The sequence below is a fragment of the Cupressus sempervirens genome, chromosome 5 (assembly GCF_028749045.1).
Source record: "Cupressus sempervirens isolate cs-2001-9-10 chromosome 5, ASM2874904v1, whole genome shotgun sequence".
Taxonomy (NCBI): domain Eukaryota; kingdom Viridiplantae; phylum Streptophyta; class Pinopsida; order Cupressales; family Cupressaceae; genus Cupressus; species Cupressus sempervirens.
This window is the reverse complement of record NC_143122.1, coordinates 605,928,936-606,050,831: the sequence shown is the minus strand read 5'-3', so window position 1 is coordinate 606,050,831 and position 121,896 is coordinate 605,928,936. Positions and strand designations below refer to the sequence as shown.

General features: G+C 36.3%; 1 protein-coding gene across 3 annotated transcripts; it reads right to left on the bottom strand.

The window, feature by feature from the left end:
* Positions 1-1,907: 1,907 nt before the first annotated feature.
* On the bottom strand, positions 1,908-114,106 carry LOC149557353 (uncharacterized). 3 transcript variants are annotated; one of them, XM_089832023.1, is made up of 9 exons: positions 113,906-114,106; positions 113,599-113,794; positions 96,600-96,697; positions 96,391-96,512; positions 49,845-49,995; positions 48,082-48,171; positions 2,840-2,910; positions 2,495-2,711; positions 1,908-2,364 (listed from the first exon to the last, which is right to left on the bottom strand). In XM_089832023.1, the coding sequence occupies exons 3-9, from the start codon at positions 96,658-96,660 to the stop codon at positions 2,237-2,239; spliced, it is 840 nt and encodes a 279-aa protein (XP_089688149.1). In that variant the 5' UTR covers positions 96,661-96,697; positions 113,599-113,794; positions 113,906-114,106; the 3' UTR covers positions 1,908-2,236. The 3 variants fall into 3 exon arrangements, with proteins under 3 accessions (XP_089688149.1, XP_089688151.1, XP_089688150.1); XM_089832025.1 differs by lacking the exon at positions 48,082-48,171 and having other exon boundaries at positions 113,906-114,103; XM_089832024.1 differs by lacking the exon at positions 113,906-114,106 and having other exon boundaries at positions 113,599-113,860.
* Between the last annotated feature and the right edge of the window lie 7,790 nt (positions 114,107-121,896).

Here is a 121,896-nt window from a genome sequence, read left to right as displayed (position 1 = left end):
ATCAATGGTGGAGTATTTTGGTATGAAACCCGCCTGTCTTGTAACTCTTTTTCCCTCTTTATATGCCCATCCACTAATTCTACGCTCTATCATACTCCCGTAGAATTTGCTTAATAAAGGGTTCACCATGATGGTGTGGTAGTTGGAAGGATTGTTGACATCCCCGCTTTTATGAAGAGGGATAACAACACTAGTGGTCCATTACGTGGGAAAGCAGCCTTGTGTGACCTTGTTAAAAAAGTTCTTGATGTGCGGAACTAACAAATCTGCCCCCCAATTTAGAAATTCCGCCTACAGCCCATCAATATCTTGAGCTTTCCCGCTTGCTAATCTCCTTATCCCTAGAATAATATCTTCTTCCGAAAATAGGTCAGTCAAGCAATTGATTTTGGAAGGTGAAACTTTGCTCTCCGATCTCTCATAAAAAAATTTTGCGTATTTTAGCCATTGGGCGTCCGTAATTTTATTTTCAACCTGCTTCCTTGCTGCTTGTAACTTTCTCCAGAAACCTTTAGGATTATGCTTTCCTAACATGTTAGTTCCTTCCTTCAGTTTATCACATACTCTTCTTTTTTGGATTTGATCAACTGTCTATATTCTCTTATGATTGTTTTGTTTTTATTTCTCGCCTTAAGATTTCTATTGGCGGCCTTGCATTCTTCGTCATACCATGGGTTAGCTAGAAAGGTGTTTGAGATGTTCTTTATCCTTGTTCTCTTACAACCCTTTAGCGCTTTCTGAATTAATGAGATCAATGAGCTGCTGCTGATGTGGTTTTTCTTATCACTGTTTTCATTGAGATTCATGATGTCATGATACATTTGGATCTGCTGTTCAAGAGCGGTGTAGAATGCCTTTTTATTTTCATTGTTTATAAGAATCTTGCCCTCTTTATGTCCTTTTATACTGCCATCTAGGACCTGATCACTAGTCATGTCCATAGCCATGCCCATAGATTTTTCAACATAGAAGAATTCTCTCTATTTAGATCGACAGTTTCTTCACTCCTTGTTATAAAAATATTCTGGATTTTATGACTTGGCAAAAAAAATAATTTGAAGAGGGAGCACGGCTTGGGTGGAGATGCTTTGCAAGATTCAAACCATGCCAGAGTCGTTCTATGTGCTCTGAGAAGAGCCTACAAATGGACAACAAAAGCATACATAAACACAAATAAAATTTAAATTGATGAAAGCCCAGATCTGGTATCCACTCAAAATAAACCTTGCTAGTGTTATTCCGCTGTAAAACAGTAAAAATTACAATTCCCTTTTTCAAAATAGGTAATGGACAGGGCTATGTAAAGTGCTCTCAGAATTTTGTCCATGCTGCCGAGGATTAAAAAATGGCAGAGTTGGGAAAAATAATAATGTGGAAGCTTCAGGGTTTAGAAAGATCCAGAAAATTCTGTGAATTTCTTTCCTTTTTCTGAGCTTAAAATATAAATTAACCCTACGAAAATTTGTTTGAGCCAATAGAAAATTAGAAATAAGTCAACAAAAATACATTTTAAAAATAAAAGTCATTAAACCTTAGAATCTAAAAAAAAAATTATTGCAAAATTTAATTGATAAGTGCAAATGAAAACATTAGTTCCCTGCCTATTATATAGGCAGGGACTAACAAGAAATATTACTCTTGTCGACCACTTATGTATTTCATATTTACCACTATCCTCTTGGATAGATTTTGCTCGAGTACCACGGACAAAAGAGTTAACCCAATTCCAATTCTATATAATAGCACCCTTAATGAGGATATATATATTTTTAATACAGATCAGATTTATTCCACTGTTTGAAGGATACATTCAGAAGATTTGTAGGCAGGATGATTAAAACAATGTAGCCTCAATTTACGAGAAACAGATAAGGAGAAAAAGGAACCATTTTGGAAACAAATAAAGATGAAAAACAATAAATTTCCTTATCCATTCTCAAAACTCTGGTACACCCAGGGCTGGGAATCAGTCTCGCAGTATTAATTATCAGACGACCAACTTTGTTTCTCCCATTTTTGTATATACAAAGATATATTTTCAACCAATCATAAGACCTCTTATACCTAAGCTGTGTAGGTAAGAAAATGCTTGATAGTGAAGTTAGTTTATTTTCAAAACCCGCTAGGAAGCTTGTAAAATATTTCTCAGAATCATTGAAATGAGTAGTAGTATTTACCAAAGCATCTAATGGATAATACAGGTGCTGTTCACTTTAACTGCTGCCCACACAAATCATCACTTCTGAATGCTCTCATCTGAACCAGACAAACTTTGGGCTTCTGGTTGCTTGAAGAACTCTTTTGCATGGCGTGCCACATCAGCCTCCAAAATGGCCTCTAAGACAATATCGGAACCTGCTAAATCTGTAAATGTTTATCTAATAGTCAAAGTCAGGCAGTTAAATCTTGATTGTGATATGAAGTACTGCTGTTCTAAGAACTAGACACACCAACAAACAAATGGTTCTAAATTAGCAACCTGACGTTTTTCTACCTTTTTGTTTTGGTAAAACCCCTGTTAATTCAGCAGAGACAGGTAAAACTACAGTCTTGTCAACTTTTTGCAAATGTTCACTCTCATGCTGCCGGGCAGAAAAATCATCAGAGGCCCCTAAAGTTTTCATTTCTGTGCCTCGAGATCCTGCAAGGAGTGCATAAGCTGCTGCTTGAGATTGTAGTTGGGCAGAACTTGGGGAACCCATTTCAAAGACCTACAGTCAATCAATTAGTCAATTGTTGAAGCATTCCAGACGGAGAATTTATCATGCATAAAAACTACTATTTATTTATTATTAATTATTCTTCCTCCTAAAAATGACCAACTTCAATGGCAATGTACCCGGGAGTTGCTCTCCATATGTTTCTGATTTCCTTCTGCCATTCTCTCGGTATATTGTAATGTTTTTGAACCTGAAAAACAGATGATCAAATAATTAGCAGATACTTAAAGCCAATTCTTCTGACACTCAAACATCAAGATCTAACAACGGATAAATACTTATTTACTTTTCCAGGCATAGAACTCAAAATTATTTCAGTATTCTTTCCGGATTCACACCAATTACACTAAACCATTATTTCTGGTATTATCTTTATTATTCAAATGGGTTATACTAATTAAGAAGGTTGTTTTGCAGTACATGTGATTGAGCGAGAAAACTTCTGGAAACAGTTGTGTATTCTTGTTTACATCAACGTTTCAGATAACACTCTGTGAACCATCATAAAGATGAGGAAATAAAAGATAAAAGTAATTGCAGAATCAGTCCAGCCAAATGCAAAGGGTGCCTGTATTTTTGTTTGCATCAACATTTCATAACACTCTACAATCCATCATCAAGATGAGGAAGTAAAGACAAAAGAGAGTGCAGAATTAGTCCATCCAAAAGAAAGGGTGCCTGTATTTTTGTTTGCAACAACGTTTCATAATTGTATGCAATCCATCATCAAGATGAGGAAGTAAAGACAAGAGAGTGCAGAATTAGTCCAGCCAAAAGAAAGGGTGTCTGCCAAGGCTGGTTGGGAAGCATAAAAGCCAAGAAATATGATTAAAAATTAATTGTTACAAGACCATTTAAGAGGGGGGAAGAGTAAAGAATACTACACCATTGCACTAAACAGCCTCCACCATTGATACTACACTAATCAACCAATACTTAAATGATTCCAAATTTCAAAGACTTCAATCCCATCATATTTTCCAAATCACCATTGATGAGTACGCACCATTTCTGCACATATATTTCAAACTACCTGGTCAGATGCTACTATAAATTTTGGTCAGATACTACTATAAATTTAGATCAGCTTTTAATAACAAGTTCCTTTCATTTCATGTTTCAAAAGTCCTTTTAGCTTGGAAACTCAAGAAAAATCTAGAACTTCCCTATAATTTTTGGCTCATTGCATGCAGCCACCACTTTTATCTAACTCTAGCACTTCAACGAGAATGTCATGGCAAATCGATCTACAGACTTGGCACTGTATTTGAGTGAATCTTAGAAAGGACCAACTTGATTTCTTCTTCAATGAAGGGAGCTGTGAATATCTAGTGATCCTCTTTCCTCAATAGATAGGGTGTGCATTGTAGAAATAAAGCCTGTTCTAAGAGCAATGTTGTCTCAGTGTCACCAAGGAGGTTCATAAAATAAGTTAATAGTGCTGCTTTAATAAGGTCTATATTAGTGAGGGCTGCACATTCCTATGAATTGATGGTTCGGGGATCTTATTTAACTTGTTCCTAGCCTTAGTGGAAAGATGAAATAATTATGCAATTTTTGTTAACTCAACCAGATTTTTCAAGATCTTTGCTGTCAAAACTTCCAAATTGGCTTGGATGTCAACAAGTTCTACAAACAATGCCCTTTCCTTCAAATAATAATCCTAATTTATTCCATGTGCAATGGCTACCTCATTGACAATTAATAGCTCCTCTTCTCTCTACTCCTGTTTGAAACTAATTTTGAAACATCATAGATTTCATTCTCTGAGAATGGGTTTTGGCACAGCCAATTTCTTAGTGGGAGTGTATGTTTGTTCCTTTCATTCCAACACTCCTTAACGAGGTCCAAAAACGAATGATCCTGAAACCACATGAACTTGAAAGGGTTCTTGGGATGTGAGAGGTCCTCCAAGATCTTAGGTTAGGGGAAAATGGTGTAACTTTGAAATGGGAACAATTTAAGCTCCTAACATTCAAATTAGAATTCTTTGTTGTTGTCTACCTTCTTGCCTAGAATATTTCCTCCAAGGCTACAACAAGAATAAAATAACCTTTAAGGTGCATTGAACACATGCAAAATAATAAATGATGTATTGTAAAGCTAATATTAGAAGAAAACCCCTATTATACTGTTGTAAGTTGTGTGTGCATTCACTTTGCTCTTTACTTCTACCGAAAAAAGCTTGAAAAATTGGTTGTTGCTAACATTCACCCCAGTTCAGGTGTAGCTTCCTACAACCACCAAAATTTAGCATACAGATCTGATCAGAACTAAATGTTGTAAAACCATCATGGCATGAATATTTGAATGGAGATTTGATCTCGTGTTAAATTTCTTGGCACACAGCATGGGCATTGATCTTTCTTATAAGAACAGCTAGCTGCCACCTCAAAACAAGCCAATCAAAGACTGCAACATTACCCATATGGTACCCTCCTACTCATCACTTAAAAAACAGAGACAATTGTCTGAGCTCATAGTGTATCATAATTCTATTACATTTCTCTCAAAACATAAGAGCACTGAGCACGCACACCCTTAGGTCCATGACATCTCTGGACACTCCCACGCCATAAGAACATCAAGTGCGCACACCCTTAGGTCCATATGATCTCTAGTATATATCTTTGTAGCCAAACATAATGAGCAAATGATATCATCCATTGGTGCAAGGAAGCCATAACTAAGATACAAAGGTCCACAGACAATTTAAGCCCCTAACATTAAAGTTAGTATTCTATGTTGTCCAAATGATTGCCTAGAATATTTCCCCCAAGCTTACAACAAGAATAAAATAAACTTTAAGGTGCAATCAACGCATGCAAAATAATAAACTATGTGTTGCAAAGCTGATATATGAAGAAAACCCCTACCATATTGTCCATGCATTCAGATGGAGCCTGAAATTCTAGGCTCCATTTGTGCAAGATTTGAAATTTTGGTGCAACATTAATGGCATAGATAAAGTAGAGATTGTGCAGTCACAGCATGTCAAAGGTGTTAATTTGAAAACAAAAGCTAGCAATCATTGAACTGATCATGACAGGGTATAAGCATTCTGTAGTATTTGTTTAAAAGTAGTGCACCATGATGCTGTTAGCCATATTTGAAATCCAATGTACCTGAAACAATGGAAATCACACATTCCTATCTGCAGCACATTTGCTACTATGTGATATAACTACGTGACTACTGTAAGTCATCCTTTGCAGATATACAGAAGTTTGATGATCAGAATAAGCACGTGGACAATTTGAAGAACATCAGTATCTCAGCCGATGGCACTTTGTCAAGTATATGAAATTATTTGGCAGAATTATCGAAGGATACAATCACAGATATATCATTGAGAGCATACCAGATTGCTTTCTGAGCATAAAGATGTGCGTTCAGGTCAAAGATCATGAGTATTCTAGCACACCAAACTTCTCTGCCGCATCCTTTTATGATGAGAATTGATGAAGAAAAGGAATCATGGGTCATGTTTTTGTTTTTGTTATATATCCAGTGATGTTCTATCACAGGTCTGGAGAAAAACAAGCACCCTGTTCTGGGAGTGTCCTGAAGTATATCATCATCACAAGAAATGCCATTCTGAACAGAATTTACGATGTTGAGAGCTTTATCACTATTATCTTGCAGGGCTTCATGAGCGAAGGATATATGTTGCTAACCATTCTTGTATAATCTAATGAAGTTTCTTTTTGTGTCTCTTACAGATATGAGGGTCCACACTTGAAAAAACTTATATGGGCTTGATGGCGACTTCACAGCACTTAGCGTATGTTGAATCCAAAGGAAGAAATGAGGGCCCGTGATTGATCTTAATAAGGAATATGTGTGGTTATGGAAAAAACGACATCATCACACAACATCGATTATCTTTGGAAACCATGCTTCTGTATTTCGCAAATTTTATATGATTGACGGAGTTACCGAGAATGTGAGGATACTATCCATTATTTCACATTGGCAATGAAGATGATTGGAGGCTATGCGCGAATCGTGTCTATGCAATCAAAATTTGCATTGACAGTTTCATTTTAACGACAATCGCATTACAATTCCAAATCATCATAATCTTTGAAGAAGTCTTATCACGACTTAGCATGAACTTGGATCTTCTTTTGTGCCATCAAAGTGCAGAGATAAGGATGAATTACCATTTGTGGATGATTCAAAATGATAAAGGCTCCCTCCAAATGTAAGAAGAAGTATGTCAATGAATTTGGTGGTAGTTCTGGAATAATTTAGATCACCCGATAATCCCAGAGTTATTGTTCTAAAAACAAATACAAAATTTAAATAATAATAACTAGTGCAGTTATAGTTATTAAACCGGGATTAAGTTTTTTGAGGGGATGTGATGGTTGAGGGAATGTCTCTTCATCTTCTATAAATATATGACGTAAAACAAAGTAAAGCCACTGTTGATATATACCAAAAACTTTCTACATATTCTGAAACATATGTGATATTTAAATTCCTTCCTTGGAAAAGATTGAAGTTTGAACCAAGCTTCTGGATATTGAATTATTGAGCATAAATTTCGATATTGTTTTACATCAAATTGTGTTGAGTGGAGCATCAGCATTTGAGTGTCTTCAATACGATTTTTTCTACAATATAATCAGTAAGATTTTTTATTTTGCTTTAGAAGTAAATACTATATAGTCTGTCCTTTATGATCATTTTTATTTTCTATTAATAATTTGTTATTAGGATAAGTGGGTCAAATTGTTCGTTGCTATTTAAACCTGATAGATACAAATATTGTGAAATATTGTGATTGTTTCCTTATTTTTACCTATTTTGTCTCTATAAGGGTTAAAACATCATCGATTGGTTCAAATACGCATGAATACGAAGTGATTTGATGCATCCTGATAATTGAATTGTTTATAGATTTAATATACATAATATCATAGAGTTGTATGTGAAAACATATAGTTTTGACTCTATCGCCCTTTTTAAATTTCAGCACTGATCAATAACTCAGTCATAATTCTCTATCTATATGCTGGCAATAATCTAATCTCTTTCCTTCAAGGGTTTGATATCTATTTGTTTTAATAGTTCATTCTTGATCTTATTTCAGCATTCACAAATTTATTAAAATAATTGTATTTTCGAAGATTAATACTCACTATTAGCAATCCAAAAGTTTCCTTAACCTCTTGCCATTTCAGGAAACTATCTTTGCGTTAAATCTATCTGCTATAAACGTCTTGGGTCCAAGTCTTTTATCCAAGATTAGGTGCACCGGCCTTGGTTTTGCAGAGCCAGAAGCGCAAAGGATCTAGATCGAATTGATTGATCCTGTCAAGTTGGCCAGAACTAATTGAGAAATCCTATGGGAGAAGTGGCAGGCTCTTGGATTTCCAATCTGCAATTTTGGGAACCAACATATTGGTGACTCTACTGGGGATATTGCAAGTAAGCTTTGCATACTTACTACCTCAAACTAGTGTAGAAATTTATTAAAGCACGATTCTTTGGTAAGTTTCAAATAAGGTTTTAATAAACATTTTCCAAGATCATGAATAAGTTAAAGTTTAATTTCAGCATTTATCATTTGTTGTTTTATACTTTTCAGATTTTTTAAATCAGCTTTTTATCAACATTTAAGCATAAAGTACATAAATTTCTTCCTGAAATTGAAAATTCTGATTGTGTTCAAAGTTCTAATCTGAATTTTTTATTTCGCCTCCCACAAACTTTGAAATTAACTAAATTAAAAAGTTTTATTAATATTTTCAAAAAATCATTTTTCAAAGTTCAAGTTATTATTGGCACTTACTCTGCTGGGAAGCACCTAGACTTTTATTTCTTTCTTTCCTGAGAAAGTGGTGACTCTATTGTGTATTATTAACGTGCTTTATTGAAGAACTAAATTCTGCTTTTGAGGTATATGTGGGGAAGGTGGTCTGTGAATCCCAAACCTAATAGATTGTGCAACTAACTTTTGAGAAAAAATCAAAAAAGAAGAGAGGTAAGAATCAAAGATGCTTTATACTAGACACATGAGTTTTCACGAAAGGACTAGCAAACAAATTGAGAGGGATAATTCAAGTCATAATAACCCTGTAAAAGAGGAAGAAAATTGTAATTTATTTTTCCATATTCCTAGGGTTGATGAAGAGTCGGATTGCGAGAGAACTCAAATTGAGGATGATGAGGAGCATGAATAGATAATGCAATGGGATATGATTATAAAGAAAATGGCTGAAACGACAAATGGCAGCAATGCGATATTAGCAAAAACATTAAAAATGCAGCCAGATCATATCCTTGAAAAAATAGGGATATTGAAAGATTATATTATTTCTCCACTTAGAAAAACTTGCAATGAAGAGAAGTCAAATAGGTGGAGAGAAGAAAGATCTGATCAAGTTCAAAACGAAGTAAATATGTCATCAAAATATAATCCACCTCATAGAAAGAATTTGGAATCGCAATTCGCCACTAGCCATGTTAATCCACTATATGAGAACAGAAAAGATAAAAATCAAAACAACAAATTTGATAGGCATTTCAACAGTAATCAACAAGCTTGGGATACTAGACAACACACCAAAGGTGTCCCACAAAACAGTGGGAATATCAGACAACCTTATGGTATCAATCAAAATAATCATGGGTATTTGATACAAAATCATGGGATTAGGAATCAAGCACTAAGGTAGCCGATGACAATCAAAAGATATAGGCAGCTTGATTTTGGTGGGATAAGAGGATATCCCAATCCAATCTCTAATGATTTAAGGAATGCTATTCTAAAATTTTCAGAAAATGGGACAGAATCTGCTGAGCAACATGTGATCAATTTGAAAAACATAATCGAAGATTTTGAGGGGGATCATGAGGGTGTGTTCATGAAACTTTTCGTGCAATCATTAATTGAGGACTCTACAGAGTGGTATAAAAGTTTGCCAGATGGATCCATTTTTGGATGGTGTGATTTTGCTGATTCGTTTATTGAACAATTTGGAGATCACAATGACACATCTTTTGCGTCACATGAATTGACAAGTATTAAGAAAAATAAAAATGAATCAGTATCAAAATTTAATAAAAGATTTAATAAGGTTTTAAATAAAATCCCTAGAGAGACTAGACCAGTGGACTCTTTCCTGATTGATTTCTACTTAAGTGCATTCGATAGTAAAACTCACTATGACATAAGAGCTCAGAGGCCCTCTTCACTACCGCAAGCTTTCAAAGTTGCTATGACGATTGAGAATGACAGGAAAGTAGCAGGCAGAATCAACAAACAAGATGATCTAAAATTATATAATCCTAAGAACCCTATGAAGGATGAATTAAAAGAAACTATGGACATGCTCAAAGATACAAAGACTAAACAAAATAGAAATGAAAGGCCGTTATTCCACAAAAATGATAGATTAAGACTTCAAGATATGTCGTACACTACAAACTGGAAAGATGGAAAACCAGAAAAATCGAATTATGTCAAAGATACCCCTAATCCTTTAAAGAAAATCAACATTGTTGATGATGGGCCATGGTGTGATATATGTAGGCTCCCCCATGATCCTAAGTATTGCCTTGTTGCACAATTTGTTTTTGAAGAGGAAGACCAAGAAGGTGAAGAACAACATGATGTTAATGTCATATCATCAAAACCATATGGGGCAGAGATGAGGATGATTCTATAGAGGAAGATCAAAATTCTGATTATCACTATAGGAGATTAAATCAGCAACGTTGTATCCGGCAAGTGCTTTCAAATGAGGAGGATATACCTACTTTACGGAAATTGACAGCTAAGTAAAGGAAGGCTTCTACTATTGCAGCTGTAGAGCATGCTAAACACACCTATCAACGGAGAAATAAAGTCACCATTGCAAATCAAGGTAATCCTGCTAGTATGTTTGCAAAAAATCAGCAACAAGTAGAAACATCTAACAAATGTGGTAATCAAACTCAAGCTAAGCAAGCAGAAAGTAACCAGTCTCCTAAACTAACCAAACAACCAGTCAAGCACAATAGTGGTAAGCAAATATCTGACTATCATAATTTCATTAATCATGCATTATCTCAATTGAAAATTAATGTTCCTCTAATGGAAATGATGAAATTTCTTAGTTACAGGGAGGAAACTTTGAAGATATTGTCTAGCATAGAGGATATTATTAATGAAAATGATGCAAGAAATAATGAAGAATCACATGTTGTATATCTAAGGACAACATTGAATAAAAATTCAAATCAAGTAGACCCATTTTATTTAACATTACTGATTAATAACAGATTGGTAAAAAATTGTATGATTGATTCTGGCGTAGCAGTCAATATCATGTCTACTGATGTAATGAAAGAAATTGGTCTCAAAGTAGATACTCCTTATGGCAAATGCTATGCTATGAATAATTGATCTGTCCCAGTAGATGGCATTATTAAAAATGTTGAATTCCGTTTTCCAACATTCCCACATATATCATATAGGACTGACATCACTGTAGTTGAGATTTTGGCAAGTTATGGCATGTTGTTATCCAGACAATGGTTGAATTTGGTTGGTGGTAATGTACAGCTAGATTTATCCTATGCTACCATACCAGTAGGGGGCAAAAAAATCAGAATTGAAAGAGAACCCCGGTCATATTACCTTGTTGAAGATTACAATCCGGATTCTAAAGTCAACTTTTGCCATTCTGACATGGATAATTTCCAAGTATAACTAAGTCAAATTCTATAGTTATTAACCCAATTTCAATACATGCAAAAGAAAATTGTGATAACATTTGGTAGATGTTCTTTGATGGTGCGTGTAGTAAAGAAGGAAATGTGGCCGGTGTTATGTTTATTTCACCGACAGGTAAAATTTTTGAATTTTCTTTCCTATTAAATTTTGAGTGTACTAACAATATTGTTGAATATGATGCTTTGATTATTGGTCTTGATATTGCTAAGATTTATGGGATTAAATTACTCTATTTTAGGAGACTCAGATTTGATTGTATCCCAAATTAGGCATAAGTTTTCAGCTAGGAAGCCAAGATTGAAACAATATTGAAACTACGTGTGGGATTTGATAGAGTTTTTTGATGCTTTTTCTATTAAGTGGATAGATAGGTCAAATAACTACTTGGCTGATATAATGGCCAACCTTGCTATCAGACAAATTGATCTTCCATTTGATGAGGTTATTCAAGTAGAAATGAAAAATAGACCTTCAATACCGGATAACGTTCAAAACTGGCAAGTCTTTGAAGATGACAAAGATCTCATTAGGTTTTTGACTTGTGAGGAGGATTATGAAAATCAGGTCATTGATTGGAACAGATGTGTAGAAGAAAAGGATGGCAAGGAAACATTATTTAGAAAAGAAATAGTTCAATTAAAGACAAACAAAATACCTAAGGGTTCTGTGCCCTCAAAAAGAATCTTTGATGAGAGAGAAAGTGCAAGACTTGGCCAATCCACTAAAATCCAAAATTGTATTGAGGAAGTAAACTTAGGAAGTGAAAATTCTCCTAAAAATGTTTACATAGGGAAGAAGTTATCATCCAAGATTAGGGCTGAGTTGATTTCCTTGTTGAGGAAATACAGACATGTTTTTGCTTGGAGTTACGATGAATTTAAAGCTTATAGGGAAGACTTATTTCAACACGAGATACCATTAAAGCCTAATGCTAAACCTTTTAGGCAGAGACAATGCCCAATCAATCCAACTCTAGTCCAAAAGATGAAGGATGAACTAATTAAGCTGAGAGATGTCGGAATCATTAATGATTAAACCTATTAGGCACTCTACATGGGTTTTAAATTTAGTGCCAATTAGAAAAAAGAATAGCAATATTCGATTGTGCATAGATTTTAAGAATTTGAACATATCATCTCTAAAGGATAACTATGCATTACCTAATATGGAGATTTTACTGCAGAAGGTGACCAGAAATGAACTGTTATCCATGATGGATGGGTTTTGGAGCTATAATCAGGTTAAGGTTAAAGAGCCAAACAATATAAGACTGCTTTCACAACTCCTTGGGGTACTTACGTATATGCTAGGATACCTTTTGGGTTAACAAATGCAGGAGCTACTTTCCAAAGGGCAATGGATGTCACCTTTGATGGACTGATTGATCTAATTATGGTAGTTTACCAAGATGACCTCATTGCCTATTCTAAGAGTGCAGAAGATCATTGTAAATTCGAAATTTCCCTTAACCCTAAAAAATGTCATTTTGGAGTTACTGAAGGGAAATTATTAGGGCACAGTGTCTCTAAGGAAAGGGTAAGGATAGATCCGGAAAGAGTAGCAGCCATTGATAATATTCAGATTCCTAAAACAACTAAGGGTATCCAATCATTCTTTGGGCAAATTAATTTCATGAGGAGATTTGTTTCTAATTTTGCCGAGATTATTAAACCTATTGCTAAAATGCTTAAAAAGGGAGCAAAGATAGCATGGGATAATGAAGCTATAGGAGCATTTACTAAGATAAACAAAGCTATAAAGGAAGCTCCAGTTCTTAAATCCCCCGACTTTAAGAAACAACCTTTTTGAATCTTCTCATTCGCCTCTTATCATACTATGGCCGTCGTCATGTTGCAAAAGAACAATGAAGGACATGAGCAATTGATTGCATTTTTTAGTAAGAGTTTACAAGCTGCTAAACGTAATTACGATATAAATGAGAAGTAGGCTTACGCCCTTGTTAAAGCAATTAAGACTTTTTGACCTTATTTGGTTAGAGCCGAAATCATTGCTTATGTGCTTAATGCTGCCATTAAAGATATACTTAGACAATCTAAAACTACTGGAAGATGATGCCGGTGGATAAATCAAATTCAGGAAATTAATATAGATGTTCAAATCACAAAATTAGTCAGAGGGCAAGCATTGGCTAAACTTATGGCAGAATCAAATTTGGAAGCTGTGCAAGTCAATCAGATTATTGACAATCATACTAAGGCACCTTTACAAAATGTAGAGATAATCTACGTGATAATCAAAAGAGAACTACCAATAGTACATTTGCACCCATTTTTCTACCAAATTTTTCGACCAAAGCTATGAATCCTCCTTATTTTTTGATTTCATTCCCGCATTGGTCGCAAAAAAAAATTATTTTCTCACTTTGGTCAAAATTTCGACCAACATAAGTGTGCTCAATAGAATTTTGAACAGAAAATTTTGATGAAGGTTGAGCCGGCTGTTCGAGTTTAATTAAATTTTCATTACTTGTGATTTCGCAGGCTGAACTTTGGTGGGGATTTCGGCTGAACTTTGGATAAAGAAGGTTGAGCCTATGCTTGAGTTTAATAAAAAAATTATTACTCATGATTTCGTGGGCTGAACTTTGGTGGGGATTTCGACTGAACTTTGGTGATTTCATAAGGGAAGGGCATTTGAGGGGACTTGTGATTGATCAGTTGGGTTGTGTGGAAAGCTTCAATGGCAGCGGCAGACGATAACATGCAGACGATTACTGGTTGAGAAGACAGGTACCCAATAAAAGATTGCTTTGGAGGTAAGGTACATTACCTAGTGGTGGTGGTGGTCCTGGAAACAACTCTCATTACGCACCTATTGCCCCTCAACGTGATAGTTACTATCCTCCATCGGACCTCCCACCTGCAGATACTCGTTCACAGCATGGCTTGAATATGCATGGCAGAGATCCAGCACTTAGCAGTCATTCAGCTGCAAATCCTCAACCAGCACCTGTTAATATCTCTAATATCCATATGTGATAACAATAAAGATGATGTAACACATCCATTAAACTAAAATGCTTTGTAGAACCTATGCATTCCACTACCTAGACCACAATTTTAACATGCATTTGACTTAATTGTACATTTGAGTTACACTTATTATTTGTGCTTGTCAATTATGTAACACAACTATTCATTTGTGGAAGTGTTATTCATGTGGTTGGTGTCATTATGGCAACCCTTGTCTGTCTTTGTGAGTCATCAGTCCAGCGTTTGTTTGGTATATGACAGGTTTTAACATATTTCCCCAGTTTGGTAAGCTGTGCATAGTTGTGCTTACATACCCATACACCCACATATATAATGCCTATTAAGTTATTAAAACTTAGTCTATTGAATTGTTAGAAAAATAAATATTTTATTAACACAATTATTAAATCTTGCAAAGTAAATATTTGAAGGAAGAGTAATACCTAATGGGGATCACCATAACAACATTCTTGTAAAAGAGATATTTTGATGGCCTTCTCCATGGGTAAATATTTTATTCTCAGGGTACCTGCCCCTTCCCTTGGTAGCGCTGTCCCTGTCTTTCAAATATTTTGGGGGCTTGGGGACTTTGGGTTCCTTGGGTTCCATTGCTTAAGATTAGCAGTGACTCAAACTTGAACTCCGATTTTGATATAAACCTACCAATTGCATCTCTGCTGATTATGGGCAGCCATATAGTTTCTATGTTTGTCAATCAGTTTATTGTTGAAACTTGGAGCCTTAAAGCGTTTTGTTGTAATTCCTGTATAATATGTATGTGCATGGCCAATAAAAGCATTTAAGTGCTGTTAATTTGTTTGTTGATGCTCATGTATTATCTCAATTGAAGTTCAATGTAATTTATGTTTATGATGAATACTTTAACAATTTCTGTATATTTAAAAAATCCTTTTCTTTTTAATAACTGCCCCCTACTGTCCCCTAAAAAATGGCCCAAAAGTACTGTGTACTGAAAATATGTCCCGCTGCCCCATATTGTCTTTGTCATGCAAACTTGGTGGACCATAGACACAAGATGATCAAGGTATTATATGATAATTGTAGGCAGGAGAAAGAATATGTTTCCATCCTTTGCAAACAGCCCTGGATCTTACACTGAAGAGAGTTTTGGAGGCTCTGTAATTTTTCGGCCAATAATCTTGCTGTTATGCTAGATTTACATCCAGTCATATATTTTGTCTTGCATGTATTTTTTACTAGTTTTTTACACAATATAAAGGCTGGTAAAGTTTGTTGTCAAAATATACTGCATCCTAATCACAATTTGATTTATTATTCCTTCATTGTTTTGAATGGCAAAAATACCTTATGTGAGGTTGCTTTTGGTTTAGATTACCATGACCAAGGGTATTGGGTGTAGGTTCTTTTCTTAATTGCACTCTCTAATTTCCATCAGGTCTCAATTCATTGGGTTATGATTTATCCGGTGGATTTGATGTTTCAACATTTTATCCTGCTTCCTGTGATTTTAACCTGGAAACCTGCTTTGGAAGCCTCAATATTCTATTTTGGATGACAATTTGCAGTGTTAAGTTTTCTAAATATAATCATGTCATGTGCCTTTTAATTTTATGAATGTGCTTGTATCATTCTCGAGTTTTAGAATCTATCATACTAGTGTATTTTTGCAACTCTCACTGTGAAATCTTGAGGCTTTAAGTGCTGTAGGAAATTCCTCCATATCCTAATTTATTTAAGTAGTAGTGATTTTCAATTTTTGGATTTCTATTGATTAAGAGAGATTTAACATTGTATTATCTTTTTTTGTCCTGGTCTTTGTTAAGGGCTTTACAAGTTTTTGACTTGGATTTAACACTGTTAATGCAATTGAATTTGAAACTGAATCCATTAGAGTTCTGGCTAGGCACCTGACTTCATCAGTACTTATGTTGCTGTTACAATATGTTTACTTACATATTTCATATTGAGTTCTTGTTGTGCTCTTTGTATGTTTATTCTTTCAACATTCTCTAATTCTTCTAGAACTCACTGTTAAACATTGGTTTACCAAATATTTATCTTCAGAGTTAGACAATTAAAGTTCAAACATTCATTTGTTGAATTTGTTCTTTTGCTTAGTCTCTCTGCTATTTAAGGCTCTTGTTTTTCTTTGGTTATTGCCTGTGCTATTAGTAATGTTAACAGTCTCTACTTCTGATCGAATTCACAATGGAATATCCAAAACTTAAATCAAATAAACATACACAGTATAATCCAAAAGTTCCCGTTCTACAACTTATTTGTTTATAGATTTTTTAGTTGTTGGAGTGGATCATTGAAATATTCCTAGCAGACCAATTCACTGATCTGCTGTAATTTTATTTAAATAAATAGAATTCTCTTGCAATTTTTAAGTGTTCTTACAGAGTAGACAGAAGTGCAGAAGTTTGGTGTTTGATTTTTGATATTTTCTCTTCAAAATAGGTGTTACAATATCTACTAGTAACAGCAATATTTAAACAGCATAGTAATGATCCAAAACCACAGCACTTGAAAGCTGGGAATACCCAAACGAACCCAATAATAACTGTTACAAAAATAAAAGCAACCCAGTACCTTAGCTACAATCAACGCCAGATATGGATAGGCGGCCAGCTATAGGTCTACAGCAGATCTGTTCTTATTCCAACGCCCAGGTGTGCAAAACGGCAGCCCAATGCTGAAGATCAGATTTGAGATGGCGGCTGCTGTTGAAGATCAGATAAGAAGGGTTGCCATTGCTGAAACTGCTTGCTTTCTACCTAAAAATAGTACTGAAGACTTGTTGAATCACAGTTGCTTGAGGGTTACGTCCCAAACAGTTTACACCCTCAACCTAGGGTTGGCGTCCTAGTTGAAGGAATGCTCTACTAGAGCCAAGCGCCCAAAATGATGGATGAATAATGTAAAAGATAATCTTTCCTTCCTTTGCTTCTCCTTATAACTCCCTACTAGGCATTCAAACCCTAAAAATGACCTAAGTGGAAACTTTGGGTTATAATGTTTATTTTCATTATTGGCATCCAACATAGAGGAAAAAACATTATTTCAATCATGGTAAAAGTATCAAGCGTCACTGAAGCTCCTGTAGCTGAAAATCAAATAGTAGAGGTCTAGCACTTTCCAACGGACTATCACACCCCAACACAATTGACCAACTGGAGCCAAATATCTCCTTATTTCAACCTAGTGGCTAATAAATTAGCCTTATTTAAATATTTAATTACTAACGTAGGGAAATATTTAAATATATTTAAATATTTCCCCAAGAGCCAACTAATAGCCAGATCACCATCAGAAGGTGAAATTGAACTTGCCACCACCTGTGACTGATGCCGGATATCAAGAAATAATCAACAATCTCATCCCTCAAATCTAGGGATAACCCTAAAAAGTAGGAAGACCTCCGAATCTCCCGAAATTGAAACCAGGGGACGGTCTCCTATAACCTCAATGCTAGATGATACCTCCACCTCCTAGAAAGTAGGGGTCTCCTCCTATAATTAAGGAACTCCTCTGAATCGTGCCCTCACTGTTAGAAACTTCAAATCCGAACACTGTAACCCTGATTGAGCCTCTAAACACTCTTGCTAGCCTACGAGACTCCTTGATAGGCTAACTCACATATCACTGCCAAAAGGAGCTAAAGAGGGGACATGAAAATCATATAGATTTTTAACTCAAAATCCTTGGCTACACAGACATTGTCTTTGTCCGCCTCACATTGGAAGCTACAATTTATTATGATGGATTGGTGGGTATTATCCAAAACATAAATCAAATAAGCATATACAATTGAATCCAAAAGTTTTTGTTCTACCAACAGAGATTTTTGAGTTGTTGGAGCAGATCATATACACTGAACTCTAAAATGTTTTAAATATAATATTTTCATTGGATGAGTGAGTTTTCTTTTCCTTTGAGGTATGCTGATAATTGAGGTTGTGAGATTGGATTGTATAGATTTTGAACTCAATATATTTTAAATATTCACAAGCGTCAATTTTTTCGTTTCTAGATTTTTTGTTATCAGTGGAGCATATAGATTTTGAAGGGACAATGTTTAATTAAATGAGATCTCTGTCAGTGTACTGCTGATTTTCCTAATATGTTAAGTCAAATTATCTAGTGTGTGAAATATGAGGTTTTCTGCTAATGTTACTTTCGTTTTGCTAATATGTTCTCAAGTTGGTATATTTTTTTCAATTATCTTTCCAACTCCATTTGTGGTTTTCTGCTAATGTTATTTTCGTTTTGCTAATATGTTCTCAAGTTGGTATATTTTTTTCAATTATCTTTCCAACTCCATTTGCTAGATTGCTCATGAAAGATTATCAGCAATTTTGTTTAAATTGCTTTTCTAAATTATCAAATAATTATAAAAAAATGTGCAATTTGTGTCAATTGAATTTTGAAGTTCTTGATTTGTGTTAAGACTTTTATTAAAGAACCTTGGAATATTCATTTGTTTCATCTGGATTACAACTGCAGCATTGAATGGCTCGTGTCAACAAGTTTGCTTCTGTCAATTTGAATGATTTGTTTGGAAAAAAAGAGCCAGCTGTGAAGACTGCGGTGAATGCACCAGGATCTGGAGGACGACCTAAAGGAGCCAGCCATGGGATGCTTGTTTTTACCCGTCCTGTGAAGCAGCCCACAAAGATTGGATCTGGCAGCACTGCAAATTTAAAGAAGGAAACCAGTGAATCCATAAAGCCAACGGCAACTGATATAACTATAAGTGGGCCGTCCAATATTTCACAGACAGAATCAGCAAATGTAGGCCTTGTTAAGGATAATCCTAAGCCTGCTTCTGCTGTCGATAAGTCTGATGTTAATGTTCTTCCTAGTCTTCAAGGATTGCATTCCACTTCCGTGCCATCTGCATCTGGGAAGCTGGAACCTGTTCCTGTGGAAAAGACTGCAGTTCTTTCTGGGGAGGAGTTTCCTTCTTTGCAAGCTTCACTTACTACAGAAAACACAAATGTGCAACAGCAACAATCAAAAGACAATCAGCTGGATTCAAAAGAACAGCTGGAAAAGTTACAATATCTCTCTTTGCAAGCACAATCCAGAAGCTGTTTGGATGATGTTTTTCAACCTGATTTGAATCATTTTAAACCTGAGAGACCACAGTTCTTTAGGCCCTCACTTTTGAGAGGGAATGAACAAATTACTCTGGAGAAGCCTGAGACAGTGACTGGAAAACCTGATGGCTATCTGTCCAGAAATCCTTCTCTCCTTGGAAATGATGAGAGCGCAAATAGTTTTGAGAACAGGCTGAGCAGTGCTGATGGTGTTAAGACATCAGTTAGTGGCGTTTATCGAAGGGAAGGTTTAAGCAAGGAGAGTCCTAATCATGGTTCCAGTTGCCCTCCAGAGTTGGCACAGCCAAACTGTGGTGTTATTCATGGACAAATTCGCCTCTGGTAATCCATTTCCAAGGGGCCGCGTATGTATATTGATGGCAGCATTATTCAATTTCAGGGGCTGCAATATCATTTAGAGAGCCCGTGTATGATTGGTGAGGGCTCATTTTGCAATCGAAGGTGCCAACAATTCTATATCAGCATCAATGGTAAAGATTCTTAATTCTCCAGCAGGCTGAAATATCTACAAGAGGATTACAATAGTTTTGATTAAGTAAAAACAGGGTTTAAGGACCCGAAACCTTATTACATAAGGACAGTCTCAGAAAAGATAAAGCATTTAGGAACAAAAACAAAACAGACCTCCAAAAAGAAACACAAGAGGTCATAGACAGAACTACTGAAAAAAACAGCAAAGAAACAGCACTAGAAAAGCAAAAGGACAGCACAAAAGACAGAAAAGAACCAGCTATGTGGCCTTAATCAGGTCCAAAGCCTGATCAGCTAGCATCTGCATGTTTTCCGCCATAGCCTTCACCTCATTCTTCTTGGCTGTATCATTAGTCTTTTTAGAATGGGCCCTAGTGCGTTTGTTGGGACCATGGCTATCAACCACCGGAGGAGAGTCCTGGCCTTTATCCATATCCAGTTTCTTCAACAGGGTAGACACATTGTCAGCCATTTGCTTAATTAACTTCTCAAGGTTGCACATCTTGGCTTCCATCATAGTAACCTTCTCCTGATTCGCATTGAAGTCTCTGTCAATAGCCCTGTTCTTAGCCTCCAGTTGCGGAATCTTCTGCACAAGATTTTTAACATCCTCAACGCTACCAACCACTTCCATGAGCCTGTCAATATGTTGGCCAAGGGTGTGCTCACCACGTGCAGTTTTACTAACATGCATGACAACCTTCCTTAGTTCCTGCATGTCACTGCCAAGTGTTTGAATTTGGCTCTTCATGACCCCAATTTCTTTCAATATAACACCTGGTTTACCATGCATCCCTATCACAGGCTTAGGGGTACCTTCCTGTCTATTCTCCCAACCCTCATGAATCCCCTATTCCTGGGAGTCCTCATCACCCGACTCCCCTTTATCTCCTAACTCCTTGTCAGGGCGCCTAGACGGGTATCTTTTATTTTCCAAGCGTCAGGCTAGGGTATCCTCATCATTAGAAGGGGACGAAGCCCTCTTCCCTGGACTATCCTTAACCCTCTTCCCCTTTATCTCAGATCTCTTCTTATAAACCCTTAGCAGATCCTCCACAAAATCACTCTCCATATCAGAGTTAGAGTGACCCACGGCTCTCTTTTTCTTCTTAGATCTGTTGCCAATTCCCTTTACCACATAAAACTCATCCCCATCAACCTCATCCTGGGTTTCAGAGTCATAACCCTTCTCCTGGGCACTCCCTTCCGTTTTATAGTCAACATCTTTAATTCGACCCCTACTGCTCACTATTCTTTTGGCCTTTAAAGTATTCAAAATAAGCACCATAAGACCCTCATGGCAGACATGTTCAGCATTTGGGTCTTTTTGTAAAGCTTGGATAGAGATAGTGAGAGACTGCTTCATAGGGGAAATTAATTTTCACATTACGCCTAAAATGGTTGGCCAGCATGAAGTGGTAACCATAACATTTGGTAAATCTCCCATCCAACCTTAAATATTCCATGATAACAAACATGACGAACCACCATGAGCGGGTTATTGAAGCCGGGTTGATGAAGGACTTACCAATTTTAACCAGCCAAGCCTTCTCAATCTCAGAGTCCACAAAATCATCCACGGCTCTGTCAAATAACTTTCGCTCCCTGTAGAAATTGAGACCCTCAAGCTCCAAGCCCGTAGCCTCAACAATCACCTCCTCTGTGATCTCCATGCGCTGGTTACCCACCATAATCGAGCCCTCTTTCCAAGTTTTGAGAAATTGTTGCGTGATAACAGGATTGCCTCCATTCAATCTCTCCATAAACCCAGTGAAATTACCCCTTCTCAAAATCTCCCACACCTCTTCCTTCTTCATCCACTCCATGCAACTTCCTGGTTCAACTCGTCTCCTCTTACCACCCATTTGCAAAACACCAAAAAACACAGAGAACTTCGTCTGCAACTCCCAAGTAAAGAGGGCCTCAAAAATGACAGCAAACAACACTAGGGCGAAATAGACCCAGAATCCATGTGAGATATTACATAAATCATTGGGAATTAAAGCACAAAACCCATGGTCACATACCTCGGTATCATACTCCCGTACTGACATAATCATAATTAGAAAACCTTTTGAGATGACCTCCATTTATCATTATGGAAAAGAAGTCGAGTCTCCAATGGTAAGGGGTCATGAGTATCCCAAATAATAACTTGATCATTTCTACATGCCACATTCGCTGCCCAGTCAACCGTCCCATTAGCCTCTCTGAAGTTATGGGAAATAACACATAATTCAAAAGAATTAATGATTTGAATAGACTCATAAATTATATTACTAATTGTCCATGAAGGTATAGTTTTTTTATTCAGACAATTAATAATGCTGAGTGAATCCCCTTCTAACCAAATCCTTTTCAAGTTCAACTTTTTAGAATACAGAAGACCATGGAGAGCTGCCAAGGCTTCAGCAACGTGATTTGTTTGGGTACCAATTGGAATAGCTAAGCTTCCAACATTGTCCCCTTTGGAATTCCTTATCACAATACCACATCCTGCAATTCCGGGGTTACCTTTCGAAGCTCCGTCAAAGTTAATCTTGCACCAATCATCAGGAGGGCAATCCCAACTAGCTTGTTCCCTAGGATTGAGCCTCTAGTCACCCAAAATCTCAACCTTCAAATTCCAATTGAGAAGAACAATAGATTCCCAATCATTACAAGGTTGCTGATCAGGGGCTATATTTTTAATGTTCTCAATCAAAAGAGTCTTTATTTTATGGAAGACCTAAACTGGGCTGGATTCAACATCTCTGAAGATTCTATCATTACGTTCTTTCTAGATACCCCAAGCAACATACGACAGAATGAAATCCCACAGTTTACCAATCAAGGAATTATTTGAAGGAGCCTTCCAACTATTAAAGAAGAGCTGAAGATTGGAAGGGAAAACCCATTCAACCTTTAATAGATGAAATATAGAATACCAAATCTTCACAAAAAAAGGACAATGTAAGGTAATGTGATCAACAGATTCCCCATCATTCTTACAAAGTACACATCTATTGATAATAACAATCCCACACTTTTTAAAGTTATCCAGAGTAAGTACTTTGTTTTGCAACAGGGTCCAAAAGAAAATGTTAACCTTGGGTGTCATACCCTTCATCCACGCTTTAGCCCAACAGGGTTCATCATGGTTATCAAAAGAGTCAGCATAGGCTGAGGCAACAGGAAAAAAACCATTAGGTTCTTTTCCCCATATAAGTTCATCCTCCTTTTGATTTTTAAAAAAGGCATTAAGGCTCTTTCTGAGTTTAGCCAAATTGGGGTCAAGTCTAAAAAGATCCACCGATCCATTGTCTATCCAATAGTCTACCACTAGAGAACCAAATTGGGTCTTACACAAGTCCATATACCTGTTCCATCTTGGGTCTTCACATAGGGGGTGATCCAAAAACCAAACATTTTCCCAAAAAAGAACTCTCCTTCCATTTCCGACCTTCCATTTTATCCCTTTTCTTATGATGTTTTTTAACTGCTGAGAATTTATCCAGATCATTGACCCCCCTTGAGCCAAATTACTATTAAGGTAATGGTAGAGGTCAAGGTTGTCAAAGTTGTATTTATCATTCCAGATATTCTTCCATTCCCCATCCTCATTATGCCATCTCCATAACAGTTTAGCCATTAAGAAATCATTCATGAAAGAAACTCTACGAAGCCCAAGACCTCCCTTCTTATAAGGCATGCAAACATTTTCCCAAGCAATAAGAGGGAATCTTTTTTTATTCTCCATACTCGTCCATAAAAAAGTTTTCAGAATCTTTTCAATAGCAAGGGCAAATTTTCTAGGAATTTTGAAAAGACTCAAAGCATACAACGGAGCACTTTGCAAGATAGATTTAAGAACAACCACCTTACCAGCCTGACTTAGTAAAGATCCCTTCCAACAGTTATCAATTTACAAATAGTTATCAATTTAGTCATTCCAAGTTTTCATTCTTAATTCTTAATTCTCCAGTGAATTTGTGCCTACAAAGATTGTAAGAAGTTTCAAATACAAATGAGCTATTTTGTCACGGTTTTTCCCACAAAGTTTTTTCACGTAAACCTTGTGTTCATCTTGTGTTTCTAATTGGTAAATCTTTCATTTATGTTACTGCTATGGATGTCTAAGTTTTGAAATGTTGTATTTGTGATTCATTGAGCTCTCAAAGAGTAAAAGGTTGTTATTTTGCTAATCAACACACCTCTCTACATAACTCAGTGCTCTTCATTCAAACTCATTGACCCATATTTCATGAGTAATAGTTCGCACAAACCCATATTTGATGAGAATGCATTGTCTCCTGAGCATTCATTGCATCAAGGTGATGCCGACAGGGTTGAAGCATCAAGACTTACTTGAGGGAAGCCACCCATGCAAATAGTACTCTGACTTGAATGTGGTTCACCATGGAGTTTTCACCAGGATCAAACTGACTTAGCTTGCTACCTCATCAAGTGTTCTACCTTATGAACCATTCATCATAAAGCCCCTTTAGTTTGTAAATTGATAAGGAGTGATTTTTGTCGTGTGTCAAATACATATTAATATTAGAATTCTATTGTGTAACTTTTGGTTCAAATTCATTGAGCCATATTTTATAGGCATCAGTTCACACAAAATCCAACTCTCTTGAGAAAATTTATATACAAGTCCTTTTTGACTGACTTTCAATCTAAATTTTCTGGGAAACCTATGTCAGAGCAGTATTCTAGTCTCTCGAGGATTTCTTTGTCTTAGTAAAACAAATCAATTATTCTCTCCGAGTCTTAAAACCAACCCAACCGATAATATAGTTTGTGTAGATTTCCCTTGCACCAAAGTGATGGAGGAGGAGATGGCCAATGAAGTCTCTGTTATTGCAAGCAAACATGGCACTTGTAAAGGCCAAAAAACACTGTTTACTTAGATTATGACACGTCACTTTCTTCTGTATAGTGGCTAATCAGAGAAATGCATTGGTCTTGAGGAATCCAAATGTTCTCCATTATCCAGTTTCATAAAGGGAAAGCATGATTGAGTTCTAACCTTTCTAAACTCCAGCAAGTTGAAAGTGGTCAAATTATAAGCAGCTGTAACAATGACTAAAGAAGATTCCTCTACATGCTTCAGATTGTCTTCCTAGATGCTCTTAAAGGTTTGCATCTGCCTTGTGGACTTTGGCAGAGGTGATCATGCAAGCAAAGCAGTCTCTTAAGTTGTTTTACATTATTCTTTATCACATAATTGCTTGGCTGATTCCCAAATCTCTATTTTATAAAAGCAGACCATGAGAAATCAAGGGTGTGGGAAGGACCCAATCATCCTTCTAGAATCACAACTTTTTTACCACTTCTGATTTCCTATGTAGTATACTGTTCTAGTCAGTCAAGTGGAGAAGCTAGTAAAAGTACAGAGTGCAGTTCTGTGAGGGAGCATCTGGGGTTCTGTAGTAATTATTCTCTTCATAGTAAATTGTTGCTAGTGTAATTATTCTCTTCATGGAAACCGCCAAAGCATTTGCACCTAGAAGCATTTTATCATAGATGCAGGAAAGGCAAAAGATGACCACAGTGATTTCTTATAGTTGTCAAAGTTAGCGTAAATATAATCAGCAGGCAGTCACTCTTAACTTCTTAAGGCATTAACAGTACCGCAGGGGAGGATGATCATTCTTGCATTAAATGCTTTCCATACATATTCTGCTGATAGATTCATATTAAATATTAATGGTTCAGCCATTTCCACATTTTTAGGCTTGTCAAGGAATCTGCTGACATAGACTCCATTTATAGACTCACATCTGTGCATCATGGAATTTTTGTCAAGCATATCACCTACAAAATAATTAGTAATGTCTGGAAAGGACATTTTTTATATCAAGCAATTTGATATTAATATTAGCATAAAAATATGAAATGTTTGAAATAAATAAAACATCCAACAAATTTAACTATTTTACGACTCAAGTAATATAAGATGAATTTCTTCCCATACAAACTCCCCCTCCCCAAAATGCAATTCTTTTAACAATCGATAATGACAGAGCTAATATATTTGTGAGTGTGATGCTTGCAAAAACAGCCAACCCTTGTTCGCCAAATTTTAGTTATTAATAATTATGCCTATGAGGCAATGACAATACATATTGCCACTAAAACAAAAGCAAAGAAGGAAACAACATAAAAAAGTATATATTAAAGAATTCATAAAGGGAAAAGCAAATTAAAAATTATAGTTTGTATCACTATACGTGGTACAATATCAAGAAGGATCTGATGAGCTATCATTTACTGTTATATGCAATCTTGCCCAAAATTGTTTTTACATCTGCTTTAGTTCATCTAGTGTCTTGACTCTGGTTCAGATAAACCAGTGCTACTCCAAGATTCCTAGGCCAGGACATGCAGTTAAGGCAATGACAATACATATTGCCACTAAAACAAAAGCAAAGAAGGAAACAACATAAAAAAGTATATATTAAAGAATTCATAAAGGGAAAAGCAAATTAAAAATTATAGTTTGTATCACTATACGTGGTACAATATCAAGAAGGATCTGATGAGCTATCATTTACTGTTATATGCAATCTTGCCCAAAATTGTTTTTACATCTGCTTTAGTTCGTCTAGTGTCTTGACTCTGGTTCAGATAAACCAGTGCTACTCCAAGATTCCTAGGCCAGGACATGCAGTTGAGGTTTCACAGAGAGCAAAGAAATTCTCAATTATTGGGGATGGAAGGGATGATTATTAAAATATAAAATAACTTAAGCGTATTAAATTCAACTGAATTTTTAACATAATACATTGCATTTGCAATGATAGTCTCACGTTGTAGTTTTTTAGGGGTTTTAGCATTTTTTCTCCTTGAAATGTTATACCATTTCATTTATATGCACCAAATGGAGCAGACTGTCCAGTCTTGGAAAGGGGGTCATCCTCTCCAAGTCCCCAAGCCCCAAAGCCTCCAGGATCTTGGGAACATCAACTAGATCCCCAGGGATGCATCCCCATGGAGCACTGGATAAAACCATATAATTGATATTCTTTGAGTCTCACTTAGACTGGCATAGTCCCAATCCAGGTGAACAGACACAAGTTCTGGTGATTTTGCTTGGAAAGAACTCATAGGTTAAACCACACTTTCCCACTGTGTGAAAATTGACATGTTTATGTCTTTGGTACTGTGTGTGTCCTTTTTTATTAAGTTCAAAGTATTTATTGAATATTCTATCAAAAGTGGTTATAGACATCAAGTACAACAAAAATACTTTTGTCGCTACAATTACAGTGACAATTACTGTAGTAGTTATTAAGGGACCATAACTAGATCATCACACAACAAGAAAGATCATACCTAAAGCCAATTGCAGATTTCACTAATCACTTGTTGGTTTTTTTAAGGATTCAGCGCAAATTTTAGATGCTCGTGGTTAACATGATCAATATGAAACATACTAGGCATAAACTCTGTAGGCAACTTGATGAAATCTGCCTGAGATTTGGTCCATTTGAACATTTCCACAATTTGATTTCTCAACAGATCTGATACTATGATCTCCAGGTGCTCGCAACTAGCTTGAAGAACCCATAAAGTACCAGACATGAATTCAGAAGGCATTTGAGTGAAAACTTTTTAAAGTTTCATATGCTTACAAATACAGATTACTTCAATTTTCTCTCTTATATCTCCAATGCCTTCTTGGCTTGGAGGTGAATGGCACAAATAATCGCCATAGATTTAGAGAAGGTTGGGTAGCCTGTATGATCACTGAGCCCTTATCCTTTGTTGGAAAATTTATTATACTGAATCTGGAGCCTTTTACTAGGCAATATGACACGAGACAAATGGTGTGCAGATTAAGCTGTTACCCTTAATGTCAAGTCACAAATCATTGGACAGGTAGACTAGTTGGGACACGTGCACTTGGTTTGACACATGCAGTGATGGTATCTATAGGTATATTTGATTGATTGGCATGAACTTTGATTGATATCGCAGTGGCCTTGCTACATGACTGCCAGTGATCATGGTTGGCATATATAATTGACTTATCTCCTACAGTGACATTTAGTTAGCATATACTTGCAAACCTGGTTTACTTCATTCTTATACTGCTCCAATATAGATATTGGTAGATATTGGTGACAGGTCACTGATGTTTGACACTTAACAGTGTTACATATGGCAGTGTATCAGGTATATTGACAGGTTTATATATTCATAGTGATTATTTCATTGTATAGGTCTATTTGATTATGATGTTGCTAAGCACTGCATTTGATTGGGGTCCTTATCATTCCATCACGGTTTGATGGTATCCTTAAGTGAACAGTTTGTGGATAGATATATTATTATATTGGACAGTGGCTTGACATTTGCCTGTATATTTTGATATGATTAATATGTTATCCTTGCTCTATGCATATTTGATATCCATTATTGTTATTTGATACGTTATGTATCTTGTTTTACGATAGATATTAATCTCTTATATATCACTTTTTCCATGACGAATTTAATATCTTATCAACAAAATTGCTGATAAGCCATTAAAATCTTATCGCAAATGATAATTTGAGTTATATACAAGGATACTTAATCGATCAAATACCGTATGGTGATGATCTTGATTCTTATAGCAAAATCTGGTGATGTTCTTGAGGAATCCAAATGTTCTCCATTATCCAAAGTTTTTAAGGGATAAGTTGGTTACATCTTGACTCGTTGAATCTTTCTCAAGTTCTAGTCCCTTGACTTTGGCCAGTTCTACACTAAGATAATTGAAATGCTGTGGTCAATGCTCTTGCTTTGCATTCTGTTACCTGTATGAAATTATGGTGTCAGAAATGATACTTAAAATGGAAATTAATATATGATGTGCAAGGAGCAAGTTAAGAAATGTGAAAGGAGCAAGTTTCTTACATGGGTTCCTATGGAATCTGTAAATGTAATCTATTCTATTACTTTTGTTAATTATTCGTATCGCTATTCTCACACTTATATCCAATATGGAACTGACAACTTAGCTGACTTTAGTTGGTCAAGAATAAATCTATATTGTGTTATTTTATGTGTTGCTTTTTTCCATTTTCATTTTTTGCTCCTGGAATAGGTTTCAAGGCTGAACCTGTCTTATTGTTCTACCTGTTTCTTACTAGAAACTTGCCTTGCAAAGAAACTAGTACCACAAGCGATGTGATCCGGACATCTCTTTAGGAATCTATGTCTGTGAAGTTAAAACACAATTTTCTTTGCACAACAGCATCTAGTTTGAGATGCTCATTACTGATCGTACTTTGCTTCTATATAATTTGTTGAGTAGAATTTGCTCTTTTACTTTGAACTTTAAATTGCTCATGCATTAAAGGGTTGATGATCCTCCTGTCTGATTTTTTTTTTTAAATTTATATCACTATATGAGCATTGTAGAAAATTAAAGCACTGTGCACATAGTTTGATGCTTCCTGTATTTGATTGCATTGATTATATACGAGCATATTCATTTCACCCAATCAGGATTAGCACATAGTATCACGCATACCTACTGCTTGGAAGTTCATTTATCTGTTTCCTAATTATCATCTTTGGCTCTTTTTTCTCTCCTAGGATAAATAGGTGAACACAACTGGTGACGCAATGAATGCAGCTGATCTTATGCATTCCGGAAATTTTCATGCTCCTAAATCATGTAGAATTCAGGCAGCAGCAAATTTTGATGGGGACTCTTCAAGATTAGTATCAACAAACTTGATACACGTTTCAGGATTGCAACCTAAAAAAACAAAATGCAGTGAACAAAAGCAGAAACCACCTGAGGAAAGGAGAGGTGTACTTCGGAATGAGCCTGCATTACAGCCAACTGTAAGCAATGCAGAAATGAGAAAGCAATTAATTGGAAGACAACTTTTGCTGCTTTATTTTTACCATTCTAGTAAATGTTCAACTCCAGAATGTGAATGTCAGAATGGTGCATATGCTGTCAAATACAAGCTATGGGCACCCATGACTGCATGCCATGAAAGCCAATGTAATTATCCACATTGCAGCGCATCCAAGACTCTTATTCAACATCATAAAAGATGCAGGGATAAATGTTGTCTTGTCTGTGGTCCTGTACGTACTAAATTATCCTCTAGTAGATACACTCAGTCATCAAACCTTGGAACATCAGAGTCTAACTATTGGGCCAGTTTCCTCTATTATCAACAGTTGTGTCAGATTTGACATAAATTTGGTGGAAAATTATAGAGCCTCTGTGCTGGATACAACACTGGATGAACAACCTCTAGTTAAACGGATGACTGAACCTACCTCTTCAAACTGTTCACAGCAGAAAGTAAGAAGATCACAGGCATTTGCTAAAATTCCATGTGAGATGAAACAGGTCACCCAAACAAAATCTCAATTAAGTGAGCAGGAATCACATATGTTGAAACCTGATCCATTGAAGTCCATCCTGGCCCCTTCTGCATGTAACAGTTTACATGATAAACCAACTCCAACAAAACAGAGGAAGATTGGACCCACTTTGAGCTGTGCTCAATGGGCAGTTGACTCTAGGATGATGAAGTTTGGCGGATTGAAAACTATAAGTGTAAAGCCTATACCACCAATTGTAGAACAACCGTTAATATACAATCAGTCATCAAACCTTGGAGCAACAGAGTTTATAAACAGTGTGCCGCTTTCTTCAAATAGCAACAGTTCTGTTGGATTTAACATAAATTCAGTGGAAAGGTATAGAGCTTTTGTGCTTGATGCAACACAAGATCAAGCAATTGTTTCTTATCCAAGCCATTTAATTTGCAACGTTTTAAATTTCCGCACAGATTGTCGTCGGTAAAATCTATAGTGTAGCCAACGGGTAGAATTGTATCTGAATGGGCACGTGACGGTTGAGTCACCCCTTCGAAAAGGTATATGTACACCGTCCGAGATGGACTTTAGATCATCATTGTAATGATTGTATTCGGATTGTAAGCATTGACTGCATATTGCATATATGAATAAAGTATCTGCTATGTGTTATATCGTGCTATACTACATGCATTAAGTATCTTTACCCTGTACGGTAAACAAAGATAAAGTTGGAGTAGGAGAATTTTTCTTCTCAAAGGTGTCCTCTGATGTAAAGCGTCCATTTCATTATCTGTTGAACTAGATATGTCTTGTTTGTTGAACAGATAATGGAATGGACACTTTACAATCAAAGGACACCTTTGAGAAGAAAATTTTTCCTGCTCCAATTTTATCTTTGCAGAGATTTAAAAGGTTGCAAATTAAATGGCTTGGATAAGAAACAATTGCTTGATACAACATAAAAAAAAATCAACCAAACATTGGTGGAAATTTCGACCAATTCTTGATAGTTTTCTACCAAGAATTGGTCAACATTTCCACCAATTATTAAAAAAAAATCGAGAAATTTCGACCAATTCTTGATAGTTTTCTACCAAGACTTGGTCGAAATTTCCACCAATTACAAAAAAAAATCGACCAAACATTGGTGGAAAATTCGACCAATTCTTGATAGTTTTCTACCAATGACAAATCAAAGCTAGCAAAAATTAAAAAATTTCGACGAATGTATTGGTCAAAATTTTGACCAAACATTTGTTGGTCGAAATTTCGACGAGAAAAATTACCATGAACTGCTTGGTCGAAATTTAGACCAACCTGCATCGAAATTTTGACCAATATTCGTCGAAAATTGAGCTCAAATTTACTAGTGCTAAGTTACAGGCCGCTAAGTATGTTCTTATTCAAGGAGATCTATATTGGAAAGACCAAGATGGAATTTTACTTTTCTATTTGGATATTGCTCAGTCTACAGTTATTCTTAGAGAAATGCATGAAGGAGTATGTGGCGGTCATTTTTTAGCAAGGACTATGGCGCATAAAATATTGCAAGCAGGTTATTACTGGCCCCAGCTTTTTAAAGATTGTCATTCTTATGTGCAAAAGTGCAAAGCTTGTCAAAAATTCTCAGGTAAATTAAAATATGATGGTGCCCTCCCACTAAGAACATTACAAGTAGAAGAGCCATTCCAAATGTGGGGAATTGATTTCATCGGGGAGATTAGTGATAAATCAAGCGAAGGACACAGTTGGATTCTAGTGGCTACTACCTACTTGATAGTCTACGAGAAAAGTAGTGATTAAGTTTCTTACTGAGAATATCTTAACTAGATTTGGAGTCCCTAAAAAGATCATAGCAAATAATGGTATGTGTTTTCAATCTAACGAGTTTGCTGATTTTTGTAGGAAATATGGTATAACCATATCATACTCATCTCTGTATCACCCTCAAGGCAATGGACAAGTTGAGTCTAGCAACAAAAATATCCTGAAGATTATCAGACGAATGTTAGACAACAACAAGCATGCTTGGGATTCAAAGTTGAATTTAGCATTGTGGGCAGACAGAATCACGGTGGAAAAGTTTACTGGTTTCTCCCCTTTTAACTTGGTTTATGGCAAAGAAGCAAAGCTTCCTTTAAGCAATTTACTTCCTATTTACAAATTTGTTACTGAGGAGCAACTAGAGGATATCAACTTCATAGAAAGTAGATTGAACGCGCTAATTGAGCTGGATGAAGTAAGGAGGCTTGCGCAAGAACAAAATATTAATAAACAACAAGAAGTTAAATTATTCCATGACAAAAAAGCTTTAAACCAATCTTTTAAGGTAGGTGATTGGGTCTTAAAGTGGAACGCAAAAGATCAAGACAAAGGGAAACATGGTAAGTTTGAGGCCTTATGGTAAGTTCGAGGCCTTATGGTTGGGACCATTTATCATTTTTGAAAAGGCTAGGGAAAATTCTTATTTTTATCACTTATTATCTCGCAGGGCTTCATGAGCGAAGGATATATATTGCTAATCATTCTTGTCTAATCTAATGAAGTTTCTTTTTGTGTCTCTTACAAATATGAGGGTCCACACTGGAAAAAACTTATATGGGCTTGATGGCGACTTCACAGCACTTAGCATATGTTGAATCCAAAGGAAGAAATGAGGGCCCGTGGTTGATCTTAGTAAGGAATATGTGCAGTTATGGAAAAAATGACATCATCATACAACATCAATTATATCTAGAAACCATGCTTCTATCATTCGCAAATTTTATATGATTGACGGAGTTACCAAGAATGTGAGGATACTATCCATTATTTCACATTGGCAATGAAGATGATTGGAGGCTATACGTGAATGGTATCTATGCAATCAAAATTCGCATTGACAGTTTCATTTTAACGATAATAGCATTACAATTTCAAATCATCATAATCTTTGAAGAAGTCTTATCACGACTTAGCATGGACTCGGATCTTCTTTTGTTCTATCAGAGTGCAAAGATAAGGATGAATTACCATTTGCAGATGATTTAAAATGATAAAGGCTCCCTCCGAATGTCAGAAGAAGTATGTCAATGAATTTGGCGGTAGTTCTGGAATTATTTTGGATCACCCGATAATCCCAGAGTTATTGTTCTAAAACAAATACAAAATTAAATAATAATAACTAGTGTAGTTATAGTTATTAAACTACGATTAGGTTTTTAGAGGGGATGTGATGGTTGAGGGAATGTCTCTTTGATGTAGAGATAAACACAACGGAAGCAAACACAACAGGAACCAACACCAAAAAGGGACCGAAAATAGTATTCTTCTATTAACTCATCAAGTGACTAGTAGATACACTTTGTACACACACACTTCTTTACTAAAACTCTCTTTAACCTCCAAAACTTTTATCCAGAGCAACTTCACTCAAAAACCTGTCTAACTCTAAACCCAAAGACTCTATTTATACAAGCTAAAATGGTCTAGCGAATACTCTAGATTATTACATAGCAAAACTGACCCTACGAGACCAAAACGGCTTACAGAAAGATCTAGATCCTTATCTCTTTCCAAAATGGCTTATAGACTGTTCCAGAACAATATAGAATAGGGTAAACCGACCCTAGAAGGACCTATACAAATCCCAAGATAAACTCCTCGAGTCGGCTCGTGCAGAACTGACGTTCGATAGTGACTGATTAGCATATGTACATTCTTTATTTGGGTGCTTTTGCACCACTCTTCATCCTCTATAAACATATGACATAAAACAAAGTAAAGCCACCGTTGATATATACCAAAAACTCTCTGCATATTCTGAAACATATGTGATATTTAAATTCCTTCCTTGGAAAAGATTAAAGTTTGAACCAAGCTTCTGGATATTGAATTATTGAGCATAAATTTCGATATTGTTTTAGATCAAATTGTGTCGAGTGGAGCATCAGCATCTGAGTGTCTTCAATACAATTCTTTCTACAATATAATCCGTAAGATTTTTTATTTTGCTTTAGAGTTAAAATACTATATAGTTTGTCCTTTATGATCATTTTTATTTTCCATTAATAATTTGTTATTAGGATAAGTGGGTCAAATTGTTCGTTGCTATTTAAACTCGATAAATACAAATATTGTGGAATATTGTGATTGTTTCCTTATTTGTACCTATTTTGTCTCTATAAGGGTTAAAACATCATAGATTGGTTCAAATACGCATGAATACAAAGTGATTTGACGCATCCTAATAATTGAATTGTTTATAGATTTAATATACATAATATCATAGAGTTGTATGTGAAAACATATAGTTTTGACTCTATCGCCCTTTTTAAATTTCAGCACTGATCAATAACTCGGTCATAATTCTGTATCTATACAAGTCTAATCTCTTTCCTTCAAGGGTTTGATATCTATTTGTTTTAATAGTTCATTCTTGATCTTATTTCAGCATTCACAAGTTTATTAAAGTAATCCTATTTTTGAAGATTAATACTCACTGTTAGCAATCTAGAAGTTTCCTTAACCTCTTGCCATTTTGGGAAACTATCTTTGCGTTAAATCTATCTGCTATAAACGTCTTGGATCAAGTTTGTTATCCAGGATCAAAACATCGGCCTTGGTTTTGTAGAGCCAGAAGTGCAAAGGATCTAGATCAAATTGATTGATCTTGTCAAGTTGGCAAGAACTGATTGAGAAGTCCTATTGGAGAAGTGGCAGGCTCTTGGATTTTCAATCTGCGGTTTTGAGAACCAACACATTCGTTTTGCTCTTTCTTTCTACCAACAAAAGCTTGAAAAATTGGTTGTGCTAACTTTCTCCTAAGTTTGAGTGTAGCTTCCTACAATCATCAAACTTTAACATATGGATCTGATCCTAATTAAATGTTGGAAAACCATCATGGCATGAAGATTTGGACAGAGATTTAATCTTGCAGTAAATTTCTTGGCACACAGCATGGGCATTGACCATTTCTTATTAAAACAGCTAGCTGCCAACTATAACAAGCCAATCAAAGACTGCAACATCATCCTCTTAACATCAATTGAGAACACATAGATAAGTGTTTTAGTTCATAGTGCATCACAACACTATTCAACATACACTCCCACGACATAAAAACATTGAGCGCACACACCCTAAGGTCCGTAAGATCACTAGACGCTCCCACACCATAAGAACAAGAAGTGCACACACCCTTAGGTCTGTATTATCTCTACTATATATCATTGTAGCCAAATACAATGAGCACATGATATCATCCATTGACACATGGCAACCATAACTAAGATACAAAGGTCCACCTCTAGCTCAACATATAACAAAATGAGCACACCGAGCTCACAAGTAATTGGATCATGCAAAAGGAATGAATGTTATTGAAATTGGATATCAATATATCATATGATGGATTGTCTTAGCACTTGTTACTTCAAATAATTTAAAAAATGATTTTGTCTAAAATTGGTAGAGGTGGGTCTGTGTTGAATCTTGATCAATAAAATTGCAATGAGCTTCATTATTTTTTTAAATGAGGGCAAAGACAAGGGGATCATCTTGCTCTATTCATCGTTGCAAAGTGTTTGGACAAGCTCTAGAAGCTAGGTCTTAGGAAGAACATTTGGGGACTACAAATCTCTTCAAAAGTCAGAAACATAACTCGTGTTAAGTTTCTAGATGATAACTTACTATTTGGAGAGGCTTTGATCAAGGAAGCTAGAGCTATCAAGAGAGTTGCTGACAGCTATGAGAAGGTTGCAGAGCAGAAAACTGATATTCAGGAGTCTAGAATTTTCTTTCTCAAGGATCATGGTGATGATTCCTAAATATTTAGCAGATCTTTGGGTTTGATTTGCCAAACTTCTAAGCACCTACCTAAGGAGGTCATTGATTAAAAAGAGAACCACTCAAGAGGAATAAATTTTTTTAGTAGATAAAGCAGGATAGAGAAAAATAGGAAGAACGATTTGGTAAAATGGGAGATGATATGTAGGGAAAAAAAGAAAGGTCTAGGCTTCAAGGATTGCATGTAGATGAACAATGCCTTAGGCATAAAAGACCTTCAACATATGCATGTAGAAAGAAGAAGAGTATGGCATAGGTTTATGGATTCTAATTATATAAACTATAATCAATCGGGAGGTTATTCTTCAATTAAAACACCCCTCTTTGTTCTAGCAATTGGAATTTTCTAAAATCTTGCAGACCTTTTCTAAAATATTGTAGGCCTTGTCTTTTTGGTTTTCGTTCTTGGTAGTGTTCAGCTCAATCCCCTAAGGTTCCTTTGTTTTAAATGATAATTGGTGAAATTGGCTCGATTTTCGTTCTTGGTAGTGTTCAGCTTAGTCCTCTAAGGTCCCTTGTGTTTCCAATGAGAATTGATGAAATTGGCCAAGTCTAGAAGGAAAATGTTGTCCAAGCTCCTAGAATAGAAATTGTGTGTTTGTTGGTGAATTAGGTCAAGTGTGAATGAGAATTGATCTTTCAAAAAGAATGCCAATGAGACTTTGAACAAATCAACATGCTATTTTTGGAAATTTCTACTTTTAGTAAGTTTCACTGTCTTGGAATGGCCTTATTTTGAGTTTGGAAGTACTTACTATTTTAAGCAATGTCTATTTTTAGTAAGTTTCAGTATGTCCCAATTTGCCCTAATTTTGCATTTGAACAAACTTATTATTCATAGTAAGTCCATTTTTGGCAAGTTAAATGAGCACTAGCTGAGGAAGAGGAAAAAGGGTATCCAGATCTAAATCTAAAAGTTGAACAGATCTGGTAGTTGGTTGATAATTCACTGTCTAAAAAGGCATCTTTTGAAAATAAACATCCAAAAAGCATCTCCTAAATAGGAAACTCCAAAGGAAAAGTGAAAAGGCACTGAAAAATGTTGTTTTTTTAGGATCGTTTTTGCAAAAGTAGTAACATTGCCAATGTGATTGATGATTTCCAAATGCAGATTTGGATCTCATATAAATATGAGAAGAGGAGACATGTCTCTTCAAGAGACATGTTCCTATAGTTAATCATCTTTATTTAACTATATGTATAACTCACCTTTACGCATATATGTAATGTTAATATATTAACCATATATGTAATATATTATTATATAATGTATAACATATATAATATATATTATATATATATTATTCTTATCAATAATATAAGACATAAAACAATGTTCATATAAATCATGAATATAAATACTCAATGTAATGAGTATATCACTTCGACTATTGCTATACTTCAACAAAAAACACCTAAAAGAGGAAAAATCAGAAAAGGCGTATAGTTCCAGATCCAACATGACAATCAGAAAAGCATCCATCTCCAAAAGAATGAGCAAAAATGACTGTCTGAAGCATCAAAAGGTGGAAAAAGCATTGAAAAATCATGAAAATTTGTAAAGAGTTCTGATTCTAATCCAAGAAAAGATATGAAAATTCTTGGAAAATCCTTGTTCCAACATCAAATTTATTAGAAGTTAGAAAGAACATTAATGGAAGCAAGTTAATTACTAAAATCTGGCTGAGTCTGAAAATTTTTGGGATCTTAAATCTAGAATCTCCATTATAATTCTTGGAGATCTGAAAGCACTCTTAATCATCCTGATGGAATATATGTTAATGACTTATATTTTATATGGAAAGAAAGTAGAAAAAATGACTGTCATGAACAAAATCCGCCACAAGCATGGGATTGCGCTCAATATACAATGTCTTGTATCAGGTGCCATATGCGCCCATAGGCATAAATTCCATCAGGCCTAAGAAAATGGTCAAGGTAATGAAAAATCCTTCATGAGAAAGTAATGTGAAAAGTGACCAATTTTGGACCAACGGGATAAGGCAATGCAAGAAAATTACTACGTATTAATTCTGTGTGGATCCAAGGAACATGAAGTTGGCGAATATTACTAATTTACAAAAATTCCATGTGATCCTTGAGAATGCCAAAGTTGAAAGTGTGAGGGATTTGGTCGAGTATGGATCAAATTAGGTATAAAGATGACAAAAATGTTTAAGTCATGGAAATTTCCATGACAACCAAGGAATTGTGCCCAAGTGACAAAATTCTCTATGTGCAAGGACTTCTTTAAAACAAAAATATCCTCCTCTGCCCCAATAAGTGCACCCAAGCATTCAAATGGCATGAAAAATTAAAAATATTGGCTAATCATGGAAAGGATTTTTTTTCCAAAAAAGGCAACCCAGTCAAATTTTGAGTGTTTTGATGAACTTACTATTTTTGGAAGTTTCTTATTTTAGTATGTTTATTTTTAGCAAATTCAACTGTATTCTTTATTGTCCTTGTTTTAACTTTGGAATGACTTGCTTTTTTTAGGAAGTCTATTTTTGGTAGGTCTATTTTGGCAATAGATGAGCTATGGCTGATAAAGAAACAAATGGGCATCCAATTATATATTCGAATGAATAAGAAAGTGAGGCAATCAATCAAGAAATGGTTTAATCTAGAAACATCCTTGAAATATCCAAAAGTGGAGAGGCATGAAAAACATCAAAAAAATGGTTAAGTTTGAAGAACATCCCAAAAAGGAAAGGAGATGAATTTCCACTAAGTTAAAGAATTTCCTCTTGACAGAATTCCTTCACTAGGCTCCAGATGCACCCAATACAGCAAATTCTACTAAGTCAAGGAATTTCCTTGAGTTGAAGAAATCCTCCACAAGTGCTAAAATGTGCTCAAGAGAACAAGGAAAGTTGAAAACAATGGCTAAGATCTGGAAAAAATTTCCTCCTAGCTCATTTACGTCCAAGGAAGAAATTGCAAGGAATGGATAAAATTTGACCAAGTATGGAAAATCCCGCTCTAGATCTCAAATTTCACCTTATTCAAGAATGCACCCATGGGTTGAGAAGTGTTGAACAAGATAAACGCCAAAAAGGGAATTCTTGAGAAATAAAAGAAAAGCACAACAAAGTGAGCATGAGAAGGTGTGAAAGTTGAAGAGAGATAATGAGTTTCTAGAGAGAGAAAGCCTAAGCTTTTAAGAAGAAAGAGGAGGGAAAATTCCCATTCTAGATGTTCAAGGAAGACACATGTCTCAAGATTTTCATTCGTATTTTCAAATGATCCAATTTAAGGCATTCAACGTTCAGGATTTTAAAGATCAAAGTTCAAGTACATCTTTAATTTCCTCCGCAAACACAAGATCAAAAGTCAAAAGGTCCAATATATCTCAAAAAGATGAATTCCCAAGCAAGTACATGGAAGGTAGAAAACAATCGAAGGGAGATAATTTCAAAAGAAGTTATCAAAGTTAGATCTGGGTTGCAAAATGATGCAGTTCGAAAAGTACCAAGCCTCCATGGCACCGAGCATGCTAACGTGGTGCCTACTCATCTCCACCAATTAATGACAAGTCTCCACGTGAAAATTCACTGCATTTAAGGAGGGAACCCCTGACCGGCTATTTTGGGGTGACAGAGCATTCGATTCATATTGGGCATTCATTTCACCCCTATCCTCCTTAGTGGACTTACGTAATGGGGACTTACAGACAGAGAAATACCGAGCCCATCTAGAAGCGAATGATCCTTCATCAGCAGCATAAGAAGAATCAGCGTTAGAAGAAATTCCTATCTTTCCACCACTGGCAGAGAACTCAGGTGCACGTTAGTAGATTTTAATAATATTTTAATTTCAGCACCATATATATATATCAGTTGAGAGGATAAATTCTGACACAGATATTGCATTCAAAATTATTATATATAATATTGGTTGTCACTTCCTGTGTATACAATATGAACTTCAGTTGAATTAAATAATAAACAAATCTGTATTCAGAGTTATAACAGTAACTGGAATGTTTACTGGGATTTACATTCAAGAATAGATTTTAGAAACTTGGGATCTTACATTGGTATCAGAGCCATTCTTCCTACCACCCTGAGGAAAACTCGTAGGTCAGATATGAACAAGTGAGTATGCAACAAGGGCCCTATAACTTCCGGAATATGTAATGTCCCCAGTACTTGGCTAAAGAATAAATGTTGGAACTTGCAAGAGAACATTAGTACACAATAAAAAAATATGTATTAAAATCTTAAAACAAATGATAAGTTAATTAAATATCAATCTAAAAACTATCCCTTACTAACCTTTCCTAATCCTTCGGAAAGAAATCTTCTCAAATCACCTAGCCCTCTAATAAGAATTAATTCTCGATTAGGCAATTATCATATGAAGAGCACCTCCCTAAGGCCTCTGGAATCTCTAAACACTACTTGGTAGAGATCCCACCTCTAACCAAGTCTCTTATCTCTAACATATGCATATAATTAACCATTACAATATCTATATTGTCTCTAAGAGATTCTCTACAACTCTCTCTCTCTAGGTGCCAATTTGGAATCCCGACATTCAATTAAGGATGCCCTCTAGTCTTTGAGTTCTCTTGAGAAAAACTCGATATCCATACGAATGCCCTCTACCAAGATCTACTTGGTCTTCATGAGAACTATAAAGTTCTCATTCCCATAAAATCTCTTAATGGTAATTTCTCTGTCATATCAATATAAATATCAATTATGACATACCTCAGAATCTCTTTAATCCTGTGGTGTATAACTCTTCTCAAAATAGCATATTATTATTTAATTCTCAGTATTCCCTACACACACACACACACACACACACACACACACATAGATACATACATACATATATAGTTATAGTTTAAGTTCTCTTGTTCTAGTTCTACTGTACAACTCTCTTTAAATATTTATCGACTCCCAGTCCCCTGATCACTGCTATGTTGTATAAAGTTGAATTCGCTTATAGTTGCCGTACCACTGCTCTCTATTGTTATTAGATATTCCTTTTTTCTTGTATTATTGTTATGATATAAATCTGGGATTGTAATGTCACAACTTATGTGTCTCTTATTATCGTTGAGTACTCTTATTGTTCCCTTATTGATGGTTACCCCTCTGCATAATGTTATGAGTCAAATTGCTGGTGTTTAATGTTTTTTTCTCCCCACTGAATGCATAATGGTGAATCATTCTTCAAATGCTCCTTAAAAATAAGTTTAACTCTCTATTTACTGATATTCTTTATCTCCTCTGCTATAAATTACAATTCTGCAATTTGGTTCTCTCTGACTCTATGTCAATTCACTGCATCTCATTAATTCTTATTCCGGTCCTTTTATCTCTTATCTGTTGTTCTTATCGCTGTCTTGATAACTCAATGGCTTTGGATGTTGCCTAACTTATCTTTCCTCTATCAGTTCTCATTTACTACAGTGTGTGTATTCCTTTGTGTTTCCAACACTTAATATCCTTATTGAATTATCGTTCTTGAATATTATCACTTCATGAATTGTCTGCATTCACCACTACACATTTAAGGTGCTGTCAAATTCCAGTCTAAGGCTTGTATGCTGATTGTATAAGTTAGTCATTTTTTTTACTGTAGAAAATGACTTCCTCTCATTTTCTGACTTGTGTCTGATCACTCCAGTCATCCACAAACGAATATCTGAGGCCATTGTGGTTGTTATTAAACTCAACATATAAGAAGTGCTGATGTTCCCTATAAGACCATAGTTGTCATACACCTGTAGAATATCAATCTTCAATTCTGTATACTTAATTAATATTATCATATTTGGTTCTATCTCCTATCCTATTCGGTGTTGGCCCTCCATGCTGGTAGAGTTTATCAGCGATTATATTGGATTTATGTCCTTTGGCTTCCTATTGTCTGTATTCGTATTGGTTAGATTTATCTGCTCCTCTTTCCCGTATTGTCTCTGCAATATGTATTTTGATCGATTGATGCCTTCTGAGTGTTATTTATGTTTTTCTTTTGTTTTCCTCCTCTTCAATGCCCTTCTAATGAATAGATGAATGTCATTTTATATCTGCTTCTTGGATGACAGGACATGTACATTGAAGGATATGGTGCCTCTTCAAAATTAGTCCGATTCACTAATTATGGATTTATTATTGTATGTGGTATTATGATTATTTAATATATTATTATGTTCCATAATAATATTTATAATTTCTCGTATCTTTTACTTATTTGTATAATGATGAGTCTTCCAATATTTAGTGATGTAGTCAATTAAATTATATTACTGTTATATCATTGCTATATCAACTGAAATATATTATATCCATTTTATATATTTAATACTTTATCTTATAATATTTATTTATTATTTAATATTATTATATTCAACTTAAAATTGGGGGATATTACAGAATATCCGAGTCGGAAAAAATAGAAATCCAAACATTCAAGTGGAATCATCTAGTTGATCCATACATTTTGATATTGAGGATAGTCATATTGAGCCAGACGAAGAAGTAAGTTTTGAACAGAATAATAACATGGGGGAAGCAGACAATACTAGGGATCTTATAGCAGCATTAAACAGAAGCCAACAAGATATGCAGGACAATGTAAACTGTATGATGATTTTTTGGATAACTTTATTCTTATAGCGGGGTTTTTAATCCCGACTACATATGCAAGTGAGGTGAAGCTCTTGCATATGCAACTTGGAGAAATTAGACAAAAGTAGAAGGATCAACACAAAAATTCAAAAGCACGCAAATCTGAAAATGAAATGAAGGATTTGTATTCATACACCAAAAAATATACATACATGAAAACCTTAAAATAAGCACATGAAAACTTACCTCCTTTTGCAAAACAAGAGAAGAGGTCTTCTTAAAATCTTGAGAAAAATCTGAATCAAATCCAAGAGATTTTTGGATTTAGGAAAAAAAATGCAAGATTTTGGATTTAAAAAAAGATTGCAAGAATGGAGTTATATAGGCCACGACCCAATCTTGTTGTTAAATCAATACTTAATTGAGTCAAGATGAGTTTCTTGACAAGTGTTTGATGATAGAGAAATATAATGCACACATCTAGCAACAAGATTGAACCACTGAAACTTGGAAATGATTGAGGAGATGTCAACATGTAATGGCAGCCACAAATGGTGATGTAAGAGATCAAATGCAACTTGTGAAGGATGACCAACAAGCTGGAAATACCATTTTAATGCCAAACACCTGCCTTGGTTCGAAACACAGGCCTTAGGAAGCTGGATTCTTCCTTGTATGAGTCATTTTTTGTCCAAAGATGCCCTAGGTGGGCTGTTTTTGACAAAATACAGCTCTTAAAAGCATGCACGTGCTTCACAAATCACCGCCCAAGGAGATTAATGAAAAATGCAGCTATTAGGGCATAAAAACTTTCTTTTTGGATACATGTGCATTTCTAACAAAAATCGTCGCTCAGCACTTGTATAGTGAAAATGCAGCTTTAAGAGGTTAAAAACATGTAATCACTCTCAAAATTGCCGTCCAGCAAGTATTGAGGCAAGCACAAGTCTTAAGGAGTAAAGATGCACTTTTCTCAAGCATTTACATATGTATTTGCCTTTGAAATCACCACTTTGCCCTTTTTAAAGCCAAACACCTGTCTTGATAGGTAAAGACCAACTTTTTAGGAGGGTTCACATATGCATTTGGTAGAAAAATCGACAACCTCAACCTTTTACTGAAAAACTCAGCTCTTAGGAAGTAATGATGCCATTTTTAAATGCATTGACATATTAAAATATACGCAATAGCATACAAAATTACCACTCTCGCTTCAAGTTACTTAAGGTGAACTCTACATATGCATTTCCACGTGTTTCTTTTGAATGTAAAATACATATGCATATATATCAAAAGTGTTTTCATTATGGGCAATAATGTTTGAAATGTCATCAAGAATAATGACAGGCTATTTAAACCCTTTTGCATGTATTTACAACTTCGATTTAATACATGTAAATGCATTTTTCTAACCCCCTTTATAACTTGGGTTTACAATATTGATAGTAGAGATTAAGAGATGACTTGCATATGTGATGACAAGCAATAATAGATAAAAACTCCAATTTATTACATAAAAAGACTATCATGTTTTAAATTTAAATGTTACTATAGTTTAAATTAAGAGATATGTAATGAGGCTGAAAAAGTCCACTATTACATTAAAAAGTCATTAAAAACTATGTCTAAGTCTCATTAGAATGATGTGAAATTTTAAAATGGGGCTTTAAACCCACTTTACATATAAATGACATTTTTATTTAATGCAATGATCAATAAAAAGCCCACTTTTGAGAGATTTTCAATTAAAGAACAAGGATATGGAATATGTAGTACCCACAAATCTTCAAGACAGTGTGCATACACAAACTGCTTTCTTATCTTATCATTCATTCCTCTCTCGTCAAAACAGCTCCTTGCCATCAATTTTTTTAGAGTGATTCACTGAAGTTTAAATTTCATGTTCTTCGTCTTAAGCACTATATATCTATAGAGTACCAACCAATCTTGAATGGATTCATTAGAATAATCTTATCGGTAGGATACTGAGGCAAGGTGTATGGTTCTCCTTAAAAATATCTCACTCTGAAATAGGTGAAGATAGGAAACTATAAGAAAAAGAAACCATATTCATTCACCTTATACCAAGCCTCATCAGATACACGCTTATGTGGAAGCTCCTAGTCAAATAAGCACATGTAATGCCTATAAGAATAAAATGCATCTTGCAGTCTTATGTAATGCATACAACTGGCTTTCAAAGGCAACTAATAATAAGACTCCCATACATGCACAAGTGACCTGCCTCCTTTGGTAGAAAGGACTAAAAAAGAACCCAGGGCAGAAACAACATACACTAAGTGTGAGTTCATGTAAAGTGTACTAAAAGAGGAAACGTGAGACAACTGCTCACATAGAATAATACCAATCATTTCTCCCTAAAATATCTTTTGTTTTAATTAGATAATGAGAGAAATGTATTTGTACATCCAAGGCTCAAAGGTATTTGACTACCAAAGTTCTCCAATGTGATTGTGCAGAGTAACGAGATCATTGATCTCTTCTTTGAATTTAGAACAGCCCACAAATTGTGGCCATCTTGTTAGATTGGGCCTCTTCTTGATCAACCAATGATCATGGATGTACTTGATGCAATATGCAATATCCTTGTTCCACCATTCCAAAGCCTTTTGTTTTGGGATTTTAGTGACAACTAGAGTAGGTGCAACTCTAAATATCCTATCAATAGTCTCGATATCAAGACTTAAGATGGTATTCCCATCTTGGTCTCTCATCGTTTCGAACAGATGATCAAAATTCCTAGCACATGCAAGTGCAAACTCAGGTTCCAAAGCAGCCAATAGGAAAGTAGAGACCATGTGTATAAAGCTCTGTCTGATGGAGACCATGCCTCCTAATGTATCAACATCAACCCTTTTAGGAAATTCTCCTTATCCACGTAGGAATCCCAATATCTCTTATCTTGTCACAATATAAAGTAACCTGTGAAGGAGGTATGGAATTATGATATTGGTCGTATTGGTATTTCAGCTTTTTCTTTTCCTTGCCTGGGGCTGGAATGACTTCTCCCGACATGGCAAGGTTGTTTCTGTGAGCCACTGTCACATGAAAATTCCAAAAAGTAAGTACATCTTCATGCAAGGGATCCACTGGAAGCTTGTTGATGCACAAGTATGGATTTGGAAGCATATGAACAAGAAATATGGCTGGAAACTTTAAGACAGCGGAAAGGCAATTGAGTTTTGGGTGTATTTAGCTTCTCATATGGTTAGAAAAACCAAAAACAGGTTTTTCAGGGGGTATTACATATGAGGACATTAAGCTTTAGGGTAAAAGAATGGAGGAAATATTGGATTTATAAAAGCGTGGCATGGTGTAGATGGGTTTTTTATAATCCATTATAAGTTAACCAGAAAGCATTTAGAAACCACCAACAAGAGTTTTAAGTCCTTTGGCAGCCTTGAAAGGAATATGAAAAACATATACAAAGTACATGGAGGTGGCTTTTTAGCTTACATTTTCATAGGAGATGGATAGCTTGCCTTTTTGGAAAACTTATTTCTTAGAGCATGGTTTTTTATCCCATCTGCATATGCAAGCGAGGTGAAGCCCTTGCATATGCAACTTGGAGAAATTAGACAGAAGTAGAAAGATCAACACAAAAACTAAAAGGCATGCAAGTGTGACAATGAAATGATGGATTTGCATTCATACACAAAAACAAAATATATACATGAAAGCCCTAAAATAAGCACAAGAAAACTTACCTCATTTTGCTAAACAAGAGGAGGTCTTCTTAAAATCTTGAGAAAATCTGAATCAAATCCAAGAGATTTTCGGATTTAGAAAAAGATTGCAAAAATGGAGTTATATAGGCCATGCATTTGACTCAATCTTGTTGTGAAATCAATGCTTATTTGAGTCAAGATGTTGATTGACAAGAGTTTCATGATAGAGAAATGAAATGCACAAATCTAGCAACAAGATTGAATCATTCAAATCTCAAAATGATTGAGAAGATGTCAACATGTAATGGCAATAAAAAATGGCGCCCTAAGAGGTCAAATGTGACTTGTGAAGGATGGACAAGCAGCTGGAAACACAATTTTAATGCCAAAAGCCCTCCTTGGTTCAAAACACAAGCCTTAGGAAGCTGGATTCTTCCTTGAATGAGCCATTTTTGGTCGAAAGATGCCCTCCGTGGGCTGTTTTTGACAAAATGCAGCTCTTGAAAGCACACAAATGCTTCACAAATCGCCACAAAAAAAGATTTAATGCAAAATGCAGCTATTAGGGCATAAAAACATTCTTTTTTAATGCATTTACGTAAGTGTTTGTAACAAAAATCACCGCTTGACACTTATATAGAGCAAATGCAGTTTTCAAAGGTAAAAAGCATGTAATCACTCTCAAAATTGCCACCCGACATGTACTTAGGCAAAACACAAGTCTTGAGTAAAGATGTACTTTTTTCAAACATTTACTTATATATTTGCCTTTGAAATCGCAACTTTTCCTTTTTTAAAGCCAAAAGCCTTTCTTGATGAGTAAAGATGCACTTTTTAGGAGGGTTGACATATGCATTTGGTAAAAGTAATTATTAAATGTATTTGTATATTAAAATATATGCAATAGCATACAAAATCGTAATTCTCCCTTCAAGTTAAATGCACTTTACATATGCATATCTATCAAAAGTGCTTATAATATGTGCAATCATGTTTAAAAGGTCATCAAGAATAAGGATGAGCTATTTAAACCCTTATGCATTTATTTACAACTTGGATTTTAATACGTGTAAATGCATTATAAAAAACCTCCATTTATAACTTAAATTCAAAATATTAATAGTGGAGATTAAGAGATGACTTGCATATGTGATGACATGCAATATTAGATAAAACTCCATTTAATTGCATAAAAAGTCTCATGTTTTAAATTTAAATGTAGCTAGACTTTAACTGAAGAGATATGTTCTGTGATGGGAAAAGTCCACAATTACATTAAAAAATCATTAAAAACTATGTCTAAATCTCATCAGATTGATGTGAGCTTTTAAACTGGGGTTCTAAACCCACTTTAAATGTAAATGACATTTTTATTTAATGCAATTATGAATAAAAAGCCCACTTTTAAGAGATTTTCAATTAAAGAACAAGGATATACAGACAGGCCAAAAAATCCCACCTGTAGCACACTTAATTCTTTAATTACTTTAGCTTGATAATTCTGTTTGAGGCCTAAGATAGCTCAAAACAAGCAGAATTTAAAATGTTGAGTCCTAAGGCAAAAACAAGACTCGAAACAAAATACAAAACTATGAAAAGGGAAAAAAGATTTGAAGGTTACCAAAAATCAAGTGCTTGCAGTTAGAGATAGAAAACTTGTTCTGACAAGCAATAAGGTGATTAACTTGATGGAAACCCTCAAAAAGGATGCCTGAAAAGCACAAAAATGAAGGACAATATTCAAGAATGATTAATTGCCTTTACGACACATTATCCAAGACATAAAAAAGCATAGAAGATACACCTACGAATTCACTATTTCTTTTAGGTCTTTATCTTCCAGTTATTTTCTTGTTAGAGGAGGCTTCATCTTAGCATCACAATAATCCTTGAAAGAGATATCCTTTCTAAACTTGAGGTCAATTGTAGGGTATGCCCCTACAATTTCATCAATTTTATTTATTGAAGAAGCATGTGTTTCTTCTTCTTCTTCTTCTGTATGTCCCTCCCTATGTAGGAAGGATAGTCTTGCCAGTCTAGAGTTTGGTATACTAGAAGATCCATTATCATTATTTACAAAATGATTGGAGTTAGTATCCCTTCCATTGGAATACATGTTTTGAATGGCCTGAAGGAGGAGTTGATTTGTTCTTCTATTCCTCACGTTTTGCTAAATGAGGGCTTTGGTGGATTGGGTTGTTTGTTCCATAAAAACTCTCAATTCATTGTTCATTTGATTTCTTATGGCACTATGTTTTTTTTCCTCTCTTTCCAATGCTCTTTGGCTCTTTTGGCTAGTTTGCATCAACTACCTCTCATAGGATGGAAGGGAAGATGCTTTCATACCACCTATAATGTCCCCAATCCATTTCTATAAGGTTTGGACTAAATTCTTCAACTTCAATTGCAGGAGATTTCTTCTATCAAATTTGTATCCTAAATTGGCTTGGGTTGAAGCAATTTATTTGTAGTGATCACCCAATTGCTTTATATAATAAGACATATCTGATAAAAAACAACAAGTTTTATTCCATTATGGTGGAGATTATATCAGTCTAAATATCCTTCAATATGCAGAATCCAAGGAATGTATTATAAATATATTGATCAGTTAGGCTTCTGAAGCATATAGTGTAATGTCCTCTGTGCAACTTATTTAAATTCCTCTAAATCCTCAAGTGACTACATCAAACAGTTTCCTTGAATTGATCATGTGAATTTTCAAGGATATCCCCCAATATCAAAGGAACTTTACTCCAATGTATTCCAAGTAGAAAAGAAAACACATATAGATGCTCCCAGCAAAAGTCTAGGAAAGTATATGTAAAATCACTATCAGGAGCAAAAAATGCATACCATTGCCAATAGAACTATACAAATCTAGAAGGGTTGATCTTATAAGGGTACTTCTTCAGAGCTAGCAAAGAGTTTTAAGCAAATTTGTAAATGTTGTACTGTCTAGAATTAAAAAACCTGCGAACTACTATAACCTTATTGGTTTCAGCATTATCCAAATAATACTATTATCCTAGAGATCTTCACAAATACATTCCATCTTCAGGAGGAAAATGTCAGAAGTTACCAACTACTTGTTTCTCCCAGTTTTCACTCAGCACTCAGCTCATGCTTGATACATGCAACAAATCATAAAACAGGATACAAAATTTTCCATATTTTACTCAAGCCCTTTGCTACATTGCTAAACACTTCTGAGACATTATAACAAATTTACAATCTCTAAACTAGTCAATTAACTTCTCAGTTACCCTTGTTTTATCATGCAAAAGAAGAAAATTTAAACCTTAAATTTTGAAATTAATATTCCAAGAAAACATAGTTATAGACCTCTCAGAAAATAAGCTGATTAAATTTGATTGAATGTACCATTGTTAATAGGATTATCAGAAGTAAGCACTGGCCCTGAATCCTCAACAAATCTCCTTGTCATAGGGCCAGGATTCATTAATGATACACTCCTAATCTCATAACGGATGGCCTCAACCTGTGCCAATGCATCCTGAAGCTCCTTGTGGATCTACAATTTAAAACCAAACCAAACACAACCATTAGCATTTTCAATGCATTGAGAAATACTTCTGCAGTAAATTCAAAAAACATCTGGCATAGTTAATCTCAGAGTAACTTATGGTATGTCTATCAAGTTTATTTATGTCATTATATTAGATATCAACAATAGTAAAACTACAGGAAAGTCAGAGATTGAAACACAAATATGTCCTATTATCAATCTTCAGATCAAAAAGAGAAAATTAAAAATGAAATGGATTACCACACAGATTAAGTTCAGCTTATTCCAGCATTTATTGCTTATTGCTTACTAGTTGAAATACACTTTTACTGATAAAATGCTCAAATTTTCTCTTCCTGACCTCCAGTACTTTAACATTTGTTGTTAAACCTAGTCTGAGTTTCACCTTTTAAAATCTCTCTTCAAATGTCCTCTTGTTTATATGTCCATCAAATAGTGTATTGGAATATTATTGGAATAAGGCTTAATGCAGCAGGATTGTAACATAGATTATTCCGTGGAAATACAATTGATTTCTAGGCACCACATGTTGAACACTTACTACAACCGATGAGAAAACTAGTATATCAAGGATGGAGAAATTTAAAAATGAGCGACTCCTAGCCCAGATTATGAAAAACGAAAAAAACCAAGTACAATAAAACTACACATAAGAACGTAATAATATTAGTCATCTTGGCTTGTAAGAAAAGAATAATTCAAAAAATACCACTGATGGCTGACAGATTAATCCTAAAGAACCATATATTCTATATATCATAGAGCTATTCTCTCTAGGTTACAGAACACAAAGGTGTAGAACACCCCCTTAATCAGATAGAAGGCATAGAGCTATTATCGTAGAGCTATACTCAATGTAATTTTGTCAAACAGTTTGCTCGCAAGCTGATTACTGAGTTTTCTGATTTATTCTCAATTTGCAATGGTGTATGTTTTGTTTGCTATCATTCCTAAGTGGCCCTCAGATTTCATTCAATATAGAAAACCATACAGATCAAATACTTGCAACATAACATAGACAATTAAATGCTGATAACACATAATTCAAGCAGAAATTCTATGAATTGTTCAAGCATTACAAATCAGATTCAAACAATATTGCAGACATGGAAAATGTCTTCAAACATACTAAATAAAACCTTAAAGTTAGATATGCTTCGGACTTGCTCCAGTAGTAAATACTAAATAAAACCTTAAATATGCTTCAGACTTGCTCCAGTAGTAATGATGCCCCAAGAAGGTAATGCCAAGACTGTAGCTTGCAGATCTAACACTTCTAGGAGGTACAGCTGACTGATCTCAGCAATAGAAAACCCTCAAGTTGCAGTTGCAGACCCTATCTACCCTCAAAAACCAAGTTCAGCAGTCCCATTCCAAGCATATATGTAAACACAGCTGAAGATGTACGGCCCAAGCTGGAGGTGTACAGCCAATAAAAATAATATGCAGCTACAGCAGCATTAATGTGGTACGGCCACCATAAATCAGTAACAACAATAAATGTCTCCTTACTCCAGGATTCATCTTCAAACACTTCTCATACTTATCTGATGTGTCATTTACTCGCAATAAATCTGAAGCTTACATACAAATTAAAGTAGCAATGATCTGATTTTTACCTTGAAATGAATACTCAACTATCCTCCTGACTGAGTCTCTCACCAGTAAAGAGAATGTCATTCATAAGGGATTTCGTCCTCACAAACATTTGAAGGAAACTCTCCAATATTTCATTAATTTTTTATTTCGTCCAGCCCAGTGAAAGGAAGCTGTTCAATCTCTTATATAATGCTCTCATAAGAGCCTTTTCACTTACCTTATCAATGTAGGATAAACAGAATAATTTATTTGTCTTTATCCTATTTTTTTGCAATTTCACTTTTGCCTCTATATTTTTGCAATTATTTTTTCCCTTATTTTCTTGCAATTGTTTTCCCCCAATTTTATTGTGATTCCTATATTCCCACGATGTATTTTTCTTAAATCGGTGGTACCCAAACATTTTATATCTCCAATGTGTTGTTAAATAAAAAGACTTCAAATATTTTCCTCTTGAGTCTTAACAATAGTCCTACATTAATAAAGTTAAATATTTATATTGAACTTCATAAACTAACTTTACAAATGCATAAATAAGTCATAACAACGATATTATAATCCTTTTGTCGATATTAAACGTTTATCATAGACATGTCATCATCACTGTGTAATGACCCTCACTATAAAGGCCACAGAAACCCTCAAACTGAACTTAGGAATTTTGTCAAACACTTGGCGTGTAACAGTAACAATATTCAGAATATGTAATTTCAGATTTGATACTTTCCGAATATAATCACAGAATTACAATATATATAAAGCCATTGAACTATATTTCAATTACAATGCAATAAATTCTGAAATTATTTTATTACCAATTCTGGACTGATTATTACAATGACTGTATGACAGCAAATTTACCCAAAAATTGACATATATTTCAGAATGCAAGAACCTGGTTTGAAGAACTATGGAAGAACACCACGTTTTGCTGCAGATCGTTGATGAAGACCTCCAACCGCACCCCCAAACTGTCCTTAATTTGCTGCTGCTGCCCAAACTAGCAGGGCCGTACCAGGCCGTACCTGTACGGCTGCTGAAATAAAATAATATTAGGGTTTTGGGACCCCCAAATGCAAGGAAAATGGGTGCCTAGGGTTAGGTAGTAACCCTGTAAAACCATAAAAAATAACTCCAAGGGGTTGAGGAGATATGAGCAATTATGTGGTTCCGAACCCTGCTTTGCCAATTCTGAAAATGCACTTATTCTGTCTTCAAACTCTTGTCAAATGCTTCTCCAATGATAGGGCAAATCTGAAATCCTTATTCCAACCAAAAAACAAACCCTAACAACGAATTCTCAATAAGCTCCAATGAGATGGCTGAATACCAACTCCAATTATGCAACAATTCAGGTGATATTTCACACCCTCAAAGTCGCCAATCCAAGGGAGTGATTCTTTCCCAAAGATCGAATAATTTGCAGATCCAAAGTCCACAAATGTCTTCACAATGAAGAAGTAGAAGAGTTCTCCAATCCAAGCATGTCCAAATGAGAGGCCCAGCCCTCTATTTATTCACTTTTCTAAGAAGTTGCTAGAACTTCTAGAAACATCCTTTATAATTTCTCATTATAATGCACTTTTTTATAATAAAGTAATTTTATAAAATAAAAAGTGCAACTCAAATTAAAATTATAACATGTGGGCCCCAATATCACATAATGATAAAATATAACCTCTTAACACTTCTTCAAGAGCAAGATATGACTATCTGATCCGCAGAATTGACTCTCTTTCCACACCATTTGCCTACGAGAGTCTGGAATAGGCAAATCCATGATCAATGCCATGTCGAACTAAAGAGGGGACATTACAGTCCACCCCTCCTGAAATTGCTTGGCCTCAAGCAATCTCAACGCCGGGTGCTGCAAAATAGCCTCCCCCTCCCAAGTAGCATCCTCAACAGGTAAATCTTTCCACTTAACCAAGTATTCTCTGATCACCCTTCTACGAAGCTGCTTTTCTCTGCACTCCAGGATGGATTCTGGTACTAAAATCAATTTTCCCTCATCGTCTAAAGGAGGTAATACTGCAGAAGGCACCACATTCTGACCCAACGCCTTCTTGAGGCGTGACACATGAAACACATTGTGCACTCTGCTGTCTGCGGGAAGCTCCAACTCATAAGCCACTTCACCAACTCGCCTGATAATCCTGAATGGTCCATAATAGCGTGGCTTAAGTTTCTCTGCCCCACTCTTCTTAAGAGTAGATTGCCTGTATGGCTGCAACATGAGGTAAACCATATCATCTACCTCAAAACTACGCTCAGTTCTCTTCTGGTCTGCATACTGCTTCTGCTGGTTCTGAGCTCTTGCAATATTGTCTTTGAGGGTAGCAACTATATCCTTACTCTCCTGTAATAATTCACCTGCACTGGGTACCCGGCTGTCGCTCAACAACAAATCCAAGAAACTAGGTGTAACCATAAAGTGCCATGAAGGGTGTCATCTGTATAGTCATATGATATGTAGTATTGTAACAATACTCGCAGAGATATATCCATCTGACCCAAGCTCGCTGCTGAGCTGCCACATAATTCCTTAAATACCCTTCCACCCATTTGTTCACAATTTCTGTCTGACCATCGGTTTGTGGGTGATAGCTAGTGCTGGGTGTAAGCTCCGTGCCACATAACCGGAATACCTCCTGCCAAAAGTGACTCATGAAACGGCTATCCCTATCACTCACAATGTTCTGAGGCAAGCCGTGCAATCTGAAAACCTCCCGAAAGAAAACCTCTGCCACCTGAGCTGCTGAATGTGTAGTGGTGATAGGAAAGAAATGAGCATATTTCGTTAATCTATCTACCACCACATAAATACAATCTCGTCCTTGTACCTTGGGCAAACCTGTGATAAAGTCCATGGAGATGCATTCCCACTTCCTGTCGGGAATCGAAAGTGGCTGTAGGAGCCCTGCCGGATAGCTGTGTTCTTGTTTGTTTTGCTGGCAAACAAGACACTCTCGAACATACTGCAAAACATCAGCTTTCAGCCCCTTCCAAGTGAACCGCTCTCGAACTGACTTGTAAGTCTTGAAGTACCCGGGATGGCCTGCTATCGGTGAGTCGTGAAGTGCTCTCATAATCAGTTGCTTAACCTTCGATCCTGGGACCAGGTAAATCCTGTTCTTGTAAATGATCAAATCATCCACAAGTGTGTATCTGGTATCAATCATTGTTCCCTCTACTATATCGGAGGCCCATGTATCCCTGGCATACTCTGCTATAATCAAGTGTCGCCAATCCTCTGATATCTGAACCATAAGAGTGAGGTGTGGCCTTCGAGATAGAGCATCTGCAACAACATTCTGAGTTCCCTTGACATATGAGATGTCAAAATCATATGCCTGCAACTTACTTACCCACTTTTGTTGGCGATCATTCAGGTCCTGCTGTCCCAAGAAATGCCTCAGACTGTTATGATCAGTTTTAATACAAAACTTGCTACCCACAAGATATTGTCTGAATTTGGCCAAAGCATGCATGATGGCCAACATCTCCTTATCATATATACTGAATGAACGCTCAGGGCCTCTGAGCTTCCTGCTCTCATAAGCTATGGGGTGCTTATTCTGCATAAGTACAGCACCTACTCCCTCTCCAGATGCATCACATTGAAGCTCAAATGGCTTCGTGAAATCAGGTAATGCTAGAACTGGACACGTAGTCATTATCTCCTTAAATCTCATAAAACAGTCCTGTGCCTTCTGAGTCCACACAAATTCCCCTTTTTTCAGTAAATCTGTCATGGGAGCTGCATGTCGTGAGTAGCCACTGACAAACCTGCGATAAAAACCACATAAACCAAGGAACCCCCTTAACTGTGTAAGGTTCTCTGGTGGAGGCCAATCAACAATAGCGCGAATCTTTTCAGGATCCATCCGCACTCCCTCTGCACTAATGATGTGTCCTAAATATAACAGCTCGGTCATCCCTAAGTCACATTTGGACTCCTTTGCATACAAGGACTCCTTCTGTAGAATGCTCAACACCGTCTCCAAATGCTCTAGATGCTCCTGCCATGATCGGCTATAGATCAAAATGTCATCAAAAAACACCAGCACGAATTTCCTCAACTGATGGTGGAAAACTCTGTTCATAGTGGACTGGAAAGTGGCAGGTGCATTGGTCAGGCCGAAAGGCATGACTAAAAACTCAAAGTGCCCACAATGACATCTGAAAGCAGTTTTCTCAATATCCTGTTCACGAACTCTGATCTGGTGATATCCTGATCTCAAATCAATTTTCGTGAAATAACAGGCCCCATGCAATTCATCTATCAACTCATCAATGCGAGGAATAGGATACCTGTTCTTAATGGTTCTCTTATTTAATGCCCTGTAATCAATACACATCTGAAGCGTTCCATCCTTCTTTTTTACCAAAACAACAGAAGATGCAAAAGGTGACTTACTAGGTCAGATGTGCCCCATAGCTAGCAACTCCTCAATGGTCCTTTCGATCTCATCCTTGAGTCGCTTTGGATGTCGATATGGTGTGATCATGATAGGTTTAGCATCTTCCTCCAGTTCAATAATATGCTCAATACCTCTATCCGGTGGCCTGCCTGGTGGAATCTCACTGAATACCTTTTCGTACTTAATCCTCAACTTCTGAATATCAGGATGATATTTCACCTTATGTTGCTCCTCCTGTGTAGGTATCAAAGTACAAACTGCTGCCCACTCTATATCATTATGCCTAGTTAATCTCTCCAGCCGCCTAAATGAGATAGTCCTGATGTCTCCATTACGGATAGCCTTTAGCACATGAATCCTACCATTCATTTCGAATTGTATCTCCATATCCTCTAATCTCAGGGTAACCACCTTCAATGAATGTAGCCACTGCATCCCAAGTACTATGTCCATGTCACCCATGTTGACCACATGATAATCCGCCTTAAACTCATAGTTGTTCAAGCGCAAAGGTAAGTCTCGTACCATCCTGTCACAACGAAGAGTGTATCCATCAGCTACCTTGACTCTTAGTCCTTCGAACTCCTCAGTAAAGAGTCCACGCTTCTCTACAAATCGTGCATCAATGAAATTATGCGTGGCACCTATGTCCAACAATGTAATAACCTTCTGTCCAGCCAAGACTCCCCGAAGTCTGAAAGATCCCTCTCTCTGGATGCTAGACAGTCGTGCTTCCTGTAAATGTAGCTCTGTTTCCAGCCTTTGCCCTGCACTGTCTATCTCCTGCTCTCCCTCTGCTTCATCAGGATCCTCATCATGATGTTTTGAACCATCTGAATCTGAGCCTTCGTAATAAGCCCACATTGCCCGGTTGGCCTTCCCTTTTGGCCTCATAGGACAGTCATGGCCGTACTCATACGGGCCTTTGCAATAGAAGCATAGCTTCTTCCTACGCAAGTCATTAAGTGTCTCCTTGTCCAGCCTCTTACTTTCTTCCTTAGGTAGTTGTGCCTCTCTATAAAAGGGTTTCCTGTCCTTATCTTTTCCTGAAGGGAAACTCTTTGCCTGAAATTTATTTTTAGAAGCTGAAGAGGAATCCATGTCACGAGCTTTCTTAATGGCTTCCTGCAAAGTGGGAGGGTTGAGAGCTTTAATCCACCCTCTCAACGGATCAACTAACCCATCCATAAATAAAACCAATAGCCTTCGTTCAGATACATCTGTTACTAACACTGCAAGTTTCTGAAACTCTGAAATGTATGTTTCCAATGAGCCCCACTGTTTAAGCTGGGCTAATTCCTTGAAATGGAGTTCTGGATCTTTCTTATCAAAACGTTCAATCAGTCTCTCCGTAAACTCCACATATGAGGTAATGTGTGCATGACCCATAGTGATCATACCATGATGCCACCATTCATGTGCTAACCCATCCAGGTGAATTGCTGCATACTTAATAGCTTCTTCCTCAGACATAGGATTCAATTGAAAGTATGTGTCAAGCTTTTGAACCCAAGCTCTTGCTGTAGACTTCCCCGAGCCATCATAATATGGTAACTGTAGTTTTCCTACTTTCTTTCGTAGCTCATAGTTCTGAGTCCTGTCTTGTCCACGGGGCATATGCTTCATCCGCACATCCATATACTCTCTAAAGGTGATTGCAGCTGTAAAATCTGGTCCTCCTGCTTCCCAATCTCTCCTCAGCTGATCCTGTATGTCAGTGATCTGGGGTTCTGGTACCGGCTGCTCTGGAGCTCTAGGAAGGAACGTAGGAATCATAGGCCTCGAACTTACTGTCCGAGCTTGCTGGGGGGCATGACCGAAATTGTTCCCAATTTGTTCGCCTCCATTATGTCTCTCATCCTGATTATTCCCATTCTGATTGTGACCATTCTGATTATTTCCTCCACCTATGTTAGCGTTCAACCCCATTTGTCGAGCCATCATCTGCATCATAAGCTCCATTCTCTGATTCTATTCTTGTGCTCTTTGTTCGGCTAATCGCTGTCCCTGTGCCAGGGTATCTAATAACTGTAAAAATCTTTCCTCTTGCGGATCTGGACCGGCATTCCCGCCTCTATCCATATTGTAGTCGTAGTCTTGATCAAAAAATACCTCCCCTGTGTCTGTATGACTGGATTCTATGTCCACTTGGATAGATGAGCTAGACTGTTCGCTCTGCAGGTCAGAAATCCTATCTTGTCTTGCTTTGGTATTACGGAAATTATAAGGCCTTTGTCGCATGCTCTGATTTTAGTGTTTTGACATTTCGTCAAACACTTTCCCTCCTATCCAGCTGTTCCAAATTCCCTATAAGACCTCCACAGGATGGCAGGACTTATAGCTCTGATACCACTGTAATGACCCTCACTATAAAGGCCACAGAAACCCTCAAACTGAACTTAGGAATTTTGTCAAACACTTGGCGTGTAACAGTAACAATATTCAGAATATGTAATTTCAGATTTGATACTTTCCGAATATAATCACAAAATTACAATATATATAAAGCCATTGAACTATATTTCAATTACAATGCAATAAATTCTGAAATTATTTTATTACCAATTCTGGACTGATTATTACAATGACTGTATGACAGCAAATTTACCCAAAAATTGACATATATTTCAGAATGCAAGAACCTGGTTTGAAGAACTATGGAAGAACACCACGTTTTGCTGCAGATCGTTGCTGAAGACCTCCAACCGCACCCCCAAACTGTCCTTAATTTGCTGCTGCTGCCCAAACTAGCAGGGCCGTACCAGGCCGTACCTGTACGGCTGCTGAAATAAAATAATATTAGGGTTTTGGGACCCCCAAATGCAAGGAAAATGGGCGCCTAGGGTTAGGTAGTAACCCTGTAAAACCATAAAAAATAACTCCAAGGGGTTGAGGAGATATGAGCAATTATGTGGTTCCGAACCCTGCTTTGCCAATTCTGAAAATGCACTTATTCTGTCTTCAAACTCTTGTCAAATGCTTCTCCAATGATAGGGCAAATCTGAAATCCTTATTCCAACCAAAAAACAAACCCTAACAACGAATTCTCAATAAGCTCCAATGAGATGGCTGAATACCAACTCCAATTATGCAACAATTCAGGTGATATTTCACACCCTCAAAGTCGCCAATCCAAGGGAGTGATTCGTTCCCAAAGATCGAATAATTTACAGATCCAAAGTCCACAAATGTCTTCACAATGAAGAAGTAGAAGAGTTCTCCAATCCAAGCATGTCCAAATGAGAGGCCCAGCCCTCTATTTATTCACTTTTCTAAGAAGTTGCTAGAACTTCTAGAAACATCCTTTATAATTTCTCATTATAATGCACTTTTTTATAATAAAGTAATTTTATAAAATAAAAAGTGCAACTCAAATTAAAATTATAACATGTGGGCCCCAATATCACATAATGATAAAATATAACCTCTTAACACTTCTTCAAGAGCAAGATATGACTATCTGATCCGCAGAATTGACTCTCTTTCCACACCATTTGCCTACGAGAGTCTGGAATAGGCAAATCCATGATCAATGCCATGTCGAACTAAAGAGGGGACATTACACACTGAAGGTCCAGACCATACCCAAAATGACTTACTATAAATAGTAAGTATGTCCAAAACTGCATCCAAACACCTTGGATCAACCTGCAACTGAAATTGACAAGGCAAAATGGCCTCAAGATCCCTCTTATGTCCTGGTTAGCCTACAAAATGATGAAAAAATAGGCTAACAACAATGTCTTGCTACTAATGCGAGAAAGGGGCCATTACAAATGGCTGCAAAAATTAAGAAATTTAATTGTATACTACTCATTCCATACACTCACTATAACATGTTAATTGTGTTTAATGCTTGATTTACTTGCACTTATGCTTTCAAAACTGTGTCATCTTATACTTCTTTATTGGCTTGCTCCCAACCCATAGTGGATCAAATAAATTACATCAAGTAAAAACATCATCCTGACCATTTGATAAAGGCATGGTGAAGAATGATGGAAAATAATGAGTACATAAGGCTAAAACATCGTCCAAGGAAGATCCTTTGAAGTTTTCAAGTGAAATGATAACCAGTTATGTAATAACCCTGTCTAGTTATAGCTTAAACAAAACATCAATTTCTTTCATTAATCAACAATCTAGCATTTTGTCAAACACTTGGCAAGCATTCTCCAATACTAACATGTGATTTGAATTGCTATGGGCTGAACTAATACACAAACTACATTCCCAAGTAGCAATCTTGTTAATTTAGTTCCAACTCATTTGCAAAAATTCTACTGGCTGAATTATGATACTAATTTAGTAATGAACAAAGAACAATTTCCTCATTCAGTGTCTTTGCACAGTAATAAAAAGCAGATTCATTTTTTTATATCAATTGAAAACATAGAACCTGTTATAGAGCATCCAATTATATTCTGAACTAAATTACAACCTCCAATGTCTGCTACATGAGCCTCACATAGGATAGTGGAGTTCCAAAATCAAATTGCAAACCTCTAGGTGTTGAACGCAGCCCCACTTCAGCACAACATGAGCTCACAATTTGCAACACAAGTCACAAAAGTCAATGCAAGTTCTCCCAATACAATTGCAGCATGTCTGAAGATAAACATAGGCCTTAATTGGTGTTTGTTGACCTGTCAAAAGTGCTCGCAGGCATGAAAAATAACACCAATTGCTACTACAGGAGAATATGGCAGCCTTCAAGAATGTACAGCAAGCTCCAATCCATTATACATCAGCAATGGATGGAAACTCACAACTCGGAAACCCTCACAAGAGATAATCAAAAGATAAATCACAGCAACAAATTCTCCTTAAAAACAGTTGAACAGTAGGAGAATGGCAAATTGTATACTTCAGCACAATTTGCAAAAGTAATTCTAAGAATAACCCTTATACTTCAGCAAGGGCATACAAAATTAGAATTCAGAAAAGCCACAAAGGCAACAAAAGCAAATAAATATGCAAGCATGCTTTTCTCAACAAATGGGCTTGTATATATAACTTCCAGATGCCCTTTTTGTTGCCAAAATGTAACTTCACTCAAGAAGCTTCACCACACAACATTAATTAGAAACTTTCATTAGATTCTTTCACTTGACTTAGCTTAACTAATTAATAAATGGCTTTTTCCAATGATAACTCAACCCTCAACTTAAGTGAAATCATAAAGTTAAATTATAACTTTATAATAAGCCATTTAATAAATTAATAATAATTTGGCCACTAAAAATATAATAACTCTCAAAATACTCATCATTTAAATATGTCATTTGAAATAGGAGTTATACCTATTATTTCTCCATGTGACCAAATGCACGTTCCAAAAATAGAAAGGGCATCTCAATCAACACCCAACTTACCACAAATAGTAAGTACACAAAACTAGGCCCAAACGAAGACCAACCTGTAGCTTACTGAATTGTGGAGAAGACAAGACCCTCCCAAGCCAAGGCATTGCCTCAAAAGACCCTCTATCCACAATAATTAGCCTATGAGGATCACAATAATAGACTAAACCCTCAAACTCCGATACCAACAAAAATGGGGTATCAGAGCAGTTTCCTGCCAACCTGTAGGAATTGGGCTCAGTTTGATCAAAGTGATTTGTTTAGGAGTTGATTGCATTAGTTTGGCTCTGCATTTAGTGACATGGATGGTGACCGAAGATTTGTACCAATTATGCACTATACCCGTAGGGGTCATTATTCTCCTCCCAGAGTAGAGCTTGAGATTCAATTTGGTTCTGTTGGCAGTCCAAGTGGTTCTGTTGGGTTGGACTTCGGGTTACTGATGCTGACGTTAATAGAGAGGCTATGCAGACATTTAGGAATATTGCGGCTGGACAACAGCAAATGACAGGTGTACTGTAGCAACTATCTAACACCCTGCAGCAGTTAGCTTTGCCACAGGGCCGGAGTAGAGAGAGCTTGTGACATTTCAATTGGTTCCCCTAGGTCACAAGTGGATGAAAGGCCCAGAGCTGACGATAGGCACGAGGTTGAGGACCGTGTCAGGATGGATCATAGGGTGGATAGGATAGGTTATATTGGTGCTCAAGACAGGCCATAGAGACCCACTTTCTTGAGACCGAACTTGATGCAGTTAGTACCACTTCTGAGGCAGCACCCTTTGTCGATGATGTTGTGGCTCACTTCAATGAGTGGGATGCTCTATCCCAGGCACTGAAGGATAATTTGAGCTTTGACAGCAACCTAACACAGAAGCATGAGCATTCCAAAAGTAGGCATGCTCTTGATAGACAACGGCCTAGGAAAATTGAGCTTTAGTAGGTGGCTAGTAAGATGACACTGGCTCATTTTGATGGGAGCGGTAGAGTGACTGCTAGAGCTTGGGTTCACAAGCTCGACACCTACCTCGCTTTGCATCCTATGACTAAGGAGGACGCCATCAAATTTGTTGTCTACATCTTGATGGAGTTGCGCATGATTGGTGGTAGCACGGTTTAGTATCTCTCCATCATGATTAGATCACATCATATCAAGAGTTTTTTGACAAATTAATAGAGCGTTTTGACAAGGACCCTGAGGTTTATTTCAAAGAATTGGCTCAATTGCGATAAACAGCTAGCTGGTTTGGAGGCATTTATCAGTGAGTTCCAGAGATTGTCGGTGATAGTATATGACATATCATAGAGGAGGGTTATAATTTTCATTGAGGGTCTTGCTGAGCCACTTAGGGGTTGGGTTAAGTTATTAGACCTACCCTTGCTACAAGAAGCCATGAAGAAGGCCCAAAACTTAGAGGCTTCTACACCCAAAGGCAAATTTGCCTCGAAGCCACTACGTCATCTTATGATAGGACAGCTCCTCGAAGAGAGGAGAAATCTAAGATTAAGCCTCCCGTTGCAGCTCCTCTGGATTGGGAGATGATTAATGATTTGAGGAGGAAGTTGTGTTTCTATTACAGGGTCCCTATGATGTTGACCATGACTGTCCTATGAAGCCTAAGGGTAAAAATAAGATGGGCTGGTTTTATGATGACGAGGTACAGTGCTGGTTTTCAGGAGTAGTCTGGGAGTTTTGAGTAGGACCAGCATAGGATTGTTGATGATGAGGATGAGGTGGATGATTCCAACCTCAAGGTAGCTTGCTTGTCCAACATGAAGGAGGCAGCTTTCAAGATGCACGGGCTCATAGCCGGACAGAGCGTGATCACATTATTTGACACTGGAGCCACTCATAATTTTATAGATGCTCATTTGGTTACTAGGAGAGGAATGCAAACAGAGGATTTCGAGGGCCTACGGGTACAAGTAGTTGATGGTTACACTTTGAGGTGTAACAAGATGATTCCAGATCTCCCAATGAGACTTAATACATATGCCTTCACCACAAATTTTTATGTGGTAGACATGGGTGGGATAGATATAGTTCTTCGTATGGCATGGCTACATACTCTTAAGGATATCTACTTGAGCACAAAGAGGATGGAGATGAGATACATCAAGGATGGGCAGCCATAGGTTCTCAAGGCAATCCATAATGAAGAGATTAAGCAAATTTCCCTTCGGCACATGCAAGATCTTGTACGTCATGAGGATGTTATAGATTGGGCAGTGGAGTGTAGGATTATGCCTACTATGAAGAGTATTGAGGAGCTGGATTATCACCCAAACATCCAGCAATTGAGAACCAAACACTCTAAAGTGTTTGATGATTTACCTCCTGGCAGTCCTCCGGATAGAGGGATTGAGCATATCATAGAGCTAGAGGAGGGCACTAAGCCCATCATGATCACGCCCTATCGACATTTGAAGTGGCTCAAAGATGAGATTGAGAAGACCGTACAGGAGCTGCTTGACATAGGGCATATTAGGCTGAGTAAGTCCCCAAATGCTTCCTTAGTTGTTTTGGTGAAGGATGGTACCCTTTGGATGCGCATTGATTACCGAATGCTGAATAAGAAGACTATTAAGAACCGGTATCCGATTCCACGAATTGATGAACTCCTTGATGAGTTGCATGGGGCAAAGTATTTTTTGAAGATTGACTTGAGATCCGAATATCATCAAATCCGAGTTAGAGAGTAGGATATAGAGAAGACTGCATTCAGATGTTGGCATTTTGAGTTTCTTGTCATCCCCTTTGGCTTGAAAAACACACCTGCTACTTTTCAGTCTACTATGAACAAGGTGTTTCGCAGTCAACTCCACATATTTGTGCTAGTATTCTTTGACGACATTCAGATTTATAGCAAGACTTGGGATGATCATGTTGTTCATCTGGATACAGTTTTGGGTATATTGGATAGGGCTTCCTTGTACGCCAAAGAGTCCAAGTGTGCTCTTGGTATGACAAAGTTACTTTACCTGGGGCATATTATCAGTGCTGATGGAGTTTGCATAGACCCAGATAAGATCCGTGCTGTTGTGGAGTGGTCCACATCAGAGAACCTGACACAGTTGAGGGGGTTCTTAGGCCTTTGTGCTTTTTACCATAGGTTTGTGGCAGGATTTTCACGACATGTGGCTCCCCTTACAGATCTGACCCATAAGTGTGTTTTTTAGTGGACAGCTCAGTCACAGGAGTGTTTTGAGAGGCTTAAGACAATCATTACTCCATGCTTGGTGTTGGCTTTACCCGATTTCTCTAGGCCCTTTGATTTACATTGTGATGCTTCTGGAGAGGGTTGTAATGTCCCCACTTTAGCAGTCGACCAAGTGTGTGTGCGTTAGCCTAGTTCTACATGGTCTCGAGGGCTAACGAAGTGTTTAAAGGGATCTCAGAGTGTTTTGGCTTAGTCATCTCCGACTTGGGCCAAAACGAAGTTGCTTTACTCAGTTTCAAGCATACTTACTATTTTTAGTAAGTCAACAAAACACAGGGGAGGCTAATTTTGGTGATTGAAATTGATACTCCTCGGCGAGAGCTTCCCGAGGAGCTATCACTCGTGTTGTTCGGAGTCTGATAGCTAATATTTTTATGCCTGAAGTATTATTAAAGTAACATTTGATTTAGTTGTAAAATATTAAAGTGTTACTTTAATATTAAATTTTATGGGAATGTGTGCAAATCAAAGGGGGCGCCTAAGGGAGACATAAGTGATTATTTTAATATGTTTTATATTGCACATCTTTTATCCCACATTGCTCATGTGAGTTGAACCAACCCTTGGAGAAAGAATAAAAGGGAGCATTAGTGGCTTCATTCGGCAAGTGGAATATGAGAAGAAAATTGATGTGTGAGTTGCAATTCCGTTCTTGGCATTAGAGGACATCTATCCTCTCTTGTGACATTCTACACGTCATTCCCTTGGGGTTTGGCCTTTGGAATTCATTGCTATCAGCTTCATTAACAGTCAGATTGGGTGTGTTTCCAGCTACAGGTGGATTGGGTGTTTGCTCATATCATGCACGCTTCTTGTTCGATACTTATGCCATTGTGAAGGGATGATTTTATGAGGGTCTTGGACTGATTGAAGGCAAATTTTACTGTAGCAGCATTGTGGTGCGGCACTATTCATATTACTATAGCAGCAAGATGGGAAGTCATTACTAGAAAATTATGTTATAATGCTAGAGTAATTAGTGAGTTGAAAAGTCTGCTATGTATTTGATTTTATTAGTTGAAATTAATATCATTTCAGCAGTAGTTCAATCTTCAGTTTGCATATTATTATAAATTTCTTCTTGTTCGTGTTATATAGTTTCAAATCTATTCAAAGACATAAAAACAAACAAACATTTTATTTCCGGAGCCATAAAAAGGTTTAAACATTTAACGGAGAAATTAAGAGTTGGATGCAAATTATTTGACTAAATTCTTATCAGCAGTTGGTTCAGTTTTTGGGCAATTCTAGGGTGTCCATTACAAGGGTATTGGTGTAGTTCTGTCCCAAGATCGACATCCCATTGCTTTTGAGTAGGAAGCCCAATTCCTGCAGGCTGGCAGGAAACCGCTCTGATACCACTCTATATCCGCTCTGGAGATAGGGAAAATTGATGAATGGTAACACTTTATGGTATCACTCAGATTGGAATGCCTATTCTAGCTGAAAAAATAAGCTTTCAGGTGCACACAAATTACATTTCTAGCACTCTATAGTAACTAAATGTGTAGAATGATATGGGGAATTTGTTCTCGAATAATAAATGCTTGCTAGATTAGAACTAATCAGTTTCCGAATGCTCTCAGGCATTACCTTCACATATACTGCTATTATGGACAGTAAATTGACAATCTGTATTAGAATATTAGTTTGCCTTTAGGTTAAGTGCAAAGTTTTTGATGAAATGTGCGTATGAGTTCTGTGAAGTTACAGAACTAGCAGACAACTGTTCGGTTGAATGTATGCTCAAGTTACAGGACTAGCAGACAATTGTTCAATTGAATGTATGCTCAATTTCCTTTGTAACCTTTGTTGGAAAAACTAAATCAAAATTTGCAAATATCTCAGTCTTTTATGTTCCACAAAGTATTAGACAGACTTCCTATGCAAAGTATCTGTATTTTGTAATATGCTTTATGGCTCAAGAACTCAGAACTTTCAGATCAGACCCTACACACCAATTGTTTGACAAAATGCCTATAAGACAAAACTGAAAATTTTAGGACAGAATAGTAATGGGATCTTACACAAAGCCCCTCTAAGGGTTTCAATACTTGGCTAGCTTTGAAAAACAACCTGAACAGGATCAAACAAATGTTCAGAGTTCCTAGACGCCCATCCAGACTAAACTGAGGTGAACTAGGGCACCGAAAATCAACACTACCATCCTCTAGACTTGCGAACCCACATTGTTATTCCTCTAAGATGTGTTCGTCCAAAGTATTCTTCTTATCCACTTCACTATAGGACTTCCTAGATACCCTAGACATGTTGGTGAGGACAAAATACAAATCCGATATCTGGATTGAGAGAAATCATCAAAAATATTTGGGAACAAAGAGTGTAAAAATGTCCTTGGGTCACTCGGTGACGCCTACAAACATGGGCAAATTTGGGTGGACTAAAAACATGTCTAGTTCGCCCTAAACTTCCCAAATCCTATTACAACACGCTTAAACACGTCCCAATTATCTAGAAACCAAATTGGAATGCTTTGCAACACTTCTCAGATTGTTCAAGATGGACCAGAAATGGCTCAAACACACTTGAATCCTACGTGGATTTACTCTAATTCCTTTGAATCAACATGGCAACACTAAGAGGGGACTAGGACACCCTCAAGGCACCACATGTCTCCATAAGACACCATCTAAGTTCATTTTAAGCACCAAATTAAGTGCTCCTAGGAATGAAAGCAAGATTCATTGGGATAGATAGCATAAGGAATGCGCCCCGAACCAACACCAGTGCACAAAAACCAATACAAATCAATCACAATATCATTAAATTACATCAATCTCCTCATAAAGTGTCCAATAATATCATTACAATAATAAAAAGCTTTAAATTAGTTACATTGTGTACATCATAGCATGAAATGAAGAACAAGAAGCTACAAGAGGAAGATGGGAGATGATCTATCAAATCCAGTCCATCGATCCCCAGTGGTGGCTTGCAATGCCATTCAACCATGTGGAACTCGTAGATCAACCCTGTCATTCTCATGAAGATAGTCACGGTCTTGTTGATGTGAGTTTTCTGCCACTACAACATGCAGAATCAAATACCCAACATTCCAAGATGATGTTGAACTCGTAGCATCTGTCAGATATCTAATATCTGATTATTGTTCAGAAGAAACAATATATACTCACACACACACACAGTATTATATTTGACTATCCAAAATGATTCGATCTGTTTGAGTACTGATTCAATCTTTGTTATGATGCAGCGATCATACTGTGATAACATCACAGTTTGCATGAATCGTGGATGTGACTGTTCTGTCACATACTATTCTCCCACTACCATGGGTTATATTATCTGTGGTCAGGTGCTCATGAATTATTAGAAACCGATTATGATCGGGCTCATGAGATATATAATCACCGAATGTGATTTGTCTTAATGGATTATAACTAATGTTGTTAAGGGTTGTCTCATGTAGAGACATGACCCTACAGGCCCAAAGGGCACATAGAGACATGTCTCTACATGAGACATAACCATTCCGTCCCTTATATATATTGAGTGCTATGATCGCTTGGAAACACATCAACTATCACATGTTAATGCCTGCGATCTGCATATAGATTCACCTGCAGCCAATAAAGGATTAGTATTGTTCATTGGAAGATTCAAACACGAGTAAGATATCAGAATTCACATAAAGCATTATATCTATATCTCTGCAGTTGATTGATAACAGTATTAAAGCATTCATAAACAGTCAGATCTATTGTTATCTGGAAATTAAATTGAAAGATAAACTCTACCATTGATCTACATTCCTTAACATGGTATCAAAGCCAGGTTGGTAGAACAGGCATTGAACATCAAGATCACTGATATTTTATTTTTATTCAACAAATCAATCATGGTGAACAATATTAGAGTTAAGGATAGACTGGAAGGCACCTCTAACTTTGTTTCATAAAAAATTCGAATTATAGCAATACTTCAAGAACATGAATTGGAGTCATTTATAGAAAAAAATAAGAAAATGCCTAAAGATGAATCAGAAAAGACAACACGGCAAAGGCGTAATAATAAGGCTAAGAAAGTAATCATTGATGGAGTTAAAGACCGTATTCTTCTATCAGTAGCAAAACTAACAACTGCTTATGAAGTGTTCAAAACTATTCAAGATACATATGAGATAAACAATGCAAGCAAATTGCTTACCTTAAGACAGCAACTCATAAACATCAAAATGGATAAAAGAGATACAATTTCATCCAATTTCTCAAAAAAATTTAAGGGACCAACTCTCTACTATTGGAAATAATGTAGACAATGTGGAATTATCTCTAAGCCTTAGAGGATTATCATTATCATGGGAATCCTTTATCCAGTGCATTAGTCGTCCCACTATACCTAAATTTGATCAACTCAAAAATGACTGCACTCAAGAAGAGTCTCGATTAATCTCAAGAGGTATCATCTTTAATAAGGAGGAAGAGATCCAAGCATTACATGCAAAATGAAATGATAAGAAGGGTAAATCCAAATGGAAGAGAGCAAAGAAAAACTATAAGAAAAGAGATCTATCAAAAGTTCAATGTTACAGATGTGACAAATTTGGACATACTCACCCGTATTGTCCAAAAAGGAAGAAAAATCTTGTCAACATGGCTGAAGTCAAGGAAGCAGAAAACTCACTATTCCTCCTTGCCTTGTCAAGTGAATTAAACACCAATAAAAACACCTAGATAATTGACAGGGGAGCCTCCAGGCACATGAGCCGGATTTAAAGATCAGTTTGAAAATCTTGAAGGATATTCAACCGAAGAAGTGACAATAGGAGACAACTCCACCTACCTTGTGAAAGGAATTGGGACATGTTTAGTGCAACCAAGTACTAGAGTTAACCTACAGTTAAAAGATGTCCTATTTGTTTTTGGAATCAAGAGAAATATTATCTCCATATCTGGTCTAGCAGATCAAGGGTATCAAGTTGCCTTTCAAGAAAATAAAGTCCTATGCTGCCTAAAAACTCAAATATTAAAAATGCAATTGTTGTTGGATTTAGAGAAGGGAGTCTATACAAACTTTGTAATTTCTCAAATTTAGCCCTAAACCATGAAATTGGGAAAACAAATGAGATTTGGCATAGAAGACTGGGCCACTTAAATTTATGAGCTCTACCTTCTATAGAGAAAATTGTAAAAGGCTTACCTAACCTTAAACCTAAACATGAAGGGCTATGTAAAGGTGTGCATTAGGAAAGAACTCTAAAACTTTCTTCCCTCATAGTGAACATCAATCAAAGAGCATTCTTGAACTTATTCATACTGACCTATGTGGACCTATGTCAGTACCCTCATTAGGAGGATGCTCATACTACCTCATCTTTGTGGATGATTATTCTAGGAAAACCTGGATATAGTTCCTTAAACTAAAAGAGTCAAATGAGGTTCTATCCAAATTCAAAGAATTCAAAGCCTTAGTTCAAAATCAAACTTTGAAGAAGATCAAAATTCTATGATCTAATAATAGAGGAGAATACATATCCGAGAACTTTAAAGAATTTTGAATATCTGTTGGGATTAAGAGAGAGTCTACTATAGCATATAATCCTCAACAGAATGTAGCAGAAAGAAAAAATAGAACTATCATTGAAGCAGCTAAGGCAATGATGCATGATCAAAATATGCATACAACATTCTGGGCCAAAGTATCTAAAATTGTAGTATATATTCAAAATAGATGCCCCCATGCAATTCTAAAAAACATAACACTTGAAGAAGACTTCTCAGGGAACAAACCTAATCTAAGTCATTTACGAGTCTTCGATTGTCCTGTATATATTCATATTCCTAAGGAGAAAAGACCTAAACTAGAGACCTCAGGAAAGAAAGGCATATTCGTCGGCTACAGTGATTCTTCCAAAGCCTACAGAGTATATGTGTTGGGGTCAAGGACAATTGAAATCAGAAGAGATGTCAAGCTTGACGAAGATATTGCATACAAGACTTCTAAAGATATAGAAGAACCTAATGATGATTCCATTCCTGAGAATAATGAATGTTCTATGATTGAGAGGGAGAGTGGTACAAAAGATAATGGATCCATTACACCTAACTCTAAGGATAATTTAAATTCACTTAATAAGAAAAGGCCCTTATGGGCAAGAAAAATGATTGAAGAAAATAACATGGCCCCCGATGAAATCCTTAGAGAAACCAAGAAGACAAGAAACCATTCATGTTATGGGATTCGCATAAATGAGACTGCTAATTCACAACCTTCTGATGTCAAAGAAGCCCTAAAAATCCAAGCCTGGAAGGATGCCATGATTGAGGAATATTAATCTATATTGAAAAATGATGTTTGGGATATTGTGCCAAGACCTAAAGACAAATCAGTTGTCTCTTCAAGATGGTTATTTGAAATCACACAGGCACCTGATGGCAATATTAAAAAACACGAAGCCAGATCTGTGGCCAGAGGATTTTCACAGAAGGAAGGAATTGATTATGAAGAAACATTTGCTCCTGTTGCCCATTACACATCTGTCAGAACTATAATTGCAATAGTTGCATCCAAAGGTTGGAAGGTACATCAAATGGATGTAAAAACGACATTCCTGAACGGAGTCATTAATGAAGAACTATACCTGAAACAACCAGAAGGGTTTATTATCCATGACAAGAAATCACATGTGTGCAGACTAAAGAAAGCTCTCTATGGTCTTAAACAAGCCCCCAAGGCATGGTATGAGAGAATAGAAAGCTACCTTGTCAGATTAGGGTATTCAAGAAATGAAGCAGATCCCAACATATACTTCAAGAAATCAGAGGCAGACATGCTAATACTAATTCTCAATGTTAATGATCCTCTAATAATAGGTGAAGACCACCTTATTGTTAAATGTAAGCAAGACCTCGTATCTAAATTCGAGATGAAAGGTTTAGGTCGTCTACACTACTTAGAATTAGAAGTAAGAAAAAAGGAAGACTATATTTTCCTAAATCAAGGGAAGTATACTATTGACATATTGAACAGATTTGGCATGATGGACTGCAAACTATTATCCACACCTATGGAGACAAACCTTCATAAACTCAAAATTGAAGCACAGGAATCTGAAGCCATTGATCCTACATATTATAATCAAATAATTGAATCCTTAATGTACTTAGTGAATACACGTCCTAGCATTTTTTATGCTACAAATGCTCATAGTCAATTTATGTGTGAACCTAAGAGGATTCATCTCATGGCAGCAAAGCACATTTTGAGATACTTGCGAGGCACTATTGGACTTGGTCTAAAATATGACAAAGTTGAGTTACAACTTAATGATTTTTCATGATTCTGATTGGGTCGGATGTTCTATTGATTGGAAGAGCACTACAGGATGTTATTTTTGTCTAGGGTCTACAATGATATCCTAGTTTAGTAAGGAGCAATCTTCTATTGCTCTAAGTTCACCTGAAGCTGAGTACATAGCAGCATCAATGGGAGCTCGAGACGCAATATGGTTAAGGAAGTTACCGATTGGACTATTTGGGAGGTCTCTAAAAAAACAGTTATACATTGTGATAATCAAATTTGTATCAAACACTCAGTGAATCCAGTCTTCCATAACAGATCCAAGCATATAGAGATACCCTTCCACTAAATCAAAGATATGGTACATAAGGGTGTCATCAAGTTGGAATATATCAGCACTAAAGAGCAATGTGTCGATATATTTACTAAATTTCTAGCAAAGTTAAAAGTGGAATATTTCAGAGGAAAACTTGGTATGACAAAGTTGTAATTGTAATTGTAACTTCTAAGATCTCAGTTTTGTGTTATATATATATGGATGAGTTACTATTGTGCACATGTGTTTTATCTATGAAAGGTGATTATCTTTCACTTATGAGATGTTAGGTCTCTATTGTGATGTGACAACCTTAGCAATAGATTGACCTGTTATCATAGACTTCATTATGTTGTTGTCCCAAAATGTGTCGGATAGTATGATAACAAAAGTATCATGATTGACTTCTATTGTTGTCTCAAAATGAGCTGGAAGTCATGGTGCTACTTGTATTGTTAATTTGACTTCTTGATCCATTGTCGTGATAAGACTATGTGAACTTATTGTCATGGAATGTGCCAGAAATCATGACAATAAAAGAATCATGACAGACTACCTTATTCCTGGAATAAGCCGAAGATCACAATTCTATATTACCTTAAGATCAAGATGGACATCTGATAGACTATACCTAGTTAGTGTCCCGGAATGTGCCAGAGATCAAATAACTAACATCCTTCTAAGATAACAAGTGTTGATGATAATCATAATGATTCCAACATAAGACTGGTAAAACCTAGATCATCATTTTGTGAGATGGTCATATCCTCCTTTGCTAAGAGGGAGTGTTGAACTTGTAGCATTTGTCGAATATCTAATATCTGATTATTGTTTAGAAGGAACAATATATACTCACATATATATATATATATATATATATATAGAGAGAGAGAGAGAGAGAGTATTATATTTGACTATCCAAAATGATTCAATCTATTTGAGTACTGATTCAATCTTTGTTATGACGCAACGATCATACTATGATAACATCACAGTTTGCATGAATTGTGGATGTGACTGTGCTGTCACATACTATTCTCCCACTACCATGGGTTATATTATTATTACTCCATTCACCGATTGTGGTCGAGTGCTCATTGTTGAATATGGTAGCTGCGATAGAGATCTTTATCTCTGGAAATATGAACGTTATTACCGTTATTGTTATGTTCAGTTAAAAAGGACACTTATGTTTGAATTGTAATATTAAATGTAACGACATGTGTCATTAGACATGCATTGAGGCATGGAAACTCAACGAGTTGTTATTGTATTTGTAATAAAGAGTCTCGTTTTGCGAATTTGGAGAGACCTTTAGTTGGAATGTGAAGAGTGTCTCCTTAAGTTATTTATATTGCATTAAACGATAGGCATTCTACACTTGAACTTTTATGATCAAATATTTTTGTTGCGTTGCTGGGTTTTTCCCTTCATTCTCGAATGTTTTCCCAAGATATTTCTAGTGTTTATTGGTTCAATTTTGGCTCCTTATTGTTGTTTATCACCATTGATTCCTAGGCTCAATATTTACCATCGTATCAGAGCCTAGTCTGATTACAGCAATGTAGGAAGTCTTTTTTCTTTTCTTATTTTCAATGAGCATTAGATCTATTTTAAAATTTACTTGTTCTCTTATTCAAATTTCTTCCAAATTCATATTTTTGGTAGAGTTCTTTGATATCATTGATTTGGATTTCAATAATGTTTCAGTATGGTTTGGTTTGGATTTTATGCTGAAAAGTATTTGGAAAGCTATGATACATGCATGTATATGCATTTTCTTGCAGATTAACAAATTGATTTTTCCACAGATGATCTTTCAAGCATACTGTTGCAATATCAGTTCACCTATGGGATTGTAGTTTTCAGGCATCTCATGCTTCCACTTTATCATCCTTTTGTGCTTCATTTTCAAGCCTCCTTTCGCCATTTTTAAAATCTATCAGCTCTTTGCACCATGTCTACAATGGATCGATCAACCATCATTCTACATTTTCGGTAGAAACGATTATATATTTTCGATAGAATTGATTCTCTTGCTTATTATCTGATCGTATGTGTCAACCGATCATGTGAGAGTCATTCTTGTCTTTTCTAAATCTAGAGGTCTTAATTTCGCTTACTATAATCTATTTTTTAAAAGATTCTGATTGTGCGAGAACCGGGAGTAGATATTATTATTTAATTCTACGTGTCATTGTGTGTCATTTCAAATTGTGAAAGCCTTTCATATTATTATTTTGTCAAATTTCTTTTATAATATCTTATCATTTTACTTATTGGGTAACGGTTTCATTGCCTTCATCTATTATGATAGACATTAGCTGCATATCGTGGTTGGTCTTTTTCATTTTGTGCGAAGACAAGAATTAAGAGATTGCATTGCTCTTAAATTCACCTAGGTTGGCCATTTCTTTTATATAACTATGTCTTATCTTTGTGCATGGTGTAATTTAGGATGGCTCGTGGTTATGAGTTACTGAGAAATCTTGTTATGTGTATTCACCACTTTGTTTTTGAAAGCTCCATATGTTGCGCATTCATATTTCGTAATTTGTAGCCGTGTTTGGTATTATTTTTATTTTTATTTTTTGGCTTCGTCTTATATCCTCTATAATGGCACATGCATTGAGTAAGCTTCTTCATCTCCCAGTCTTGAAACGTAAATCATTTCGGTGGTATATCTGGCTCTTATTATGACAACAATTTTTGATGGTTTGTGTTTTGTGTCATATCATACATGCTACATTAGTCTTGTTTGTTGACTTCAATGCCTTGGAAATTGCCCTCGCCCTCTTCTTCTTGGTGAATAAAATTGTGATTTGGAGATAAATAAATCAGGATCAAATCAAGTGGGTTGGTTTTCATGTTTTGGAGTTCAAAGATAGTGGCGTCAGTTATTTTGGAAAGTAGTTATGGCATTCCAAAAGAACTGGTGTTATCCTTCTCATAATACATCTTTTCCGTCTGCAGTGATCTTGCATGCATCAAGGCCTCTCTACGGGAGCAAGCTAATAAATAAATAAATAAATAGAAGGGGGGAAACATTTGGCTCTTGAGATGTCCATGATGGTAGGAGATATGACTGCAAAGATTGTTTAATGGATTATGGTTTGGCACCATCATAAAGATAAGTATTTTTTTTTTTTTTAAATCATAAATTGGTATTTGCATCTTGATATATTGGGTTGATCTCTCTTTGTTACAGGATGAAGCAATGAGATGAGGTTGTTGTGAATTCAAAGGGAGAGGCTCAACTTCAGAGGGAGGATTCATAAGCTATCTTCTTGCAAGAGTTAAGAGGGAGTGCTTATGGAATCTCCTTCATTGTCATATATGCTTGTGATGCTTATGGTATTTGTAAAATTTGACTTAAATGGAACTAAGTCTTATTTTGTTATGCATATTTCTATTCTCATGTGAATAAATGAGATTGTAAGATCAACTATGATAACTCTTTCAATATGCGATAGTGAACATCATGTTGAGAGAGTCCATGATGTCATCAACTTGAGAGATTCCGTGATGGGAGTTGGATGTCATGTTGAGAGATTCCATGACAGTTCACGCTAAGAAAGTGTGAATAAATGCTTAGTTGCGAGTCTTGCAAATAATTTCATGTTGAGAGATTCCATAAATATGAGTAATTGTTACAGGGTTTCATGTTGAGTGATTCCATGAGTATGATTGATTGTTACAGGTTTTCATGAATCTTATAGGATATATGGAATGAGATTTTATCATTAACATTTTGGTTGCAACCATGTGATTGTTCAACTGGAGATCTCTCTAGCTAAGAGGGAGTGTTGAATATGGTAGCTGTGATAGAGATCTTTATCCTTGGAAATATGAACGTTATTACTATTATTGTTACGTTCAATTGAAACGGACACTTATGTTTAAATTGTAATATTAAATATAATGACGTGTCATTCGACATGCATTGAGGCATGGAAACTCAAAGAGTTGTTATTGTATTTGTAATAAAGAGTCTCGTTTTGGGAATTTGGAGAGACCTTTGGTTGGAATGTGAAGAGTCTCTCCTTAAGTTATTTATATCACATTAAGCGATAGTCATTGTACACTTGAACTTTTATTGATCAGTAAAGAAATATTTTTGTTGTGTTGCTGAGTTTTTCCCTTCATTCTCTAAGGGTTTTCCCAAGATATTTCTAGTGTTTATTGGTTCAATTTTGGCTCCTTATTGTTGTTTATCACCATTGATTTTTGGGCTCAATATTTAACACTCATAAATTATTAAAAACCGATTATGATCGAGCTCATGAGATATATAATCACCGAATGTGATTTGTGTTAATGGATTATAACTAATGTTGTTAAGGGTCATCTCATGTAGAGACATGACCCTATGGGCCCAAAGGCCATGTAGAGCAGTGTAACACGGGGACGCGTCCCCCCCCCAAAACTGGGCCGTTTCGAAGACGAGGACGTCCCCAGGACAGGGGGACGGCGTCTCAGTATTTCGGGCGGCGCCACTTAGAGCGCCACCACCACCAGAGATGGCGAGACGTCTCCGAGACGGGGGAGACGTCTCCGAGACGGCTAGAGGTCTCTGAGTGTGGGGGTGCGGGGGACACCAAGGAGTCTCCTTCATTGAGGGGGGACGCCAAGAAGTCTCCTTCATTGTGGGGGGATGCCAAGGAGTCTCCATTGATTTGACATTTTGATTTGGACTCTAGGAGACTTGTAGTTTTTGTTTGCATTATATACTTATTTTGATATCATGATTCATGGCACATGATACTTATTGTAATCATCTTTATGTCATGACTCATATGATCATTGATTACTATTAGATAATAGAATCTAGATACTCATACTATTAATTTGAAGGCTGATATATAGAGTTTAGACTAATATTTATTATTTGCTGATGTTCAATGTTTAATGTTCATTGTTTGTTTGTCATTTGATCATGAATCATGATATTCCAGTTGATATGGTATATGCTATACCATATGTATAGTATATACGCCCCTACTCCTTCCACCACCCCCTAATCCCCCGCCGCCGTCCCCAAATCAAGGCCCCTCTGTCCCCCCGTCTCAGAAACTTGTCCCCCCGTCCCCCTAGGAGTCATGTCTCTACATGAGACATAACCATTCCATCCCTTATATATATTGAGTGTTATAATCGCTTGGAAACAAGTCAACTATCACATGTTAATACCTGTGATCTGCATATATATTCACCTGCAATCAATAAAGGATTAGTATTGTTCATTGGAAGATTCAAACACAAGTAAGATATCAGAATTCACATAAAGCATTATATCTATATCTCTACAGTTAATTGATAACAATATTGAAGCATTCATAAACAGTCAAATCTATTGTTATCTGGAAATTAAATTGAAAGATAAACTCTACCATTGATCTACATTCCTTAATAGATCAGATACCAAATATCCAATCCTCTCTTGAATAAGGATGCTCAAAAGCTAAACAATGCATATGGATTGTATGATCAAATGACATGACCTTAAGGTTCCTTCTTATTGCAGAATTTCACTCAATTGTAACGATACATTGGGTATCAATCAATATCAACCACTTCCAATTCTTCCAACCAAATAAACCACAAAGGAAAAGGGTTTAGAAAGCCATTATATTCCTAGAATGCAAAAGATGATGAATGCCTTTGTGATTTTACTAGACTTAGTTTAGCCATTGATATCAACTATGCTAGTGCAATCTCCTATGGTAAATGTGAGTTGTTCAAAATTAAAACTATTACCATTTCATGAACACCATCTATCAATGCATATCAATGTGTAAACAATAATCAAAATTAACCTTATTAGTAGGCAAATTGACCACACAAAAATACTTACAATCAACAAGCAACTAGTGGTTAGGTCAATGCGAGTACATCAAAGATGCATCCAAAACATCTTCCATTCGACTACTTCTAATTAACATAAAATAAATCTTATTCTAAGTGAGGAAATGTAGAAACCATACAATGCTCCAAAGCAGCACTAGTAATCCACCATGAAGACCAACAATTAATTAGCAAATACTTTGATAGCATTATGGAGACAATTTCAACAAGTCTCTCCCTTAACTAATCTAATTTAATGAGTTACAAATAAGAAAGCCTTGTCCTTTTATAGTTGCAATTACAATGAGTGCCCAAGATCGATTCAAGAACAAAGGCCAAAATTATTGCAACAGAAACCTACGTTAATTACCCTTACAAATTGAATGTTTGGCCAACTAAAATAAGGCGTCAGCTTGTGGGCCAATCAGAAAATTACAATGATTTTGTAGACCAGTCAAAAAATAGGTCAGGTAGAAACCTTGACACTTGGCATGCTCTAATTGAATGTGTTTGAACACATACAACTGGAGCCTTCTAATTGGTTGAAAATGCGTGGGTGCCACCTGCCTATCTTATAAACTTGATCAATCCCATGGTGATGAAGACGTATACTCAACATTATCAAGTCTTCAATTGTAATGGCATATTCCCAAATTGCTTTATTTTCATTTATTTCTTCTACTCGGAAATCTTATCATTGTACTTCTTTGTTCTTGAAATCTTGAAGTTCTTGGCCATGATCTTCTTTAAGTAATAAGGTCCTTCATACACTTGAATTTCTTAAGGTTTCAAGTTGATAATAACTTCCTCTTACTTGTATCTTTGGGTCTTTAATTCCATCTTCATATTGTTATCGAGTTTTGCATTTCCACCTTGTTCTCAAACTCAAAGTTGCTCCTTGTTTGTCCTTTGGATGGATGGCTGGCCATTTGTGGGTTCTTGCTTGAAGTCTTTGAACTTGATCTTGTCAATAGCACACATTGCTTTCAAGCATCTTCTTTCTCTTTTTCTCCTAGAAAGACACAAGAGATAAATGCATTAAGCTTGAGAAATAAATATGAAATCCCTTTTAAATTTTGCATATCAAATGACCCTCAAATTCTAAAATCAACTTGAAAATTTCTATCTATTTATCCCAATTTTAAATCATTTCAATATGTAATTGTTACAAATTATTGCATTTCAAGGAAAGTCGTCCACATGGATTAGTGCTCTAGCTCTCTTTCTTCACTCTCAATCTTCAATGTCACTTCATATTCCTTCTTGTTCCTACATAAATGATTTCATCTCAATTCATAAGTCTTGATCATGGACTTTCTCTATCAAGGGTCTGATTTGCATATTTTCATTAGAAAGTTTATCTCCTTGTCCTTTCAAACCAGACTTCGCTAAGGAAGAAAACTGATTTATAGCCTTAATTTTAACTATTTTTACACAACCAAATCGATAAAGATAGCATTTTCTTTCAAATTGTTGGAGGAGATTTTAAGGTTTTTTGTCCATATATGGACATGAGGGGGCCGAAATCCAACCCCTATATGTTCAGCCTTGACATGGGTGGTCAAAATCCAACCACTCCAAGTCCATATTTAATTTGGAATTTTACTTTTAACTTACCTCAAAATTCAATTTTATTTCTCAGCAATTTCACTTCAAACTTCTTCTCTTGGTCAACAATTTCACCTTGACATCTAGTCTGGCTCAATTCCATTCACCTTGCAAACAATGACTGGATATTTTCTTTTCATCAAGAATCTGATTTCACAATTTGTTGTTTTCAGCTTCAAATCTGATCAAACTTGGAGAGGAATAGAGATTTTTTGTCCATATGAGGGCAGAAATCTCATGGTCTTTATCCAAGAGCAGACAAGCCAGGATTGGAATCCAACCCCTAGATGTCCAAGCTTGGACATGGGTGGTTGGAATCCAATCACTCCAAGTCTAGGCCCCTTTAAATTTCAACATAAACTTGATCTATTCTTAGCTTGAAACTCTCATTTCTCCATGCTACAATGTCAAATGAGTTGAAATTTGTCTAAGTCTTAAGGGAGGAAATATGGGGGCTATTGTCCACGTGTCGACATGAGAGGGTCAGAATCTAACCTCTCCATGTCCAAGCTTGGACATGAGGTAGTTGGATTCCAACCACGCCATGTCCTAGCTTGATTACTAAAAGATTGGACTTGAAGTTTCACTGTTTACTTGCAATTTCATTTTCTTGTTGATTTCCTCCCCATTTCTTTTTGTCAAAGCCTCCCTAAGCTCATACTTCCATGCTCAAATCAACCTTATAGTTGTATCAAATTTAACCATCTTCCTCATGTGGTAGGTCATAAATGATACAATCAAGAGGCGGAAAAAAACATAAAATATAACATTTCAGCATAAGTCACATATTTTTAATTTCATATGCATTAAGTAATATTTTATTTATATACTATTGGGATGTTCAAAGTGGTTTCAGATTCATTGGAGTAATGGAGATTCTAGATTTTAGGAGATCCTAATATTTTTCAGACTCGGCCATATTTCAAGAACCAACACGCTTCCAATAGTGTTCTTTATTATGGCTTTTCCTAACTTCCCAAGATAAATTTTATATTGGTACAAGGATTTTCCAAGAGTTCTAATTCATTTCATCACAAATTTCTTAACTCCAGTTCCAAATTCTTGACTAGCTTGACCCAAATCTCACTCATATCCCTCAGAGACTTGACTCCCTAGCAAGCCAAAGTTTCTCAAGCTCATCTCTTAGACTTGGAGACCTAAAAATTGCCATTGTACTAAGACTATTTGTGGCAGCTACCCCACTACCAGGCAAAAAAGAGGGGTCGCCATTTGCAATGGTGTGAAAACCTCACAACAAGTCCAAACCCTCAAACAAGGAAGCATAAAGGATAAGGTTCACAAGAATGCCAAACAAGAAGTAAACATTAAACAAGAATATTACAAGATACTAAAGAATAAACTTATCATGATAGCTACACTCATGTCATCCATGATCGTAGAGAAACATCAATGTACCAAAGTTCCCAACAACAATAAGCCATCATCAAGAATAAAACCATAATAATGATCATCGATAAAACAAGAAAGGCGTCATCAAGGAGCAACACTAAATTTGTCATCAGGCCGAACACCACAATGCAATAACCAAAATATGCAGGCAACAATAAAGCTCTTGAGTGCTACTTAGCTATATGGACTTAGATACTAAAGTGCTAACTGTAGAGTAATGTTCCCTTTTTGGGACATCAAGAAATTGCAAGCCAAATTATTAAAACATTAATAGTGAAAATTGTCCTAATCAATCTCCCCCAATAAGCAGTCCAAATTTGAGAAAAAAATGTTTTAGGAGAGCCAAAATGTGAAAATAAAACTAGTGTTGAAATCAATTTCTGATTTCCTATTGTAATAACCCACTTTTTACTCAATTCAATAGAATATAAAATAACAATAACTTAAATCACAAATTAAATTTCCCAAATAACGCCCAATATTCAAATCATGCAAGTATCTTTGTTTGAAATACACAAAAGGCATATTAAAACATTTAAATTATAAATGTCAAAATTAACATTAAAGTGTGAAAAATCAAACTATTGCAGTCACTGATTATTAATCTCCTATCATAAATGATTATTAAACTGCTGAAAACAAATTCCCAGCTAATATTGAAAAATAACACAAATGCAATTTCACTTATAATACGGAAAGAAATGAACAATACAATGAACACAATATTTTCGGACAAATTGTCCCTGGAAAAACCCCTAAGGGAAAACCAATTCTACAGATGAGGAATTATATTAAACTTCAGCAAATCAAGAGATACAAAATTCCTTGCCTCTCACTAGCAGAACTCCGACAACCTCCTAATTTCTCCCGCTGATATTCCCCACTGCTATCTCCACGCTAACACTGCGCCCTTGCTAACACTGCAAGACTGTTTGCTAACACTGCAAACGTTTCTCCAAAACTTCTTAATCCAAATGACCCAATGACCCCTTTTTATACTACTCCTGTTGGTAAACCAACGACCGAGATTAAATCAAACCAACGGCTGAGATTAAGACAACTCGACAGCCAATAATAGAATTGGTTGCAAGGTGTCCAAAATGGAATCTCTAAAATTAGTAAATAATAACCATTTACTAATTCTTGGCAAGTGGACAAACAGCTGTCCAAACCACCCATAAATACTACTGCTATTCATAGATAAGGACGAACAGTTGTCCAAGCTACCCATAAATACTACTGCTATTTCCGGGTCAGAAATAACAGCTGTCCAACTAACAATAATTAACACTCCCTCTTAGCGAGGAAGCTGTTCTGCATGACACCCATCTTATCTCTGAAGAAGATAAATTTGGCCTTTCCCAAAGCCTTCGTCAGAATGTCTGCTACCTGCTCCTCTGTAGGTATGTACTGTAGCTGAACAACTTTCCTTTGTACACAATCTCTGATGAAGTGATATCTGATATCTATATGTTCAGACCTATCATGAAACACTGGATTCTCCGACAACTTGATGCAACTCTGATTGTCACAATGTATCACAGTAGTCTCAACCTTCTGACCAAACAAGGCTACTAACAACTTCCGAAGCCATATAGCTTCACATGTCGCCATGCTAGCTGCTATGTATTCTGCTTCTGCTGAACTTAAAGCCACAGACTTCTGCTTCCTGCTGAACCAAGATACAACTCCTGATCCCAAGCTGAAACAACACCCTGAAGTGCTCTTTTTGTCTGTTGTACTTCCTGCCCAATCTGCGTCAGTATAGCCTATCAACCTGATACCTTCACCTCGAACATATCTAATCCCATACTCAACTGTACCACGCAAGTAACGTAGCACATGCTTAGCCGTTATCCAATGCATTCTCTTTGGTTCAACCATGAACTGACTAAGAGAGTTTACTGCAAATGCTATATCTGGCCTAGTGTTAACCAAATACATAAGCGAACCAATCAACTGTCTATATAAAGTGGGATCTACATCTTTCTCCTTAGATGTATCTACCTTCCTCCAATTCGTGATCATGGGTGTAGACATGGCTTTGCAATCCTCCATCCCAAATTTCCTCAAGATTTCAATGCAATATTTCCCTTGACCAAGGAAAATCTCCCCATCTGTCTGCCACACTTCCATGCCTAGAAAGTAGTGCATAAGTCCTAAATCCTTCATCTCGAACTCTTCTGCAAGGTTCCTCTTGCAATCCACTATGAGCCCTAGTGAACCTGTAAGAAATAGGTCGTCCACATAAAGAACAAGAATGAGAATCTCACCCCTAACCATCAAGTAGTAGAGGTTAGCATCTGCTTCACTCTTCACAAAGCCCATTTTCTGCAAGTATGTATCAATGCACTCATACCACGCTCTAGGAGCCTGCTTGAGTCCGTACAATGCTTTCTTCAATCTGCACATGTGCGTCTCTTTGCTGTGTGCTACAAAGCCTTCTGGTTGTTCTATGTATACCTCCTCCTTCAACTCACCATTGAGGAATGTTGTCTTGACATCCATTTGATGGATTTGCCATCCCATCTGTGCTGCAAGTGAGATTACAGCTCATATAGAAGTATACCTGGCAACTGGAGCAAATGTCTCCTCATAGTCTATTCCCTCCTTCTGAGAGAACCCCTTTGCCATGAACCTAGCCTTGTATTTCTCGATACTACCATCTGCATCGTGCTTTATCTTATAAATCCAACGTGATCCAACTACAGCCCTATCTGTTGGTCTAGGTACTACCTCCCACACATCATTCTGCATTATTGAAGAATATTCCTCAACTGTAGCATCTCGCCATACCTGATGTTCTGCAGCTTCCTGATAGCTAGAAGGCTCACTATCTACCAACTGACTAACTAATGCCACAATCATTGAACTTGGCTGGTTGTCTTCGCTGTCTAGTACTCTTCGTAGGAGCTCCCACAAACTCCTGAGTATCCCTTTGTGTATCTAGAACCAAATGGTTCCTACTGCCAACTGTAGAGGATGAAATGTCAACCTCTAAGTCTTCTAGATGCATTTCCTGTTGCACCTGTTGCTCCATACTCTGTGAATCTTCACTAACTGAGTCTACACTCGTACTGGTAACTGTACTTGAGCTTTACTGCCCTTGACTTGGTCTTGGAGCTTCTGTTGGCTGCTCACTCTGATCATTTGCTGGCAAATCTCTGGATCTCTTGAATGCCTTGTCCTCCATGAACTTGACATCCCGTCTGACAATAATTCTTTTAGTCCCTGGAATAAAAATCCTGTATGCCTTTGAGGTCTCACTGTACCCAACAAAGTACCCCCTCTCTGCAGTCTGATCTAACTTTGTACGTGTATCTCCAGGAATATGACAATATGCCAAACTCCCAAATATCCTGAAGTGACTAACATCTAGCTTCTTCCCTGTGAAAGCCTCCTCTGGTGTCATCTTCCCTAGCACCTTGTGTGGAACTCTATTCTGAATGTAGACTGTTGTATTACACGCCTCTGCCCATAAGTAACGGGGCATGTCCTGGTCATGTAGCATAGCCCTTGCTGCCTCCGATATAGAACGGTTCTTCCTCTCAGCAACTCCATTTTGTTGTGGATTGTAAGGAACAGTCCATTCTCTCTTGATTCCTTCTCTGGTGCAGAACTCCTGGAAGACATTTCCTTTGTACTTGCCTCCATTGTCTGACCGAAGAACCTTTATCTTCTTTCCTGTCGAGTTCTCCACAAGAGCCTTGAACTCTTGGAATCGACTGAAAACCTCATCCTTAGTCTTCAAGAAGTATATCCAGGTCTTTCTAGAGAAATCATCAATAAAAGTAACATAGTACTCATATCCTCTGAGAGATTTCGTCGACATTGGTCCACAAACATCTGAATGTACTAGATCAAGAACACCCTTAGATCTAGTGTCACTCCTTGGAAAAGATGCTTTCGCAAACTTCCCCAACACACATCCCTTACATACATCGTCATGCTCTGTGCTCACCTCTGGAACACCTGTCACGGTCTCACGAAGCAATCTAAGTGCTCCATGATGAATATGGCCCATCCTCCTATGCCATAGCTCTCCAAGATCTCTAGGATTACTGTTGCTCATAAGTGCCTTAGGAGTATCAAACTGCAATCTATAAAGGCGACCACTCCTAACTCCAATAGTTATGGGTGATTTCCAATCCTTGTGCTTAATCAACACGTGTCCCTCTAAAGAGTACATTATACCCCCTATCCTGAAGAACAGATACAGAAATCAAATTCATACCTAAGCCTGGCACATATAACACATCATGAAGTGGAATTATCTTTCCATTCTCCCTCTGAAACTAAACAGTCCCTTTCCCAACAAGGTTGAGTTTGGACAAGTTTCCCATAGAAATCTGGATGTTGGTGTCCTCCTCCTTGTAACTGGAGAAGTACTCTCTAACTCCTATCATATGAAATGACGCCCCACTATCTATATACCAAACACACTGTGAGGTTGAGCTAACCATACAAGCTATGAGTGCAAACTCATCTTCCATTCTACTGGAGAGTTCTTCTGCACTTGCTGAAGCTGCCACCTGCTTCTTACCCTTCTTCCTCTCTGGGCAATCACTGACATAGTGGCCAAACTCGTGACATCCAAAGCACTTGACCTTAGAAAGGTCCTTCTTCTTCTTTTCACTTTGTGAATTTGATCCTTTGCTAGATCCCTTCTTTGCTTTCCCTTTACCCGCTAGGGCAACGTTCTCTTGTTCCACCTCATTTTTCTGACTCTTGTTGGCCCCATTGACAAGACTTAGTCTAAACTCCTCCTGAGTGAAATCAGTCCATAGTCGATCCCAACTCAGTAAAGTATCTCGTCCACTGACAACTTAAACAAAGACACTCCATTGTTTAGTAAACCCATTTAGGGCTATTCTCACTAGCTCATCATCACTAGGGCTATCTCCAACAGCTGCTAACTCATCCTTGACAAGTCTGAGCCTGGTGAGGTAACTTGTGACGTCTTCTCCCTGATTCATCCGGGTATTCTTTAGCTTCTCTCTGAGAATCAACTTCTTGTTGGTGGTAGCATTCTGGTACAGATTTAGAATGGCGTCCCACATCTTCTTTGCTGTATCTAGCTCCGAGATATGTGGAACAATATGATCCTTGACACCATCAAGGATAATCCTGCTCGCTTTGGCATCGTCCTTCCTATATGCTGCAAGCTGTGTTGCATCCGTTGGTACAAGTACACCACTGGTAGCATAATCCTTGATACCATTCTCTTCCAACAATAAAGAAATTCTGGCCTTCCAGACACCAAAATTTGAGGCACCATCCAATCTATCCTGATCTCTCAAACCAGCTGAAGCCATCTCAAGGGTTTAAAGCAATAATAAATCTAAAGAGATCAATATTTCTTTCCTAGGGCAAAACTCTTCTACCCTTAAACAATGCTCTGATACCATGTGAAAAATCAAACTATTGCAGTCACTGATTATTAATCTCCTATCATAAATGATTATTAAACTGCTGAAAACAAATTCGCAGCTAATATTGAAAAATAACACAACTGCAATTTCACTTATAATACGGAAAGAAATGAACAACACAATGAACACAATATTTTTGGACAAATTGTCCCTGGAAAAACCCCTAAGGGAAAACTAGTTCTACAGATGAAGAATTATATTAAACTTCAGCATATCAAGAGATACAAAATTCCTTGCCTCTCACTGGCAGAACTCCAACAACCTCCTAATTTCTCCCGCTGATATTCCCCACTGCTATCTCCACGCTAACACTGTGCCCTTGCTAACATTGCAAGACTGTTTGCTAACACTGCAAACGTTTCTCCAAAAATTCTTAATCCAAATGACCCAATGACCCCTTTTTATACTACTCCTGTTGGTAAACCAACGACCAAGATTAAATCAAACCAATGGCTGAGATTAAGACAACTCGACAACCAATAATAGAATTGGTTGCAAGGTGTCCAAAAGGGAATCTCTAAAATTAGTAAATAATAACCATTTACTAATTCTTGGCAAGTGGACAAACAGCTGTCCAAACCACCCATAAATACTACTGCTATTCATAGATAAAGACGAACAGCTGTCCAAGCTACCCATAAATACTACTGCTGTTTCCGGGTCAGAAATAACAGCTGTCCAACTAACAATAATTAACATAAAGTGCATTAACATATTTAGTGCAAGGATAAATTGTAAATAAGCCAAAATGCTCAAACACTCTTCAAGGGTGAACTATAGATGATGACTGGTTCTCCAAATATTACTAACTGCACGAATCAGGGCTCAAAAAATAAAAATCATGAAATCGTCCTTATTAAGGTATGATTGATTTGGCTAAGAGATATTTTGGTTAGTGTGTCATCTCATGTAACCACCATTCAAGAAGAGTGTGCTCTAGCCTATGGAGCCAAGTGGAGTTGATGCCCAGTACTTGCAACCACTCAAAACACATTAGGGGTACCTATGCATACACAAAATAGCCAAAGTGCATAAACATAATCCTCAATTAGAGTTAACATAACATCATTAGTAAACCATAAAATCAAAATGAATATAATAAATTGTTAAATCTAACATGTGTATATCCAACTATGTCAATAAGCATTTAATCTCCTAAATGGAATTAAACAACCTAAAATATAACTTAGTACATTTTAACTAACAAATTGGATCTACATTACATTTCAATGGTATCATTTATATCTTACGTGTGATAATACAATTTCACACTATTGATCTATCTCAGTATGCACCACAATGCCAAAATCACAATTAATCCACTTTTGAACAATACATCAAAATAAATCAGTTTAGTGCCCAATCAAGTAAAACATCACATCTCATTTGATTCATGGGAATAATTTGTGATAGTACATTAAATTCTCACAACTAGGCACAAAGAACTATGTATGCCTAAGTTGTCGATTTGGGTTCGGATACAAAAACATGGTATGTGGGTATATGGATGTTTTCCATCATGGTGCATTTGCGTATGTGTATTTTTGTGCATGTGTATATGTCTATATGTCTATATATATATATATATATATATATATATATATATATATATATATATATATATATATATATATACAAGAGAAAAAAAATGTGCAAAATTATAAAACTAAATCATTTCATAGTATAATACTTGATCATTGATCAATGCCAAATGCCAAATGTCAGAGCTAGACATTAAAACATTATTCTAATGAAAATCATTAGATTGAATTACTAAACTACAAAATGAAAATGTGATTCATGAAAGTTTGGAACATGATTCAATGTTTAATGTTCATCAATCATCAAATGGGTTATCAAAACAAGCATCATCTCTGGCATTTTCAACAACTACAAGTAGTCGGACGTTGGAAGAGGCCAAAGGAGGCTTGGGAAGAAAGAATTTGCAGATTCTGCAATTTTGGGAAAGTGGAAACTGAACAGCACTTTATTTTAGAATGTGAAGCCTACAAGAGTAGTAGAGATAAATTTGCGGACACTATATGTGACAGTTCTTGGCATAACCTATTCAACGAAGAGTACATTGAGCAATTGGGTGGACTCATCATCATCCTACACAAGCAACGAACATTGTTACTTAAGTCTGCTTGAGTTGTCTTGCTGTCCCATAGGCTATTTTTAGCCTCGTGGACGTTAAAATTTTATCTATCTATCTATCTATCATCATTGGAACCCAAACTAGATGCACCAAGTGCTATGTCAACACCATCATCCACATCAACCATAGTGGATCTAGCAAGATCCTAAATGGTTGCATCCAAGTCAGCAGAGTCGGGTGCTACATCCCAAAGCTTCTCTACCCCATTCTTGTATTTTGGATCCTTATGTGCCAAGAGGCTCAAATTGGTGCAAACTTCATCTTTTTTTGGAGCCAACCAATTACGCTTCATTGTGGATAAAGGAGTATGTACTTTGAGTTTGCTCAGCAACATAAGAGCTTGCAACTTAAAGAAAATCAACAAAATAAAAAATAAAAAATACAAGATAAATGCAAGAGTGTTAAGTGTTAAATTCTACAATGCAAGTAGCAAAAAATAAATAAAAACTTACTTGTGAGAGAATCTTAATGGCAAGAGGTTGGAGGTACAAAATCTTGACCATAAAGGTACCACCATGTAACAAGGGGAAGATCTTTTCCTAAGATAAACAATCCAAATTCTTTCTTAACAACTCACCCCACCTCTAGATCACTGAAGAGCCTACTAAGTGCCCTCTTGTATCCACTAGCAACCTTAGCATCTCTATATGGTGGCACTCTACTTGGAATAGCAAGTACTTATGCGCTATAGTTCCTGGGAGATAGAACATATGCTAGGAGGTGCAAAGGTGTGGTCATCTTGTTACAGCAATGAAGAACAATTGCTTATACCCTTTTGTAAAAGGTGTCCTCAGGATCATTCAATCTCCTATGTATTAGCTCAAATATCAAATGATGTTGATGTAAGTTATGTCAATTAAAAAATTTGATACTCTCAATAAACAAGGATAAGGAATGTATATAACTTTAACAATTTTATCTTCTCCAACATTGTGTCCATGCTATCACAGACATCCCCGAAGCATGGTTCCTCTATGTCAGCAAACCAAAGCATAGACATGATAGGTTCGATGAATTCCGATATATAATTTGCTAGAGCCCACCAATCATTTGCTAGAGCCCACCAATCATCTTCCAATATCAATGTCTCCACCTTTTGGGCCCTCACTATATTTGATTGCTTCCAAATACCCCATTGGTTGCTAATAACCATCTACGAAAGTGCCTCTTTCACCTTCATAAGTCATCTCGTAAGATTGTGAGATGCAAACCGGGTTTCAATCACCTAAGAACATCTTAATAGTAAGTTAATAACACATTTAAAATATGTAAACAACACAAAAAAAGAAGTGCATTCAACTACATAAAACATGACATAACTTGATAAATGAAAATAAATTAAAATTAAATTTTAAAATTTACCCTTAATAGCTCCAATTTTTAAAAGTTTCTAAAAATTTCTTGTGAACATCTGGTGGTTTGTCACAAACATTTGAATCTCCACACCCTCGTATATTTCATTGACCCATTTTTTTTGAATGCCAATTGTTTGCATCACCAAATTGAGTGAGTGCATGGTGCACAGTGTCCAAAAAATGTGTTCATATCTAGCCTCTGCCAAAGCACCTACAGCCCTACAAACTTTTGCATTGTCCGTAATTACTTAGACAACATTATCATGATCCACACCCTCTATTGCAGCAATGAGAATCCAAGAAATAAACTCTGCATCTTTCACTTCTCCCTCATAGTCAACCACCCTCAAAAACATTGCCCCCTTGGGGGACATGACAATAACATTGATCAATAAACAATTTTTGCAATCTTTCCATCCATCAGAAACAATAGACACACCTATTTGAACCCAATAATCTCTAAATGGTTTCAATTGGGGCTCTATAGATTTTCTTTTTTTTTGCCAATAAGATGGTGTGCAGCTTTTCAAATCTAGGACCTGTATAACCAGAAGGTGCATTACTTATTGCTATTACCATCTCCCTCCAATATGGTGATCTCACCAAGTTGAATGGAAGACCATTCGCAAAGAGGCAACATGCAAATTTTTTCATTAGCAATATCTCTTGCGTCATTTTCAAATGCCTCCTCTAATGAACCTCTCTTGCGAGAGGTGATTTGTGGTTCTACTTCGACATCTTCATCCTCTATAAAAGGCATAGACAAGAAGGGATGTCTAGACTCTAGAGGTTGGCTAAGAGGGTGGAGTTATTATTTTTTTCCCCGAAACTGTAACTAGCTTGTTCTCCATTTGCAACCAATTTGTCAGCATATTTTTGTTCTTTTATGACTATTGTTATTTGTCCAACTAACAACCCCTTCTTATATGGCCCTGGGCCCTCACACATTTTAATTTCTTTACCCTAGGACCCAAAAAAAGAAGTGTGACTCGATACTAGGCGCTCTTATACTGTGAGTTGTGAAAATTACATTTTCAAAGAAACCCCCCAACTCTAAGAAGTGGAGAAATTCTTGCAATGTGTCTCCATAAAGAACATAAAGGATATTACGGTAATAGATAGTTTCTATTATCTCTGTTTAGTATCTAATGCTTATCTATTGTAATCTTTTGTAGATATTAGAATGTTTCCAATATTTAGTTTTTGTTTCTAGAATACAATGTTTCTATTCTTTACGATTGTTTCTTAAGGAAACATCGTTCAATCTCTTGTATAAATTGATCTCTTGATCACTGTTAATGACAAGCAAATATTTTCCAATGACTTCGTAATATGGTATCAAAGCCAACACTGTAATTTTTTTCGAAAATAATTATAATTTCTTGGTTGAAATTATCTGCCTTTTATTTTTGAAATTACTTGCATGCATATTTGCTTCCAACTCTCTCTATAATCCAACTACGGTTTCCGTTCAGAGTGATCTAAATCTGCTGACTTTTGATTCTTGGTGGTTTTTTGAGAGCTCAACTGGGTTGTCATTAGATTTTTCTAGATGCCTCAATTTTCGAGCCAGCCGATCCAAAAATCAACAATATATTCTTTCTGGGTTTTTCAAGCTCTCTTTTGGGTCACCCTTCAAATTTTCTGGGTAGAATCTACTTATTGAGGGTTGCATGTACTTGCATGTGTTGCTTTACCATGCAAAGTCTCATGCTTTGCCTCCCTTAAAAATTCTAGTGGGTTTTCATAGTTTTCCTCAAAAACAAAAAAATTAGATGGGTTTTCATTTTTTTTTCTCAATTTTTTTTTGAATGGGTTTCCATAAATTTTCCCTTAAAAAATTTTGATTCTATTATTCGCAATGTTGTGTGGGATTCCTTTGTGGGTTTGTAATTTTTTCCTCAAAAATTATCTGTTGGGTTTTACCGTTTTTCCTATTAAAAAACGAAGCTTTGTAATGTTGGGTTTTGATTGATTTTTCACCACAAAAATCATGGTGGGTTTTGATTGATTTCTCACCTCAAAAATCATATTGGGTTTTGACTGCTTTTTCACCTGAGAAATCATGTTGGGTTTTGATTGATTTTTCACTACAAAAATCATGTTGGGTTTTGATTGATTTTTCACCTAAAAAATCATGGCTTTTTGTGGTTTGTTTTGGAGCATCATGTTCATCTGCAAAGTTTTGGAGCGTTATCCAAAGTACCATTAGCAGTATTCTCAGCAGACATCCTCTGCTCCAGATTCAAAGGGCTCTTGAAAGAAAAAAAATTCAATGCAACTATTGCCACAAGTTTGGTCACATGAAGGTTGAATGTCGAAAGCACTTAGCTACCTTATCTAAGCAATCTAGTTTGCAGTCCATAGCGAACAATGCGGAGCACCTTGAGCAGACAAAATCTACCATTAAGGGAGGGTATTACAATAATAGATAGTTTCTATTATCTCTGTTTAGTATCTAATGGTTATCTATTGTAATCTTCTGTAAATATTAGAATCTTTCTAACATTTAGCTTTTTGTTTCTAAAATAGAATGTTTCTATTCTTTACAATTGTTTCTTAAAGAAACATCGTTCAGTCTCTTGTATAAATTGATAGCTTGATCATTGTTAAGAACAAGCAAATATTTTCCAATTACTTCGTAATAAAGGAGACCCTCTATCAATTTTAAATTTTTGAGATCCCTCCCCATCCACTAACCTTTGACTACTCGTTGCAATCCATTAAAAACTAGGAAAAAACACACTTCACAAACCTGAAAAAAAAACTCATCAAAAACTTGAAACAACCTATCAAAAAACTAAAGAATATGGTTGAAATGCATATCTTTAACACTCAAATCTGCTTTGTGGAAATTATTTGGCACTCCAGAATCAATCTCCTTCAAATACAATCACCTCAGTTTAAACTAGCAAGATGGAGAGAGAAAATGTGAAATAAAAGTGTGCTTGGAGACTTCATATGGGGCCCTTTCAAGGTTAGAACAAAACAACAATAAAAAAATGTGTTTTTAATAAGTTTGGACCCACTTTATTTTTTGATTTATGCTGGTATGCAGGGGTATGCACGAGGTTCGCCTAGGTATAGGTTGGTTTTGCGCAGGGTCCATGCTTAGCCATGTGGGTCCACATGAGTCCGCGTGGATCCTACACAAACCCCGCCTGTACCCAAACACAAACTCATATCTAGTTTGCACCGGGACCTAATTCAAGGGTCCAAGGTGCGAACCCAATAACTTAGATGTACACATCTCACTACAATAACACAACAATAATTACCACTAAGAAGTCCAAAGACTCCAAACACATTATACATCACGATCATTGCAATGTCCCCATCACTTTCACAACATTTCGACCAAATGTCACAATTTTGTGAAGTCTCTAGAGAGACAAAATTGCAAAAAAATAGATGGTTCACATATGGTCTTCAATATTGACATCATGATTATGCTAAGGAAGATCTATAAAGATCGTTTCGCTCAAGGATATTGACTAATGACATGTACAATAAAAGGAAGTGACATCAATCAATTGGGAGATATCGAGTTAAGACTAACTTGTATATTAATGATTCGAATGAGTAGAGGGTGGTTGAATCTATAAGGATCATAAGATAGTTAGCATCAGCTAATAAACACCCTTTAATCATCAAGAAGGATATCTCAAAGATGATCAATATATTAGGGTCCACAAACATAACTGGAAGAGAGCAGAAGTAATATAACTATTGCTTCATATGATAAGCACCGTGATACCTTGTATCAGAGATTCACTACATACAAAGGATCCTAACACATATGATTAAGCAGTGATTAATGGAGGAACCACTTCTAACATGGGAAGTAGTTAATCTTGAAAGACTCATCTTGTGCACATAAAAGGCAGCAATAACGTGATATTCTTCAACAGATGGCATCTTCACATAATGGTTTTGAATTGAGGAGTCTTGTTTGCATAACCCATCATGGTCTTTAAGGAGCTGGCCATTGTCTATAGAATACAAACACTTGGGATTAGAACTAACACAGACCCTCAATGCTAATGTGTGTCGCTATATCATATAGCAACGGAAGTAGAAGGACCGCGATGCATATAGAATTGCATCGATTTGCTATCAATTAGCCACTAAAAAGGAACAGTCAAAGGAAGATATATTAATTACTAAGGAAGCAATTATGAGATAACAAACATATCTATATAATCTCAATATGATGATAATCAGTTGTTAGCAGCAGGTATTGATCTGTATGAAGGTAGAAAATATTAGAGTCTAATCAATAATCATCATGAAAGGATACACCCAGAAAATATCAGATTGATCATGAAAGATAACCGTATTATGTTATGAAACGGTGTGATTGGTTAAGGAGGTGATCATGGACAAGCACAGGTCATGTGTCTTGCAAACATGACTTATCCTTCCAACTACGACATATGAAGAGGCGTTCTCGATTTCTCAAATGATATCATCTTTGGAACTTTTATCTCTTAATATCCGTATTGAATCTGCTCAATTGAGCATGTGCCATTCGGCATTAACAACAGTGATTGCAGGCATTAAAAGTGTATATCAGAAACAGCAATATTACCATATTTGCATAATTACTTTGTCACATCAGACATAGCCAATGCATTGCTGCAAGCAATAAATAAAGATTGCATACTTCTATTGTTTATATCAGAAATAGCATCAATGCATTATCACCGTAAGTGGTAGAGAACATCATATCCATAGCATATTTCACATCGATATACTAGACATTGCTATTTATCACATTGCATACACATATTGTTGACTGGTCTGAAATAGCAGTTTATATTTTGCATACTCTCTTCATTACTTAGTCCAAATGCAAGAATTTGGTAGAATCAGTGAGAGAAGTTGAAGTAATTGTCCTGATATTCTAAGATATTGAAAAAGGGGATGTTACAATCACATAACCCATGTAAAAGAAGAACATTAAATAAGAATCCAAGAGCAATTAGTAGCAAATGGAACATCCAAAGGCACAATGCCAGAATAGAATCAAAATGACAACAAAAAGATGCAAATAGGAGAGGCACTACATTTTGTACCATTTTATTTGGTGAAACTAGGATAATGTCGTCATCATTGTTATGATCAAAAAATCCTTTTACTAAACTAAACAAACAAACTTTAGAAGCTTCACCATTTAAATCAAAGATGACAAACACTTCAGAAAACTACCTTTAAGAAGCTTAAGCCGACAACTGTTAATTAATGCCAGTTAACTCTTAAAATTGATTTTGCAGTAACTGTGATATTCGGTGAAATATCTCACAATGCAATGTAAGGGGGATCTTGGCTTAAATCAGTTGCAATGATTCGTATTTAAAATGAAAGAAGAGTTGTTTTCAAGTGCGACCAGCATGAGTCATGATAGGTATTCTGAATATACCCGTACTCGAAGAGCTCTCTACGTTCTATATCATAGAGTGTTCATGATGGTCACTGATATGTACGTTTTCCAAGTATTGATCCTATAGTCAAATGCAAATGGCTGTCTATCTTAATTGTTCCCTGCAATTTAGAGCCAGAAATGAAAAGAATTGATTCAAATTTTAAAGCTAGACCGTCTTCAAGTGTTCACAATTAGGTATTTGCATTGTTGAACTTCCAGACATGCTAATTACTAAGGGAAGCATGGGAAATACCATCATGACATCATTCCAAAATCTATTAAGCTTGATGGATTGAGAATTAAAAAGGACTATTTTATAACCGTGTACTTTTTGAATGATAACAGCATCATGTTAATGAGTGGCCTCCAGCTATAGAAAGACTAAAAGAATCTGTTTGAAAAAACAGCCAAGTCACCCCATTGCTTCATGGAGATGTGCGAGGTGTCATAATCAGATGGTATATTCATGGTTATTAAAATTTAAGAAAAGCCAAGCCAAATGTTGTGAATACGATATAGTGTGTTCAGATAATTTGTATAGCTTTTTTATATAAATAAGTTGCCTGTTTTATAAGTACAGTTTGGTATATGATGTCCCTACTTTTATAGAATTGCCTATTTTGGTATTTCTACATTGATTGATCATTGATTATTAATTTAGGAGTGGTCACAAGTCATATGCCCCTCCCTAGGCAGGTGCATTTGGGGAGCATTAGTCATTTCCAAAAAATGCATCAAAATTCGCAAAAATGCATTATGTACATTAATTTTCTTTGATCAGAAAGATAATCTTACTGAATAAATATGCAACTCAGAAATACATGTGTATCTCCTGCCTGCAGCAAATACTAAGAAACACATGCTCAAAGCCATCCCATCCCACAAAAAAATAGGTCCTTGACAAAGTATGAAAATAAATTATATTGCAGTTATGGGACTATGGACCTGTGTAGCTTGAGATTGATGCAAAACAGATTCCATCTGCCCTCGGGCACTTTGGACATAGCCTACAGCTTTACCAGCTAACCTGCCAGCAGCTCTAGCAACCCTTGGTACATCTTTTGGCCCTGCAACAAGAGACAGAAGTTTGAAGATACCAAAATTAATAAGAAATCATGACAAGAAAATATACAATACAAGGTCATTTCTCCCACCAATAACAGCAATAGTTGCTCCCAAAATTAGCAGCACTTCTCCATAAGAGAAACCAAACATTTTCTCATGCAGAGATGCAACAATATAGACTCAAACTCTGCAACCAGAACAAAATCTTAAGTCAATATGATATCAAAATAATGTGTAAGTTTACAAAAACACACATTGATATGTTTACGTAAACACTTTTAATCCAATATCCATGTACATATTCATTATAATATTATGTTATAGCCATCGTATGCAACTCCCCATTTTGATAAAATAATTAAACAATGATCCCAAACATACTGTGCAAGCCTGATTCCTCTCTCAATATCATTCTTCATTGTACAATCCTACTAAAATATGAGACAACCAAATAGAATAATCTGACTTAAAACTACCTACTCACTGTACTATTAGAATTTAAGGATCAAATTAGCCTATCAAAAATCCATTAAATAATTTCATCTACTAAAAAAAATTCTTCTACAAACAGGATGAATAGAAAGCAGTTTAAAAACAGAGTAAGTTTCCAATGCAAATGTGAAAATATATATTTACACATTAGTGAAAAGATGCATAGACAGGTTCAAAGGAAACTGGGTGAATCTCTTATTTATTCTAGAATAAATAAGCTGATAATAATCATAACTATTAGGATTATCATGTCCCAATAAATATAAAAAGATAAAATAAGAACTAAATCATAATGCATCGGCTCCCTTCTATCTGAAAACTTATCCTCCCCTTCCCCCCAGGAGGCTATAACAGGTGTCAAGGATGCTTTAGACCTGAATATTGTACGCTCAATTCACTAAAAAACAACATGAGCCAGTTCATAAAACATAGAATCAATTCAATTCTAAGCTGATGTAGGCTCAAAAGATTGAAACTATTTCTTACAACCTCTGGTCAAAAGACTCCCCTCATAAGTCTTCCTACGATTGGTTGGTCTCAAGACTGTAATGGACACCCAGGAATGCCCAAAAATTGAACCAAGGCTGAAATTATATTAATGCTGAAAATGCTGCAATCAATTACAAAGAGATGTATTCCAAAGGCCAAACCCTACAGGAATGACGTGTAGAATGTTACAACAAAGAATGAACATCCTCTATTGCCAAAAGAAGGGAGTGTGATTCACACATCCAAGCTCTTATCAAATGCAAGTCATAATCATCCGATGATCAGCAATATGACTTTCAGCCCTATTTATCCTTTTCTTCATCCTTCTGGAAAGAACTAAAACATTAATTAATTGCAAGAGCTAGAAGCTTCCTCCTTCCAATAATTAATGCATACTCTAGAAATTCCTCCCTGGCAATAATTAATTAAATCACGAGAGGCTTCCGTCCTTCCAATAATTAATACATACCCTAGAAGCTATTAATACAAAGTCGCCTTTTAATTTTTAATTGAATGACTTTAATTTTTCTTATCCTCAACTTAGACTTTGGAGAACGTGAAGGCTAAAACATGGGAACATTACAGGTCCGCCCTCCTTGAAATTGCTTGCCCTCAAGCAATCTTAGTCTTGTTTGCTGTAGCACTTGCTCACTCTCCCAAGTAGCATCTTCCTTTGGCAGATATTTCCATTTGACTAAATATTCTTTAATCAACCTGCTTCGCAGAGTCCTTTCCCTAGTATCCAGAATAGCCTCAGGAATTAATACAAGCTTTCCCTCCTCATCTAATGGTGGTAATTCTACTGAAGGCACAACTCTTTGTCCGATGGCTTTCTTAAGCCTTGACACATGAAACACATTATGCACCTGACTATTCTCTGGAAGCTCTATCTCATAAGCAACCTCACCCACCTTGCGGATCACTTTGTAGGGGCCATAAAACCTAGGCTTCAACTTCTCTGCTCCACTTTTCTTGAGTGATGACTGTCTATATGGTTGTAGCCTCAGGTAAACCATATCCCCAACTTCAAAACTACGCTCTATCCGGTGCTGGTCAACATACAATTTTTGCTGATTTTGGGCTTGCTATATATTCTCCTTGAGCACCCTCAAAATATCCTGACTATCCTGCAAGAAGTTTTTTGCTTTGGGCACTCTACCATCTCCCAAAACCAGATCCATGAAACTAGGTGCTTCATAACCATATAGTGCCATGAATGGAGTCATCTTAATGGACGTATGATAAGCGGTGTTATAACAGTACTCTCCCATATGTAACCATTTGACCCAAGCCCTCTGCTGTGTAGTCACATAGTTCCTCAGATATCCTTCCACCCATTCATTCACAATCTCTGTCTGCCCATCTGTCTGTGGATGATAACTAGTGCTAGGTGTAAGTTCAGTACCACACAACCTAAACAGCTCTTGCTAAAAAGTGCTCATGAATTTACTATCCCTATCACTAACAATGAAAGTAGGTAGCCCATGTAATCTGAATATCTCTTTAAAGAAAAAATCAGCCACCTGTGCTGCTGTATAAGTGGATGGAATAGCAAAGAAGTGAGCAAACTTCGTCAGTCGGTCAACTATCACAACCCAATGATGAAGTCCATGGAAATACTTTCCCATTTCCTATTTGGAATGGGCAAAGGTTGTAACAACCCTACAGGATATGTGTGCTCTCCCTTATTCTGCTGGCAAATTGTACACTCCCTCAGATACTTCTGAACATCATCCTTGAGCCCTTTCCATGTGAACCATTCACAGATCTGCCTATAGGTCTTAAAGACCCCTGGATGTCCAACTGTAGGTGCATCATGAAATGCCTTCAATATTACTTCCTTAAACTGTGATGAAGGAATCAAATATATCCTGCCCTGAAACTTTATCAACCCATCCATCACCACACAGCGATCATCATGTATGGTGCCTGCAATTACTCCAAAAGCCCAAGTGTCCCTCGCATATTCTTCTGTGATCTTATTTCTCCAAACTCCTGTAATCTCAGCTAGAGCACAAATATGAAGCCTCTTGGATAAGGCATCTGCAACCACATTCTTCTTACCTTTGACAAACTCAATGTCAAAGTCATAAGCCTGTAACTTCGTGATCCACTTCTGTTGTCTATCATTTAAATCGCGTTGGTTCATGAAGTATTTGATGCTGTTGTGATCGGTTTTGATAACAAACTTTCCGCCAACTAGGTAGGACCTAAACTTAGCCAATGCATGCATTATAGCCAACATCTCCCAATCATATATGGAATAGCTTCTCTCCACTCCACAGAGCTTCCTGCTCTCAAAAACAATGGGATGCTTCTCCTGCATCAAGACCGCTCCGATCCCGTCTCCTGATGCATCACTATGAAGCTCAAATGGCTTTGTGAAATCTGGTAGAGCTAGTACTGGACATGATGACATCACCTTCTTGAAATGATCAAAGATTCTCTGAGCTGCCTTTGTCCATGTGAAGGCCCCTTTCCTAGTAAGGTCTGTCAAGGGTGTAGCGCGTTGTGAAAATCTTTTAACAAATCTCCTATAAAATCCACAGAGACCAAGGAATCCCTTAAGCTGTGTAAGATTTGTTGGAGTAGGCCAATCAACAATAGCCCTAATCTTTTCAGGATCTACTCGAACTCCCTTACACTGATAATATGTCCAAGATATAGTAGCTCAGTCATCCCAAACTCACACTTAGATTCCTTGGCATACAATGATTCTTTTTCCAAAGTAGACAACACCATCTCAAGATGTTGTAAATGCTCCTCCCAAGTCTTACTAAAAACTAAAATGTCATCAAAGAAAATCAAAACAAATCTCCTGAGTTGCTCCCTAAATACCTAATTCATGCAACTCTGCAATGTAGCAGGGGCATTGGTTAGCCCAAATGGCATAACCAAAAACTCGAAGTGGCCATAGTGACACTGAAAAGCTGTCTTCTCAATGTCCTCCTCCCTCATCCTGATCTGATGATACCCTAACCGTAGATCAATCTTTGTAAAAAAGCATGCACCATGTAACTCATCAATTAGCTCATCTATTCGTGGGATGGGATATATGTTCTTAATGGTCTTCATGTTTAATGCCCTATAATTAATGCACATGCGCATTGTCCCATCCTTCTTCTTTACCAACACTACTGCTGAAGCAAAGGGACTCTTACTAGGCCTGATATGCCCTATTTCCAACAACTCCTTAATTGCCTTCTCTATCTCATCCTTATGTTTCTTAGGATGACGATAGGGAGTAATCATGACTAGTTTGGCTCCCTCTTCAAGCTCAATAACATGTTCTATCCCTCTGTTAGGAGGAACCCCATGCAGAATCTTGCCAAATACCTTAGTGTGCCTGTCAAGTATCTCCTAAATCTCTAGTGGATGACTCTTCACCTATGGCTCTTGTGAAGTTGGCATAGTGAAGCATTCTGCTGCCCACTCTATGTTACTATGCCGAAAAAGTTTTTGCATTCTCCTCAGGGAAACTACTCTACAACTCCCATCTGAAAGTCCTCTAAGTACTACAGTTCTTCCCTCATGCTGAAACTTCATCTCCAATTTTGCTAGGTTAAGTGTGAACTCTACTAGCGAGGCCATCCATACCATGCCAAGGATGATATCATAGTCTCCCATGTCTACCACATAGAACTCATCTTCCAACTCATAGCCATCTCCAAACTTGATGTGAAGATTAGATATCTTCTGAGTGCATAATAGTTTTTCACCATTAGCTACCATAACTCTAAATCCGGCGTGCTCCTCAGTCTGTAGACCTCTCTTGGCTACAAATTGTGCATCTATAAAATTATGTGTAGCCCCAGTGTCAATGAGTGAGATCACTTTCTGCCCTTGGATAGTACCTCTGACCTTAAATGTGATTGCCTTCTAAGCCCTCGTTAATCGTGCTAATGACTTCTCATCCTCAGGAATGCTACTCTCCTCTATAGTGCTATCCTCATTTGAATTTGAGTGCCGATCCTCTCTCTTTGACTGTAACTCTTCTGTTGAGAAATACTCCATTTGATTTGTCTTAGCCTTGAGAGGACACTTACGAGATAAATCCCAAGGCTCTCTACAATGAAAACATAACTTTTTCTTTCTTAAATCATTCAAGGTGTCATTATCCAACTTATCTCTTTTGGGCTGAGCATCCTTGTGAAAAGGTTTTTTGTCCTTCTCCTTGTCCTTTTTCATATAAGAATCCTTGTGTTGAAATCTGCTCCTAAATGAAGAAGGTGCTAAGTCACGAGCCTTTTTAGTGGCCTCCTGCAACGTACCTGGGTCATGTCCCTTGACCCAACCTCGCAAGGGTTCTGAGAGTCCATCCATAAACAACACTACTAACCTCCTCTCTGAAATATCTGTGACCAACACAGCTATCCTCTGAAACTCACTGATATATGTTTCAACTGATCCCCACTGCTTCAGTTGTGCCAGCTCCTTAAACTGTAATTCAAGATCCCTAGTATCAAATCTCTCTATGAGCTTCTCAGTGAACTCCTCATAAGATGTGATCTGATTATGTCCCAAGGTTACCATGCCATGGTGCCACCACTCATGTGCTGGTCCATCCAAGTGAATAGTTGCATACTTTATAGCCTCCTCTTTAGGCATAGGATTCAGCTACAAGTATGTATCCATCTTCTGCACCCAAGCTCGTGCAGTCATCTTCCTTGAAGCATCATAATAAGGTAAAGAAAGTTTCCCCACTTTCTTTCTCAACTCAAAGTTTTGACTTCGTCCTCCTGATCTGGGCATGTGTCTCATCCTCAAGTCCAAGTAATCTCTGAGAGAGATCCGCCTAAAACTCCAACCCACTAGCCTCCCAATCCCTCCTAAACTGATCCTGTAACTCTACAATCTATGGTTCATTAATCCGTTGAACTGGTTCTCTGGGTGGAAAGGTGGGTAGAAGAGGTCTCGAGCTGGTTGTTTGAGTTTGTCGTGCAACATGTCTAAAGTTATCAGCCTCATTTCCATTGTTGTCATGTCCATTATTACCATTTATGTTGTCTCAGCCTCCATTATCATTACCCCTATTATTGTTGTTTCCATTGTTGGCATCACCTGGATTAATATTGATGCCCATCTATCTAGCCATTAGCTACAACATCATATCCGTTCGCCTATTCTGCTCCTGTTGCATCATATCCATTCGCCTATTTTGCTCCTGTTGCATTCGTTGCCCCTCCTCTAATGTACCCAGTAACCTGAATATTACATTTTCTTGGTCGAAACTGGTATTTCTATCATCTCGGTCACCCATGGTGCTGTCTTGTTCAAAGAATGTCTCCTATGTGTCTGTATGACTAGATTGTATGTCCCTCTACACAAACGAACTATCCCGTTCGTTAAGTGAGTCCGAACGCCTACTTTGTCTTGCTCTGGTATTGCGAAAATTATAAAGCCCTTGTCACATGCTCAAACATAAATGTTGAAGATCTCCACAGGATGGTAGGACTTATGGCTCTAATACCACTGTAATGGGTACCCACCGATTATAACTTCATGAAAGCCTTTGCAAGAAAGCTCTGATACCACTGTAATGGACACCCAAGAATGCCCAAAAGTTGAACCAAGGCTGAATTATATTAATGCTGAAAATGCTGCAATCAATTACAAAGAGATGTATTCCAAAGGCCAAACCCTAAGGGAATGACGTCTAGAATGTTACAACAGAGAATGAACGTCCTCTATTGCCAAAAGAAGGGAGTGTGATTCACACATCCAAGCTCTTACCAAATGCAAGTCATAATCATCCGATGATCAGCAATATGACTTTCAGCCCTATTTATCCTTTTCTTCATCCTTCTGGAAGGAACTAAAACATTAATTATTTGCAAGAGCTAGAAGCTTCCTCCTTCCAATAATTAATGCATACCCTAGAAATTCCTCCCTGGCAATAATTAATTAAATCACGAGAGGCTTCCATCCTTCCAATAATTAATACATACCCTAGAAGCTATTAATACAAAGTCGCCTTTTAATTTTTAATTGAATGACTTTAATTTTTCTTATCCTCCACTTAGACTTTGGAGAACGTGAAGGCTAAAACATGGGAACATTACAAAGACCCTCTCAATTCAATTATAATTTATAACCAGGGGGTGGCAATGGGCAGATTGATGCAGGGGCAACCACAACAGACACAAAATCTGAGCCAAAGAGACCTCAATCAGTGATTTTCTCTGTTTTGCAAGTTCCCTGTTTGTACACTTGTGAAATAGCGAAACTAACAGAAAGTTTTCATTGGTTCGCAACATGCCTGTTTGCACACTTGCGAAATGGCCAAACTTTCGCCATTTCGCAAGCTCCCTTTCTGCCTACCTGTTAAACAACAAGAATTCTTCCAAAAGCATGTTGCAAAGACATCTCACTGGTTAGGAACACTCACGGAATGCCATGGAGTATAAAAGCTGTAAGGAGCAGCCACAATTCTGGTTTGTGGATCTCTGATCCAAAAAATCTGAAGTGCGTATGCCATATGGCAATCCAATGCCAACTTGGACCTAGGACCCTTAGAATATTAGATGTCATCTCTAGGTGTCTTTAAGATGTTTAGTTGAGTTTCAGTCGAGCAGAAGGCAGTTAGACAAAAGATTCACAAAAAGACAAGAGGAATCAGCACAAAGACAAAAACATGCAATGATTGCATTTTGACAACAACGCATTCGGTTAAGAATCTCTCACCTAACAAATATGGAAGGTGAAGAGTCTGTGACAGAAGGAATATGAACTGCCTCAACTCATCCTAGTATAGATTAGTTCGGTTGTACGAGCAAGTGGAAGTGAAGAAGTGAAGTAATACCGAGTTTATCAAAGTTTTCCTGTACTGTTTCTCTACTTTCTGTAGGAACTTGAATTATTGTTGAGCTATTGAACTGTAGATTTTTGTGTTTTCTTGTGAAGTAGGAGGTCAGCTCCATTCGAGTTAAGACTTGGTGGATTTCAAAAGTTCTAGTGTGTTGTAGTCAATTTTCCTAAGATTGGTTCTAAAACCCCAGTCTAGTGAGGGCTTTGCAGAAAACACCCTACTACTTGAAGATTCTACAGTAGGTTCTAGCGGCCTTTTGGGGATTCAAGCAATAGATATGCCCTCTCAAATAAAGTTGGTTTCATGTTTAAATTTGCACAGAGCTGGGAGAAATTTGAAGCCCTAGTTGGGCATCTCAGTGACCGGTAGTGTGAAGTTACTATTTAGTGCTACAATAGATGTAAACGGGTCGTTGCTGATTGGTGAAATTGATATGTTTTAGTAGGACAGACATAGATTCAAATTGGTTTGAAGCCCTTAGCTCAATTGTCAATAGTTGCTTCACAATGGAGACCTGATTAGGCTTATTAGACCTATTGTCCTAATGGGTGATTTGCTAGTCAAATGTTGGGGTTGGGTTTTGAAAGTCTAGAATTTGTTAGTTGTCCAAAAAGGGTATCTGAATCTGTGCTTAGTTGTTGGGGTCCATTGGGGTTTCTAAAAGCTAACCCCTGAAAACCAGTTCAAGAGGCCTAATTGTCACTAGGTCTGTCCAGTCCTATTTGATGCAGAGTTTGGTTATGACAAAAGACGATCCAAATTGGGATAAATTGGATTAGACAAGTTCGTTAGAATGTTTATTAGTCTCCGTTGACTCTTGGTATTTGACAAAGTTTTCATGAGTTTCAAGACAAGAGTCCATATTGGGGTCCATGAGATAAATGGTGAAACCTTGATAACCAGGAACGGTCATGAAGTTGTCCTCATTGTGAGGAATGAGTGACGATAATATGATTCTCAAGAGTGGGTCCACTATCTTCCAAAGTGCCTCTGTGTCACAGATCCTAACTAAGTGGAGATAATTGGGTACCCTGTTCAGTGTTCCCCCTCCTCAGGAAAATATGTGAGAATGGGTACCAGAAGATAGAAAAGAAACATGTCATATGGCAAACTCACCAGCTATCTCTTGTGGGTGGAATCCAGGTTGTTCCAAAACTTATTGCATCTTATGCAATTTACCATTTCTCTGCTTGGTTATTTGCTAATGTTCAAAACTACAAAAAAAATTGAGGGATTTTATTTGGTCAGTTCGCGAAGGTAATAGTAAGATACACACTGTGAACTGGGTCTGGTGCTGCTTGCCAAGAAACATTGGTGGCTACAATTAAAAGACCTAAAGATTCAAGTTATGGAACTTGCACCCAAATGGATTTTCATAGCCATTTAAGGATACAAACCTTGGAAAATTCTTATTGGAAATAATCTAGAACTTTCTAAACCAATAAAGGGCAAACATTGGGGTTCTTTGCATTTACAAGATATTCATTTGTCCAATTTAAAATTGATTTTTTGGCTCCAACTGTGTTTTCCAATCTTAAGAAGGAATGGTTTTGTTGTCCTTAATTTTGAATTCACAAAATTGAGCAACACTATGAAATGTTTCCATGAATTCGTAGGTGAGTTTCACTAAGTTTGCCATTTGAAATGATGTTTTACAAAGGCAATCAGCTATCCCTTGAATTGTCCCAAGACTTACATCTTTCAGATATCATTTTTTAAGGTTTTCAATGAGTTTTTCTTTCTTTCTTGCTATGATGGGTTTTTCTTCCCTAACTATAGGGTACTCAATTTTTGGTAACCTTTAAAACCTTTTTTTGATTTGTTGTGATTGTTTGGTTTGTTTTTGGTTTTGCTTTGTCACTTTTAAAATCCCGCTCATTTTGAGCTATCTTACACCTAAATCAAAGCTAAATTTTAAGAAATAATGAGGAATTAACCTGCAGGTGGGGTAAGCCTGAATGCAAGTCCTTGTTCTTTGTTTAAAAGTCTGCGATGTGGAATGAAAAGTCTTAAAGTAATGAAATGTGGTCTTTTTGTAAATCAATAAATACCACCTTGGGTGGTATTTACTTGCAATGTGGAATCAACACTCTGCATTACATATTTGCAAGGAAATATGTGAACTTTAATTAGATTTTAATGCATTGGTAGGCTTTTCAAACCCCATTACATGTCTTTTCTTTTATGTTAGAATGCTTGGAAAGGTGCATGAGAAACCTGTTCTCGGAATAAAAGAATATTTTTAGTAACACTATAGTTGTTAAGTGGGTTTCTTAAGCTTGTTTGCTATTTTTTAAAGGAAAACATGTTTTATTTGTAATGATGATTCAAAAGCACAGTTATAATCAAAAGGGCATGAGACATTATTTGCGAAGGCCAGTATAAAGCTCATCTCTGCTTTTTTTGAAGCATTTGGGACTTGAAAACATGATCCAAAAGTCCGTTATTATTGCCAAATCAAGTTATCATTGTTTTAATATAAAAATCGATTTGCAAAGAAAAGAGAAAAATCCATCATCAGCTATATAAAAGCAAGACAGTGATTTTAAATGCAAACACATATAAAGCTCGTGCATATGGGAAAATTACCTACAAAAACAATGCAAAAGCCCATCATCAGCTATCATAGAGGCAATATAATATCCCCAATGGATATTCTACCCAGATTGTTGCACAGAAATTTCAACTAATATTTGCATGTAGTTGTTTTCAAATTAACCAACAAAAATACAAAATACACAGCAGAAATATGGTCTTCGGAAATGAATATTACAATTAAATCTTCAGTAAGAAATAACAAGATCCAATCGTTACAGAACTTACAGAAAGATTGGAGAAGCAGAGATATGAATCGGTAGCACCAATGAGAGACTTGAGTCATATCTCCAGTGATGGACAATGCATTTTCATCCATTGCTTCCAAGCTTGAGGGTTTTGTCCTCAAACCTACTGAAAGTTGACGCTTTCCCAAACTCTCCAAGAGAGAAATATAATCAAAATATATATCAAGCATAATCATAATGAGCCTCCCACTGTTCTTTTAAAGCACAACCCTTTGACTCTTTGTAATGTCCCCAATCCAGTGCTTCGTATTTTAGGTTTTATTTTCCTTGTTTTTGTTACAAGATTCAAGAATTGGCAGATTAACAGATTTCCGGATGATTGATTGATTAACAGAGGAACAAATGTGTTCCTTATAAAGAATTACAAGGACATTGTTTCTAAAAAAACAACGTAGACTGAAGACGAAATTAGAAACAAAATTGAAGACAAGATAGGAAACATTCCTATTTGGACTGAAGAAAAAAGAGACAGGATAAGAAACATTCCTATCTACACTGAAAGACGGACTACAAACAAGTAGTTGACCATTATAGAAAGTATTTAACTAGGGAGATAATATCTTAATACCCTCCCTTAATGGTCAATGTATGGATGTCGGAACATTCTGGGATAACTAAGACCCTCCCTAGATCTACAGAATGCTGAAACCAAAAAGCTTTGCCAGAAGAGTGCTATGACTCGAGTCTAAATAGATTGCAATTACAAAACTTCGTTTTTGTGAAAAAACGGTAAAACCCAGAATCTCACGCAACCTTTATTATAGACAACATGAAATGATTTTTAAGGAGAAAATCAACAAACCCATCATGCCTGGGAGTGAAATGTCGGGAGGCACCGGAATCTATGTACCAGGCAGAAGATTTCACATGATCTGTAGGTATGCTGGCCATAAAGGCATGGTAGATAGATTCTTTCTGCTCTGAGTGTTGGTCAGCATTGGCTTGCTTTTTAATTGAGTCTGACTTCTGATGCTACTGATACAGATGCTCATAATATGTGAATATCTCAAATGGCACAAACTTCGAGGTGAGAAAATGAAAGACTCAAAAAAATCGGAGAAGTACCCAAAAGATAGCTCGAAAAACCCAGAAATAATATATTATCGAAATCCAAATCCACTGGCTCGAAAATTGAGGCACAAAAATTGAGGCACCCAAAAAAATCTGATGACAACCCATTTGAGATCTCGAAAAACCCACCAAGAATCTATAATCAGAAAAAAATTCCGAGCCCAAAAAGTAGGGTTTCAAAAAAAGCAGCTCTGGCTGAAAAAAGCTTGAAAAAAACTCAAATTTCTTGATAATAATGGCGGATTTGTTAAACAAAACATTGTTGGCTTCCACCAATGAAGTCGTTTTTGGATTGTGAAGTTAAAAACGACACTATTTGTGCAAGAAAGACACCATAAACTGCACTCAGAAAAGACTATGCCCAGATTTCCAAAAAAAATTGAAAGAAAACAGACCCAAAGAATTTCGAAAATTTCAGTCACGAAATTATAAGAGTTTTCGAAAAATTCCTTATAATGGCTCTAATACCATGTTACAAGATTCAATAATTGGCAAATTAACGGATTTCCAAATGATTGATTGATTAACAGAGGAACAAATGTGTTCCTTATAAAGAATTACAAGGACGTCGTTTCTTTTTAAAAACAACGTAGACTAAAGACGAAATTAAAAACAAATCTGAAGATAGGATAGGAAACATTCCTATCTGGACTGAAGACAAAAGAGACAAGATAGGAAACATTCCTATCTAGACTGAAAGACAAACTACAAACAAGTAGTTGACCATTATAAAAAGTATTTAACTAAGGAGATAATATCTTAATAGGTTTTTCAAAAAAATGATCCTACCCTTTTCTCTTGTGGTTACAATATATATCTTTCCACTTCTAGAGTCATGCCTTTAGGGAGAAGGTACAATATCATTTTATTAATGAAAGGATTTTTATTTATTTATTTCTATTAGTAAGAGGCCAGAGCCAAGATTAATTATTATTATGTGTTGTGATTAATTATCATTATTTATTAAGCTTGGGTAGAGTTGAACCCAAGACCTCCCAAAGAAGACGCTCACAATTTACCGTTGTGTTGTAGGCTTTTGCCTATTAATGAAAGGTTTATATTAATATTATTGTTAATTAATTAATTAATTAACAAATCCATTTATTTATTATTTTATTCTATATTTCATATTATGATTACTACTATATAATATAATATTATTGTGTATGTACTATGTATAATAATCTTATTATATATGATAATATTATGTATTTAAATAATATCATTTACTTATATTATGATTATATAATTTACTCATTTTTATATTTTATCATTATTACTTATATTATTATTTTTAAATATATTATTTCAATAATAATATAAATAGAGTATATTGAATTTTCTTTTATTATTATTCTATCATTCTATTATTGTTTGTATTTCGAATTGTGGGCATCAAAACAAGGGATGTGACACTCTTCATTTCTCTTTTGCCTAGCTATTCATATTCCTTTCTCTATTTCTTTATTTCCCTTCAAAATGTCATTTTCCACTTAAGTGGATAAAGTGCTATTCTAATAATAAAGTGACATATAATAATATGTACTTAAGATTTAATAGTCACTTTATTAAAAAATCATTCAATCTTTGAGCACTAAAATTACTGATCAAATGGACTCAGATAAACATGTGTGATAGCTCGTTGGAAAGCTCTTGACAAGACACTCTCAGTCCAACACTAAAATGCCAATAATAATGAGCCCTACTAACTTACTATATATAGTAAGTATCTAAAAACCCTACAGAAATAATTTTGATTGGTCTAAAACCAAAATTGCCCATGCCAATTCTCATTTTGACCCTTGTACAATCCTAGTTAGCCCACAAGACAAAGGCAAAATGGGATAATGACACGTATAAATTAATGGCCTAGAAAAGGGGACATAACAATCCTCCCTTCCCATAGATTGCTTGCCCTCAAGCGATTTGCACTTGCCAATTGGAACCAAATGCCTCGATCCCATGTCTGCCTCGAGAATGATGCTTTGCCCATCTGTTGCGCTATACTGGTATGAACATTTCCAACCTCGGAGTTGTGAAGCAACTCATCATGAACCAATGCACAAATCAAATAAATGCCAAGATCCCAAATTGTCTCATGTGCATACTCGGTCAGGTCAACCTACCATGTGCAACTATCATAAACGAAAATATTCTCTATCCAATTGAGAGCCTCACTCCAACTGAAACCATAGGTACCTCTAAAGCCACATGATGATGGGAGCTCATCATCATGCCAACCTCTATCAACAAATGGATGAAATAAATCTCTCCAACCAGCTCTGTGATGCCTAACCACCCATTGAAATGCTCCGCCTGGATCCCAAGTGAAGACTTGTGTAATGTCTCTAATATCACCAACCAACTCTTGTAATACCCGCACCAATGGAACTGATACTACTTGCCAAAAAAACACAATCCCAACATCACCATGTTGGAAATAGTGGAGTAATCCTACGGTAGGTGTCACAATAGTGAACATCTCAAAAGAAAGCAACTTGAAAAGACCCAACTTGCTTTCCACAACTGCGCAAGGATAAACATCATGTCAACTATCTATCTCCTGCGCACGAGAATAATCAACCAAAATTAACACATGTCCAAAAAAGCCAAGGATGAACCAATATCCTCTCAAAGCATTGAACATGCTCCAGTGCTCAACTGTGAACCCTATCTATAATCTTGATGGCAATAAGGAATCCGATACATAATAGGTGTCCCTACAAGTAATCTCCCACAATCACCTAAGTCAAATTACTTGCAGCTTCTAGTCCCATCTTCTAAAGATGGCAACCCTCCATCACACAATGGATGATACAATCCCTGAGCCAATCCACACCTATGCATCATTAAGTCCTCCACGTGTGGACGAAAAGAGAAATGGTTAGCACTCCTCATTGTACGATTGTGATAAAGAACACCATTCTTGGTCAAGGGCTCATCACTAAACATAATCAGTACGTTGAATGCAAATAAATCATACTCATCTAGGTCAACCCTCGTGTTATCATCATTGACAACCTCCTCAATTGCTACATCTAAATGTTGAGCTAAAGTAGACAGCGACAAATTTAATTTTCGATTAAGCTCAACAATTTGATTTTCAGCTACCCAAAGTGCCACTAAGGTATCCTCCTGGGTGTCCATAGCATTCTTGAGCTTGTTGGTACATGTGTCTACTTCTTCTTCCTTCCTCCTCAATGTTTCTGAATAAATCTATGCAAGATCAAGGACATGATCATAATCTGAAAGAAGATGTAGAATAATCCAATTTCATTGTTTACAGCACTTCTTGGAAAACTAACAATTGCAAAAATCCCTCTTTGAGTCCCTTTTGTTTCCCCTCCAACTGTTTCTTCCAAAGGTGTTTTTCAATCATTCCATATACATCATCAAAACATGATACAGCTTCAATAATTTTATCTTCAGTTACTTTCATTTAACTCTCCAAATTAGGTGAACGAGTAGGTGTAGGAGAGAAATCAGATACACCTGAGGTAGGGATGTACATTTCATCACATATCAATGTCATAAATGTCAACTTTCATGTCTAAATCAATGTCATAAATGTCAACTTTCATGTCTAACTCTGTATAGGAATAGGGACAGCACTAAGGTCAAAAACAAATCCATCACAAGGAGAACTCACACGAGTCACACCATATGTAGGCACCATTAAACCTAGACCAAAGTAAGAATCAGCACCCACATAAGATGTGTAAGCCATCATCATTGGCTGATTGGAACACTTCTTCAAGTGGCCTATCAATCATTATCTCCAGTTCACCCACCAAGAGATTTTGCACTCCTTTGTAGATGCCTCATATTCTTCGTAAGATTGATCTGAATGCATGGCCAAGCCTGCTACTATGTCTTCATTATCATGCATCTCTTCTTCACATGAAGATTCAGACACTTCATTGGAGACATCCGGTGACTCAAGCATACCCCTTGAATTAAACCATCTTCAATTTTCGTAGCCATATATATTTGGATGTTCCCAAGACTTCTTGACAACAATAATCCCCTTCCCGCATTAACTTTGCATATGTTCCTGACAAGCGAAACACATCTGATTCTTGCTCTCATTTAAATACCAGTAACCTATATAGTAAATTTCTCTTCATTCGCTACTCCTTTTCAGCCTTGCCTTCCATGTCTTGTCTGAAATGTTGTCCACCTGCAGACTAATTATTTATTACTGAAAACTCCTCATACAAATATTCGCAAACTCCTTGTACAGATAGATCATGAGCTATCTTACGGTATTGTTTCCTTGCCAAAATATTCTTATGTTGTAATCTTGGATGAAGGTTTATGTAACCAATGAAGGGTAAATCTTTTTTAACATGTGTACGAAGAGTATCATATTCATCTAGCATGTTGAGTACTTTACTTATTGCGCTCTTTTTTGAATCTCGAGAAGTAACGTCAACTTATCGTGGATAAGTTATCACAAAAAAGTTTCAAAATATTGTAGAGAACTTGGTAAAATGTTGATGATATTTCTCTGTTTTATCGCAATAAATAGCAAACTTATCGCCCACAGGCCTGTTATTGGCAGGGATGGCCCAGAAAAGGGAAAAACACAATTTTTTTGATTGGAAAAATAGATTTGGCGAGGAGAGAAAGGGGAAAGAGGATAAAGAAGGTACCGTCAGAATTGGAAAAAATGATTTTGAGTTCCCGATAAGTTTCTGACTTATCTCTGATATTTCGCAATATCGTTCTTTGGTGCCCTTGGCAATAAGTTGCCAATAATGATATTTTGAACTATGCTTCGCTCCTTAAATCTTGTTGTAAATTCTAGGTTAACTGTCGCTGAGCCTGACCATGGTCCTCCATGATTCTTTCTATACTTGGCAATTTTCCCATGATACCACTGAAAGATGATAGTCTTGTTTCTCACCTTTCCTTCCAAGAATTTTGTTAATTAATAACCTTGATGGGGTCTAACTGAAATTGTTCTCAGAATTCGGAACTTGACTAACAAAGGTCTTAAAATGAAAGTTTCAACCTGAAGTTGTTTGAGTCTCCAGAATTCCAGTCACTGATGGTCTGATATAGATTTCAAAGTTTAAACCTACACTTCTTTATATATATATATATATATATATATATATATATATTGAAATGGGCATCTGACGTACAGGTCACATTTGCAGGCTTATCATATAAAAAATGAACTCCTAGGAGATTCAACAATAAGATACAATGTTTCCAGCCGATACTAACTTTTTCCCCACCCAGATTGTACCCGTTTACCAGTATAATCATGCACATATATATTTCATTAACATGACGGGTCTATATATGATACGAAATCTTCTATTTGCAATTTACAAGAGGGTAACTGAGAGGAAATAAAATATGAAATTGTTGCACCTCGGAATGACTCCTCCAAATGACTTGACGATTGAACCGACTAGCAATGCCGTTTTCCCTACGCACGCCCAGCAATTTATACATTCGAGCAACGTCCAATTCGTGATATTGAAAATGTGGCAGAGAATCCACACCCTAGCTGATGATGAAGAAAAACACGTCTGAATCCGCCTCCCAGAGATTTGAGCTGACGATACTATACCCAGCAGGGATGTACACGGTCAGCAAAGAACTCTCGCATTAATCGTAATTGATCTGCCCCTATAATGCTATGAAAGCTAGAGAAGCATAAACAATTTCCTCTTACCACATATAGTACCAATGCCAAGGATTGTCTTCTCTTGTAACTTTCGTTCAGCTCCAAGCAAATGAATTCCCCAATTGTAAATGTTTTTAACTTTCCTCTGCACGAGTTATTGACGACAAAACTCTTCAATTTCCGCGATGCGTTTGGTTATATTTGTACCCTTCCGCTTGGTATAATATCCAAACTGACTCTACGTTCACCAAACGTTGGCTTCCAACAGATCATTAAAATAATAACCCGATAAATTTCTCCGCCATGGTAATATTTTTCGAAACGAATTCATAAGGTTGCATTAAGAGTACAATAAGTTTAACACTAGTTTGAAAATTGTTTAATTTATTTGAAATTTAAAACTTATTTAGATAATTAAAAATAACATTCATATTTGTGCCATAAAATTGGAATTGTACAAGTGTCACAAAAATTATGTTCATCAACTACAATAATAATTGTTTAAGATGAAATTTGGAAATTGATACATGTTTTCTATTTATATAAATAATTCTCTCATTATTATATGTATTGTCAAAGAAAATCAATATGTCATTGTGCGCTTATGTGTCATTGCTTGCCACATTTGTTAAAGAAAACTATGTAGTCAACAATCATCTTTGGATAGTCATTCTTGTATTTGGTCTGCCAAATTCTTGAACCCTGTGTACATGTCATTTATTTAATCGGTGTATCTCGTGTATTCGTCAAATTTGAATTGACAACTTTGCATTTGTATTCTAAGTAACGAAAATAATAAATTTGAATCTTACCTGTAGTGGTTATTGTTAATTTGGTTTTATTGGAGGAGTATTTGAAAATGATAGAAGGTGAGTATCCTCTTCTTTTCTTCGCACAATAAATGGGTTTTGTTGCATACGTGCATATCTTTCAAATGTGAATGATGGTTGAATACGAAGGTCTACAAGTTCACAAACTCTTGATATTGGCGTGAATGTTAGCCCTTGTTGGTCTATGTTCCCAAAGTCAGTTGTTGCTTTCTGAAGTGTAAGCCCTTGATATTTGTGTATTGTTAGGGCTCATGCCATTTTTAATGGATTTGACGGTGGACACCATGACTTATTGGTATTATTGGAATATATTATGGGTTGTTGTGGTCCCATGGTGGCCCAATATAGTTTTTAAATTCAACAATAACAAACAAAGGGAGTTGAGGTGGTTTTTCATTGTCATTGTATACAATTTTTTCAACTTGTCCAAGTGCACCATTGACAAGTCCAGTTTCTACCCATAAATTTGCACACAACATGACCTCTTGGTCAATACATAAGAGGACTTTCTCTTGGAGTTGTTCTTTGTCTAGCTTTGAGCATGGTAAACCTTAAGTTTCTTTGCACTTGATATGGCAACTAGCTTTGCTAAAGATTGCAACATGCATTTGCTATAAACTAATACCATTTCATTTGTGGAGAAAAGATGTATGGATGATGAAAAGACATTTTGCTCTTTTGAGCTTATTGTAGAAATTGATCTTGACATTAAAAGCCTCCAATCTACAATTGTTGGTCTTGCATTCCATAAATTTGATAGGAATGTAAGGAATTGTATTTGAGCATAACTATCTCCACTTTGGCGAAACATTTTTTCTAATGTAACAATAGTTGTGAAACTGTGCCATAGTGTGACACCATAAGAGCTAAAGGCATACATTGGGATGTCTTTGATTGGTGGCAGTTGTCCCAAGTCGCCAAATAGAATAAATGAGCATCATCCAAAGGAAATGTGGTTATGAGCAGGAAATGCTTGTCGCAACCTCATCTAATTTTTTTTCTGATAACTTTGGTCCAATGAAACACATTTCATTTATTAGAACATAGCGAATGAAATACATGCTCTCTTGGAAGATTGCTTGTGCTTGTCCCTAGAGGGGTGTCATTTCTTTGATCAGTATTCAAAGGATAGAATGAACTATTGATGCTTGAATATTGAATGTTGCTATGCCTGTAGGTGCAAGCAATAGCATTGGTGATTGACCATGTGGTGTTTTGTTCACCATTGTGTACTTGATGCTTTTTATCAGGTGTGACTTTCATGTGCCTGTTGTGCCCTAAACAATAATCTTCAATGGTAATTGTTGAGTGTTAGAATATAGATGTGTAGAACAATATCATATGCTTTATTTTGTTGTATTGACAATCTAGTTTGTTATAGTGGATTAAGTAATTGTGGGGCTTGAAATGGTAGGCGATTGGATTGTATGAATGTTATAGCTATCTATTTTTGTAGAGTATTGCATTCTGAATCTTCCCAATTGTTGTTCAAATCAAATTCACATCTTCCTAGCATGTCTAGATCATTTAGGTGGATAGGAAACCTAGGGTACAATCCTGCCAAGACTTGCCATTCATTAGGGACACTATTTGGCATGTGATTTTTAGTATCTATTGGGCTAGCAACTTCATTTTCTTGTACTAGTTCATGACCATTTCTTCATACATGCCATGGTTTGTATTTAGTTGGGTAACTTTCCCAAGTCCTTATAATCTCTTCAGTTGATGAACCAATATATGTTTGAAGGTTTCAAAATGGTTTATATAGTAGTAGTTCAATCCAACAAAAGGATTCATAATTATTGTCTTCCTTTCTAGGGATTTCTATGTAGCGTGGACTAACATGGACAATAGCTTCGGTGGGACGTTGTCTCCAATGAGTTTGTTTTCGACTGATCTTGAATGTCCACTTTTTAATTACATCAATTAGTGATGTATTCTCTAAATGTATAGGGTGTGACATGTAAGCTTCAATCTTGTCTGGGTATGTTGGTTCTCTAAAGGGTGCACTTAGTACACGTTGGAGATTTTTTTGGTTGACATTTAAAGATACAAATGTCTTGCTAGATATGGAGAGTGGCAATTTGAGCAAGAGGTGGTTTGTTTCTTGGGCGTCAATGTCACAATCCACAAGGTTTTCCATAAGCATTCTTTGAAAAGCAATTGGGGCTAGTTTCTCAAAGTTCAATTTGGTTGAGATGTGAGTCAACATAGAATGGTATGTTTCTGAGTTGTTCTCAACCTTTGCTGCATATTTTGCAATGTATTTGAGGACTACATAAATTTAAAGGATAGGTTGGAAATCTACATTGAACTTCCAAATGGATAGTATTCGTCGATTGTGTAGGTTTAGGCAGTCATAATTATGAGAAGGGGTGTGTGTTGATTGTCCAATCGGTGTGGCATAAAGGGTTGTCCAGTCAATGTGGCATAAAGTTTTGGTTTTTCTTGTATACTCCAAGGGGCTTTATATTGACATATAGGAGAAGAGCCTTTCATTCTAAGACATGTTTGGAGGGTACATTTTGTGTGATGTTGCACATGGTTGACCAATTCATTGTAGTCAATAGTTGGGTTTGTATTATTAATCATTGGTGTATCCATCAAACAAGGGTCATCAAGAAGATATCGATGTATTCTTTGGTTTCTCAAATGAAGACTTCATGGGTTCCATGCATATACATATCTATCAATGAAGTCAAGTGTATTTTGTATTGGTTATCATTCTATTGTAACTTACTAATATATGGTGTTTGGCATAGCTAGAGGAAACCATGGATATGTGCAGATCCCCTATGTTACCATTCATACTTGAGAGTTTGTATTTTATTTAGAAAATGAAAGGGTTTAAAATAAGTATTCAAAGCGGGAGTGTAGTACATATGTACCTACACCAATGATTTGTTGCATGAAGAAGCTTGTCTAAGACCTCACAAAATATTGTAAATCTATGGTGCATGTATAGTGTTGTAAGATGTAGATTTTGAATAATGTTTTGCAGCCTCCACTTGGTTGTTGCACTAGGGTGTGTTGGTTTAGTAGACAACATGGTCTTGTGCAAGTTTGGTCATTTGGTATCTGTTGCACTAAGAGTGAAAAAGAGAGTTGGACAACCAATTTGAATGACCATGTCAATAAGCTCTCCTCTTCATTGATTCTAGAATGGTGGGGTGCCTCGAATTGATGAGATGAATGCATGAGCTAGTCAGCAAGATTGTCATTAGGCAAATCCTTTAATATTTGGCAAAGGTTTGCAACTGATGCTATCATAGAACCATCAAGTTGTTTATGAACAAATACTAATATTGTGGCTTGGCTTCGATGACACATAAGGATATTTAGTATGAAGTACCTAAATCAAGGATGTTGGCCAAACATATTATCACAGTATTGGAAAAGGTGGTTAGCATATTCATGTAGCTTGACATCTTTTATACAGTGTTGTTTAAATGCATCTTTACCATTTAGAAATAAAGTTGGAAATGACATTGTAAATAATCCTTCGATTGTGTATTCATTGATGGGAGATGTAGAAATGTCCAACCATTGTATGGTTGGAGCTGAGCGTCCTTCCCCTAGTTGTAGTAAAGATCTAACCTCTTCCATTTCTCTACATGAATTGGGGAGGTCTAGTACAAATGAATTATTGTGCATGATTTCCTCTATTGGGTCTTCTTCTGTTGCTTCACTTTCAATGGTGGATCTTTCAATATAACTTGGAGTTAGTGTGGTTGAGTATAAAAGGTTTGAAATATTAGTGGGTTGGATAGGAAAAGATGCCAATGCAAACCCATCTACCTGTACATCTTTGTAATATGGATCATTGCATATTTTATACTTCAATGATTCCTGAATATGAGCTCTACTAACAATGAAGCTATAATGTTGATGGTCAATGTTTTCTTTGTTAACTATAATTATGTCCAAGTCATCTATTGTTCTTTTGCAAAACTGTTGCTATAGTAGAAATATCTTAAGGAAAACATATTGTGTGTCTACTATAATTTAGTTTCCCACCTTTTGAATAAGTAACTTGAAGGATGGGACTTATTCTTGCAATCCACATCTCCTCAACTTGAGTTAGTATTTGAAAACATTGTGGTTACTCACCAGGGTCCATATTATTCCATTCTAAGAATCAATTTCTATTTTTTTCTGATGTGCATCTAGAACAAGTGGTTGTTCCATGAAATTCCCTTGTTTTTATTTCTGGGTATCTTTCCCTAAAGACCAAGCATGTAGATTTTTTGGAAAGGTTATCTAGTTTACAATGGAAATTATCTCTAGCTATGTAATAATCTCCAGTGAAATGGGTGAGTGTGTTTTCTCTAGATGATTGAGTTGAGTACCATTTTGTATTTGAGGATTACATTCTTGATGAAGGGATTTCATAAGAAAGAAAGGTTGGGTGGAAGTGGATGCTACATCATTAAGTTTTCTATGGATTTCTCATATTTTCTTGTTGATTATGTTCTATGTTGCTTCATACCTTGCTCGTCTCTTTTGGTTACATTGAGCTCATTTCTCTTGATTTATATCATTGCATATGTCCAATATACCTTCAATTAGTGCTATTGATATTAGATACATTGATATTGTGAAGGTATCAAAATGCTATTAAATAGTCAGTCTTTGGTAATTTCAAATTGAACACACATACTCCTATTCAAAGAGAATGTGGTAAGGAGATGGGTATAGGGCAAGAAAGTAAAGTAAAATCCAATCCAGCATATTGAAACTTAAATATATTCAAAAAAGTTACCTAAATATCTAACATACAAAAATCATACTTAATGGTTAGTAATTTACTCATTCTTAATTGAAATATGATACAATTTTTTATAGTTAAATTTATTATTTTGATGAAATTTGAAATGTAACTATCTTATTATAGATACATGTCAATCTCACTATATAGAAATAAAAAAATAGATGCATTCCCAATAGCTTTCACCTATTCCTATATTTTGAAAAGGTCCTCATCCAAAAATGGAAGAATAGAGAATTTCTTAGATCCAAAGTTGTAAACCAAATTTTATAATCATTGCGTCAAATGTAATAGTAAAACTGTTGCATCTATTATTTCCATCAGCTTTCATAATAAAGGCAAAGGATGGAATTGTAAAAGTGTTGCATCTTGTCATGCCCAAAATATAAAAGCAAAAATGCACACAATTTTATTTTATTTTTTGACTAAGATTTAATAAGATAAAATGGTTGACAAAGATTTAGATGTTTAATCTATGATGGAACTAATTGTTCGAGTAGTTTAAAATTCAGATAGCCAGAGGTACTTTGAAGTTAGGTGCAAGTTCTCAACGATATGATGAGGTTACAACTCAGTTTGATCATATCATAAAATAGATATTTGGATGAACTAAAAGTTTCTAGTAAATCAATTAATTGATCAATTTATTATTTACCATTAAAAATGATGACTAGAACAAATTCAATAAATCTATAAGTTAAATTAAACTTTATTTAATCTATTATAAAGTTAAATTCAACATTAAAATGTCAATATTAAGGTTTATCCAAATGATCTCTCAATAATATAAGACTAATTAGTAGCATAAAATAAAATATAATAATAACAAAGGGTAACGAAAATAAAACTACTAACCATAAGATTCACTAGCTAACAACATTCTAAAACTATTTACCAAAATCCACATTAACATACTAAATATTCTTACCACTTTCTAATGACATAAATTAATTACTGATCCACTAAATAATAAAAGATTAATCCTAAATTTAATTAAACATACATCTCCAACTAACTAAACATATATTAAACTAACCTAGATCACCTACACTAACCGCACTCCAACCCAAAAGAAAACAATATTAAACTACCCCCTATAACTAACCTAGACTACAACCACTCATACCCCTAACTACCTACACCTACCTAGCCCCCCCACGGCCCCCCATGCAGCTTCACGCTGCCCCAAACCTGCCATCGCAGGTCTGTCCTCCTCACCCTGTGTGAGTGAGCGGCAGGGAATCCCCAAGAGACAATATGGGGAGGGGGAATGGTGGGTGGGCGCTAAAGTTTAAACATATATTATTTTTTAAAAACTTTACTTGCTCTCCCCTCGTAAAACGAGGTAAACGTACCCTTAGCCAAGTAAATGGCATGGCAAGTAGTTAGTGGGGTCCACGCCTAGCCAAAGAGGGAAGTGAAAATAAGAGGTAAGAGGTGGGAGGGATAGAAATTAATTTAGTAGGTAAGTTGATATATATATATTTTTTATTAATAAAATAAATGGAATGATGGCCTAGGAAAGTACCCTGCCCTCTTAGCCACTAGGAGTTTAATGCAAAAGTTTTATGGGTGAGATATGTCAACAAGATATCCACTTAAATATTTGAATTTCAAATGCATTTGATTTATATTCTTTTTAAAAGACTTAATGATGATTTTTAGTTGCAACACAAAGAATAATTTAGAGAATATTCTCTGTGACTTAGGGGGGCGGGATTAAAATTTTCCCCATACATTTTTTAGAGAGGTTTTTCACTCCTGGAGATGCACATTTTTATTTTGAAGCCAATTTTCTAAGTGATGATATAACTTGCTTCTTGCTATATATATATATATATATATATATATATATATATATATATATATATATATATATATATATATATATATATATATATATATATATATATATATATATATATATATATATATATATATAAGAGTGAATTCTAACCCAATGACAACATAGATTTTCCTATGAACAATATACTAATACAAGGATATGAATAGGGTTATTTCTTTCCTTTCTCCTACCATTCATGTTTTATCAATCATCATATAACAAGGTGTATGTTCCTTTTTATTTAGAATACAAGGAGATGCATAATTCTTAACCATATTTGATTTTGTCAATTATATAATTTAACAAGGAGAGGAATGAATATGTTGTTCACAATGTAGGATTGTTCATTTCCTCTTAATACATATAACATCGAATTGAAAACTTCAACATATCCAATTTACTCATCCTTAACATATTTGAAAACTTGAAATTCATAATTCAATAACATTATCCATTAATCTATTTTCTCACATACATATACATAGTTTGAAAACACATAAGAGCAATGCAAGGAGGTTTTCACAATCTTTTCCTTTCTCTTTTATTTAACCTGGTTCAAGGCTCCGTCGAGAAAGAACCAGTAAGAAAACTTGAC

Excerpts from the sequence above, each read along its gene's own strand:
- LOC149557353 (XM_089832023.1), bottom strand. The coding sequence starts at position 96,660 with ATGTTTGGTTTCTCTTATGGAGAAGTGCTGCTAATTTTGGGAGCAACT. Across the intron at positions 2,911-48,081 it reads CTGCAAGCACTTGATTTTTG|GTTCAAAAACATTACAATAT; the intron begins GTAACCTTCAAA and ends TCTGTTTTTCAG. Across the intron at positions 2,365-2,494 it reads GGTTTTACCAAAACAAAAAG|ATTTAGCAGGTTCCGATATT; the intron begins GTAGAAAAACGT and ends AAACATTTACAG.